Source organism: Pleurodeles waltl, chromosome 4_2 (genome assembly GCF_031143425.1).
Source record: "Pleurodeles waltl isolate 20211129_DDA chromosome 4_2, aPleWal1.hap1.20221129, whole genome shotgun sequence".
Taxonomy (NCBI): Eukaryota; Metazoa; Chordata; class Amphibia; order Caudata; family Salamandridae; genus Pleurodeles; species Pleurodeles waltl.
The window spans coordinates 446,218,063-446,338,997 of NC_090443.1; the positions used below are offsets into that span (position 1 = coordinate 446,218,063).

Below are 120,935 nucleotides of genomic sequence, written 5' to 3' on the forward strand. Positions count from 1 at the left end.
TGTGATTCCTGTTCTCTTTGCGCTGCAACACTTCCCTTGGGTGGTGATCTTCGCTCCTGTTCTTCTGCATCAGATATTTGATTTCTAAGCCTGTTCCAGCATTTTTCCTTTTGTTCAGATTTCTTTTTACCTTTTGTTTTTGTTCTAAGAGTTCCTATTGGAGGTTTTTTCCCCTTTGGGTTTTTTTCCCTCGGGGACTCCTTCTGGAGAGCATGGACTGCCTTTGGCGTTCCCTCTGTCAGCAGCACCGTGGCTACCAGAAAGGGTCACACATACTTGGGCCAAGGCAGAACCTATAAGAGAAAAGACCTTGCCACATTTCCAGTAGGCCACAGACAACGAGTAGGTTGTGACAGAGAAACACAGTGGCATCATGTGAGCTATTAGGTCTGGAACTGTTGAATTTCTGTGTGCATGAATCTGTCCCTTAACCAAGACCTCCAAGTCAATGATCTAGAAATGTTGCAATAACAGGTGAGAAAGCGGAGGGCCTTATGGGCTCTGGGTGGTGCATATCAGTAGTATATCATAGGCCTGCCACACCAGATCTGCTTCTAAAGCCAATCTAGTGACTGCAAGCAAGCACCCTGTTTCAGCTCACTGAGTCTGAGACTGGCAGCCATTCTGAAAGCAAGACTATAGGCACACCTTGCACAACTCGGTCAGGACTGTGGCTGCAAGGTCAGAAAGTGGTATGTTCACAGCCATTCATGGTGTTTAAATACTTTATACAGATGGCTCAAACCCTGGCTTCGGATCCAGAATAGATTATTTCTCATCCTGCTTTGCTTTCCATGACCCACTATCAAACATTACAAAATAAAATCTTAATTTTCACAAAACATAGAGAGCAAAACTATGGTTTCAATGATTTGCTGAGAGGATCATGTTTATCTTTGTCATTAGTTTGAAAATCATCTGTCTGTTCTTGCAAATGTTTGATCACACAGGGAGTGCTTAATATTATGATTTGGCTCTAGCATTCCTTTCTAATGACATATTTGGCATTCCACGAATGGAACAGATTTCAGGTATTGCATGAATAAGCTTAAGTTTTCGTAAAAACCAGCACAAGAAATAATTGTACAGTAAGGCCTTCAGAGTGAAGAAACCATATATGTTATGGTTTGCCACTAGTGTGAAAGTCAGCAATGCATGGCGTAACACAAATGAGGAATTGGTGTGGTGTTTCAGAGTACCATTGAACCCTTCTGGTTACTTCTGATGCTGTAAGCCAGTAATTGGACAGGGCAACACAGAGGGTGTAGCCCTAACTCTCCAAATCAACAGGGTTTAAGCAATTTCAAAAGCATTGCCTATAAGGCAGTTTGTTTTAAGGGTGTCCAAAGTTCACTCAATGGGAGCTGAACAGTAAGTAATAACTTTATCCCCATGTAACACCACAAGATGTTACATCACAATGAAGTGACCACCATTTGCCTTGCTGTCCCTTATGCCTCGTTTATCCTGCGTTGCCTGACCATATTTATCAGCTATGTAAAACCAGTGTAAACACAGTAGAACAGTAGAACAGATACAGCAAAATAGTAGCCCTCTCACCTATGCGGAGCTGTCATCCACCACTAAAGCGCAATGGAGTAGGAGGATGACTCACGAGCAAATTAAGAGCTCTGACTGGGTTGCTCAGCCTTGGACCACCTCTTAGCAAATTTCACCTTTCAGAGCTTCACACACTATCTTTTCACTTCCCCCTCATGAGAAGAAAGTGTAAGCTACTTTTTACTAATAAAACTCAGTCACATTTGACCAACATTGAATATATCTACAGTTTAGAAGACAAGGAATTCCAGCAGCATAGGAAAGCAAATGTACTGCGTATGAAAGGAGACTTATCTAAATGCATATATCTAATGGGTATAACCCCACTGACATTTTGTTATGTGTGTCCCTCAAAGGGTCACACATAATGCCCTGAAATGTAACACATAATCACAATGCCGATATAAATATGTCACTCATATGTAGACTTAAAACCTGGCAGCTTTGGTGGATTCCCCTGGAGGGAACCAAGAAGATTGCTAAAATATAGCTAAAACTTGATTCTTGATGGAAAAAAATTGGTGCTCTGCAAGATTGTGTGTGTTTTATTTTTCTAAAAATGGTATCAATGAAAGGTTTGTGGTGCTATGATCACCGTCTTTCCAGCTTTCAGAAACAAGCAGAGTTGTATTAAAACAATTTTCCCCACAGTTTTTGTAGACTGGTTTTCCTAATTTTATTGGTTTCAGCATACTTGCAATTTGTGGAAGAAACTGGTTTGAAACCCATGGGTGATCCCGGAAAGTTATATATTTCAGGTGAGTCTGGATAATCCTGACATCAAGCCCCACCCTCACCTCTGGTGTCTAGTGGGCTTTCTGCCCTGCCTCCTGGTGTGGGGGAAGATTTGGGGTAATCACTCCGAAATACCCCCCAGGGGCCGGAAGACTTATTTTCTTAGAAGTTGAGGGGGACACAGATCCTTGCATATGGGGCCATTCCACCATTGAATATAGCTCTGGTGTCTATTGGAAGTGCCAGACGATAACATCTCATTGCGGTTTTTTAGGGCTCTACATTAAAAGGCGGTATGATTGGAAAGTTTCTCAGCTTTCTAATGATACCTCCCTTTCAGCACAATTCCTTGGTAGCACAAAAAACAGGGATGTTTTCAGCCCCACATGCTTTCCCACGAAAACAAGAAATGGTTTGCTCGGTGCCTGTCAGCTGAAGATGTGATCACATCACTGATACAATTGTGTCATTGGTGGAAGACTCATACCCTCATGGGCCAGAGCAGGAGAGTCTCCCACTCCCACCCACCGTGGGTGGCAAGGGGGTGTACCAGGGCAGTAGATAACAGCAGCTAATTTTATTCTCTCACTCTCTCCTACACACTTACACCCTGTCTATTCACTAAGTTAATATTTGTTTCAGACCTTTTCTGGCAAATTGCCTCCGGTTTAGCATCACCCCCATTGCCAGAGTGGTCCGCCAGACATTGCAGCACCGGTCTGACGAGGAGTTAGCCCAGTGATGATACTTGTCACCCTTTGGGTGCTTGAGGGCTCTCCTGATATCATAGACATTCTCTGTCCCTGCATTTATTAATTATCCTTTTGGAACAGTGTACCTTTCTATATAACAGGTTACTTTGGGAGACCATACACTGGACCAGTAATCTCCCCTTCCCTCTTTTATATTGAATGATTGAGTTACATACATGTCAGTGCACCAAGCTAATACCAACCTGTCTTGAACATCCTGTCCACCTGTGGCACATAGCAGTCATTGGACACAGGGACATGTATACAAATACTCCCCAATAGGGTGCCCTGTACACCCCCCCAGCTCAGGCCTTGCACTGACTAGATAGGCCAACTGTGACTTTTGTGGGACATGTGCTAGAAACATGACATTGACCAGGAACAGTATGGAACACATCACACAAAGTGGCAAGTGACAGGGAAACCACCCAGCAAACAATGCACACAAACATCCATACCTCTGAATATCACCTGCTGCATACAGTACCTACAGGCCACAGCAAGCCTACAGACTGAACCATTGCATTTGGACCACGATGAAGGGAGTGACATGTTGGGCACACAAAGAGTCTAGCCTGTCCATGCTTGGACATGTGCAGATACAGATGCAGGCATCGGCTACTTCAGGGGGTGGGGGTCTGTGTGTCACATCAACATTACAAAACACACTTCCACACACATGTGTTCACTAAACCTAGAGTACCTTAAGAGAAACCTGGCCATGCATTGTACATGTCCCGCTATGTCCCGCTATGTACCCAAACAACAGAGTCTGGTATCATGGCACATCAGTGAACAACACACTGCAGATGTGCAATGACCAAAAGGCAAGGACCCTGGACAGGACACATTAGAGCTGGATGAAAGAAACAACAGGGCTGTGGGAAGAGAGACCTATCAAGGCTATGTAACACACATTGTCACAGATAATAAGAGCACATCAGTCACAGATCACCACCCTACCCCCAATGCAATTCCCATACTAATCAGTGGACAGAGGCTCGAGAAGCTGCATATTGGCAGTGGGGCATGATTTGGCACTATCACACGCTGTGCAGGGATACAGAATGTGGGCACAGTGTCACACTTGCATTGCAATAGGGAATTGATACCAGCCCAGATTTCGACAGATACTGTGAGTAACAATAGACATGCCCGGTCTCTGCAGGCTGAGCAGACAGACCTACACAAAACACCATACCCGACAATCACATGCATCACAGTACATCATGTAGCCTACAGCCAATTGCCATTGGGTGTCTATGTGCAGAGCTGAGGGGCATAGTGAGTCATTACCTGGCTTCCGAACAACAGTCCAACAAGGGCAGATTTGGCCTAATGTGCCAAAATAGACAGAGCTCAAATAGCAATCAACCAACAGATACACAATGCATTCACTCCTCCTGCTGTCATGCAAGCACAAGTGACCACTCATTGATAACATCTTCTGCAAAAGTTGCCCCGGGGTGACTGTCATGACACCTCACCTAGACATGTGCAACCAACACAAGTTGGGTCAGGAAACACTCAATTCACACTCACCACATTGTCTCAGGACTCCAAACCTGTCACTTGACACAGAAACATACCCATTGACTCACCCATTATTGCACACTGACAGCACCTACAGGGCTTTGAGTCCACAATCTGACAAAGTGGGCCTAAGTCTAGGCTAACTAAAGCTACAATAAGTAGAAGTACTGAGAAAAGTGTGCACATGGGGGACTTACCTGCTCCTCTGGTGCACCATAGAGCTGTCCAAACCGGGGCAGGATCTCCTCCACCAGCTTCTCCAGCACTTCCGGCGAGAAGAAAGGGGGCCTATCACATGTGGGATGTGGCATGATTGCCCCCAGAGGCGAAACTCAGCAGCTTAGGTGGTGGAGGTCTTGCTGGCCACAGTGTCAGGAGTCTAGTGAGGGATTCAGCAGAAGATAGCGGCCATGTTCGCTACATATGCCACCGTCACCTCAGGCAGACACTGCCATTGGCCAGAGAGTGCCTGGTTGGTTGGTAAGTAACATTTGTTGTGTGTGTTTGTATGCTATGTCTGCTGCTAGCGAGCTGATGCTAACACGTCACATTCCCTTACAGAGGACTAAGCATACCCTAACAGTTGACACCGGTGAGGAACCCAACTAGGCCAGGGGAAGTCCACTTCAACAAAGCACATTGAGGGACATGGCGTGCCGTGGAGTGGGCTATTGGGCTCCTGATAGCAAGATTCTGGTACATTGACAAGACTGGTGGAGCCCTCCTCTATTCACCCAGAAAAGTGTGTAAGATCATTGTGGCTTGCTGCATTCTCCACAACCTTGCCCTGTGGTGAAACACCCCAAACATCCGCGATGAGAAGGAACTGGCAGTGCCACCGGGGAAGCCTCTGGAAATGCCAAGTGAGAATGACAGTGATGAGGATAATGGTAGACACATGAGGGCAGATCTCATCAATCACTACTTCACTTGAGTGTACGTTTGTGATGGTCTGTGATTATTGTGACTACATGGGGTACTGTGGGTGTCAGGGTTTGTCGAGAAGGGTATCTCTGTCACCAGGAGACAGGGTATCTCATGCTATGCATCATACAGCCAAGGTTTGCTGGCAACATCAGACTTGAAGATGTGACTCTCTTGATGATCTCACTGACAGTGCAACAACTGAAGTTTGAAATGAGGTTTGTGTATTATTTATACCTTTACCTGCCCAAACTCCTTGTATGTTACTTTTTCCTTCTAGATGCCTTCACCATGCCATCCTCATGTGGGCATTTCAAAGTTGTGTCATTGGCTGGTGGCTGTTGCTGGTCTGACATGTGAAGTTGACATGGATTGAGCCAGGTAATGTTGGTCGCAGATTTGGGGTGTATGAGTCCTATGCCCAGGCTGCCTGGACAGTGGGAGGGCAGGAATCTGAGCTACACAATAGACCTGTTTGCCGTGGTGCATTGGTCCAATGGTCTCATGTATGTGATCATGTGGCCTTGTAACATGTCATCCTGTGCAATCCATTCCTTTTACATTCACATTGTATTGATATTGATCCCGTATGACCGGTTAGTACTGTCAATGTGTTTCCCCATTGCAGAACATTGTGCCTGTGCCACAACACTGAAGCAGGTTTGTGACATTCCACCAGATGCTTACTCATTGTCATGGGAAGTGCCTGGGAACAGGCTCTGTTGTACTGCCCTCTGTCTGTGCCAAAGAATATGTTAAGTTGGCTGACCTGGTTTTAGTATGTGAAAAGAGTCAAACTGGAGACTTCCCATACTCTGTTAGCCTAATCTAAGGGACAAGGCCTTACAAGCCCTCTCTGGTGTGGTCTGGGGTGCAGCAGTAATAGGAAATCTGGCTTGACTCTATATGGCTAGGACGTTCTTGGCTACGGCTGTGTAGACATTCTTAACATCTTATGTGCAATTCAGTACAATAAAACGTTTGCTGTGACACTTGTGACATTGTGTTGCTAGTCATCCTCAGAATGACACTACCTGAGACATCTCCCTCCATCCATTGCCTTTTTATGTCTTCATCATGTACATTACATGTGATTAGCATTCAACATTCCAGACAGTTAAAAAAGAGAGGTAGTAGGCAGTGTTTTGGTGACAGGTGTGTTTATTTACATTACTATAGATCTCAATAGTGATAATGGAAAAAACAAAAATTGATAAGGCAAAAAGATTTGTCATGGTGGATGCAAGTGATAGAGTAGAGGTCACAACATTTGAGGTCCAGAGTCCAGTGTCCTACTACCATGGAAAATAGAAAGTGGTTAAGGAATTGTCAACAGAGTGAGTCCGTGGCACACAAAGGAGTGACATCAGGAAATGGTAACTTGCTGGCAGTATTGGTGTCTCCTGGATGCTTGGTTTGACGTCCCCATTTGCAGGGGTGGAGGTCAGAAACTACAAAGGCAGGGGTGCCTGAAGTGGGTGCTTCCCCTGGTAGGGCCTCCCTTCCAGTGGCTGGCACCGATGAAGGGCCTGGTGTGGATGTGCCAAAGGAAGGGATGGGATGTTGTTGCTAAGCCCTGCTTAGGGTACTGTTTATGTCCGTCAGTGCCCCTGTTAGGGAGGTCATGTTGGAATTGTGGGCCTCCGGCTGTTTGCACATCTCACAATGGACATCCCTCTGTAGCTCCTAGATGTCCCTGAGTTTGGTCAGCACCTGGCTCTTCACGCCTTGGGACTGTTGGTAGACCTGGCCAGGGGCTTCCCCAGAAGCCTCTTGTCACTGTACCACACCATCCCTCCCACGTACCCCACCCCCACGTGCCTACGCCCTTGGTGATGCCTGCCCCCTTCCACCGGTTCCAGGTCCATCATTGTCAGGGTTGGCAGGTTGTGACTCAGGAACCTGGACTGGAAGGCACAGGATGTTGGTGACTCTTTGTAGGGATGCAGGTCTAGGGGCTACTGGCTGCCTATGATGTAGAGGCCTTGGGGCTGGGAGGAGTCGATGTGGTCAGGCTGAGGTTGACCGGTGTCATCTGGCCGGGTTGCCCGGATGGCCCAGAACCGTCCTCAATGTCTAGTAGTCCAGTAGTGTTCTCCTTACTGGGGGCTTCGTCCATGGAGGTAGTGGCAGTCTCCTCTGTGCTGTCGGTAGTAGAAGTAGCAGTTGCAGTGGCAGCACCACCTGTTGATGTGGAGAGACAATGTCAGTGGTTGTATTGTAACATCTACCTCCAATAGTTGACTGTGACATTGGGCTAGCGCCAAGTTCTCATTGTATTTGCTGATTTCCCTTATGTGACAGGTGCACATATTGTCATTTGTAGTGAGCTGACATGATTGCCACATACCAATTCCTGTTCAGTGACCTAGCTTCAGGCTGTCTGGAATCCTTAGCTGTTGGAGGGATGCAATCGACTCATATCTTGCCAGCAGTGCAGGCAGGACAATGGCTGGGCAGGATGTTGTTGAATCATCTTGAAAGCTATTTGTTTGTCATGCAGGCATTGTCAGAACCTTGGATGATATGTGATAGTTGTCATCCTGTGGTCAGTGCATTGTGAATGTGACTGCTGCCAATGTCATACAGCAGACACAATTTGGGGCCATTGATCTGTGAAGGAAGTTCTTTCCAGACGTTTTGAGTTGTCCTTCCTGTCTACACCATTTTCATCTTGGCAGAGCAGCTCTAGATTGTTCTGTGTGTGTTGCCACATCACAGAGGCCCTCATTATAACTTTGGTGGTAACTGCCGCCTACCGCCACGGCAACGGCCACCAACATGCCGCCGCCGTGGCTACTAGCCGTCTACGCGTATTATGACTGTCGACGGTATTCCACCAGAATGCTTGCAGAATACCGCCAAAGGTCATGGCGGCGGGCGGCGGTAAGGCAGCACTGCTCACAGCAGCATCGCCACACCAGCAAAGGACCGCAGATGGTATCATGACCAATGATACAGCCTGGCGGTGTTTTGCTGGCAGACACTGCTGCTGACAGCAGCGCCGCAGACCGTCTCCAGCTGAGGACCCCCCGCAAGCAGGTAAGTTGGGTTCTCCAACAGGAGAGGGGGATGGGGGTGTTGTGTGTATGTGGGGGGTTTGTGTGTATGTGGGGGGTGTATGTTTTGGTATGCGTGCATGCGGGTGTGAGTTGCGTTGCATGCGTGTGTGAATGACTGAATGTGAGTGTATGTTGTGTGTTGTGAATGCATGTGTGTGACAAGGTATGTTGGTGTGTGTTGCGGTGTGTGGGTATGTATGTGTGCATGCGTGGGTGGTGGTGGGTATGCATGTGTGTATATGGGTGCGCGTGTGGGTGTGTACATGTTTGGGGGGCAGGAAAGGGAAGGGGCAGGAGGGGGAGGGCGGGAGAGGACTCTGGGGAGGGGGAGCGGGGCGGGGGAGACCCTTATCAGTGCCAGAAAAGGGATTCCCTGGCACTGATAGTGCCTACCGCCATGGTTTTTGTGGCAGTAAGTTTGGCACGAAAACTGTGGCGGTAGGCCGGGTCGTAATCCCAAGGGTGGGATTGTGACAGCCGCCATTTTGGAGACCAAAGTCTCCAGCCCAGCAGCCGTTACCACCCTGGCAGTCAGTGTGTTAAAGTGGCTGTCTGTGATGGCGGTTACCGCCAGGGTCAAAATCCCATTTTTGTTTTACCGCCGGCCTGTTGGCCGTATTAACGCCACTTTAACACCGACCGCCAGGGTCGTAATGAGGGACCGAGTGCACATGACCTGTATCCTTGTCCCTCCCAGGTGTGTACCGTTCATTAGAGGTTTCAGGGACTGTGGCACAATGTTAAATCGACAGAGGCCTGGTGTTTGGAGTTGCGTGGCCTGGTTCTCCTTGAATTTATTCAGAGGTTACTCTTATCACAACTCACAGTTCACATTGTCGGTCCTCTGAGGTGAGTAGACTTTCAAAGCAAGTATACCAACAGGGATATCTGACCATATGCAGAGTGGGCTGGGTATTTGGAATGGGTATACAGAGCCTCCTGGCCTCAGCAGTCATGTGACTCCCTGTACTACATGCAGTTTTTCAATTTGACTCTCCCAGGAGTGTGCACCTCATGTGTGTGTTCCCAGGTAAAGGTATTTTGGCAGGTGTACTGTTGCTTGGACTGTAAGTAAGGGATCCTCCTATATCCCTATATCACACATACTGTAGAGTTGTCCTCCTGTCAGGTAAGTACAGTTCAATGGGTGGGTAGGGGGAAAGGGTGTTTTTATGGTAGTACTCTATATTGGCTCGGGTGGGTAACACTACATTTGCCCCCATGGCCTTGGTATTCCTGTCATTGCCTGTCCTCCTCCCACACACTTTAGAGTTGTCCTCCACTTAGGTGAGTAGCGTTCACTAGGGAATTGCAGGACATGGTAATTGTAAGTGTGGTACACAGTTCTGGTCTTACTAATGGCAGTACAGTGCCTGCTGAGAATTGTGGTGCAGTCATTTCACTGTGCTACACCCAGTATACAGCAACATGGTTCCCCCAGGTGGGTCTAGTTCCCAAGTGAGGAGGCAGACAGTGGTCTTTGGACAGGTAGTGACTGGGCTGGTGGGTGGGTTGATAGTGAAGGTGGCCAAAAGTGGTCAGTGAGCATGCATAACAATACATCTGTATGCTCTTTTTGTGGTTGTGACTTACCCAACTCCACTTCTCCAGGTATTTCTGTCAAGCCCTCAGGATGCAGGACGGCCAAGACCTTCTCCTCCCATGATGTGAGCTGTAGGTGAGGAGGTGTGGGACTACCGCCAGTCTTCAGGGCTGCAAGCTGGTGCCGGGACGCCATGGAACGGACCTTCCCACTGAGGTTGTTTCACCTCTTCCTGATGCCAACCCTTGTGTGCAGGGAGCTGCCCACGGAATTCACTCTGTTGACTATACTTTGCCACATTGCCATTTTCCTAGTGATAGTAGTTTGCTGGACTGGGCTTCAAATAGTTGTGGCTCTACTCTGATAATTTCATCCACCATGACTCTTCACTCATCATCTGTGAAACGGGGATTTTTCTGCGGTGGCATGGTGGTGATGGGAAAAAATCGGTTGGGTGCTGGGTGCTAAACTGGTGATGGGGAGTATGTACAGTGGAGATGTGCAAATGTGTGTGATGTGGGCGTGTTGAGGGTGTGGGATGTGTGCTGAGTGAGGGATGGAGGGGTGCCTATTTAATTGAAAAGTCTGTATTGGTGAGCACTTTGGATGGTTTATTTTGCGTGGGAGTTGCATAGGATTGTGGTGTGTGAAGGGGTGTGGTTTATAGTGTGTAGGTGTATTGAGTGTTTGAATGTGTGTCAGCTGTGTTGTTTTCAAATGTATTCAATGTGGTGTTGTGTACTACTGTAATTACCGCCGACCGCTGCGGTTTGAACCGCCATTGGAAGACTGCCATGGCAAGACTGCCATTGCGATTTTCGACTTGTAATAGGTTCGGTAGTTGGTTGATAGGCTGGCGGTGCCGGTAGTCAGACAATGAATTCCTGCCCTTCAGAGCCTTGGCAGGGTCGGGTTTTTGGTTGGCTTTTGGTGGGCCTGCCTGTGGAAGTCGTAATAATGTGGTATGTAAGACTGCCAACATGGTGGACTTTTGGTGGCTGCCACAATGGCGGTCTGGCGGTCTGACCGCCAAACTCGTAATGATGCCCAAAGTGATTTTCAATGTAATCTAAACAGAAAGTTGGCAAAGTAGTACCATATTACGTCGATTACTGTTCATACACCTTTACATTATGATTATTGTAGTTCAATTTACATAAAATATGTGCCCTTTTTGAAAAAGGGTGGTGTCTATTGAAAACACTAGAGTCCTGATTTAGATCTAGGCGGATGGCATACTCCGTCACAAACAGGACAGATATTCTGTCCCCTGTGTTATGCTCCCCATAGGATACTTGTAGTAAACACATTTTAGTTTGTTAGGAAAAACACATTCTGACTGTAGAACTCACAGATTTTTTAAGTTGTTTCTGCAAGGGTCATCTAATAACAGCCCTGAACGCAAATAAAATGATCAGGTTTGTTTACCTTGCATGAAGAAAAGTTTAATTCACTGTTGCAATTAGAGGCTGATTAGCTGGATTGTCAGGGGGACAGTTGCCCCCCCATTGGATGAAATCTGTATTTCACATGGATTATGTCATAGCTGTGAAGTTACAACCTATGCCTGTGAATTAGGGGTTTTGAAACCCCTCTTTTTTGAGCAAAAATAAATAAAAGTAATGTAGACTGATGGCTAATGCTAAGAACGCATACTAAATGTAAACCATATAAAAATAAACATTTCATGTGCAAAAATGATACTCTAGCTCATAAATTGTGGTAGCTGAATATTATGCTTGACATATTATCGGGCCTTAATATTGTGGTGAAAATTTTGTGAGTACAAAAATACCATGGAACATAATATCAAAGATAATAAATTGTATTTTGATCATGTTAATAATATTGATATTTAAATATTTACTAAAATATTGTACTTAATACATTTCGTTTTAAAGTGGTAATTTGAATGCATTTTAATATATTTTAAATCAACAATTGTTTTGTTTTCTTATGTTTTTCATGTTATTTTTTTTGTTGTTACATCTAATTTTTTTATGGGTTGTGAGTTATTTTAGGGGTATGGTGAGCAGTCTTTTATGGAAAATGTATTTGAAAATATCAGTTCATTTATTTACTTAAACTAGATTTTAAATTTGTTTTTTTAACAATTAGAGACAGTTATTTTAAGTGCATTATTAAAAATATTTTTATTAGGACCTGTGGACTTTATTAGGGGATTGGATGGGAAATATTTTAATATTATGTTAATATTAAGATTTTTGCTGGGGTTGGAATATAAGTAAGACATTTTTGTTTTACGTTTCTTAGAATTGTGGTACTTTTGGAGGGTGTTTACTTGGGTGAACAGTGATTGTAGTATTTGATTCTATCCTGCTTGAATCATGTGTTTGTATGTTTAGTTTTTGACCTCTTTGAAAACTCTTTGGCATAACCCTCTAACACATTACTGCAATAATCTCCCACACTTTTTGTCTTTTTGCACTTCAGACAGTGCCCTATTCTGCCATTGATATTGTGAGCTGCTAATAATAAGATAATGATAGATTTACATGATATGCTTTTAGCAGCACTGCCACTAAGTAATTATTTAAGAACAATAATGCCTTAATTGTAGGAAATAAATAGAGCACAAACCAGTTAGCAGTTTTTTTAAGTACACACTTCGAACTTATGGCTCAATTTTATAAAATTATGCTTTTGGTGTTTTTAACCCTTTTTTATCTTTTTCATATCATATGTATTTTTCTGTTTTACACTTTTATGGTTTTTACTCAAATACATGGATTTTGATTGATTGGGTGAGTAGTGATGTATTTGTAACGTACTTAAATATAAATTAAACTTTGTAATTGAATATATATGAATACATATATGTATATAAAATGTTAAATATTTTAAAATAGTGGGTGTTATGTATTTTTAGCTGTATTAATTTTAGTAGTATGCTTATATTATGGATTAAGGGATTTGTTAGGGAAACTGGGCAGACAATGTATATTTTTCTGAATTATTTCATGTGGTTTTTTAATTGTAATATTTGTTGTTATAATTTCAATTGAATTGTAAGAAGTGGGTAATTTGTTTGGGGTGTTTAAATGTTGATGTTTCAACAAATGTAATTGTTTAATTGTGTATGTGTTTTATTAAAAATATTTGGAATATTTGTGTTTGTGGCTCATTTACTTTACTATACAAAATACTTTTAATTAAACACGGAAATGGGTTATATTTGAAACACAAAATTAAATTTAAACTAAATATAAAAGCACATTTTTATTTTTCACATAATAGTATGTTTGGTCATCCACTATTCAAATATTTTAAACACTATTGTTTAAACTGTAGTTAGAAAGATAAAATTGACTTCACTACAACGTATGCACTCTTCCAATGTTTGTAGGGCTGGAGTTAGTATAGTAAATGTAATTCCCCTATTTAATATATTTTCACAATTTATTTAGGGTTGGAGTTAGAACAGTAAATCTCACACCGTACACATATGTGCTTTCCCCAACGTTGGTAGGGCTGGTTTTAGAATAGTGAATTTCACCCCTTGATTTATGTCTTTATCCAATGTTTATGGGACTACAGTTAGAATAGTAAATTTCCCCACCACAACATTGATGCACTTTCCCCAGTATTTGTTTGAGCTGGAGTTGAAATAGTAAGTCTCCCCACATTCTCAATTATGGACTTTTCACAAATGTTTGTTGACTAGAGTTAGAATACTAAATCTCATCTCCAGATTAATGGACTTTCCACCTTACTGAGCTGGAGTTAGAAAAGTATATCTCATTCCCTCCAATTATTTACTTTCCCCAATGTTTGTGAGGCTGGAGTTAGAATAGTAAATGTGGGCCCTCAAAATTCATACAGTTACCCCAATGTTTGTTTTTAAGAGGAGTTAGAACAGTACATTATATACTTTCGCAATGTTTGTTGGATTGTCTTAAGAAAAGTACATGTTGCCCCTCTGATGTATGTACTTACTCCATTGCTTGTGAGACTGAAGTTAGAATAGTAAATCTCACAATTGTGAAATAATAAGTTTCATTAGCGTAACTGAGACCTGTGTCAGCCATGTTTTCTACCAATGCTAATAAATGCCTAGAGGAAGTGGTAGACTGTGATGTTTTGAGTTTCTCTCTCACATCTTGGCTCCCAAGAGGAGAATGTGTTGATTAGGCTGATCATGTGGGCGATCATATACAACAAACCAGTGCAACTTCTGAAATCACAACTGACTGTGCAGTCTACCTCTCCCACAGAATGTGTCCCATTTGGGGTCCCCTTATAAAAATGAGGAGCAACCAGTCCATAGCAATGAGCGTTGAGCACTGCAAGAACTGTTGATAATGCAACATTTCTGACTGCACCACCTTGCAAACAGAAAAATAATAATTAATGAGCATTTTGAGTGCTCGCGTGACTGTAGCGCTCAAGCCTTTAGCACAGAACTCTCACAATACAAGACTATTCCTTTAAATTATTTCATGGTGAAAAGTCTGTCAGTTCAAAGAAAAAAAAATTGATGAAAAGTATTTCTTACAAAACAAATGGGGAGAATTTAAATTTAAAGAATATACTATACCAAGTTGGATTTATATCTGGCTTGAATTAACATTCAATTTGTTAATAAAATGGTTAACAATAGTGATTCTTATTATAAGGATGATGAATGGAAAATATGTTCCAGAAAGAGAGACCACAGCTGTAATATTTTTGAAGCGAAAACAAAATCAAAGTGAAATACATAGTTACCAGAGGTTTATTTCATCAGAAAATGATGACCACCCCACTGAAAGGAGGTGTCTATTGGGAGGAGGTAGATCATCAAATCTTAGGACCAGTGAGAACTATCCAAATTCCACTCACTTTTTATCTTGATTTAGATGACATCTTGCCTCCAAGTCCTTTCTCGAGTACATGGAACAGCCACCCTGTATGACATCTGCTTATAGAACTGCAAACACTTGCTTCGATATACAATGCTAACTCACATCTCACTATGGAAAATCAAAAGCAGTTGTCCTGCTACAACTGGAGTGCAGCCTGGTATTTACATGTATTTAATGTTACATGAACATAACACAGGCATCAGCAATGGGGACAGCGCACAGTTCCAATAATCAGTAAACTCAATTTTGAAGCACAGTTTACCTAATTTAAGTCTCAGTTGAAATATAAAAGTATAGTCAAAACATATTTTCATAATTAAAATGCTACCAATCTTACGTGTGTTTATTTCCAGACACAAAGTGATACATCAATTTGAATTTTTAGAGGAGTATACTGAAAAAGTTTATTCCGCTTTGAATAGATGCACACCAGTAAAATCGAGATGGGTAACAGCAAGTTGGCAGATAGATTCAAGTGTCAGATACTTGTTTACCAGCATGCTATTTTCCATTCATATATTTGAATGACACAATTAAGAAAATAACAGGTGCAGGTTTTGCTGATGTAAATTAATTGCTAATACCCTTGATACAGAGGGAAAATTATTATCACTTCTCAAACTGGAAATGGGAGAAAGCATTAGATGAGAAAGAAATGCACGCTTTGATGACTAATGGTACCTTTCAAAATCATCTCCAGAATCAGGGAAAACATGTGAACAGAATTTAGAAAGAAATCAATGTTTTGACCTATGTTTTAAAGGTGTAAACAGTCCATAGGCTAATAAAGCACACCTAATATTGGTAAGGTATGTTAAGAATAGGTGAATGACTTCTCATTGAAAAGTATAAGGCGACACATAGATATATTACATGGAAATTTGAATGTTTAGATAGATAGATAGATAGATAGATAGATAGATAGATAGATAGATAGATAGATAGATAGATAGATAACCCTTTCAGGGTTAGAGTGACAAATTATGCAAAACAGAAGAGGGAACTCTGGGTAGTTCCCAAGTTTAGGGGGAGAGCAGGTCCAGTAAGGAGCACCCTGCAACACCAGCGACACTCTAGATTTGCTCACCTCAAATGTCTGTTTATGTAGCAAAGGTTTTGAGCATAGGATTGTCACAGTGGCACCCACGCCGAGCTAGAAAGCAATGCATTCTTTTGCCATTTATACAGCAAACTCTTTAAGCATAGGAGTAACCCAATGCTATCCTTGCCGAGCTGTAAAATGGCAAAAGCCTTTCACCACTCCAGGCACAGTATTACAGCCTTGGACTGGTAAAATAGCATCCAAGCCAACCCGTAATGAGCAAAAGCAACCCCTGACACATGTTTCAATGTCATTACATCTCTTCTGAGAGGTTTAGCTTTGTACAGACACAAGGGAGCACCCAGTATAAGTCAAAACAAAACCCTTTCAGGATTAGAGTGACATATAAATTATGCAAAATAGAAGAGAGAACTCTGGGTAGTTCCCAATGTTAGGTGGAGAGCAGTTCCGGTAAGGAGCACCCTGCAACACCAGCAACACTCTAGATTTGCTCACCATAAATGTCTGTTTTTCTAGCAAAGTGTTTAAGCATAGGATCTACATAGTGCTGAGCTAGCAAATGACAGCCTTTTGCCATTTATACAGTAAAATCTTTAAGCATAGGAGTAGCCCAATGCTATCCTTGCTGAGCTGTAAAATGACAAAAGCCTTTCACCACTCCGGCCTCAGCATTACAGCTTTGGCCTGGTAAAATACCATCCAAGCCAACCTGGAATGAGCAAAAGCAACCCTGACATGTGTTTCAGTGTCAATACATCGCTACAGAGTGGCTTAGCTTTGTCCAGACACTAGGGAGCACTCAGTATAAGTTAAAACAAAACCCTTTCAGGGTTAGAGTGATGCATAAAGTATGCATTTATATTCACTGAAAAAAACAAAGGTTACAGGGACATTATAGTAAGGAAATAGAATATAAAACATAAAAATACATAGAAATTCACTTAAAAACCAAAGGGTACAGGGATGTTACAGTTAGCCTCAAGTTTTAAACTTACAAACACCATAGAAATTCAGCAGTCATGGTTAGAGTTATTTCACAGATTCACAGGTCCACAGATTGCCTTTATCAGGCCACTTAGGTATAGAGGAGACCCAGCATAGGACGGCTCTCTTCTATTGGTCAGGGATCTGCTGAGAAACAGTATCTGTAGAAACTGTCCTACCTGTCAACTGAGTGACAAGTAAGGAGGAAGACCAATGTAACTCTTTATTGACACGAAGAGATGTAGGTGTTGCATTTGAACGGATGGGTTATGATATGCTTGGTCTGTTTGATCCCCCCTCGGCATCAGGCAACAAGTATATCTTGGTTGTGGTGAATCATGCTGCCAGGTATCCAGCAATGATACCTCTGAGGAGAACGACCGATAGAGTTGTAGCCAGGACTTTTTTAGAGATCTTTTCAATAGTTGCATTTTGTAAGACTGTTATTTCTGACCAGGAACAAACTTTATCTTGTCTTACATGAGAGAGATGTGGGTTCAAGCTGGTGCAACCTGCCAGTTCTCTATGGTATATCACCCACGGACCAATGGGTTGGTAGAAACAAGACTCTTAAGAGCATGATCGTGTCAGGATTTCTGCTGATGTAGAGATTTGAGCTAAGAGGTCAGATATAAGTCAAATCATCCTCCCCGTGGAATCTTCATAAACCAGCAATTGTACTACTGGTGGGTCCTAATGTCCCAGAGAAATTGGGGGTAAGGGTAAGAGAAAAGATACACCGACTGGACTTAGCTTCATTCTCCAGGACTTGGTGTATACATTTTGTCTGGGTGCCTTAGGAGATCTACAGAGGCTTTTGTCTTCCACCTTCAGAGCACTAGGCATGATGGCATTATTGTAACAGGTTCTGTGATAAGGGTGGAAGTAAAGGGTGGAAGTAAGAACTGGTATCCACTACATGGTGTTCTACATATAAATTACCATTCAAATTGTGAAGAGAAATGTGGATCATTATTTCAATGCTGCACAGAAATGAATGTTGCATTGAACAGTATGTTCACTTGACATACTACAGAGAGGAAAGTTAACAAGTCTAAGGTTATGCCAAGAATCCCACACCTAGACTGGCGAGTATAGTCTCCTCATACAGGGGCTGGAAGAAATTGGCATAAAGCGGCAAGGAAACAGGCATGGGAGACTTCATTGGAAGCTGCAAGGGTAATGGGACCAGAAAGACAGAAAGAATAACAGAGTGCTAAGGATGCCAAATGATGAGTGAAACACTAACTGCAGCTTGAACCATACAACCATTGAAAGTTGCACTCCATTTATTTCTTCCCACTGCCTCTACCTAAACTGCCCCAGCGGTATTTAACACTTTTGTGGTTGGATGTATTCTGAGGCAGCACTTGGGCCTCTGTCTCTCAATGCCATGGAAGGCCCTCCCATACCTTTGGCAACCCAGTTGTGAGAGAATAGTCCTCCACACCTTCCACCTAAACTATCTCTGTCTGAGACTAGGAGCCTGATTTAGAGTTTGGCAGAGGGGTTACTCCATCACAAACGTGACAGATATCCCTTCGGCCATATTACAAGTTCCATAGACTATAATGGAATTGAAATATGGTGGATGGGTGGATGGGATACCTCTCACGTTTGTGATTAAGTACTCCTCTCCACCAAAGTCCAAATCAGGTCCTTGGTGATCATATTCTACAGATTGGTCTCAGTGCCCTCCTGATTTGCCTGCATCCTCTTATCTTTGCATGAATCCTGACAGTACCCTGTGCTAGCAAGCCACCATCTCTTATTAGATGCACTTTTCTCTGGAAAACTAGAGTGAAATTATCTTGCCAATTGGAGGGCGCACACAAATGATGCGTGCTTCTATTACCTGTCAGGTGCATCAAATCCCTTATCTTCAATTTAGTACTGAAAGCAGTCCATTTTGATGCAGGAGTCTAGAATTGTATCTCCCCAAGTTCTGGATGCCCTTGCACTGTTACAATGGGAGAAGGCTGAGAACAGGGTAAGTTACTTGCAGGTTTTACTTTAAACATGTGGAATACAGGATGGATCCTCCAATCAGATGGCAATTTTAACTGACCCCACTAATTAGTAGATGATAAATTAACCTACAAATCCGGGTGAAAACTTTGGGTGGGAACCAGCAATCACTAGATGGAATGTTGATAACCACAACATGTATACACTGCATATTTAGGTGTAAGCACTCTGTCTGAATACAAATTTCATATACATTGCCTTATCTGATCGGAGAGTAGGAAATCCTGATTTTTGAACTTCTGCTAATGTGGATTTTATTAAGAATTGAACTGCTGGAACTTTTACTGGACTGGACTGTATGGACAATGGAGGGTGAGTGGGAGGGGCGGGACAGCACAGGCATCATGGAGGGTGGGCAAGAAGGGACTTGGGTAGGAGCATAGAGGATGGAGAAGTACATGATGGAAACAGCTGCAAAACACGCAAACTCTCAAAGAATGCTTAAACGAAAGGAAAAATGTGTGCCTAAAAAAAGCCAGCTGTGGAGGGAGAGACAAAGAAAGAAAGCCTACTTGAGATGACAAATACGAATCAGGCAGATGAGAGTGACAATGAAGCAAACCAATGGTAAGTAATGGTCATCCTATAAAGCCAAAATGAAGATAGCAAAAGGTTTCCCAAGAGAAAGCCTGGTGCTAAGGCAATCCCTAAAATTCATTGTCTGGAACAAAGACTAGGTGGAAGTCGTACAGAGGGCCTAAACATGTCACTCACTGACATTGGTGGCCAGTGTAGGGACCACAGACTTAGTGAGAATAGTAGGTAGTGAAAGAGCCCAAACTTGGCAGATGTAGCGGACATGAAAGGAAAGCATGAGGCTTAAGAGGAGGCCGGTATGATAACATAAATGGCAGCAATATGGAACACCAAAATGCTAAGAGAGGTAGTGAAAGAACTCCTTTGCAAATACTTTCTAAAACACAAGTTGTCTCTTTTCAATCACAGGTTCTCTTTAGGAAAAACTCCTAAACGCATTTGTGTTCTCATGTGTGCTAGACATAACTCATATCAGACGAAGAAAACAAACAACTTCAAAGTGAGCCAGGGCAAATTAAAATTGTATAAATGCCACCATAGTGATGCCTTAAGAAAATGGGCAAGAATTCATTAGAACGCATCTTCGTGGAAACACAAATTCCACTCCTTCTTGGTGCGCAATCAGGGTTTATTCTAGAACAGCCCGATGCCAGGCACCTGCCTAAGGTAGTGAACCATATATATTCTTTTTAATGGACCTACCGTTTGCACTTCTAGGCTTTCACTAAGAAATTAGAGCATTCTGTGAGTTGTACTCTCTTTTATTGAATAGATTTGACTATCACACTAGGAGGTAGCAAGAATTTGGAAAATGAAAGCTCATGATGTCTCGGTGACATGGAACCATCAAGTGACTCTAGCCTCAGGATGGCAGCTGGCACCAGAGTTTCTGACTTGGAAGGATGGAAGCAGAAATATAACATTGCTTATGGAAATAAAGTTCTGTTCACAAACCCTGCACAGAACAGGTGAAGGCGAGTCACTCTTATCGCTTTATTGACAAACTGATGCATTAAGTTGACATACCACCTGGGACAAAATGTTGCTGGTACTTGATTTCAGTCTGGCAGTGCATATCTTCTGAAACATCAACTTAACATTTGTGGCTGTGTATGACATCACAGTGGGCTGTAAAATGAAAACTTAGGGCCTTTTAATTGTAATGTATTGTACTCTATTGCAGCACTTGTATAGCTCTACATATCCCCGTTGCAGTCCTTCTTGGTGGATGGCTAACTGGCCACACAATTTGTTGTGCTTATAGGTTATAGTGCGACCTGTATAGGGAGAATGTTGGTGATGTCCATGAAATCCAGAAAAGCTTTGTGATTGTGGCACAGGGAACTTGCAAATGCATTGTGTCCTGGACGTATGAATCACTGCAGTACTAAATTTGTAAATTAACAAGTACCGTTGCTCAAAGTTTTGCTCAGAAGCCCGCAGCCTGCGCTGCTGCATGCTTCGGTTTCTGAACAGCAAGCCTGCAAAGGATTCATTCCATGTCGTTTCTCTTTCGTCCACCACCAGACACACACTTCCTCTTCATTCCACTCCTGAGGGTTCTTTTCTATTCCTACGTCCTCCCTTTGTCACTGTTTTTTCTGTCTTTCTCATCTGCTGCTTTTCCTCCTTTTGTGTTTTTGTCTCTCTAGCTCTTTCTCAAAGTCTGATGAGGAAAGGAAAATATTGGTCCCCAGAAATGAATGTTGGTGGACTCTACCTACAACCACCAGCTCAAATTAAGTACTAATCACTATGCCAAAGAGTCCTTCTGGAATTACTGAAATGGACATTTATGGTAGAGGTGCATGACTTACCACAGAGGGTCAATGTCAGTAAACAGTGCTTTTCTTCACCATAAGCCCCTTTTCTAGGTTGCATGCCTACCAGAGAGCGCAGCTGTGTGGGTAGCTAAAGATATCTTGGGGACTTTCTGAAAGTTGACCTAGGAATGCATTCCGTCTGTATTACCATTAGCTTTGTGGTTTGTAACTCACAATTTCTGGCTTTCTATTTGCTGGTGTTATTTGCTTTAGGTTGTCCAGGTTGAGTTTGTCCCTACTCTCACCCAAACTGTGTTTACTGTATTTTTCCGCTAATTCGCTTTCAGTAACCCGGCTTTTAAATCTTGTTCTTATCTTGTCACATTTGCTGTGCATTCAAAGCCAGAGGTAAAATGTCAAGCTGTGTATTCTTAGGAAGCTTGGTGTTTACTTTGCTTTCGGCTGAATTTAAAGTGAGAGCATTTATATGAAAGAGGAATGCAGATTACTCTTCCTAAGGAGCCAACTTGTGCCCCTCCTATGCTCCATTTATGAGGTGGTAACATAAGCCTTAAATAGCATATAATGTAAAATGCGGCTGACATTTTTATTTTAGCTAGATAGGTAAGTGGGTTACCGCTTTTAACACACAGAGCCTTTTGTTACTTGTAGTTAATAAACTGTAAGTCTTCTAATATAGCATAGTGAGCTACGAGGGACATGTGACTCCTACACCTTGTACTCCTCACTGTTTTATGCAACAAACATCTTGCTTATTGATTTACATACTCATTTGATTTATTGTTAACGTATAATATGTATGTTATGTAAAGCACCCTGGCGACCTGCACTGGAATGAGCGGCGCTTTAAAAGAAATAAAATAGTGGTATATACATTGTTAATTGTTTAGATACTGAGACAGACTAACACATGTGACATTCTGACATTCTTACAGTACATGCATTTCTCTTATAAACAGGGACTGAACAAATTCCAAAGCATGTCTCTTTTAAGCACCTGTGAAGTGATAAGTTGTGAGCCTTTCATTTCCTTCCTTTCCATTTGCATCTAAGTGTGAGCCTCCAGTCAGGGTCACATTGGAACAAAAGGAGGCTGGATGGCCCCTTAACTTCGGCCTTTATCTTTGGTCCAGCTTGAGGTGAAAATATATAAAAAGCCTCCTCTCTGCCTGCATGTTGCTGCTTAGAATGAAAGCAAACAATGTGCAGTTGTGGCTAAATGTGTAGCATAGGCAAAAAGGCAAAGTTGTTCTTCACAAACAACAGCACCCCATCACTGCTCTTCTAAGCACCTTAAACCACCTCTTCATTCTCTATTGTTTAAACACACACTTCCAGGAGCTTACTTTATTTTCAAATAGCTAGTGCAGTGACACAAGGACAATACGAACTCATGGAACCATTAAATCTACGCTAATGCTCCAGTTTACATTTTAAAGAGACAAAAAGAACACAATTCCTTTACTTTCAGTAGGAGATACCACACACCATCTACACCAGAATATATGTTTTGGAACTAGCACCATGTTAAAACACAAAGGGGCATATTTATAATGCCCTAGTGCCACCTTGCACCACATTAATGTCATTATTTTTTACGTTAATGTGGCCCAATGCGGCAAAAATCCTGGTGCCGTATTTACAGAGTGGCGCAATGCATGCATTTTGCCACTTTGTAACCCTTTGCACTACATTATGCCTGCGCCAGGCATAATGTATGCAAAGGGGGCATTCCCCTGTTAGGGGAGCCGGAAACTTTTAACTTTTAACGCCTGCGCAAGAACTGGTGTTAAAAGGGGGCTTCCATTCTTTAGAATGGGGCCCTATGTACTCTGCAGGAGTAGCCCCAATATTTTGCAGAGTACATCAAAAGGGTCATGAGAAATTATACTATTGCCCCCTACCCTGCGCCATGGTGCACCGTATTTTAAGTAGGGCGCACACATGGTGGTGGTAGGGAGTTGCTTAGGGGTGCAGGGTAAGTGGCGCTCCCCTGGGGGCAGCGCCACTTTCCATAAATCTGCCCCAAAGTATGTCTATTGTTTACTAACACCACAACTTATCACTCTGCTTTGGGCACACACACTCTTTATCGGTCATTCTGAACTACACACACCAGACCGGACATTACATTTGTGCAGCAGGTACCAGCGGCACTGTGTCCAACACAAACACAATGAACATAAACCATAACTTCATTTAACCCATCTACATATTCTTCTTCTTTCCCTAGATGCACTTCACCCCTCCCAACTCCCCTATGCTTTTACAAAGTACTAACTTCCATTCAGCAGCAAGTCTACTGGTTCCATGATGGCAATTTCACTCTTTTGTGCTTTTTTGCACAAATGCTTAAGTTGTAACATTAACCTTCCTGCTAGTAGTAAACAGACCCCACAGTCTTAGAGCCACTCTGAGAATCACTCCTTTGTCCACCCTCGGGTGAAAGCACCCCCACGCCCCTCTCCCTTTCCAACTTCTAAAGTTCACAATCTGCCTTTAGGTTCTTTTAACAGTTTGCCCAACACTGTGTCTACTTACACCTCAACAAACTCTCTAACAACAGTAACACTGCATCCTTCCTTCCCTTCTACAGTGGACAACAATTATAAATATATGCTCTTTCAGGCACCATCTTTCACTTATTACATCACATAAGCATTACAAACAGGCCTCTCACTTCTTATTACTTTTCCTGCCCTAGCCTCTCCAACGTTACTTAGTGTGCCTTAATTACATTACAAGTATTACATGCAGTAACACCTTATGCCAAAAATAAGATCAATATACAACAATAATTTGTTGTGCTGCAATAAAATATCGCTGCATATTTAATTATTGCCACTACAACTCAAGACACACCTCTACCACAAAGCATTTTTTAATTAAAATAGATATGACCTACTTGCGTTATCACCTCTCACCTATGCCAATGTGTTCTTTTGAAACAACAAATTCTTATCAGTAATATTTCATAACACTTTCGCAGGCATCTCTTTTTCCCATTCCTACCTTTTGCACACACTTAAATGTTATCTATTTGGCATCAAGAACATATTAAAAACAAATGACTGCTTCAGTTTGAATTAACAGGACATAAGGATATAATTTCCTCTATCTCTATACCACTGTACTCTATGCTCTATACCACTGTACTCTATGCCACTGCTCTCTGTGCCACTTTACTCTAAGCCACTGCACTCTACAACACTCTACTCCAACACTGCACTCTCTGCCCCTCCACTTAGTGCCACTCTACTGTGCTCCACTGCACTCTATGGCACTGGACCACTCTACTCTACATCACTCTATGCCACTGCATTCTATGCGACTCTAATTTACTGTGTACTACTGCACTCTAGGCCACTGCACTCTCCGCCACTTTACTTTACATCCCTGTACTCTAGTCTGCACCACTGTACTGTAAGCCAATGCACTCTACACCACTCCAGGCCACTCCACTCTAATCTGCACCACACCACTCTAATCTGGCACTGTACACCAATGCACTCTACACCACTAATCTATACCATTCCATTCCACTGTGCAGCACTTCACTCTATGCCACTTCACTCTACTCTGAAACAATCTACTCCACACCACTGCACTCTATGCCATTCTATGCTGCACCACTCTGTACCACTTGACTCTACGTTACTGCACTCTGTGCCAGTTTACTCTAAACCACTGCACTCTACCCAATGTATTCTACACCACTTTACTCAAAACCACTGCACTCTACCCAATGTATTCTACACCACTTTACTCAAAACCAATGCACTTTATGCCACTGCACTCCATGCCAACTACTCTGCACCACTGCAGTCTACGCCACTATACTCTACTCTGTAACACCTTATGCCACTGCACTCTATGCCACTGAATGCTACACCACTCTGTACAATTGTGCTCTATGTCATTGCACTTTACACCACTCTGTTCTACTCTTCACCACTGTACTGTATGCCACTGCTCTCTACAGCACTCTACTCTGCAACACTCTACTCGACTGAAGTCTACACTAATGCACTCTACATCAATGTACTCCATACCACTACACTCTAAGACACTTTAGTCTGCAAGACTGCACTGAACTCTACACTACTCTGCACCACTGCATTCTATGCCATTGCACTCTGCTCTGCACTACTCATCTCTACGCCAATTCATTCTACGCCACTACACTCTGCATAATTTACTCTCTGTGACGCTATGCTACACCCCTGCATTTTATCCTCCATCACTCCACTTTACCCTGCACAGCTTCCCTCTACTCTTAAAAAATCTACTCTACGCCACTACACTGTATGCCACTCTACTCTACCCCTTGCTACTCCACCCTGCGCCACTCTACCCTATGCCATTGCACTCTACGCCACTCCATTCTACTCTGCATTACTACTCTATGCCACTCTATTTACTCTACGCCACTGCAGTCTACACCAATGCACTTTACTCAAAACCAATGCACTATAAGCCACTGCACTCTATGCCAATATACTCTGCTGCACTGTACTTTACTCCATTTCACTCTAGGCCACTCTATTCCTACTACAACACTCCACTCTATTACCCTCTACTCCATTAAACTCTACTTAGCTCTACTTCTTTCTATGCCACTCCACTCTACTCCACTTTGTGTCACTCTACAACACTACTCCAAAGTAGGGTGCTCTACGCAACTCCCTCTATGCCACTCCACGCTACTCAACTCGACTCTTCACAACTCCATGCCTCTGTACACCACTTCATAACACCCTACTCTACTCCATGACACTCTACTTTATGACACTCCGCTCCACACAACTCTCCTTTATGCCACTTTTAGCCATGCTGAACAGCTGCCAAACTGGTGTACAACATGGCTAAATCATATTTGCAAAGCCAAAAGCTCCTTCATAGGCGAGACCTATTGGATTTGCCAATGCTTGTTCAGCCCTTCTAGTGCATCAGGGTTGCCAATGGATTAAATCGGAAGAGAAGCAGTTCTATGGAGTCCTAGAATGTTTAACCAAGAGCTATTTACATTCTCGAACTTTTAGGCCCACAATAATAATGAGAAAAACAAGACTACAAATCACGTGATGCAATGGTGGTGCAGGCTAAAAGTCAACACTGGACAAAAGCACTCCTGGTTTCATGGGGCTAGTTGGAAACTCTTCCGCGTACGGAGAGTACCAGTTCCCCTGCTTTTTATTACAGCAACATGCGCAAACACTGTATTTTGAATTGATTTATTTTTATAGAATAGCATGAATTAAGCAACTATTCTGGTGTTTGTCACCCATTGGTGTTCAAGTGGATTGAATATAAGCTCAGTAGCGGCTGAGTCTCTTAATGCTTTGTTTCTAAATTTTATGATACAAAATTAAAATAAATTTGTTTTGCCATATGTGCCGTTATATATCACTGGCTTGCAATTAATATTGATTATATGGAGGAGTCCTAATGTATTTGGCAATTAGCATTTGCAATATTTTTGGAATGTATAACACGTGGCACAACATAATTTGTGGCACATTCCGCCAGTCCTATGTTTTGCCATCTGCACTTAGCATGCTGAGCCTCGTAATCAACACATAATGGGAAAAACAAAACTACAAGTCCCAGAATGCAAAGTGCTGTCTGCTTAAAATAGCAAAGTCCGGCTGAATGCGTAATGCACGCATTTTAGAAACTAGAAGGATGAGCTATATGTTGCGGGTCTGCTAAACAGCGCACCTATAAGGCAGAATAATGATGCACAAATTCCAAACAGAAATCAAACAGTTCCAGGGCATTCTCAAGCGCCCTTTGGCGACAGTGAGACCTGCAGCCAGTACAGATTTTGTTAGAGAACAGCACTTGCCTCCTGCGATTATTGGTCCAACTATAATTATAATGTTAAAAGGGAGTCTACAAGTCCAGTAATGCAAGGCGCGTTAGGCCAGGGCTGACTAAAGATGACACAAAAGGATAGGAACAACCTCAATAGCTCCAAATATTTCTGTTGTGAACCGACGGAGAGATGTGCAGTTTAGCAGAGAGTGGCTGAAAGGAGAGTCCGGAACAGTAGACTCGTCCGCTCCAAATAGTACACAAGTGTGCACATTTCCGGAGGCTACTTATAAAGGTTTTGCATGACCTGTCATATGGCACAAACCAATGCAAAGCAGTGTGTTAACTTAAATATCATTTTAAAAGATTAGACAGTGCCACCAAGCGCCCGCACAACCCATACTAATTGCCCCTTGAAGAGTTTTGACCCAAAACATGACATCTTTAATAGAGAATGGATGGTAGTCTAGTGTAAGGATCCATTAAAGTCTATGGAACCATTGTTGAGAGCTTGGAGTTAGTATATATTCCAAGACGTATGTATAACTCCCAGTGAGTAAAGTATGTGGTGTGCAGTGTAGCTCTGCTGCTAGCCCAGTCTGCATAAAACATGGTATGTCGAGGATGGTTCTATTACAGTATTAGTGAACTTTGCTTCCTTGTTCACCACTATTATCAGTTAGCCTTCACTTGCGTGTGCACTGAATCAAGATGGCCGTCACATTGTCCCATGCGTACAGTTCTGTTTGTTAAGCACACGTGTAAACTGTGCTTCCTGTGGCTGACAGAAAAGAAGGCAAGCATGTCAGGATGAGGTGGACTTGTGATGCCGGAGGGTTCTGACAAAGCAGAAGCACAAGGGGTGCTACAAGGCAGGATCGAGGTGCATTGCCAAATGGAAGTGGATGACCTAGTAGTGGTAAATCAGTGACAGCTGCAGGCCCGGTCTTTGATTCATTGACCGCTCTGTGTTGAGTGTCCAGTGCTGGAGCAAGAGTTCATTCCACCCCCTGGTCTGTACAGAACCTATGAGTCCTCTCCCACCCCCATGTACATACATTGGTATAGAGTCTTGTCTCTAGTCCTGCTGTTAGTGTCTGTTTTCCAAGTGGCTGCTCTGTGTTGAATTTGTCAATAATTAGATATCAACTTAGAGGAATATTTCAGTCCGGTTTTACGCAGATGCCCAAGTGCCGCAAAATGATGCAAAACATTGTGGCAATTTATGTACCGTTTTAAAAGCCTGTGGGCATGACACAAAATTGTTCAGCACAGTGCGTGTACATACACAACACTTAGTAAATCTAAGCCTTGATATTATCTGTCTGGTCAATTTCTAGCAGATCTTGATTTATCTGAGATATTGTCTTTTCAAGTTCTATGGACAGATCCTCCAGCAGCAAACTGCTTTTTGAGTCACCAAGTGCCAAGTTCTGCTGACCAGCCTCTGGGTCCATGTCTCTCTTATCTGATTGTGAATCCATGCCATCTGGGATGGTGCGGTCATGTGACTTGTAGGCCAAAAGGTTTCCATAGATAACGTTGCCATTGGCATGCACAATGCCTCCATTTTGAGTTGGGAACAGCGTGTGACATTGGCTTCCTTGTGTCTCCACATCTGATAAAACTCTAGGACTGGTCCCGTTTGACTGTCCCAGTTGGAGAAGTTGTGCAGAAGGCGAGATGCCATCTTTTAGCGTGTGGACAAATGCACTCTCAATCAGAACTCCAGTGCCATTCTCAAAATGGCAGCCTCCGGCTTCCCTTTTCCCTTGCTGTGAATTTTCTGGGCTTTTTGTGTTGCCTCTTATGTACTGATATGGCCGGGGGTGGGTGGATTCCTGCAAAGAGTGATAAGAGATTCTTGATATCCCAGTGTCATCCAATAACCTGCTGTCAACGTATTCCTGCAGAGCGCTTTGTCGAGGCAGGTTTTCCTCATCATCAGTGGGGGAGCTCGTCGAGCCTGGGGCCGTCACTCTCTCAGGAGTCTCCCGGCCTCCTCTCCCATCCCTTAAGGCCTGGTCGAGTCCCAGCAGGTTTTCTGCGCTCTCCAGGATGGAGGCCAGACTCTCGCTGCCCAGGTGATGCTTTTGCTGCCGCGAAGGGTCTTTCAAAGCTGGAAGATAAAAAGACAAGATGAATTAAAAAAACATTCATGGTGGATTAGGTGTGGACACGTGTGCGTGCATGTGCACATTTGGAATAAGGCAATGCGTTTATGCTGGCACTTTCGAATTTCAGAGGTTTAATGCAAAATGATGCCCCTCCCACCCGCAAAATGTGACGAGGGGCCCCCGAGTCTCCCATATCTCACAAATATTCGCTGAGCTTGGGATGAATGGGGCCATCTTGAGGGGTTAGTGACCTTCTGGAGGGATGGGGCGCACCTGCGCTGCAGGGGCCTGTGTTAGTCCGTTTGAATTATATTTCCATATTCAAGTATGTGTATACACACGCATTAGCCGAGAACAAACTAGAGGTGTGGGAGGCGATGAAGGATCGAGCCTGGCTCAAGTCAGGTGCCCGGCAGAGGCCCAAAAAACAGCTCAGCTTGCCCCATGTTGATCCGCCGGTTTACAACGTGCGCACGCGCGCGTGTGGGTGTGCGTATATCACGGCGGCCTGTGCAACATGAACCTCATAGATATGATTAACACAGTGGTACGGTGACAGAGCTAGTGGTGGGCGAGCCAATACTTTAACAGGCAGAGCCGAGTCGAGGATCTGGCTGCGCTCTCTAAGAGCACATGTTCGAGCCTAGCCCAGAAAATGCTTGGCTCTAAAGTGTACAATAAACACCACACAACAATTTGATATCGATTCTTGATTTTTTTTTTAAAAAAGTACTGTTCTTTAACATGCGGAAAAGTTGCAACTAAGTACAAGAGATTATATAACTTCATTGAGCGGCATTTTTTAAAAGGGACCTTTTTTTAAACATGAATTTAAGAATATTGATGTCCACCATCCCACACCATGACAACAATGCCATTATTAAATAATGATGCAAGTCAGTTGTTATCACCCTGCAAGTGGCCTAGATACTTACACGGAACGTAGTCGTTTTTAAATAAGACACAAGAAAGGCGCTCGTATTAAACGTATTTCAAAGTGCTCTCGAATGCAATCAGAAAAAAAACAGGAATCACGGTCGACTAAAATATTTGACTAGAATCACACAATTTGGTTGAGCCTGGAAAAAATCTAGGTTTCTCGTTTCACATTGTCCCATTGAGCTACTAGATGCGTATCTATTTACCAATCCTGTTATACATCAAAGTAAAAAAAAAAATCGTTGCACCATAGGTTAGAGCACGGGTGGCACGCCAAAATCACAGCTGAGCCAGGGCCAGGCATCTGGCCCGAGCCTGGCACGAGCGTTCTGTGACTCGCCCACCCCTAGACAGATCCTATCCTGTCCCTGCACTTCCTGGCACGCAGGTCGTGCGCAGTCTCCAGCTTTACCCTCATCTCCTGGGAACTCCGAGCTCTGTAGTTCCCAGTCACGGCTTTGGCTCTGTCGTTTCTGTTTTTTTTTTTAGTTTTCTCGATTTCCGCAGAGGGTTGCCCAACCCTACTGCCTCGCTCTGGGCTGCTGCTGAGAAGGCTTACTGAGTGCCACAAAGGCGTGATGGGTGTGCATGGAGGCTTCACGCGGGAGGAGTGTGTAGAGTCCACGCGGGAATACAGGCCTGAGTCTAGGAGGCCTTTCAAGTGAATCTGACTCAGCACCACAGGCTTGGCGGCTACGACCTTTTGCAGATTTTCCAGCTGCCTCCTCACTGCTCCGCACTAACGCGCTAAGTACAGCAACTTGCAGTGGGCACACCACCACTGCATCCGTGCACTGCAGTCCTTTCAGAGAGGCACAGATGACGACCAGGACGGATCTGTCCCTCACAGTTATTGTTCAACACGGCTGGCTTCAGGGCGGTGCAACAGGTGTAGCCGCCCCTGGCGCTCACCTCGGGAGATGCGCTGTGTTGACAAATAACTTGGTTTTAAAAGCACCTACGGTTTCCTTAATTATCCAGCAGTTTTCAGGCAACAATAGAAATGTCACAATAACAGGTAAATAATGTTTCTTCTGGAGAGAGATGAAGTTTTGTCTAGTGGCAGTTAGACTCATCATAAAGTAGCACGAAGGGTTAATATGCCTGCTGCAAAGAACATGTAACATGCACATCCAGTGGCGGCCGTCCTTTAGGGCGGAGGGGCCACGCCCCCCACCTTTTGCCCCTCATGAAGAGTGTCTGTTAGGCTGAACAAAGGTCACCCTGACAGACACTCTCCATGTTCAGCTCAGGCAGCCAGGAGCAGACATCAGCGATTTACGCACACTCCTGGCTGCCTGAGCTGAACTTTGCTGGGCTGAGGAGGTCACAGCTCCTATGGGCGTGACCTCCTCGGCTCAGCAAAGGTGCCTCGAGGCCCTCCCCTGGGTGACGAGGAAAGCGTCACCCATTGACACTCTCCCTGGGCGCTTCAGGTTTAAGCCCTGAAGCGCCCTGGGCGAGTGTCAATCAGTGACACTTCGTCACAGAGTGGGGTGGGGTCAGCAGTCTCACTGACCCCATCCCACTCTGTGACGAGGCTGGGACTGCTGCCTTCCCTCATTGGCTGACCTTAGGGAAGGCAGCAGTCCCAACCCTCCTGGGACCTGGAGGCTGAAGGTAAGTGTGTGTGTGTGTATGCGTGTGATGTTTTAAATTGAATGTTTGGTGTGCGCGTGCATGTTTGAGTGTTATGAGTGTTGTTAATGGATGTGCGTGCGTGTGTGTGTGAAGGAATGAGTGTGTGCGATCTTTTAAAATGAATGTTTGGTGCGTTCGTGCATGTTTGAACGGTATGAGTGTTGTTAATGGATGTGCATGCATGTCTGTGTGTGAAAGAATGAGTGTGTGTGTGTGTGTATCCCGCCCACCCCCCCCCTCCTAAAGCTGCCGGCCACCACTGTGCACATCACATAACAGTACTCCTCATTGTTTTGTGCAACATTTCCTATAGAATTATTTACACATTTAAGATTCATTGCTTCTGAAATAAAGTGTGCTTTATGTAAAGTACTCTGACACCCTAGGGTTCAATCAATCAATCAGTTTTTGTAAAGCGCAACTACTCACCGTGAGGGTCTTAAGGCGCTGGTGTTGGCTGTGGGGCTCATTCGAACAGCCATGTTTTGAGGTCCTTCCTGAAGATGGTGAGAGATGGTCTTTGTCTGAGGTGCATGGGCAGGTTGTTCCAGCTCTTAGCTGCAAGGTATGTGAAAGATCTCCCTCCTCCGGTGGTTTTCCAGATGCATGGCATGGTAGCTAGCACCTGCTGGGCAGAGCGGAGGGGTCTGGCAAGGTAATGGAAAGAGATTTGATGGTTCAGGTAGGCTGGTCCGATGTTGTGCAGGGCCTTGTAGGTGTGGGTGAGTAGTTTGGAGTTGATTCGCTTCTCTACTAGGAGCCAATGGAGGGTCCTCAGGTTTTGGGAGATGTGTTCTTGGCGGGGAAGGTTCAGGACGAGTCTTGCAGCAGCATTTTGGATGAGTTGTAATTTCCTGATGTTCTTTGTTGTGGTGCCGGCGCAAAGTGCGTTGCCGTAGTCGAGCTTGCTAGTGACCAGGGTGTGGATGATTACTTTGCGGCAGTCGACCAGGATCCATTTGAAGATTCTGTGGAGTTGGCGGAGGGTGTGCCAGCAGGAAAAGGTGACTGAGTTTACCTGTCGGGTCATTGATAGGGAGGAGTCGAGGATGATTCCTAGGTTGTGGGCGAGGTCAGTCAGAGTAGGTGGTGGGCTGAGCGATGAGGGCCACCAGGAGTTATCCCAGGCTGAGATGGAGTTTCCAATCAATCAATCAATCAGTCCATTTATAGAGCGCGCTACTCACCGAGAGGGTCTCAAGGCGCTGGAGAGGGGGGGGGGTTGTTACTGCTGCTCGAATAGCTATGTCTTGAGGAGTTTCCTGAAGGCAAGATGGTCCTGGGTAGTTCTTAGGTGTGCGGGGAGGGAGTTCCATGCTTTGGCTGCCAGGTAGGTGAATGATCTTCCTCCGGCGGTGGTTCTGCGGATCCGTGGGACGGTGGCAAGGGCGAGGCTGGTTGAGCGGAGCTGACGGGTGGGCGTGTAGAACGAGAGGCGGCTGTTGAGGTATTCGGGGCCCATGTCGTGGAGTGCTTTGTGTGCGTGGGTGAGGAGCCTCAAGGTGATCCTCTTGTTGATAGGGAGCCAGTGCAGGTGTTTCAGGTGGGCGGATATGTGGCTGTGGCGAGGAATGTCAAGGATGAGGCGTGCGGAGGCGTTCTGTATGCGTTGTAGACGTTTCTGAAGCTTGGCGGTGGTTCCTGCGTATAGGGTGTTTCCGTAGTCCAGTCGGCTTGTGACGAGGGCATGGGTAACTGTCTTTCTGGTTTCGGCGGGGATCCAGCCGATGATGAGCTCAGTCTTGTCCGAGTTGAGCTTGAGGCAGCTCTCCCTCATCCAGGAGGCGACAGCTTTCATCCCGGTGTGAAAGTTCCTCTTAGCTTTGTCTGGGTCTTCAGTGAGGGATATGATGAGTTGAGTGCCATCGACATATGACATGATGTTCATATTGTGGTCTCTGAGGATGGCTGCCAGCGCGGCCATGTAGATGTTGAAGAGTGTTGGGCTCAGGGAGGATCCCTGAGGGACTCCGCAGCTGACTTCTGTTGGTTTGGATATGACGGGTGGGAGCCTGACTCTCTGTGTTCTCCCGGTGAGGAAGGAGTGGATCTATTGCAAGGATTTTCCATGGTTTCCTGTGTTGTGGAGTCTGGTGCATGAGGTGCTGTGGGAGACCGTGTCAAAGGTCGAGGAGTATGAGTGCTGCAGGGTGTCCACGGTTGAGGAGTGTGCGGATGTCATCGGTGGCTGCAAGAAGAGCTGTCTCCGTGCTGTGGTTGCTGCGGAATCCAGACTAAGAGGTATCCAGAGAGTTGTTGTCCTCGAGGAACTGTTGCAGCTGTGAGTTTATGGCTTTTTCCAGGACTTTGACTGGGTAGGGTGGCAGCGAGATGGGTCGGAAGTTCTTGAGCTCTGATGGGTCAGCTGTGGGTTTCTTCAGGAGGGGGCAGACTTCAGCGTTTTTCCAGTCTTTGGGGAAGGTGGCTGTTGTGATGGAGCAGTTCAACGTCTTGCGGAGTTCGGGGGCGATGGATGCACTGGCTCTGTTGTAGATGTGGTGAGGGCAGGAGTCTGTTGGCGCTCCAGAGTGAATGCTGTTCATGATGATTTCAGTCTCTTCTGTGGTGAGCATGGACCAGCTGTGGATGCTTTGGGTGGGCTCCAGGGGGCTGGGTCGGTTGTAGGTTCTGACGCTGGGTGGGTTCTGCGGGAGGAAGTTGTTATAGATGTCCTTAATCTTGCAGTGGAATAAAGTGGCTAGTTTGTCGCAAAGGTCTTGCGATAAGAGGATGTTGATGGTTTTAGAGGGAGGATTGATGAATTTGTTGATTGCCATGAAGAGTTCTCTTGTGTTGTGCGGGAAGGTGTTGATGCATTCACGGAGTGCGGCTTTTTTTTCCGTTCTTGATGCTTTCGTGATGGGTGGCAATGGCGGCTCTGAAACAGGCGAGGTCTTCGCTGGTTTTGCTGTTTCTCCTTTTCTTCTCTAGGTGCCTGCAAGTGGGTTTGGATTCTTGGAGTTCGGCAGTGAACCAGCTGGCTTTTTTTGGGACGCGCCTGACCGAAGTTGATCGGAGGGGGCTAAGGAGTTGGCGCATTTGGTGATCCAGGAGTTGAGGTTGCGTGCTGCGTTGTTGCCTGTGAGGGTGATTTGGAGAGGGTTGTGGTGAGTTGGTCGTCAGTGATTCCGTTCCATTTCCTGTGGGGGGGCCCTGGGGACGTGGAGGTGCCTGTTGGGTGCGGTGATTGCACAGTGTATGCAGTGATGGTCAGTCCAGTCTGGAGTGAAGGTATTCTTGAAAGTGATCCGGGTGCCTGAGGAAAAAATGGGGTCTAGTGTGTGTCCTGCGGAGTGTGTGCAGTGATCGGTTGCTTGAGGCCGAGGGTGGCGAGATTGTTGAGTAGGAAAGTGGTGTTTCGTCGTTGCGCTCCTCGAGGTGGAAATTCAAGTCGCGCAGGTGGAGGTACTCGTGGATCCCAGGACATGGGGCTGACGATGTCTACAATGGTGTCGATGAAGGCTGGGCGGAGGCCAGGCGGTCTGTAGACCAGGGTGCCACTGAGGGAGGAATTGTGAGTGGCATGGATCAGAAAGTGTAGGTGTTCCATTGTGGTGCAGTGTTCCTCCATGCTGACTGTGATGCAGAGTGAGGACTTTTGTACTATGGCCAGCCCTCCACATGGATGGGAGGGTTGGTCCTTCCTTAGGGAGTTGTAGCCATCCGGGATTGCGAAGTCCGGTCCGGAGATAGGGTTGGTCCAGGTCTTGGTTAGGAAGGTGATGTCTGGATGGGTGGAGTCGATGAGGTCCCAGAGTTCCGTGGTGTGCTTGTGGATGGAGCGTTTATTCAGAAGGAAGCAGTTGATGAGGTTGTGGTGGGCGTCTGTGGTTTCAGGTTTGGGGTGTTCTGGTTGTCTGTTGTGGCTGAAACTGAGGTTGCAGTTCCGGCAGGAAAAACGTCCATGGGTGTTCTTAGGAGATGCGGCGCAGCAGGCGCTGAGATGTCTGGTGTTAGGGCGGTGGAGGGTCTTGACGTCGGAATGGAGGGTGGCCACGGAATGGCTAATTGGATAGCCAGGGTTTCTGGTGGTGGGTGCAGTGATGCGGATGGACGGAGACGGGCTTGCCTTTGCCTCAGTCCAATCAGCTGGGAGGCGGGAGGGCACGAAAAGCGTGTCGCAGGGAACAAAGGGGCAGGACCGCAGGGGCAGCAGTGGTATGGGACGGAGAGGGGAACAGAAAGACAGAAAAATAGGAGAAGAAACAGAAAGAAGAAGAAGGAAACAAAACAAAGTAAAAACAGAGGTAAAAGACAGAAGTAAAAAGCAGGAGTATGGAGAGACAGAGAGAGACAGAAGACTCTTACTTGTAGATGGCCACTAGGCCACCAGGAATGACGCGCAGGCAGGAGCCTGTGGGTGGAGGAGGGCCTCGAACTGAGAGTCAGGCAGACTCTCAGTTCATTCCCTGAGGCAGAGGCAGCAGCAGCAGGAGGAGCTGGGGAGGGCAACAGACGCTGGACAGGAGGTCAGTGGAGTCGCCTCTCCACTGTAGGGTTGGTATGAGTAGCGCTATAAAACAAAATAAATTCACGTGAGAAAGGGACTGTGGGGAGATGAGTGGCCCTATTGGAAGGTGGTAGTGATGGAATCCTTGAAGATGGAGGTTATTGAGGGGAGGCACCCAAAAAATGTGTTGCACCAGGCGCCTCCAACTCTAAAGCCAGCCCTGGTTCAACATTTGCATGAAGTGCTATGTGCAGTCAAGCTAGTCTCACTACACAGCATTTGACACTTTCTAGGACTTGGTACAACAAGTGTCACTGATCAAAAAATACCCTGCAAACATAGGATGCCTTTCACTAGTTTTCCGAAATTGTTAATGGAAATCTAAGCAGCAAGTGACAGAAGAGTTTGAGGCTAACACACACACATAACAGCACACCTTGTTTATTGCAGGGGTCTCCAACCTTTTCTCTAGTAAGAGCTACTTATGTTCAATGAAAATCATTCTGAGCTACTAATATTTGCTCTTAGAGCCATGCCGGACCTTTTTCCAATTAATTTTCTAGCTTGCCCATCACTAGCGCACACAGTTAGGTTATACATGTTCCCTCAAGTGCAATCCCTTCTACCGTTGGGTTATGTGTGTACTTTCAAGTGTGCATGAACACACTGCAGCGCATATTGATAGGTCCTCTTGGAAGACAGGTGAACCAGTGCAGGGCACCTTAACGACCAGGAGGATATTAAATAAACCCACTGCTACAAAGCCTCAGATGACACGGCAGGATGTCCCTGCACCTACACTGAGCAAGAGCTGTGCAGAGGGCTGTGAAGATCAGCATTTCTTTAAATGGTAACTGGGAGGGTGTGTGTGCAGCAAAGAGCTGTCCCACACTCTTGTTTGTATCAGGATTGACTACTGATGTGCTAATAGGAAGAATGTGACCTCCAGGAGGAAAGCGGCTCTAGACATGCACAGAAGCAGGCCTGAATCTGAGGTCTTTATGGTAGCCAGATTAAGTTAACAACCTGCGAGCCCTTGGTGACTAAATATCCTGTAACCCCTTATTAAGCAGAGTGCGTGAGCAATTTCATCAGCTGTAAAAAGGAAAATACAACTTTGCGACTTCAGGAATCTTTGGAATTTATTTTCCACCACTCTTGGATACCTAATGAGTTTAAAACTGCTGTGCAACTTTACTGTCACCATAACGTAAGACACCGCTTTAAACTATAAAGTCTGTTATTGGTTTTCAAAATTCATGGACATTGGATGCCCAGTTGGTCATTGCTCTCAACTATCCTCCATTTAGCCATCAAAATATGACTTTTTTTATTTATTCCTGGTTTTATATATTGCCGCTTGCCACGAAGACATTATAGTGCTTACAAAAGAGCAGGAAGTACGTTATGGTTAACAATCAACATAAAAACATCCTATTAGCAACAGGAAAGCAAGGAACAAACAGTTCATAGCAGCACAGGCGTTAAAGAACGAGACATAGGTAGCTAAGCGAGAGCAGAATGAACAAATATCTTGTAACAGAAAAGACAGGTCAAGTCAAAACTGGAGATGCAAGCAACGACCCAACACTTTAATCAAAGTTTGATGAAATCATAATCATGCACGAATGGGAGCCGTGCTGGAAACAGTTCCTGGGAATATGTCCCTGGTGCTGATTTTCTGTGTTTAGCCTGTATTCTTAAAATAATGGCAGATATTGAGACATGGGTATAGGAAGTACATAATTTCCCCAGGATCAAACAATGTGGTCAAGTAGAAGAACCAAGATTTCAATGCAGGACTGCTTGTTTCAACTATCACAACGTTCCCATTATAAAGTATTTTAGAAAGTAGATTGTAATAGTGGGTGGTGCTGTGAACCCACTGGTGATATTCAATGTGTATTGGGTTTCAGTCCAGTTTTCTTATCCCACACTTGCTGCATCTGTTTGGCGAAATTCCAAGTACTTCCAATCTTTGGAAAAAAATGTGAGCCTAGGAATGTATTCCAAAAGTGCACACCTGGGGAGGCTGGGATTGAATTCCAAGGACAGTTCTCAACTTGCTATTATACCACCCTCACTCAGGTAACGGGGGTTCAGATGCCAAGGTAGTGGTGCAACTAAGGTAGGGTGACCAGATGTTCTGAACAAAAAACCTAACATAGAAATAGGACTAAATGTTGACACTGCACTGACCAGTGCCAACATTTAGTCCTATTTCTATGTCAATGGCTTTTCCTATATAGATATATATATATATATAAAAATAATATACTCTGTCAATTTCTATGTCAATGGCTTTTCCTATATATATATATATATGTATATATGTATATATATGTATGTATATATATATATATATATGTATATATATGTATAAATATATATATATATATATATATATATATATATATGTGCAAAAGAAAAATCTTGTAATGACAAGAAAGGTCAGGACACTTCCAGTATAATTTAAAGCTTTTTACTCTTTACAACGAATTTCCTCCCAACGCGTTTCAGCCGTAGCCTTGTGAACACTGGCCTCGGATGATGGTCTCTGCAAGGGTTTATTCGACCCCCATTAAATTCTGCTGTGCTGCCTGAATTAATTAATCCACTGTACAAAGGCCAGGGGACTGCTCTCTCAGGAAACGCCTTTGTGTTGGGAGCACTGCCCAGAACCTTAGTACGTAATTATTAACATTACATTTTGGGAAAGCTGTAAAGCGGGCATTAGATGTCAAGTCTCATAGTACTGTGACAAAAACCTAGCCACAGAGTCAAGCCTGTGTCTCGATAACCAAGACACCCTGTATTGTAGTCTCACTGACCAAGAGGCACCATAGTGAAGCCTAAATAATGGAGTCTTACTAGTCAAGAGGTTAGCTTTGAATAAACAGTCTATTATTGTGCTTTTACTGCTGAGATGAGTTAGAGCGCAATGGAGCGCTGGCTCGAAAAGTGAACACAACACCACAAAGGAAGTGATTGACAACAAGCAGAAAGGGACAAAACAAGGAAGCAATGTAAAACAAGCAACAAAACGCCATTGGGGCCTCAACAGATGGAGCAAAATCGCGGCCTCATTGGAAGTTAGAGCCAAAGTAAACGTGGAAGGAGACGGAAGATGATTTATGTAGGAAAGGATGGCAGGAGCTATAGGGGCAAGAAGTGGAGGAAGCCTAACAAAGGAAAAGATGGGCATCTCCCATCAGAGTAGGAGTCCAAGAGAAGACGTCTGCTGTACCTGAGGGCACCCATCAGAACAGGAAGTAGGCAGAGCCCTATAGACAAAGTGACATGTATCTTTAGGAATGCATTGGAACAAGAAGTGTGTAGGGTCTAACAGAGGAAGTTATGAGAAATTTGATGCACTCATCTTGGGAGGAAGTGGACAGGGCTGAATAAAGGAAATTACATTTATATGGAGACACTCGTTAGAACTGTAAGTAGACTGGACATAACAGGAAGTGGTGGACAGCATCAATCAAGGCAGGAAATACACAGGTCCTAAAAAATCATACGGTTGGTTGGTAGGCAGGGCTGTACGAGGAAATGAAAGGTAAAGCAGGCATCAGAACAGGTAACATGCATTTCTTCCTGTGGGCCAGAGGTGACCGGAGCTGTAGTAAATGCTCAGAGCCCAGCAGCATATAAGACATCTTGTACCTTCATCTACTGCCTCCAGCAAAACACCACGAACAATGTCCTCGTAAATGTTTTCCACGTGCAAGATGGCGCTGTAGTCCGCAAACACATAACAGTCATATTTAGGAAGCTCCTAAAGGGGCAAAACACACGCATATAAGTCAGAAAATACATGTTTATAGCAGTGCAAGCCATATAACCCGTCCCACAAGTTTAACAGTTTGAAACTACAAGTCCCAGCATGCTTGACGCTGCTGGCTGAAAAACATTGTTGCGTGATTTAGCTCCCTTAATGCATGGGGAAGACTGGCAGGCAAACTAAACCAGCGTTATAGTCTGCAGCCCAGCAAAGCAGAACTGCTGCACTTGACCAGATTTTAGGAGTGAATGTGGCGACCAATGTACACCTCACCATGCCCTTGGTAAGCAGCTTCAGTGCGCAGGTCAGAACCAAGCTCCTGCTGCGATTAACGGTGTTTAATCCCTACTTGCCATGCCTACACCTCCGAACCTTCAGGCCCGGGCTTCACCTCAATACTGGCTTTTATAGCAGCACCTTTGCCTTGCATTTTGGACCCACCTTGGTGATGAATGGTTTCTCCAAAGGCTACAAGGCACCAGGGACAAATGGCTAAGGTTATTTTCTCTCTAGTTGTCTCCACACTGTTAATGACCAGGGCACAGATTTTGTGTCAGTGTGCCACCACAAAACGCTGATATGTGGGCATTCTTGCAGGTTGTTTGGGAGCAATTAGTCCTTAATTTGAGCCGGTGCTTTCCAGTGCTCAGCACCAGCACCTAATTGTCAACACCAGCACTTATGACAGTCTGCACATGGTGTTGATCTTTGTCGAGTTTAGAGATGAGCACAACCACCACTGTTTATGATTTGAATATGCATTACAAATTGCTGTTGAAGCCTGTGTTATAGCTTAGGGGCCCTGAAATAGTCTGAATTGTCACACTTGTGGGCATGTGATGGTTAGTAGCTGTGTTGGTACTGTCATTGGCAGTGCTGATAGGGGCAATGGGTGGTGCAAGCTTTAGTGGCGAGGGCCCTGGCACTTATTTTGTTGCAAATTAAGCACTTGGAGCAATCTGGGCCCCGTTGCCTATGGAGTCCCATCCAGCTGCCTAGTTTTTGCTTGCCCTCCAGCCTGTGCTTTTGCCTTCTGGTTCTCTAATTTGTGCGCCTCAAGGGAATCTTTCCTCTCTAGGAGTAACGCCATTCAGCAGGGCATCTAAGCCAGTTGGCCAGTGGTGGTACAATGCCTCAAGAGGCACATTTCCACACACGAATCTAAACGAGACTTATTTACATATTTAATGGTTATCCTTATACTATTCTCCTGGATCAGCATTAACCACCTATGTTCCAGGTCACTCCTTCCACTCTGAATCCCCCAGCAGAACCGCTCCCATCTTCCCAAAGTCCATCCATCTACCAATGTAGTTCTACTGCCACCTAGTGGCAGGCTGATGACACAGACCTAGACACATGTGCCCTTGGCGGAGGGTGCCGAGTAAGAAAAATGTCGACAGAAACCCGAGGGAGTGGTCTTCAAACTGTTGAATGATACGCCTCTTATGTAAACTAACTGCATCATTCACCCAATTTTATTCTATAAAGTGTTAAGCATTGCAAGCAAGCTGAAGAATTTCACTGGGACTTCAGGGTAAATGTTCAAACAAACACAACTGAGCTGTGAGCGTGCTTTTCAGTTTGCCAGAATAAAAGTAAGCATCGTGAATCAAAGCGAGCAAGACGCACAATTGATGTGGGATCTCCATATTTTTAAAATAGTAGTCCAAACTCAATGCTCTGTATGTTTTAACATAATAAATCACTATGAGAAATTAAAAACCATTTGTAAGCAAAGAAGCCAACAAGAGTGAAGGAGTGTAGATGGCGTCTAAGAACACTGGACAAACATTGATGTTGGTCCTTTTCTTTGGTCCTTGTATTTTCAGACTATGGTGACAAGCATGGGCGTAGGAAGTGTGGGGGACAAAGGGGATGTATCCCCCCCAGATTTTGGAGGGTGGGGGACACAGGGGACAAAGGTGGGGGGGACAAGGGGACACAATAATTTCCCCTTTTACATCTATTATTCAGAGGGCCATTAGCGCACAAATGCGCTACTTATGATAGCCCTCTGCGGACCATCCTCCAATCTGATGGCAACAGAATGAAGGTGGGTCCGGAGGCCCCCTGCGCCCTTTTGTTTGTCCTGTTCACAGCTGTGGGCATTAAGGGTGCTCATAAGAACAAAGGGCACGAGGAGGAGAAAATAGTTTTTGATGATTACTGTCTGCATCACCTGCCGCCTTGAAGAGGAACACTGCAGGATGCCTTCAAGTGGAGCTGCAAGTCAATGAGGAAGATCTAAAGAGGAAACAGAGTCCCAATCACCCTGATGCCTGCAGGCTAGAAAGGAGACTCTGTGAAACACAATGATTGTATTTGCCTAAGATCACACCAGTTGGTGAAAAAGTGAAGTCGAGATTGAGCCCAGATTTTACCTTTTCACACAACAATTTAGCTATTAGAAGGGTATATTTTTCTAACATTTATGTTTAATGTTTTGTTATCTGGGTAATGAAGGGCTTGATTACAGCATGGCTAACAGGGAGAAGCCATATTTCATTTTGGGCCGTTATGCCCAGCATTATTATTTATGTTGTTGTTATCGTTACATACTTCAGCATATTGAAGTATATTATATTTTCTCTATCTTTTCTGCATTCTGTGCTACTCTATGCCACTGCAATCTATGTTGTACCACTCCACTCCACACCACTCTACTCTGCAGCACTCTACACTACGCCACTGCAATCTATGCTGTTCTACTCTAACCATTGTACACTACACCCCTGCACAACCACTGCGATCTATGCTGTGCCACTCCACTCTGCTCCCCTCTACTCTTCACCACTCTACGCTACTGCACTGCACGCTAAACCAGTGCAGTCTTCGCCAATGCACTCTACACCAATTTACTCAAAACCAATGCACTCTATACCACTACACTCTACACCAATCTACTTTGCACCACTGTGCTCTATGCCACTTCACTCTAGACCACCCAACTCCACTCTATGAACTTCACTGACATTACACTCCATGATACTAGACTCTGACACTCTATTCCATTAAACTCCAACACTTTCTCCAGTCCTTAACTCCCTACACAACTCCCTATACGCCACTCCATTCCACTTTACACCACTCTATGCCACTCCACACCACTCTATGCCACTTCAATCTACGATTCTCTACTCAACGCCACTGCACAACCCTCTATGCCATTCCACTATACAACAATGTACTATGCTCAACAACACTCTACCTAACTTTCTCTGTGCCAGTTCACGTTACTTTACTTCACTCTACTCCAATTCACTCTTTTTTATGCCTTTCCACTCTACGACGCTCTGCCACTTCACTCTATGACACTCTATTACACTGTGACACTACTCCACTCTACTACTACTTTATGGCATTGGCATTTGATTAGAGATTCAGATCTCCATTGATTGCCTTCTCGCTCATATGACACGTGGGTCAGATTTATCTTCGCCGTTTTGGTTACAAGCACTCTGTAACCCTTTTAACTCAAGCTTAACGAAGGCTTAGGATGATACTGATACTTGTCTAGGGGATTTAAATATCGTCAGCCAAAGTACCTTGACTTGAATTTGTGATATTGTACATAAGTTGGCATAAGCATAGGTACTATGAGCTAATGACTTCTTGATTCACTATTTGAGTCATTCATGTAAAAGTCGGTGTATAAAAGCTTGTAAATCATTATTGTGGATGCTAACCTTGTAGGAAAGTAGCCTCTTTCTAGCTTGGTTACCCCCACCTTTGGCCTGTTTGCCAGTGTGTTTGAGTGTGTCTACTGGGATCCTGCTAATCAGGACCCCAGTAGTTATGCTCTCTCCCTTAAATTATGGTTGTTGCATACTGGTAATCCAGTATTTCACCCAAAATTGGCATACTGGTGCCCCCTTAAAAGTCCCTAGTATATGGTACTTAGGTACCCAGGGCATTGGGGTTCCAGGAGATCCCTATGGGCTGCAGCATTTCTTTTGCCATCCATAGGGAGCCCATGCAGAGGCTTCTGCAGGACTGCCATTGCAGCCTGCGTGAAAAGGTGTATGCACCCTTTCACTGCCAGTTACACTGCACCAGGTCACTTATAAGTCACCCCTATAGTAGTCCCTCCAGCCCTAAGGGCAGGGTGCAGAGTACCTGAGTGCACCCCTGCCCTAGCAGAGGTGCCCCCGCGACCTCCAGGACCATTTTCCCCGACTTCATGAGTGTGGGGATGCCATTTTACATGTGTACTGGAAATAGGTCACTACCTATTCCCAGCTACATAATGGTACCTCCGAACATAGGTATGTTTGGTATCAAACATGTTGGAATCATATCCCAAGGCTTTTGCAAGCATTGGTTGTATGATTTCATGCACTCTAGGGGCTCCGTAGAGGACCCCCAGTATTACCATTCCAGCCTTCTGAGGTTTTCCAGGCAGCCCCAGCTGCTGCCACCTCTCAGACAGGTTTCTGCCCTCCTGTTGCTTCAGAAGCTGAAGCCCAGGAAGGCAGAACAAACGATTTCCTTTGGGAGAGGGGAGTTACACTCTCTCCCTTTGGAAATAGGTGTTACAGGCTTGGGAGGGGTAGCTTCCTTCCCCAGGCCACTGGAAAGGCTTTGAAGGTCACATTTGGTGCCCTCCTTGCATAATCCAGTCTACACCGGTTCAGGTACCCCCAGTCCCTGCTGTGGCACGAAACTGGACAAAGGAAAGAGGAGTGACCACTCCCCTGTCCATCACCACCCCAGGTGTGGTGCTCAGGGCTCCTCCAGAGGGTCCCTGGGTTTTGACATCTTGGATTCCAAGTTGGCAGCGAACTCTGGGAGCATCTGAGTGGCCAGTGCCAGCAGGTGGTGTCAGAGCCGTCCCCTGATAGGTGCTTACATGTTTAGCTGACCAATCTCCCTTTCAGGACTATTTAGGGTCTCTCCTTTGGGAGGTTCTTCAGATTCAGATTGCAAGACTCCAGCAGGAATCCTTTGCATCCTTTACTTCACCTTCTCACCGAAGAAACTGCATCTGGACCCTCCAGGAACTCCACAAACTGCAACAACGAAGCAAAGACGACTTCTACAACATTGTATCTTCAGCTCTTGCCAGCAAATGCAACTGTTTCCCGGTTGTGCATCCTCAGAAGACAGCATGTCTTCAGCCTGCACCAGAAGAATGAATGAATCTCCCTTGGAGTGAAGGAGTCACTCCCCTGCTTCAGCAGGCACCTCTCTGCAACGACGACCATCTGCGTGGGTCCCCTCTCCTGAAGAGTTGCATGGATCCTGCATCACGGGTGGTGGACTGATGTGGTCCCTATGGTCCTGATGTCCTACTGTCCAACTTTGGTGGAGGTAAGAGCTTGCCTTCCCACGCAAGACAGTACCCCTGTGCACCACGTGTTTTTCAGTTGCCAAGGCTTGTTGGCATCCTTCTATGAAATTCTTTGTCCACAATGTAGCTCTGGCCCCCAGCACTCCTTCCTGCGATGCATAGCTTCCTGAGTGGTTCTCTGGAGGCATGGTATCCTTTGTTTTGGTGCTGCATGGGCCTCCTTTTGCAACTCTTGTGCCCCGTGCTGGGGGACTTCTGTGTGCGCGGGCTGGTCTTCTGTGGGCTCTCTGAGTTGCTGAGAGCCCCCTCTGACTCCACCTCCTGGGTAGAGTCCACCAGCTCCCTCCTGGTCCCGGGCAGTGCCATTTTCCGCTAACCGTGAGCTTTGCGTGTGCCAAGGCTTGTTGGCGGAATCCAGCAACGCAAACCAGACTGCAATCATCCATCCGGTGTGGGATATCATCTGCACCAACCAGGAACCCGCTTTCATCTTCTTGGGTGCAGTACTGACTGTTCTTCACCAGTGGTTCTTCTTTTGCACCTTGATTCGGGTTAGCAGGGGCTCCTGTCCTCCCTGGACTCTTTTGTTCTTCTTGGACTTAGTCCCATTTTTCCACAGATCTTTAGGTCCAGGAATCCACCATTTGTGTCTTGAAGTATCTTCTGGTTCTTGCATTATCTTCTTTCTCGTGTTCTTGTGTGTTCTAGGAAAGTTATTGTGATTTACTCCTGCTTTCCTGGGCTCTGAGGTGGGTTCTGTAACTTACCTTTGGTGTTTTCTAATACTCCCAGCGCCCCTCTATACTCCACACCTGCCTAGGTGGGAAACCGACATTCGCATTCCACTTTCTTAGTATATGGTTTGTGTGTCTCCTAGGCCCATTTCTAACCATTGTGATTTTCATTAATTGCACTGTTTTCTAACTGTTCTTATTGCTATTGCTGCATACTAGTGTATATAATTGGGGTATTACTTACCTCTTAAGGGAGTATAGTCTCTATGGTATTTTTGGCATTTGTGTCACTAAAATAAAGTACCTTTATTTTTGTAACACTGAGTATTTTATTTCATGTGTGTGAGTACTGTGTGACTACAGTGGTATTGCATGAGCTTTGCAGGTCTCCTAGCTAAGCCATGGCTACAGCTACCCCTAGAGAGCCTGGCTTCTAGACACTCCCTACATTTCACTAAGGGATAACTGGGCCTGGTATAAGGTGTAAGTACCATAGGTACCCACTACAAACCAGGCCTGCCTCCTCCAAACCACTGTACTATGTAGGTTACTTTTTACATTTTTCTTGTAATTGGTGACATTGGGTCATCCAGGTAACTTGTGTAATGCCCGAATACCAGTCCTTCTCGATTTCCCCTGTTGATGTTTTCCCACTACATTTTATCTTTTATATTTTGATTGAATAAATGCATGAAACACTCCATTTGCATACTACTTTAATATCATTGTTTATGGGAGTGGTGTTGCATTTTATTCAAGGGACCCCTGTTCCTTTAAAGTTAGTTTACTGCTCCATTCTAGGACACTTTACTTACTCCATGACACTACACCACACCAGTCAATGACACATCATTCACCTTTATGCAATTAACTTTGAGTCATGCTGAGTAGTAGTCTCACTAGTGTACAGCATGGCTAAAACACATTGGCAAAGGCAAAAGAACTTACATAGGCGAGACCTATTGGCTTTGCCAAAGCTTGTTTATAAGGTATGAACTTCAAGGTGACTTGCAATATCCTTATGTACGCAGGGGGTATTTTACCCCATATAATACATTGTCACACCACCAACTTTCCCACAAACCACTTAAAACCTTAGTACATAGCTTCTGTCATTCCAAGCTATTAAAGTAGAGGAAAGAAAGAAAAGCAACATTCCTTTTTTTGCTTTAAACAGCTGCATTAATTATGCTCTGTGACCCGATCTGCCTTTTACCTTGGCTGCTAGCTCTGGCAGAAGGCATTGTAATGTCAGAACTCGACTGTAATAACCCTATCCTAGTCATTTTCTGATGTATTTTCTTTATAATCAGTGAATTTCTTTTCTTTATACGCAGTGACTTGGTGCATCACAAACAGACGTTTCTAAATAAATTAGTGACTGCAATTTATACAGAGATTAGAGAATCCATGTTTATATAGCCTGTAACTCCAAGAGCTTCTTCAGTTGAAATGCTTCTAGTTATGGCTGATGTGGAGCTGAGCATCCCAAGATCACAAACAGGAGTAGAAGTGGTATTAGAACTATGGTTTCCGAGCACAATTTACAACTGCTGTACCTAATCGCTTTTGATATCTCCAGTGCGGTTCCAATTGGCATGAGGCGAAGGGAATGATGGGTATGGGGTGCAAAGAGTATGTTCTTCCTTTTTACCCTCCTACCTTTATTTGCTTGGTGCATGAAGATGCAAGGTTAATCAACACGTTATTTTCACATTTGAGCTAATTACTTTGTGAATGTAAATAACAATAAAAGATACTTTCAGACTGTGAAAACATGCCTTCCTTTCTCCCTATTTCACTTCCAATATATATGATTGTGTATATTTATCGGAGCCTGCAGTTCGTAAACAACAAGCGATTTGTATAGGGTTGATTGAAAGTCCCCAAGGCTGTCTCTGTCCCCCCCAGAAATTTATTGGCTCCTACGCCCCTGGTGACAAGTTAGCTATCAGCCTCGTGTCATGAGTGGCATCTTCAGCCAGCTCTGGCTTTAGATCAAAACACTGCGTGTGTGTTGGGATTTTTTAGACACTAATGCAGTGTTAATTGCAAAACTATAAGTTCCAACATTGGTTTCACTGTTGTCTAACTGTTAACCAAGTCTGCCTAACGGTGCTGCATGAGAGACTTGGCCATTTGGTAACTATGAAAATAGTTAACATTTTGCCCACCGCTAATAAGGCAGTTGTCCATTTAAAAATGCACTTAATTACGTGTTTGCCAACTTGCTGTTGGCAGACAGATACCCCTAAAAATGCCCACGGCGAAATCTTTTATCAGAACTGAGGGAGTGAGGCCCTCTTTTATGTTTGTGTGTTTGGGGGCATTTTTCAGGCAGAGGCTGATAGCTTCTCGTTGCCAGAGCCTCAGGCCCCCGTCACATGCGCACATACCCCCAGGTGGGGCTGTCCCACCGTTTTGGGACTCATTTCACCCCATCATTTATACAGCTCTCGCTACGACCGAGTTTTGTCTTTTTTTCCTGCAATATTAAATATAGTTTTGATTGAACAAACTCATTGGTGTTTGATTTATTATCGACTTTGTAGCGACAAAAGGAAGGGCGTGTCTGCCTGGGTTCCAGATGCACTGATCTCTGCAGAAGGCGCTTAACCCACAGATCTAGATTCACTCCACATAAACAGTCCACACTCACCCGCTTGCACTCGGGCTCCAGGCGCTTCAGCAGGAATGGAAGAAAGATATCAACCAAGGTGTCCCGGGCGAACCGCCTCCTGGCGCGGCTGCTGTCGGAGTCAAATTTCTGTCCATAAAAAAGTTTGCAGCAATGGGTACTAGTTAAAGGTCAACATAATACACTTTTAAAATACAGTTTGTAGTAATGTACGGCAAAATATCACACTCCCTCACTTTTTGTGTACCAGCAGTTGCACCCCACTCAACATCTCTGTTCACTTTGGGGCCTCATGTACAATTTTTTAACGTTTGCAGACCCTCCGATTTGGTCATTCTGAGGGTTCCAGACCTCTAAAACACTTTTTGCAATGTACTAGATCCAATGACCGATTCTGAATGGTTTCCTGAATCGCAGAATGGGTTAGGAAGTAATAATGACTTGGTATTTGGAAAGGGCGCGTTTAGGCTTTCCTTCCTAATACCGATTCCTTATAGCACTAATTCTCAAACATTTTTGACCCGCGGCTCCCTTGATCTGTTGGCCATTATGTTACGTTTTTTTGGCTGGTGGGGGGGATGTAAGTCTGGCCTAGGGAGTACTTCCATTTTTCTCCCTGAAAATAATTGGCATGAAGCCGATGAAGGTATTGTAATTATAGATATAACAAAATAAAAATATAACAGTTGTTTAATATAAAACTTTAATTGGTTGAATCAGACACAATATTGTTCAGCACTGGGGTCTGCAAGCCGTATAGAATTTTGTAAAAAAAGTTGCTTTTGGTGTACTGCAGTGTATGCAATTTGCAGGAGGCCTTACCATTTTAAGTAGCTGCCACCCCATCCTCTGTTTCTACTGTTGTATCAAAACATATTCTGTTGTGTTTCTGTAGTAAATGCTGAAAAAATAACTGATTGGACAAGCCAGTCTTTTCTTTCACTTTGAAGATTTTTAAGCCATTTACCGCCACTAAGACATTTACTGCCACTGTTTTCTTTTCTGTTCTGCCACCACTATTGCATTACATAATATTGTTCATTAAGATTATGGCCAATACTATTTGTGTGACGTGTATATGATGCTAAAGTCAACCATCACCAATTAAAAAGGATTTCTCTGGCTATTGCAATGGAAAAGTGAAACTTGTGCTGTGTACCATTATACACAAAATTTCAGATTAGACAACCCAGTGCAGGAACTAGCTCAGTAGACAATAATCACAAGAAACACCATAAAGGGACCTGCAGAGCTTTTCAGAGCTTTTGTCTCTTACACTTCATCCTCCAACACACTGCTCTGCACTGCGTCCCATTTCACAAAAAACGTAGCTCAGTGGTCATCACGCACAACATGGAAACACTTTCCACAGAGGATCAAAACAAAAACATCCCTCAAAACACACACCTTACATCGTGTAGCATGATTTTGCAATGCACAATGTTCACTTTGATTGAGCTGCCATTTCCTGCTCTATCTCTTTTCCATCTGGATATCCGCCTAAAAGCGGTGTTCCAAATATTGAGTTCACTAAGTTTGCAAGATTCGGTGAAAACCTATTGCACTCCCTGTTCAGTGGCAATCATTTTCAAAGTGCTGTGCGTATTCTGCCATCTTGTGGCTCTAGCCTGTATCATATTTTCAATTTACAAAAATAGGTGAAAATAGCCCAGTAGTTCTCAAACTGTGTGCGGCGCTGCTGGCTAGTTTTGACGACGCACAGGGGCACCGCTGCGCATAGATTGGGAGCCACTGCCTTATAATAAGTGTTAATGTTTTGCAACTAAATCAGATAGAAAAACATCAATAGTTTACCACCAACTCAAAAGAGGTGATAAGCCATTCACAAATGAAAAGGGAACCGCTTACCCTTTGTGAATGTTGACAAAAACTTTTTGAGAAATACCACTGCCTATCCTACAAAAGGCTTTGTTTAAATGTTTTTTTAAATAATTCTATTTTCATTTAAGGAAAACTCGCTGCATAAAAAAAAGATTGCTTTGTTTAAAAGGACTCACAAACGTGGGGATTTGCACCCGAGAAGGACACAATTTCTGTGACTGTGGCCAATCATAGTGGCACACAATTTGCGACCTACTTCATGTGTACAAATGAGGTAGGGCGAATTCCGATCCACTATGATTCAGTATTTTGAGAAGTGACCTTTTAAGGCATAGGTCGGTTCGCAAAATACCAGTGCAATCTGTAGAAATCAGTGTGCAAATTACAACCACTGTTACCAAATCCATGTTAATACATCACAAATAAGAAATCACAAATTGCAAATCACTATTAGTCACAATTTACAATGTCTTATTTGGAATCTTTGTACATGAAGCTTTTAATGCTTACAGCCTGCCCTCGTAGCAGACAATGATTAAGTTTTCGAAACATCACTGGCACCAAGACCGCCCCAGTATCATGAATTTGTATACTTATGCCAAATTCAACAGTCGAATTTAACATATGCATGTAGTTTGTGTTGATGATCATGGACATAGACAAGGTACTAAGAACTTTAACCTTCTGCACAGCAGAGGCAGCGCCTCGTTGGAGGCAGTGACATAGCAAGGGTGTTAAGGCCCCTAATGCAAGCAAAAACATGAGCCCCAGTGTAGTAGTATGGCACAGCTATAATGGGGGGCAGTAGGCCTCTTAAACCATTTGTCCTTGTTGCCACTGCACCTGCTGCACTATTATTTCTCTGGTTCGAGGTAAGGCTTGAATATTACAGTTCTATGTCAAACATATTTAGGGTTTCATTGGGTTTAGCAGCATAACTTAAAGTATGTGCATTTCCTCACTTATGGGCCTTTCAGTGCCAAGAGACCTCTAGGGGAGGTGGGTGCTTTATAAATGCTGTTATTCAATCACGCATATTGATTCTTTGTTAGACATTCACACTCTTTTTCTCTTCACATCTTTTATAAACATTGCATATCTCACAGCTCATCTCTTTCCTCTTCAGCACCCTCTTTTCACTTTTTCTTGCATGTATACCCTTGCATCTCCTTCACTTCACTAATCTCACCACACATAACACACCCTCTCACCTGTAGGCACTTAAGTTTCTCTAACTTATACCCTGTCAATATTTTGACAGCTGTGTACCTCCTTCACACACTTTTGCATATAGTCACAATTACATCTGGCACCTCCGAACCTTGCTCTTTGTTCGCTGCAGAGAGGCCAAAGAGTGGATCAGCATGCATTTTTTAAACCCTTTTTGATCCACTGACAGACACTGTGAGAAATTGGCACTGCATTTGGTGTGAACCCCACAGCTCTCAATCGTGGCCCACTCACAACCTGAACTCACACAGCTACATAGGAGCGATTAGTTGCCCACTATGCACTATCAATGAGTAGTGTGTTGAATGAAAAACTACAGAAACACACCATCCTGAAAAAAAACAAATGCTCTTATACAATGCAGGAGTAAGTAAAATGTGAAATGTAAACAGGAACAACACTGATGTTATAAGGCTGAGAGGGCAGTGTCTGTTTTTGCTGACTGCGGCTGTCACGGGGTGAGAAGGGTGCAGAAGTGGGGTGGGAGAGCAGGACATTAAAGTTTGGGTACCAGCCCACCCTGCCCCTTAGTGACACTACTATGAAAAGAGCAGACTATGCTGTGGAACACCTGCACAGAGTTGCAGTGTTAAACAGGGTGTTCTCCTACTTAACAAGAACCATTAGCGAAAGAACTGAAATCATGAGCTAAACCTCATACCCAGACCCAAGACCACTGCAGTTGTGTGCAAAATGCAGGACCGATTGATGTGGCTGAGTTAATTGTTAGGATGAATCTGTGGTTTCAAGTGCTTTAAATGTGAATTATGAGTGTTGGGTTAACCTCTCTTTGTTAACTAGCACATCTACTTAATAGTAACACATAAGTCACAGTACTCTATCTGGGAGGTATTCCTAAAACTACATTTCTTGTGATACCAAAAAAGCTTCCATATATATGTAAAGCAATTTTACGAAATCATGATTCTTCTTAATAAATAATAAATATTATTTTTGCATAGACATCCAGAAAAGGGAAGGCCGTAACACACAAAAACACGGAGCATTATGGTACTTGAATCCGACAGCACTGTGAGACCATACTAATGGCTATAAATAGTTAATCAAACCTCTGTTAATTTAACATAACAAACGTGGGGTTGTGCAGATGTAGCTCACACACAAACACAATTAGTTTATTTAGGCCACACAGTTTACAGTGGTACTTTATAACAATTACCTCACAATCTAAATAAGGTAAGAGCGGATTTACATGTTCTTTATCAAATATGAAATATAGAAAAGGTTTCAACTTTCCTGGGTGCCAACAACAAATCACTTTCCAGAGAAATTCAGATTCAGCCATAAAATGAATATTCATATCAGATTATGTAGGGTCATGGTCTCTAATTAGTGGTTTGCTCCATGCAGACAATAACAGGGACCTCAGGATATCTCAGTAGGTAACAGAAGCACAGCAAGTGTTTACATATGTTAATAATTACCCATCTAGCAAGGTTTTATTCAGCTAAGAGGTTAGTGGTAATGGATCCATAGGTGAAAATTAACACATTTTTGGGACTGGTTACACCATTTTAACTGTGTTTTCTTTGTGCCTCCCCTCTCTCATTCTTGCCTTCAGGCTCTGGGCGGGGCTAAACCGACGTGTGGAAGGAGCCCTGAAAAATTCTGAATACAATTTCCATATACTTCAGAGCAAGCAAGCCTTACCCTTTCCAGCACGGTCTGGGGAGCGTTTGCCATCAAGACTTAGAAACAATGGCCAATTACTTTTCCACCACAGGCGTATACATATATTGGACAACAAACTCTAAATGAACAAGCAGTTCTGAAGATAAACCAAATGGATATATGAAGACTTCACAGTCTTTCATAGTACCTGGGAGTCTTATCTGCCATTAGTAGCAAATAAAATAAGACAATTTAATGTGTGCCTGTCCCCCTGGAGACCTTTTATCATACATGGGTCGAGAATCCCACTCGCTGTCCTTCTCATCCTCACAGAAAAGAAGTGACAAGACACTTCAACAACATTATTGGTGAAAGAGTGCAGTGCAAAGTCTGTAAATGAATGGGGGATACGCTCAAGTTTTGGGGCAAACTGTAGATCAAGGGGACTGAATAGTAAGGTGAGCAAATAGGTAGACATTGTAAGGCAATCCAGCCCTGGGACAATTACTGTTATCTGGCACATTGGTCAACTGGTTGAATGGAAGTAAGGCAACACTACAAACCCCTTCAGGGTTCTGCAGTAGTCACGAGTCACCAGAGTGCCACCAGTGGAATGTGCAGGACATTGCAGAGCAGAGTGTGGTTGGCCAACCCATATGATCCAGCTGAGGTATGGGATGCAATAAAGCTAAATAGGTAAAACAGACAATTAGCCCTCACCTTCAACACCCGTCCTTTCACCTTTCCCAAAGTCTGCATGCGTTTGATGATGTCAGCAGAGGCCGTCAGGTGAGGACCCAGGAGCTGCTGGAACGTGTAGACTGCATTCTGTAAGAACTACAGAGTAAGCTTCATAAGTCAAAGCATAATTAGTTCCAGACAGTACCAAACTGTTTATTATCGTGGAGCTCTGATGTTGGGCCTCTGTGTGCCTGTAACTCTAGGCCCTCCAGGGCTGAGGCAAGAGGTATTTCTGTTGCTTACAGTTTTTCTGAGTTGGCTTTGGCGTTCCCTTATTTCATAGCCCTCTCAAAATTGACTTGTACATCTCCGTACTTCACAGCCCCCTCGTTCTGTGGGTGGTTGGTGGTCCTTCTGTACTGGACCTTCTGTGTCCCTTTGCCATGGACTTGTAGCTCACAGCCCTTCTGAGATAGGCCTGGGGTACTCCTGTACCTCACAGCAGCCCCATGCTTAGGTTGTTTGTCCCTATTAAGAAACCCTGTCCCTTGCTGTACCTGGTGATGATCCTACACATCACAGGACTTCTGTGCTGGGCCTGCTGTGTCCCTGTACCCTCCTGGCGTTCCGTAGTGGGTCTGGACTCCATGTACTTCACTGCAGCCTCATGTATCCCTGCATCTCACATTTGTCACATTTATCCCTGTTTTATCCCTGTATCTCATAGGCCTGGTCCAGGTGCCTGTATATACACAGTCCATCAAGCTCACAATTCCCCCACCCTTGATCAATGTTATAGTCAACCCTCGATTCACACCACACCTCTCCATCCTGGGTCCAGTGTGCCCCTGTACCTCCAGATTTTCCACCCAAGGACTAGTGCCTAATAAACTTCTGCAGAAAGTATCTCAAAGCACTCAGTCTTGCCTTTATAATGTAAGCGCTGAACAGTTGGCGTTGCCAATGTGTGTCTGTGTTGTTGTAGAAAAAGTAATAGAAAAAACATTTCAAAATACTGAACGATAAGCAAACACATATCTTATGGCATCTCAAAACTATACATTGAATTCAATGTTTTCACTCTTTATAAATGGTATGGTCTATTTTTTAAATACTTTTCACTCATGAAACTCGGAACAGAATTTTAATAAATGAGGTTTCAGAAGGTGAGAAAAACTCCTGTCAAGGTCTGATTTACAAGCCACAGGATTCAGCCATTCGGCCCACTGTAATAGTTCTAGGAGCGATTGGTGATCCTTCAGGAGAAGTGCAATGTTAAGTACACCTTTTGCAGCAGATGGCCCTTCTTCCAGCGTCATAAAGGCTTTTGTCTGCCAAAGCTTGTGCATCATGCAAGATGGGGGATGCAGGGGATAAAAACAACCCTTAAAGTCTGCGCTCCAGCTGTACGCCAACATAAATATCCCCGTTCCTGTGCTTTTACAGACATGCTGGGAAGCATGAGAATCAACACAGAGTGGGGCGTATTTTGAGCGGAGGGAAGCAGCACACGATGAAGAGAGAGCAAGAAAATACATGCAATCTTATTGAGTGCTGAATGAAAAGTAAAAACGTTCTTCCCTAGTCGTGACCAGTGCATGTCAGCCAATCGAAAGAATCATAAAGAGGCTGTGCTCCTTAGGGGAGAGGGGAAGAACACGGACGGAGGAGGCAACCCAACCAACAAGAAACAAGCAAATGACAATAAAACCAAATCATTAAGATAAGCAATGGGTTGGCTGTAAGCCCACTGTAAGTTCACAATTGGTCTTTCACAACAAGACATCCCTAGCTGTCTGGTAGGTGAGACCTAAAAAGTCATCCCTCTCCCTTTAGCTGGGGGTGCAGCCGCGTTGGTCCAGGCCCCAGGTGATGATTGTCAGGTGTGAATAGAATCTCGCACAGATGTTAGCTCGTTCACCTCATTAACTGTAGTAAGCCCTGACCTCTGACCTCTGCTTACCTGTTGCATCAGGTTCTGTGCCCGGAGCAGCAGCCAGTCCACAGTGAGGAGGTCGAACCGCTCCCCCAGAGCACTCAGACCCTCCTGCAAGGGAAGGACCCTCTCAAAGCACCGCTGCAGGAGCACGGAGTCCCAGGGCATGTCGGACAGGGTGTACACCTAGACCAGAAGAGAGGGACGAGGTGGGGGTTATGTAACTGAAAGTCCAGGGCATGACCCACGGAGTACACTCACGCCAGAGCAGTGATAGCGGCAGTGAGAACGAGGTAACAGAGAGTTGGGAGAGGTCAGTACAGAGTGCCAGGGCAGGCCCAATGGATGCAGACAGCACAACAATGAGGCATGAGCAGGCCCAGAGCATGTCCCCTGCCGTCTAGATTAGGCAGAGCACAGAAATCAGGCAGACTAAGGGGCAACAGAGGGGCAGGGTAGCAGGGCCTCTGCCGTATCTCCTCCTCTTCCAAAAACCTCCCCACCACCTCATCCCAGTGCCCACCCCCTTCCACTTCCATCCCTGCTGTCACCGGTCACAAGGTCAGTTCCCCTGACTACCCAGCACAATAAGCCCTACTAAATGATATGCATTATATCGCATGACACATAGTGCACCCTCTACGTGGACCTGACACCGCACTGCAAGGTAAGTACAGTGAAGAATAGCAGCTAAATACGCGACTTAATGCGGTTAGTTATCTGATGTAGTGGTAGGGGATTCCCTGGATTTGATATCACTGCAGGTAGATATTACTGACAGTCATGTGGTGCCATGAGCCCAGGCGCACAATTCCACTGCCAGGTCTTGCCACCTACATCTGTATGGCTGCCATCCACTCCTTTGCTGGGGTGTCCTCGTTTTCCAACAGGAATGCTTGCACCCTCCTGGCATAACACCCCCCTCAAGGCCTAACTCCTTAGCCTCCAAGCATTCTTTACCCCTTCTGCCCCCTCTGTCTTTGTGCCCCTCACTATAACTACACTCTCTTCTGTACCCCGTTACCCGTGTCTCCTGTGTACACTGATTGCCCAGGCCTTGGAGAGGAGGCCCGTGACATCTTCATCCTCCCAGACCTTCTTTTACCTTCCTGTGCTCTCAAGCTTGCTAACCTCTTACCCCTTCACTCCCCTAGTGGATAGACCTGTGCACCCCTTCACTCCCATCATTCCTTGGCCGTGCGAGCAGATGTTGAAAGCTAAAAATAGAAGAAGGACTCAATTCAACGTCATCCATCAATACAGAAACACAGACGAGGCACTAAAGGAATAAATAAAAAGTCAGTTTTCAAAACCAATGTCATATATTTTATTTAAATAGTTAGCTAAGAAGAGCTAATAAAAGCTGCTAACTAGTACAGCTTTGTAACACAAAAAAAACGTGCCTCCAATGTTTTGCAGTAGAGACCCTCACTGAAAAACGGGACCTGACCCAAAATTGCCGAAATCTGCTGGGACAGTTGATGAAATATCGGGACTGTCCCGGAAAATTCTGGAAACTGGTCACCCCCATCCCTCTGGGTTTCTCACCTCCTTCTGCAGGGCGATGGGGGAGCTGCTCTCGGTGTTCGCCATCACTTCGATTATTCGAGAGTCGAACACTGACCGCACGGCCTCCAGGCCCGAGGTGACAGGACTCACCAGCGCATCCATCACCGGCTCCAAGTGGGAGTGCACACTCTCGCTGAGACACGCTCGCACAGCACTGCCCACAGCGCCTAGAGTCAGAGCATTTCCAGTCAGTATGAACATATCTAACTCTAATTATAATATTATCAATAACGACATTGAGCATAATAATGATACCAATAATATTCACAACTGTCATAAATATCTAAAATATTATTATTGAAATAATACCAGCATTAGCAGTGTTAATACGCCAAATACTACCAATAAAATAATATTCACTATTAACTACCTTTATGATATTCATTTTACTAGCTGTAAAACCAGGTGCAAAACCGTCTTCTACTAGAAGCTGATGGAAGGGCAGCAGTTTTGCTAAGACTAGGAAACTCCAACCTGGAGATTTGTAAGCAGACACACAGGGATTTTCTAGTATCTCATTGACAAACTAGTATTATATTTGGGAATGCAATATGTACAGTTTTTTTTCACGAGGGCAACATTGTGTTTTGCTTTTTCTATCAATTTTCTCTTAATTCTTATGTCTTGGAAGTTGTGTCAGCTGATAACTGGAAACCTAAGATTTTTATTTTGCGGAGCGAGTTTAATTTTTAGGAAGGGAATGGAGAGAATATAAAGAGCATGCACTTTTTTCCCTTTACAGCATTTCGGGATTTTTGGATATAAGAATTTGTGGACTTCTTTTAGTGTTGTGTAAATGAGATGTGCAGTGCAATACTGTGTGTATTTTAAAAAATGCGTCTTATACTGACAGTTGATGTAAATCTGCTAGTCAGTACCTAAAGTGTAGGTTTTACACCGAAGGCTGGCCTATAGAGTAATATATTGCCTGAAGCTATGAATGTGACTCTTATTTTGACACCTGGTTGCTGTGACAGGCATTACTGGTTTTCGAGCCTTCTGGCCAGGGCTGGCAGTGTGGGTCTCATGCTGACACCTACTAGTTGGTGCTCACAGAGGAAGTGTTATAGCAACACCTGCTGGTCAGAGACAAAGTGCTACTTAGTTGATGACTCAAGCAGCGGTTAAAGGTGGTGAAATACACATAAAAGAGTCTCTTAAAAGCTCTTTTCGTGCTCATGGCTAGGAGCGCGGATGAAGGAATGTCCTTGGCCTACTGGCTTAGTATTCTTCAGGCGCAGCACCTCCACTATGGCGGAGGAGCGTTGCTCCCCCTTTCTCCGCCAGCAGCAGCAGCTGCAAAAATTTTACTACAAAACTATCATAAACTACGTTTATTATTGTTTTGTTGTAAAAGGGCGGGGCCACGGGCTATGATAGGAACGGAAGGGGAGTGCTCAGCACTCCCCCTCAGTGCGCATGTATGTCTGGCTGTCCATCTGAGGCCGGCCAAACACACATGCACACTGGGCTCTCTCCAGCCCAACAACACAGTTACTGGGCTGGAAAGAGCAGGCACAGGCTCCCATTCTTCCTGGGAGCGCCCTAGCTGGGCTCTCCAGCCAATCCGAACTCTGCTGTCAGTAGCGTTCTGATTGGCTGCAGCGCAGGCTGGGAGCCTGTGCCTGCAGTGCAGGAGAGGAGCAGCGTGGCGGCGACTAAGCAGGTAAGTGATTTTCAGGCCGGCCAAACACACATGCGCACTGGGCTCTCTCCAGCCCAGCAACACAGTTACTGGGCTGGAGAGAGCAGGCACAGGCACCCAGTCCGCCTGGGAGCGCCCTGGCTGGGCACTCCCAGCCAATCCATACGCTGCTGTTAGCAGCGTTCGGGTTAGCTGCAGGGCAGACTGGGAGCCTATGCCTGCAGTGCAGGAGAGGAGCGGCGTGGCGGCGGCTAAGCGGTAAGTGATTTTTAAGAAACATTTTAAATTAATTCACGCCCCGGATCCCCCCTCCCATGTACCGCCCCACCCCAACAAAGCCCCGCGAGCCGCTCCTGATATTCTTCATAAAAGAGTTATATTTATCACAGATATGTGTAGTGACTATAAATTGACCCTGATTCAAAACTCACTCTAGGGGGGTGGTGCCATGGGCATACTAAATTAATTCAACGCAGCTTGCTGCCTATTAAAGGCTGGTAGGGGTGGGAGGGCTCAGCCTGACAGGTGACTGACTCCTCCCCAGCTCAACTGCTCCCAGAAGCACCAACCTATGAAAATACTTCCAGATACCTATTTGACGCTGGTCCATCTTTGAAACCCAGTGTTTTAATCATGACAACAGTACATAGTCACAAGAGTCACTAGCAAAGTCACTTAAAATTCACATCACCTTCCAGTTTGTCTGATATTTGATCTTTCAGGGCCCAGAGCTGATCCAAATCTGGGCGGATTTTCTTTTCCAATGTTCTGTGCAGGTTCTCTTTCTCCTCCTTAAAAACCTTAAGTTCTTCAGAGACCTGGGTGAAGATCAGGGAGTATACCTCCTGTAGGAACTGAGAGAAACAGCAGAGAGTACACCACCTGCAGGATGTGATAGACAAGCAGAGCATACACCGCCTGCAGGAAGTGATAGAAACAGCAGAGACTACACCGCCTGCAGGAAGTGATAGAAAAGCAGAAAGTACACCTCCTGCAGGAAGTGGTAAAGACAGCAGAGTACACCAGCTGCAGGAAGTGATAGAAACAACAGAGAGAACACCACCTGGAGGACTTGAGAGAAACAGCAGCAATTATACCTCCTCTAGGAACTGAGAGAAACAAAAGAGGGCACACCACCTGCAGGAAGTGACAGAAACAGCACAGAGTACACCTCCTGCATGAACTGAGAGAAACCGAAGCGAGTACACCACATGCAGTAACTGAAAGAATCAGCAGAGAGTACACCACCTGCAGGAAGTGACAAAACCAGCAGAGAGCACACCACCTACAGAAAGTGATAGAAACAGCAGAGTACACCACCTGCAGGAAGTGATAGGAACAGCAGAGTACACCACCTGCAGGAAGTGATAGGAGCAGCAGATAGTACATCACCTGCACGAAGTGATAGACAAGAAGAGAATACACCAGCTGCAGGAAGTGATAGACAAGTAGTGAGTACACCACCTGCAAGAACAGCAGAAAGGACACCACCTGCAGGAAGTCATAGCAACAGCTGGGGGTTCACCTTCTGCAAGAAGCGAGTGAAACAGCAGAGAGAACACCTCCTACAGGAAGTGATAGAAACATCAGAGAGTACACCACCCTCAGGAAGTGATAGTAACAGAAGAGAGAACATCACCTGCAGGAAGTGATAGACACAGCTGGGGTACATTCTGCAGAAAGTGGTAGTGACAGCAGAGAGTACACCTTTTGTAGGAACATAGAAGAGAAGCAGGGGGTACATCACCTGTAGGAAGTGACAGAAACAGATGGGGGTTCACCTTCTGCACGAATGATATAAACAGCAGGGAGTAAACCATCTGCAGGAAGCGAATGAAACAGCAAAGAGAATGCCACCTGCAGGAAGTGATAGAAACAGTAGAGAGTACACCACCTGCAGGACATGCAAAAGACAGCAGATAGTGCACCACCTGCAGGAAGTGAAAGATAAGCAGAGAGAATACCACCCGCATGAAGTGATACTACATTCATCTCCAAAATAACCCTGCCACAGTTCTACCCTACTCTACCACATCTAGTTCACCGCAAATCTCAGTTTACTACCATGATCTCCCAAACAACCCTACTAAATTCTCCCTCATTTATCTCACCTTTGACTACCCTAAAACCCCTCCTGCTACTATGATCTCCCTAACGCTTTCCACTGATTCTTCTTTCCTCCATCTCTCCTTTACTCATCCCAAGCCTCATCCTATTACTATAAACTCCCAATTAACACTTCTGGATTCTTCCCTCCTCTATCCCTCCATTACTCTAGTCAATCCAACTAACAAACTCACATATCCTCTGCTCAATGCTCAAATTAACTCATAATAATACTAATACCTTACTCATATTTCCCTATATTAATCCACCACTAATTCCTTTTCAGTTCCGGAGTAGCACGCTACTCGCCGAAAAGCGCTTCAACGCCTCGTCAGGGGTAGTAAGCGCTATATAAATACTACTAAAATACAATACAATAGAAGCAGAAGAGAGTACACCACCTGCAGAAAGTGATGGAAATGGCAGAGAGAACACTACCTGCAGGAAGTGAAATAAACAGCAGAGAGAAAAACTCCTGTAGGAACTGAGAAATAGCATCACCTGCAGAAAGCAATAGAAATAGTATAGAGCATACCAACACCTACAGGAAGTGATAGAAACAGCAGAGAGTACACTACCTGCAGGAAGTAATAAACAAGCAGACAGTACACCACCTGCAAGAAACACCAACAGCAGAGGGAACACCACCTGCAGGAAGTGCTAGACACAGCAGAGAGTATACAACCTGCAGCACGTGCTGGGGTTCACTCTCTGCAGGAAGAAGTAGCGACAGCAGACAAAACACACCTGCAGGAAGTTAAAGAAATAGCAGAGAGAACACCTTCGTAGGAACTGAGAGAAATAGCAGAGAGCACACTACCTGCAAGAGGTGATAGAAAACCAGAGAGTACACCACCTTCAGGAAGTGATAGAAACAGCAGAGAGAACATCTCCTGTATGAAGTGATAGAAACAGCTGGAGGTTCACCTTATGCAGAAAGTGGCGCTGGCAGCAGAGAGAACACCACTTGCATGAAGTGATAGAAACAGCAGAGAGTACACCACCTGCAGAAAGTGATAGCAACAGCAGGGGGTATGTCTCCTGCAGGAAACAATAAAAACAGCTGGGAATTCACTTCTGCAGGAAGAGGGAGAGACAGCAGAGAGAACACCACATGCTGGAAGCGCTAGAAACAGCAGAGAGTACACTGCCTGCAGGAAGCGCTAGAAACAGCAGAGTACACTGCCTGCAGGAAGTGACAGCAACAGCAGAGAGTACACTGCCTGCAGGAAGTGATAGAAACAGCTGGGGTTTCACTTTCTGCAATAAGTGGTAGTGACAGCACAGAGAACACCACCTGCAGAAAATGATGAAAACAGCGGAGAGTACACCACCTGCAAGAAGTGACAAAGACAGCAGATACTACATCACTTGCAGGAAGTGAGCGACAAGCAGAGAGTACACCACCTGCAGGAGGGGATAGAAACAGTAGAGAGAACACCACCTGCAGGAAGTGATAGAAACAGCTGGGGGTTCCAGAAAGTGGCAGTGACAGCAGAGACTAGATCTTTTGAAGAAACTGAGAGAAACAGCAGGGGGTACGTCACTTGCAGGAAGTGACAGAAACAGATTGGGGGTTCACCTTCTGCAGGAAGTGATATAAATAGCAGGGAGCATACCACTTGCAGGAAGCGAATGAAACAGCAGAGAGAACACCACCTGCTGGAAGTGATAGAAACAGCAGAGAGAACACCACCTGCAGAAAGTGAAAATAACAGCAGAGAAAACACTTCCTGTAGGGACTGGGAGAAACAGCAGGGGTATACCACCAACAGGAAGCAACAGAAACAGCAGAGAGAACACCACCTGCAGGAAGTGACACAGACAGCAGACAGAACACCACCTGCAGGAAGTGATGGACAAGCAGAGAGAACACCACCTGCAGGAAGTGACACCGACAGCAGGAAGTGACAAAGACAGCAGACAGAACACCACCTGGAAGTGATGGACAAGCAGAGAGAACACCACCTGCAGGAAATGACAAAGACAGCAGAGAGAACACCTCCTGCAGGAAGTGATGGATAAGTAGTGAGTACACCACCTACAGGAATTGATAGGAAAAGCAGAGAGAACATCACCTCCAGTAAGTTATAGAAACAGCGGGAAGAACACCACCTGCAGAAACTGAGAGAAACAGCAGGGGGTATGTCATCTGCAGGAAGCAATAGAAACAGCATACAGAACACTGCCTACATGAAGTGCTAGAAATGCAGAGAGTACGCCACCTGCAGGAAGTGATAGAAACTGCAGCAAATACACCACCTGCAGGAAGTGATGGTTAAGCAGCGAATACACCTCCTGCAGGAAGTGCTAGAAACAGCAGAGAGTACATTACATGAAGTGATAGAAAGAGCAGCGAGTGCACCTCCTGTATTAACTGAGAGAAACAGCAGAGAGCACGCTACCTGCTGGAAGCGATAGAAACAGCAAAGAGTACACCACCTACAGGAAGTGATAGACAAGCAGAGAATACACCACCTGTAGGAAGTGATAGAACCAGCTGGGAGTACACCACCTGCAAGGGATAGAAAAAGCTGGGGTTCACCTTCTGCCGGAAGTGGTAGTAATAGCAGAGAGAACACCACCTGCAGGAAGTGATAGAAACAGCAAAGAGTACACCACTTGAGGAAGTGACAGAAACAGCAGAGATTACACCACCTGCACGAAGTGATAGAAACAGCAGTGATAGAAATTGCAAAAAGCAACCGACACAGCTGGAGGTTCACCTTCTGCAGGAAGAGGTAAAGCAGGGCTGGCTCTAGGGCGGTGCGACTGGTGCTACAGCACTGGGTACTGACTTTGGGAGGTGGCACCATGGTTGCAAGTATATTATAGTTCAAAAAGCCCCTACTGCAGCGTTCCTTGCCCCCAGCAATGTTCAGGCAACAATAAAAATGTCAAGATAACTTTGCTAATTCATGCTCTGCTTGGAGAGAGTTCAGAGTTTTCTGCAGTGGAAGTTTTAAGTTAGCGCAGGAGGTTAATATGCCGCATGCAAAGAACGTGTACCACAGAGACCACAAAGTGCATATAAATGCAAATAGGTCAGTGGGTTACTGCCTTTGTCAGAGAGGCCCTTTTGTTACTTACAGTTTATAAGTTAAGATCCTAATATAGAACAGTAATCTATTAACTGTCATCAAAGAACTGCATGCATTCCGCAAGGTATAGGTTAGAGGGTTATTATTTTTTTTCCCCATACTTTCATTATTCTAAGGTTGCAAAAAGGGTTTAACTCGGTATAAATCAATTCATACTATTAAAGAGAACCCCCAACCACGGTGTTACAGTTAAAATTCTGAGTTTGTGCTTCTATACGCCAAGCACGCTGAAACTATGAGCCTACCGGTAAGGATGACATGTGACTCCTACATCTTGTAGGGCTCTGTCTTATGTAAAATTTATTCTACACTGATTTCCTCCCTTAAGATTGATTGTCTCTGTGTAATGTGTGTGCGATGAAAGTGCTCTGACACCCTACACTGGAATGAGTGGTGCTACAAAACTAATAAAAAATCCATCTGAGAGAGAGTAGTAATGGAGATTTGAGTGCACTGTTGAAGGGTAGTAGTGAGAGAATCCCTGGCGGAGTTAGTCAGTGGGGGCACCAAGAAATATTGGCACACAGTACGCTGCCAGCACTAAGGCCACCACCTGCAGGAAGCAATAGAAATAGCAGAGAGAACATCACCTTCAAGAAGTGAGAGAAACAGCAGAGAATACATGTCCTGGAGGAAGTGATAGAAACAGCAGAAAGAATACCACCTGCAGGAAGTGAGAGAAACAGCAGAGAGTACACCACCTGCAGGAAGTGAGAGAAACAGCACAGAGTACACCGCCAGCAGGAAGTGATAGAAACAGCTGAGTTAGTCATTCTTCTCCCTACTTCATGAGACTTTCTCCAAAATAGATTATATGTTCATTCACCCAGGACAGACTGTGCACTTTGGGATGGCTCGGTATTTAGACTGGACTCTTTAGGGTCATGCCCCACTTGTAGAAGATCTACAAGGTCAGGTGTATGTGGTGCCGATACCCCAATGGCAGTTCTAGCCTCATGCCATATATGATCAAGTGTTCCGAGAGGAAATCAAGAATGCAGTAAGGGAATTCTTTGATGTAAATGAAGGATCTGTGTCCTTAGCCGGGGCAGCATGGGAAGCCTTCAAGGTGACCATACGAGGGAAATGTATGGCCACATCATATGGGGTAAGGAGATCGCTGGGGCGCAAGGTTACAGCATTGGAACGGCAGATTGGAGATATATATAAGCAGGCCCGCATGAAGAGGTGACCTGGGAGACTAGACGCCATCTGGTGGCTGACCTCGATGAGGCCTGGGAAACACAGGAGAAATATGACTATGAAATGTGTATTGAAACCCAACTCAAGCAAGGGGATAAATCAGGACACCTGTCAGCATGGCTAATCAATAGAGAAAACGGTGGGAGTGCTGTTGTATCTCTTAAGGCTGCCACTGGAGAGGTACTGATTACCAGGTACTACATACACAGTGCAACAACAGTGATAAGGCAGGCATTGATGCTATATTGGATGAAGCTCATTTACCTACAGTACATGAGGATACTAGGGCTCTTCTGAATGCTCCAATAGAGGAAGCAGATATCAGATGGGCTATTAAGCACATGAGCACAGGGAAAGCACCAGATGATGACGGCTGTCAGTTGAATTTTACCTGACATATGTGAATTGGCTGTGGATGCAATTGCTTGCTGAGTATAGGAGGTGTTTGAGATGGGAGTATTACCAGTTTCAGTAAGGGAGGAAATATAGCAGTCTTACTCAAACATGGGAGGGAACCCACTAATTGCGAATCATTTCGCCCATTGTCAATGATAAATGTGGATGCTAATATATTGGGGAAAATATTAGCACAATGCCTACCAAAGGCAGCAGAAGGGATAATAAATGTTGATCAGATGGGATTTATAGGTGGGCACCCCACTACTACCAACATCTGAAATGCAATCTTAATTATGGTACAGGCTGTGCAAAGAGAGGAACGAAGCACAATTGCTAGTCAAGATACCCACAAGGCCTTTGATACTGTTATATGAGTATTTATGGATTGCACATTACAACTCTACGCCTTAGGGGCAGATTACTTGCAATTGGTAAAGCTACTATATACTGTGAGCAAGGCAAGAGTGAAAGTAAGTAATAGAGTGTCAGAGAGTTGGTCAATAAAGAGAGTGACTCGGCAGGGATCTCCTCTTTCTCCAATGAATTTGCACTAATTATAGAACCACTGGTGCAAATTATAGGTATCCAACCGGAAAAACTATTTTATAGTGGTTGGGGATAAGCAGGAAATCTCATTATATGCTGATGATATTCTGTTAACACTGAGAAATCCTATGCCCATGTAGCTAGCTGTACACAGTACATTAGCGTGGGTGGTGGCACAATCAGGGTTCTGGCTGAATGGCGACAAATCAGTGTTGTATCCAATACAGTCGTCTGTAGTTGGGAAGGAGCGTCTACAGCACATTAAGATCCAGACAACCCCAGTGAAGTACCAAGGAGCGTATTTCAGTTCAGATTGCATTGAAGCATTTGATTCTAGAATGGGAAGTTTGCTGACATCCCTTAAGTGAAGTGTTCACAAGTGGCTGACATTCCCGATGTCCTTAATTGAGTGTATCACAATTAGCAAAATTATCATGCTACCTCGAGTACTATATGTATTGCAACACATGCCAATGCGCATACTGGGATTTTGCTTCCCCAAACTGGATGAATTGCTTTGATTGCTCTACTGTGGGACAGGAATGGCACAAATAAGTTTGGAGGTACTGAAACTACCATTGGGATAGTGGAGGGTTACAAGGACCAAATTTCAAGGCCTATTATTGGGCAGCTTATATTCAGCATATAGTGCTGTGGTTTCAGGAGCAAGGCACTGATCCAGTGCCTTGCATGGTTGTTCATGTGTTTGGTACGACCACAGAAGCTACTGGCATTGCCCTTAGTCCCTTACATTAAATGGACAGCTATATCGTTACAGGTTAAGACCCTACTAGATATATGGGGACAAGCAACTAAAAGAGAAGGGGATGAGTACATCTATATGCAGCAGCTGATTCCCTGGCACTCTGGGATTAGCCCAATGATGACATCTTCCCCTAGGCACAGAGGTGAAAGTGATACCCCACGTGACATGGGAGACCTGTTTGAGGATGGCCGAACGTGGGCGATGCAGATATTTGTGATAAATGAGGGATAGCTGGTGGATGCTTCCTGGTATATGCTGGTTCGACAGCAGCTGTTCGCAAGACCTGGGCAGGGTTTCCACGAGAACCAGAAACACATATATTAAACCAGACCCTCCCAGACATGGGAAGTGAGGGCAAACTCATCATCTGAATTAACTCATTGTTGATACCACTTACAACCTGTATAACTACACTGAAAACACAGTGGAAAGGTGATATGGGCATGGAGTTAAGGGAAGGGTACTGGATACTGGACATCTTTGTAGGATAACTGCAAGAGAATTACAAGTAGTACAAGATTGAAACGTATACATTATAAATTCCAACATAGGGATTATATCACACCACAGTGGCTGCACAGACTAGATTCCTCCAGATCAAAACAGTGCCCCAAATGCAGAAAAACAGAGGGAACCTATATTCACCTGTGGTGGATTGGCCAAAGTATAAGTCTTTTGTGGGACAAAGTAATTCAAACTTTTGGAATACTAAACGATTTGCACATTCAGGCAACAATACACATGTGCTTACTGGAACTAAAAATCCGTAATAAAACACACTAAATATGTGGAGAAGATATTGGAACTAGGCCTCACTGTGGCAAAGAAGTGTATAGCAATAAGATGGATGTCTAAACACAAAAGGAATGGCTATGGGTATTTGCGAGGTGGGTATGAGCCGAATGTGGGATACGCTACAGGTTAGTTTACAACAGAGTGGAACAGGGAGGAAGGATGGAATGGGACTTCTGGATACAACAGGAAAAGGGAGACCCTGAACCGTGACAAGACGTGGAGAGGACAGTTGATTAATACTCTTTCGATATATCTGTGATGCTGATCTGCTGTAATGTGATGCAATAGTACCAATTATAATGTTTAAGTGATCAAATGTAATGTACGGATTTATATGTATTGGCACATGTTGTGACTCATCTCTCTCCTTGTTTAGGGGTGTGTGGAGGGCGGGATGGGACAAGTTAATGAATTGTAATGTTATTTTGTTTTTAAAATACATACATTTAAAAACAAAAATGGTAAAAAAGAAACAGCAGAGTTTACACCACCTGCAAGAAGTGATAGAAACTGCTGGGGGTTCACCTTCTGCAGGAAGCGACAGAGACAGCTGAGGGCAGTGCTTAATTTGTAAATAAAAACGTGCCTGTGCCCAAAGCCCACCTCCTAAACACGCGGCTCCTGCAATTAAATCTGCGAGCACGGAATACTGAGGCGGTGTGATCCTGTAGCCACCTCAGGCCTCTTCAATCCATATAAAGCCACTCCCTGCCCCTTCAGCTCACTCCTGCAGCATTCTGCTTTCTCCCATTCTGATGCTTTTTCGTTTTTCTCTTCCTCTGTCTTTCCATATGTGTCTTTTTCTTGTAGTAAATGCTTGAGGCAGAAGAATAACCCCCGGCCCTCAAAAATAAGTGCCGGTGCTCAGCACCGGAATCAACAAGCACAAATTAAGCACTGGCTGAGGGTCACCTTCTGCAGGAAGGGATAGAGGCAGCATGTAATAAACGCCCTTCAGGAGCCTTCAGTAACAGCAAGCAGTATATCAGCTGCAGAGGCCTTCCATGGCTCATGGCTCAGAGGGCAGAAACATGTCGGCCATTTTTTATTTAGGCGACCCAGTGAGTCCTCATTCTCACCGAGGTGTCCCGCCCTTGTTTTTAAATACACCAGCAGACACCACTGTTAAAAGTGTAGATCACACACAGGTAACTGCCCAGGTGTTTTTATATTCCCTTAGCTTAGCTGGATCCCATTATCTCCAGATAAAATATATTTATGCACTCCCTCCTGTTCTTTTAACGGTGAGGTTTAGTCCGCCCAGGTGGCACTGTCCTACCTGGGTGGGGCTAGGTGGTCAAATGATGAAGCATGACACTATTTAGTGTGTGAGACCACCTAGTCCGTAAAGGAAATACCCCCTTCCCTTTCTCACCCTACACAGCACCCACACCACACGATTTTTACACCCAGCGAGGTCTAGGAGCCCACAGATAATCTCTCGTGAATGCAGCTCCAAATTATTGGTGAACCCCATACTTTTTTTTGTTGACTATCAGCTGCAGAGGTACACGTCCTATAGGAACGGAGGGAAAAGTCAGGTATACGGTTCCTGTTGGAAATGTGAGAAATCCACTGGGGAGTACACCTCCTCCAGTAATTGGAAGATACAGCAGGGAGAACATTTCCTGCACTAATCAGAGAAGCATCAATTAATACGCCCACACTGAAAAGAGGAGAAAAAGCAGGGAGCACACATCCTGCTAGAAAAAAGGCCAGCGTCCTGCAGGGACAAGGAAAAATAGCACTGTATATGTGTCCTCCAGGATGTGATGAAATCAGCACAAAGTACACATCCTGCAGGAACTGCAGGGGATCCAAGTACTCCAGTAACTGAGGTAATATCATGCAGGTACAGAATGTTACAACAGTGTGTGCGGCGCCTGCAGGAATTCAGAGAAACAGGAGTTCACATCCTGAAATAACTGAGGACAACAGCAAGGAGTAACCACTGGCAGGAAGTGAGAAAAATAGTGATGAGTACACCTCATGCAGGAACTAGAAGAAAGTGCATGGAGGACAAGTTACGCATTCTGCAGTAACTGATGGAAAAAAGACAACAGGAACTGTGACAAACAGCTAGCAGTACACCTCAGAGCAAATTAAGAGCACACAATTACAGATTCTGAAGCTTTAATATTCTGAGTCCAAACAATACAAAACACAGAGAAAAGCTTCTGCAAGAAGTGCACGTGTAGCTACAAGGGCTCTTCTCCCTGCTTGCATATCGTAGGGCATTGCAAGGAGCACACCACCTGCAAGCACCTACCTGCGGGAGGCTTAGGGTAGGAGTAAAGCAAGCGGTAGAAAAATATTCTACGGGAACTTAGGACACTACTGCAGGACCACGAAACCTGCAGGAATTTAGGGGGGCTGAGAACGACACAAATGCACTTCATGCAGAAACTTAGGGGGGACAGCAGGGTTATGTTGCACTCCCTGTAGGAATCTAGGACGGGAACAGCAGGAGTACACGTATTGCAGGAAAGCAGCGGTCAGAGGCAGAAGCCAAGTTAAAAACAACAGGAGGACACTTCCTGCAGGACAGCATGAACTGGGCCCACCTCAGACTCGAATTTGTCTTTTGTTAGCTGTGAATAGTTAATGTTGTCTTAGTTCTTTCTTTGATTTGTGGGGCCTGTAGCCTTGCTTTCTTTGTTATAATTGAGTAACAAAGAGGTCTCACCTCTTTGACATTAAACATCCAAAGTTATGATGGATTTTAGTGACAATCTCAATATAACATGCTAATTTGGTAAATACATTAGTCACACAAACTGCTCTTTTAGATGTCAGTAGCCAGAGTTTGGAAAGCAGGACAAGTATCAGAATGATGTGCTTTAAGTGCTGGGGCACGCATGCACTGATGGAGAGAAGTCAGGGTAGTTGAGGGCCCAAGATGGAGGGACTTACCTGGAACCAGGCAGTCTGCTGCCGTAATTCAGTCCCTCTTCGTGTTGGTGCAGCGCTTGACTCCAGAACAGGAAGCAAATCTTCCATCACGAGGTTACTAAGGATCTGTGAGCCCAAAATCAAAAAATGTAGAACCCAGGTCGTGCATGTAGTGAATATATATATACATATTACCCAGTGGCACTTGCCACTAGGTAGTTATAGATAGGTCTGCTATTTCCATAGACAAACTTTCTGAGCAAGACTTGTTAGAAGTCGAAACGCATTGGTGGTTGCTGTAACAATAAAATAGAGTGTTTAACAAACCTCCTGGAGTGCAGTGAATTTTCCTTTGATACTAATATATTATATATATATATATATATATATGGACTGGTGGTCACTAGTAGGTACTTATACTTAGGACCTAATTCCCATAGACAAATCGTTTTCTGATTTGCCTATAACTGTGCAGCCGATTGATGAATCTTCACAAAATTTTCAAAACTCGTATGCTAATTACTTTGCTAATTAGTTCTGCTGCTGTCATGACTGTTTCAGGTGACTTGTCAAGGAAAAGCCAAAAAAAAGGGGGGGGTCCCAAAACATGTTTTCCAATGTAATTTCCCATAGGTATTTTGAACACAACTACTCCCCGAACTGCTGAACATAATTACACCAAATTTGGCAGATAGGTAGATCTTGGTCCAGAAAGATGTTATTTGGTATTCAGCAGTTTTTGAGATACTAAAGGAAAAAAAACAGACAGATATCTAGGGACACGGATACATCTGATTGTCTTCCAACACTTCAACCAGGAGGTGTTTACAACCATTTTGGGATTGGGACTCAGCCGTGTCCCAAACAAAAAGTTTAAAAAAGGGTAAAGGGCAGGGTAGAAGTACCGTGAATCCCTAGACCTGGTGGTGGGTCCCATCTTTTGTTTAAACCATGGACCCCATGTGGGCCAGGCCCTGGGGCAAATACTAATAATTATGTTGGGGGGCACCCCTGCCCCCCCTTCCTATGGCCGATTTTGTCCCCAGGGACCTCCATCTCCCCAAGCCACGCAACTTTAATTGAGGTGGAGGAGGGCCGTGCACCCCCCCCAGGCTCTTTACACCCCCTGGGACCACTGCCTCTCCAGGGCTAGGCCAATTTATATGAGGGGGACTGTACGTACCCACTTCCTGGGCCCATTAGGGCACCAGGGACCACCACTGCCCGCTGCCAGGCTGATTTAGGAAAAAGGGGAGGGGTGCTGCACAGCCCCTCTCACAGGCAATTTTTGGCATTGAGGATTTATAATTCTTCCTGGATAGGCCAAATTTTGAATAGGCAGGGGGCCGTTGTCCACCATGTCCCTGGAACAGGCCCTGCAAATACCAAGGAGTGGAGCCGGGCTAGAGGCAGGGAGTTGGTAGGGACTACAGTGGCATTGAGGGTCCCCCCGCAGTACTCAATAGTGCACACTTGGTATTTATAAGGTATATATATTAATTACAGATTGGCGGTAGAAAGAAAGCCCAAAAAATAAACTAAACTGCATATGAAAAGTTTCATATTCAGAATTACTACATGAACAACTAAAAGGTACATTTATGGTCACATGATTATGTAAACCAATAATCAAATAAATAACAAATACAGGGAGTGCAGAATTATTAGGCAAATGAGTATTTTGACCACATCATCCTCTTTATGCATGTTGTCTTACTCCAAGCTGTATAGGCTCGAAAGCCTACTACCAATTAAGCATATTAGGTGATGTGCATCTCTGTAATGAGAAGGGGTGTGGTCTAATGACATCAACACCCTATATCAGGTGTGCATAATTATTAGGCAACTTCCTTTCCTTTGGCAAAATGGGTCAAAAGAAGGACTTGACAGGCTCAGAAAAGTCAAAAATAGTGAGATATCTTGCAGAGGGATGCAGCACTCTTAAAATTGCAAAGCTTCTGAAGCGTGATCATCGAACAATCAAGCGTTTCATTCAAAATAGTCAACAGGGTCGCAAGAAGCGTGTGGAAAAACCAAGGCGCAAAATAACTGCCCATGAACTGAGAAAAGTCAAGCGTGCAGCTGCCACGATGCCACTTGCCACCAGTTTGGCCATATTTCAGAGCTGCAACATCACTGGAGTGCCCAAAAGCACAAGGTGTGCAATACTCAGAGACATGGCCAAGGTAAGAAAGGCTGAAAGACGACCACCACTGAACAAGACACACAAGCTGAAACGTCAAGACTGGGCCAAGAAATATCTCAAGACTGATTTTTCTAAGGTTTTATGGACTGATGAAATGAGAGTGAGTCTTGATGGGCCAGATGGATGGGCCCGTGGCTGGATTGGTAAAGGGCAGAGAGCTCCAGTCCGACTCAGACGCCAGCAAGGTGGAGGTGGAGTACTGGTTTGGGCTGGTATCATCAAAGATGAGCTTGTGGGGCCTTTTCGGGTTCAGGATGGAGTCAAGCTCAACTCCCAGTCCTACTGCCAGTTCCTGGAAGACACCTTCTTCAAGCAGTGGTACAGGAAGAAGTCTGCATCCTTCAAGAAAAACATGATTTTCATGCAGGACAATGCTCCATCACACGCGTCCAAGTACTCCACAGCGTGGCTGGCAAGAAAGGGTATAAAAGAAGGAAATCTAATGACATGGCCTCCTTGTTCACCTGATCTGAACCCCATTGAGAACCTGTGGTCCATCATCAAATGTGAGATTTACAAGGAGGGAAAACAGTACACCTCTCTGAACAGTGTCTGGGAGGCTGTGGTTGCTGCTGCACGCAATGTTGATGGTGAACAGATCAAAACACTGACAGAATCCATGGATGGCAGGCTTTTGAGTGTCCTTGCAAAGAAAGGTGGCTATATTGGTCACTGATTTGTTTTTGTTTTGTTTTTGAATGTCAGAAATGTATATTTGTGAATGTTGAGATGTTATATTGGTTTCACTGGTAATGATAAATAATTGAAATGGGTATATATTTTTTTTTGTTAAGTTGCCTAATAATTATGCACAGTGATAGTCACCTGCACACACAGATATCCCCCTAACATAGCTAAAACTAAAAACAAACTAAAAACTACTTCCAAAAATATTCAGTTTTGATATTAATGAGTTTTTTGGGTTCATTGAGAACATGGTTGTTGTTCAATAATAAAATTAATCCTCAAAAATACAACTACCCTAATAATTCTGCACTCCCTGTACAATAGATCAGAGATTCCCAACCTTTTGACTTCTGTGGGCCCCTATTTTATCACTACTGGAACCTGGGGACCCCCACAGATCATTTTTGGACTCCAGGGACCCCCCAGTGAGTCACTACTGGAAGCCGGGACCCCCACCTAAACATTGTTGATGATTTAAAACATAAAACAATACACACAAAATACAGAAACACATACATTCATCAAACATGTACCCAAATGATAACACATTTTATTTAATTTGCAGACAAATATAAATAAAAAAACATTTAATTTCAATAGGAAGGTTGAAGCTTTTATAAATTGAAAAAACACACATCATCCATACTATTTTCTGTTTGATGCACCTGCACTGCTCCCACAAATCAATCTGAAGATACGAATTTAATTTTTAGCCACCAATTTTGAATTCCTTGACATTTACAGTACTTTTAAAATGTCCAATTGTACATTTAGCCACTTTATAAAATCTTTATTAATCTGTGAATAATATTTAATTTTCTAAGTAGTTGTGGACCCCTTGAGGAGACTTTGCAGACCCCCAGTGGTCCCCGGACCACAGATTGGGAACCACTGCAATAGATAAAAAGAAAGAAATCACATTAAATCTGATTGCCACTTTGTAAGTATAGTTAGTATTCCCAAAAATATGGATTCCCCCCATATTAGCTCCCTAATAACTTTCCATCCGTGTGAGGAATCACCACAAACTTTTCCAGCCCTATAGTATTTTCTACATTTTGAGATGATGTACATTTTTGTGGTGAATCCTTAAGGGAATGCAAAGGTAAAAGGGGGTCTCAAATTGCGTTTGTCCACCACTACATTTTCCGTAGCCCATGTATTTGAAGTAGTGCAAAAACAGCTGGATGGATTTACATGAAATTTGGCAGTATTACACATTATGGTACAGAGATGATGCTTTTTGTGTACTGCAGTTAAGTAGGATAAGTATTTTTAATTGATAAGGCATTTAAACTTAGTGAAATCTGTCATTGTGGTGCTTTCACAGAATTTCATCAAATTTTGTGAAACTACTGTGGTACATGGCTGCAAACCTGTTTAAAAATATAATAAAAAATATAAATAATTTTCCCTACCTATCACCACCTAAAAAGTGGTAATAGGTAGGAACCCACTGCTTACCTATATCTAAGCCTAACACTGACCACTGCCAAAGTGTAGTGAAAACAATATGGCTGCCTTTTCATTTTCTCATCGCCATGTACCACAGTATACTGAAAAGTTATCATGGTATACCATGGTCAAAAATATAACAAAAGCCTAGTTGTATTATTGGATTGTGGTACCCTTGCATCACTCACAGTGTCACATGGACAACGCAATACTTGAGTCAGATTTACAAAGGAACGCAAGGTCACCAGGCATGGCCCTGCATAGACTGGTAAATCTGGAGAAATGCAAGGCAGTGCAATTCGCTCTTTTGTGTTACTCTGCACACCATAATGTACAATACTGCTACATTTCACATACATCTGTATGCCACACCACTGTAGTAACTCCACTACACACTATTCCTCTCTATGCCACTACACTCTGCACCTCTCCATTGTACAAGACTCCACTCTACGCCACTTCACTCTTCTCTATTACACTGTACGCCACTTCAATCCACATCATTCATGCACAATCTCCATAACATTCAACTGTACGCCACTCCACTCTACTGCACTATTCCACTGTATGCCACTCCACTCTATGCCACTCAATGCTATTGTACTCTACAACAATGTATGCCAATCCACTGTATCACACTCTACAACACTGAACTGTACTGTACACCACTCCACTCTACAAAAATCACCTAGACTGTATGCCACCATATTCTTTTGTAGTCTATATCACCTTTCAATACTGTATGACACACCACTACTCTCTACTTACAACATGGTACTCCAGGTCATGACATTTAACTGTATGCTATGCCACTCCACTTTACTGCACCACACCAATATAGTCTACAACACGCCACTCCACTGTATGATACTTTAGTCTACTCTACACTATTCTATTCCAGTGGACTCCACTCCACCATACTACCCTCTACTACATTTTTCCACACTCTATGCCACTGTACTATGCTCCACTCCATGCTGCTCCACTGTCTGACAATCTGCTCCACAGCATGCCACTCCACTCTACAACACTGTACTACACTCTATGACACTCTACTTCCCTCCTTCCCATCCACTCTATGCCACTGTACCACACTGTCTGACACTCGAAAACGCAGCACCCAACTTCTTTCTATGATTCACCACTCTACTATATGACACGGCACTCCACTCTACTACACTCTCTTCCATTGTACTCTACGAGACTCTACTTGGTTATACTCCACTCTAATGCATTCTACTTCACCCTACTCCACTCTAAAACACTCTGCAACACTCAATGACTGTCTACGACACCCTACTCTATAGTTCGATACAACATTCCACTATTCAACTCGCTGTTCTAGTTTACAATACTTGACTCCACTAAATGAGACACCATGGCACTACAGTCTATAACAGTTCACTACTGTATGATATGCTACGACACTCTTCTCCACTCAATTCCAATCTACAATACTTCAGCCTATGACAATAGACTTTACAATACTCTCCTCCACTGTATTGTATGACGCTCCACATAACAACTCTCCACTTGCGATACTGGACTCTACGATTTGAAACACATTTTTATTAAAAACCTTTTTAAAACATTGAAATTCAATTAAAAAAACAAAGGTTAAAGCTTAGTTATAGTTAGGAAAACTTAATTTCCCTAGTCTGGTTAGCGGGCTGAAATAGAGTGTGTAACGAGGTCCTCTACTTATAATAATTTGAAGGTGAATGATAAATTGTGAATGAAAGTTATAACTATAACTTTAGATTTTTTAAAGTTTGTGTAGTTTGAACTTGGATTGTATAAAAAAGACTAAGGTCCTGATTTAGATTTGGCTCTGCCGTTAAGCTTTTGGCTGAAAACCCGTCCCCTGCCATGACGGTCTGCCCGCCATATTTAGATGTTGGTGGTCCCATAGCTAAAAGCCCGCATTTGAACCCCCACCTCCGCCAAGAAAAACCACCTACATCAAAGGCAGGAGAGGGAAAAGTGGATGCCGACGGAACCCCAGCCACCCTTCTGGTCATGCAGATTTGGATGTGCCTTACCGCCAAACAAAATATGGCGGTCCGACCTCCACTTCTGAATAGGCCGATTGAGGGGGAAAAAAGGGGTGAAAACTCCCCTTTTTTCCCCATTCCACCTTCGTCTATGACTGGACACGAATGGACAACACCTGCCATCACTGCTGCCACTGTCCCACAGAGAAAACACAACCCCCCTGTTGCCGGACTCGAAGGTAGAGATGTCACATTGCAAAGTTGGGAACCTCACACAGCTACAGCCCAAATGAATAAACAGATTTACACCAAATATGTCAGAAAGCTATATCTTGGTCTGGAATGCATGCTTTTTGTGTTTTGGTGTAAAGCTGTACAGTAATTTCTGAGCAATTAAGACTCAAAAACTTTGTACAAGTTATGCTATGGTGGATCTCAAGACGAGATCTGATTGGCTGCCACCACACCAACAATGATGTGGCGGCAGCCATCTTAGGAAAAAAAAAGGAAAAAATATATAAGGGGCAGGGTAGGAATACCCTGCTCCCATAGGCCTGGTTGGGGTGGGGTTACCAAGGGAACCACTTGGGGCCAAAATTATATATATATTTTTTAATGTTGCTAGAAATTTGTGGCAATTTTTTTTAAAAAGTGCATGGTCCTGTGCATTTACAAAATTAACCTCCTGAGGTGTCCCAGTACGAGAGGAGGGTGGTGCACAAGTGATTTTCAAAGGAAGGTGGCAGGTGGCCCCCCCGAGCCTATGCAGGCCCCAGAAACCTCATCCTGTGAGGCCTACTTAACATAAAAGTGTGGGGTGCAGCCCCCATCCCGAGAGTAGCAGTTATCATTTTTAGGGGGCAGGTGCGCATAGTAGGATATTATTTCTACACCTAGCTATAATGTCACTTTAACCTTTGTTTTTCTTTTCCAGTGAATTATATATATTTTTTAATGTAAACTATTATTTTATTACCATAAGTAAGGCTACCCCTCGCCTTGCACGGTCTTTAACCCTGCACCCAACTTTAGCAGGCAGCCAACCCACCACCGCCAATGGCTGTCACCTGTTCACGGCAAACCACCATAGACACACACCTGTTTTTTATTTATTTTTTAATCCGATCCCACAAGCTTCTTCTAGGAGGCACTGCGGCCCCTGCATTCCCATGGGAGTCCCACAGGAGTCCTGGGGTGCTATGCTGGCTCCCACGGATGTCACAGAAACTCAAAACAATGTTTTTTTAGTCGGACTTGGAGGGTCCATCTGGGACCCCCTCACATGGTCCAGAGGGGTGAGCAAGCGCCTTTCTTGCCACATCATACCTTACTTTTTTATAATTTTCTGGACACAGGGATTCAGTGCCAGTGTCCTGAAATATCGGCTTCAACATTTCTCTTCATGTTGCAGCCAGTCACCAGAGCTCAAACTCCCGTGTGAGTTTGAAGGAGCCTTTTGCTCCCGCAGAAGCGATGTGGCCAACAGGAAAAAAGTCCCCTTGGCCAATCAGATTACTCTATTATTTGAAGATGTATGATCAAGGGACTCTTAAGAGCTTCCCACGGACCCACCCACACAGATATATAGCATTTGAACCTTAATTTCTCAAACAGCATTTAATGGATTTACACCAAATCATGAGAAGCCTAATACCTGGACCTAGATCTAGCTTTCTGCCAAATTTGGTGTCATTCCGTGCAGCCATTTATATTTTGTGGTATCACTGTTCAATTTTCCTATGGAAAACTTGCAGGGAAATTGCATTTGGGGACCCCTGTTTTTTCAGCCGCCGCTTGATAGATCACTGAGAAATTTATCAGGACAGAGCTTAGGAGAATTAACTTTAGTTTTTTAGAAAGTTTTGTGAAGATGTGTCAAATGGTGCCCAAGTTGTCAGCAAACCAAACAAATGCTCTTCCTATGGTAACTAGGGGCCTGATTATGACCTTGGCTGATAGAATACTCAGTCACAAATGTGACAGATGTTCCGTCCGGCCATATTACGATTTCCATAGAATATAATGGAATCGTAATACGGCAGACAGTTTGTGGCGGAGTAACCCCATCCGCCAAGATCATATTCAGGCCATAGGTCATAACTATAACTACACAGTGGCTACCACCATGGGCGCTTTACCCCCCACACCACGGACTTAGGTACAGCCTGGTGTGCAGGCTCACAGTACAGCGTAACACTACGGCCGCCATAGTGGTACACTGCCTGCACTGGTACGGCCCCTGCCAAACACAGTCCGGGACGCCACAAATGTTAACATTATGCCCCATCCCCTCAAAACAATTCTGCCGCAGCCCCTGGCAACCACCATTATATAATAGCACTTCACACTGAACTTTTGCTGTAATTAACAGACTATTACCTAATTTATTGCACTAAATTTACCAACCCTATAAGGAAAGAAAACTGAGGTGGCCTTATTGAGATTCAAACTTATGACCTTCAGATCACTGCACTTGTTATTGGTGAGCTATTAACTGAGTGATACTCTATCCTTAGATTAATGATTCTGATAGAGTTGACATCAGTGCTTAGAGCGTCAGAAGAGGAGAGACACAGGAGGCATAATTTCCAGACCTCCCTCTTTTTCAGGGCCATGCGTTTATGCTGCAAAATGTATTTACCGATTTTGAAGCAAGCCTACCCTGTATATTAATGATGAGACAGGTAACACACCATACCAGTGGATGTGGTGCCAGATGCTGGATAGTGCCTCCATGGAGCTCAGCAGGTAATAAACTAGGCTTACAGCCAGGACCAGTAAAATTATGAGATTCTGCGGCTGCTGCATTTCCCCCAAAATGATGGAAATGATGCATCATCTGCTGCATAATCTGCAGATTGTACCAAAAAAGTTTTGTTTTTAGCTCAAACAGATCAAAAGTTACTAAAAACGTAGTGACATGAGTCACAGCACAAAGGTTGACTGTTGATCTTTCAATTGCCTATTGCCTTATTTGGATGTTAAACTAATACTACTAAGGTGAAATCTTTGTCCACATAGTGTTACGATGTGTAAAAAGGACAATAATTAATACCATAGCAAAATGTGCCCCACTACCCGCATAATTTTCCTTTTCGTGCCGAATAATTTAGTCGACCTGGCCACATAATTGGGGCCTCCCTGCCACATAATTGCAGTGGCCCTGCCTATAGCCACTGGGTGTGTTCCAAAACCTTCTAAAGCCCATTTCTAGTTGCCCTCTTTGATGGCACAATAATTGGCTGGGCCAGGGGGCAAGTGATCTCGCAGGGCCTGGCTCAGCTCAATGGGTGATCCACAAACCTCTGGCTCGGTGCCCAGCAGCTGGTCCCATGAACCATAGCGTCCCTTCTCCTGGCGGAAGAAGCGAACTGACTCCAAAAATGCCTCCACGTGCGGCGAGTTTCCTCTCTGCAGAACTGACGAAGAACAGAGGCGGAAGGTCACGTGCCCGAGAACAGAACTCTTCTATGAAGAACAGGGGCAGCGCACATAGACGAACTTGGTGGGTGTGCTTGGAGAGTAAGAGGGTGGGGACTGCACAGAGACCAGAGGACGGGGTGTGCATTAAAAGGAAAGAGTCCACATAGAGAGGAATGGGATGGGTAGGAGAGCAACACTAACAGGGTGGGTGTGAATAGACAGCAAGAACAAAAGTAGTGCAGAATAATAAAAAACTGGTGGATTGACCACAAACAGAAACAGGTGGAGAGGTTGGATATGCCAAACAGCTACAAAATTGATGTTCACCGAAAGCACTAGCGGGATGCAACAGAATGGGTGTTCTCAGAGAAAAACAGGATTGAATGTGCACTGACAGGCGCAGGAAGCAAGCAGGGATAATTGACAGTCAGTCAAAACATTTATTGTTTTTGTCCCATGTTAAGAACTACTATATAAAAAACAAATATTGTTTTCCAAAATCATACATTTCCAGATTAAAAATAATTTTCCACAAGTCATAGCTTTTCTTAAACATTCCTCTCCTTACAGCGTCGCCAAATAAAGGAAAGGTTATGCAAAAGTTTACAATACTCTCCACAAATACCACACAAACATCTTAAAGTCAATCCTAGATCAGTTCATTGTTAAAACCTGCTAAGAAATATTTTAAAACATGTCAATTCATTAGTTGATTATAAAAAAAGAGTTCGTGTTTTATCGACGGGGTAATGCTTTCAAAGACAGTGGTAGGAAGAGCGTGCATAGGCAGTTTGGGGCGACCATCGACAGTACTTAACTGGAGTGTGCACAGAGGGCTTAGGCAGCGCACGAGCAGCTACAACAGGCAGTTCCTATGCGCAGGCAACATCAGGGTGAGGTAGGGACTAGAAGCACGCTGGGGGTGGGTGCATAAACACTTCTAAGGTAAGATGCGCGTAGATATTTATGCGTAACTTGTAGGACACATGATTGATATGCAGAATGCCCCCCCCACCCTGCTGCTTCTGTGGAGATGGACCCATGAGACCAGTGTCAGAAAGTACCTGAGTTGGAATGGGCACCCCCCAACCACCTGCCTGCAGCTTATGTGACAGTGAGCATTGTCATACCCCTTTAAGCATGTATATGAGATGTCATGGAGACCCCCAGACCCTACAAGGCCTTTGTAGAGGACTCGTTCTAAAGGATGCACATGAGATGTCATTGAGGAACACCCAGCCGCGAATCTCAAGGGGAGGGGCGGGGAGGAGGATGCGGAGACAGAGGGGGGAAAATGAAAAAAATAAAAATAAACTTACCTTCCTGCCATCTCCGTCTCCTGTCACGTTGCTCCTCTTCCCTCGATGTGGTGTCCCAGCATTCACTGGGACACCAGCTCAGGCTCAGTGCTCCTGGCGCTACTTTCATGCTAAACGTAGCATGAAAGCGGCATCTGGATTGGTCTGAGCAGCAGTGACTACCGCTCCGACACAGCCCTGGGGTCTGTGCAGTTTCTCCAGCACAACTGTTAAACACAGCTGGGCTGTAGAAACCTAAATGTGCATGTGTGTTTGGCCGGCCTGAGACAGCCAGCCAAACACACATACACACTTAGGTGCACTCTGTACTCCTCCCCCTCCCACCTCCTGTGACCCAGCCCGCCCCTCCCTTGTCTGCTGTCTGAGCCAGCAGGTGAAAATGAAAAACAAAACGATAGTGCAACTATCGTTGATTTTGTCAACTAGTGCGATGCTTTCTTGCCATAGTGAAGGAGCCGCCCCTGGGCAGACCACCCCCCCAACTCCCTTTGTCTATGGCTTCTGTGGTAGGTGGGCCGTGCAAGACACTGTGTACGGAATGGGACTCTTGCTTCAGTGGCACCCTGACGTACCTGTATTGTGATGGCGGATCCCTTCCTGAAGGGCGCACTTCCAGGCGTGCTGAGACTCTGCCGAGCTGCAGCAGAAGTAGTAGTGCCGGCAGAAGGGATGATAGAGGAAGAGGGGAAAGGCTGTAGGGAGGGAAGGCAACCAGTCTGCAGAGCTCCCAACTGAAAGAAAAGAAATGGGAATACAGCATCACACTCCTGGAATTTGTGCGCACTGACAGACCCAGGGCTAGTTGTGTGGCCCTGGGCAAGTTAGGAGCTGCATCATCTAATTTCCCTAACATGTAATATCACAGGAAGTGACATCATAGGCAGTGTCAATTGACCGTTAATTTTCTGGCACTGTTGAAACAGCTTTGCAAGAAGCTACTTATCTAGTCTAGATATCACTGAGATGGCTACAAATAATAACCCTAATAAAATAAGTGCAAATATCTTAAAGCTCTATTATGTGGAAATACAATACATCAAACTGGGTTGAAAAGCTAGGTGTAGGTCTCTTCAAAACAGATATTTTTACTCCAATGTTTCCAGATTAGTGCATGATTACAATTTCAAGTCAGATTGTCACAGATCTATGGAGTGGGTCTTCAGGTGACTTCCCAATCCTCCGGTTGCACCAGTGAAGTTTAAGGTTAAGACATTTGGGGGGTTATTACAACTTTGGAGGAGGTGTTAATCCGTCCCAAATGTGACGGATATACCACCAGCCGTATTACGAGTTCCATAGGATATAATGGACTCGTAATACGGCTGGTGGTATATCCGTCACTTTACCGTCACTTTTGGGACGGAGTAACACCTCCTTCAAAGTTGTAATAACCCCCTTGGTCTTCAGCAGACCTGGGGCATCAACAAAAAGGAATAAATGCTGGGTCAGGTAAGTTGCCTGCGAGTGCTCCAGGAAACAAATGAAAACACCCATTGCAGATGATAAGAGGATGAGACAGCACAGATGACATTCACAGGTGGGGTGGCTAAAATATTGGCAGGCAGGAGCACCAAAGTCTGGACCACACCCACAAATTGAACACCTCATCACAACAATTACTCTCAAACTCAATTTTGAAGAGAAGCAAAGAGCTGAACTGATTTAAAGCTTTAAAGGTGAAATGGCTAAAAAGGGACAACAAATTTTACTTAGGGCAAAATCTGCTAAAAGCTATACTGGAGCCATTCACTAAACAGACTAGTAGTAAATTAAAGCAACAAAAAGAGGGATTTATTATAGCAGACTCAGCGCAGTAGGTTGGGGGAGATGTTGTTTGACTTTCAAAATAAAGCTGCCATAATCCCTAAGATTTGCAGTTTTAAAGATTTCAAGTCACCTGTCCCTCACATCTGAGAGTGCACTTGCCAAATTGTGAAGGTTCCCATCCCAGACCAATGTCGCTTGACTCATATTTAGTCTAATTAGTACTAACCAATTCGCACCTGCTTGGTTAAAGAGATAATTGAATGCAAGACTCTTAAAAGACCATTTCCATAATTCACAAGTTATTTCAGTCATGACCCAGACTACCTAATCAAATACTTTCGATCCTTTCAATTAACAATTCAATATTTGCCTCCCCAGAGTTAATGACCACCTACTTACATAAGCTTGATGATTGGCCGATTACTTGATGTGCATTGATATACTCTACAGAATGACCCCCTCACTCCTCAGTCAGCTCCCGTCTGCAGCCCCCTTCTCCTGTACATTCCTCCTTTTCCTCACCTCCCAAGTAAGGCTAATTCTAACTGTGCTGTTGAAAGGTAGCAATTTCCCCAGGCCTCACTGTCACTTGAGGTTTGGATAATTTGTTTTAAAAGGCGCGCTACATCCTGTGCTTGCCCAAGCCTCCCCATTGTCACTTTGCACTAGTCAGTGATCCATCTGTCTTTGTGATCATGCCCAGACAGACCCTATGCAGCAGACTGGTATTTGAATACACTCTGGGACAGTATAACTAGTGTGTAGCACATACAGTTCTAGTTTATTGGACTGTTTGTGACAAACGGTGCACAGTAAAACACGTGGGAGCAGATACCTAATAAGCCTTCAAACTACTTTTGCAAGATATATGTGCTTCTTCATTTTCCCCAATCCTCTGGAGTTTTGCTAACCTACACCAAGTGGTGCAGTTTATGCACATTTTTTTAGTTATTGTTATACTGAAAGAGATTAATTAAAATACCACAACAAGAAGGTATCCTGGTGCTAAGGGATTTGCAAAGGAAAGGTGCAGACAGTACTAATGTAGAGAAAGACCAGGTTTAGTTTTTCCAGAAGATTTAAGAAACACCATAGCTCAGGAGAGAGAGATTTCCAGTCCTGTGCAGCTAAAAAAAGAAGGGTTTGCCACTAATATTTTCCCTCTTAGTTTAAGGCTGGCACAGGAGCATGGCTGTCAAAGAGTGTAGGATTCTAGAATGAATGTAATAACTAGTATGGTGCTGAAGAAAGAGAGGACTTTTTTATGCACTGCAGAATGGCAAATGGATAGATTGCTTGGTAACAGGAAACAACAGAATGCAGAAAGGTGAATAGAAATGATACAGCATCTGGGAAAGCCTCAGATAAGTATCCTACCACTGTTCTTAATGATCTGAAGGGTACGTAATGCAAATGGTAGGAAGTCCAAGACAGGGAACATGTATGCAATCTGGTTGTGAGAAGATCATTGACTGTACAACAGCCTTGCGGCAGTGACAGATGTGAAAATGCATGATTTTGTGCTGCCTGTTGATGTAGTAAAAGTAAGTAGTTGGCACACTATTCAGACAAAGAAAGAAGATGTTGGAAAATGAATCCAAGATGTGCTTGCTGACTCAACCAAGGTGGTTGAGTGGCCTAGCTCCACAGGCCACCAAACAGACTGTGGGGGTCATTCTGACTCCCGCCGGCGGCGGTAACCGCACGCCTGGCGGGAGCCGCCGAATGACCGCATCGCGGTCAAATGACCGCGACGGTCATTCTGAGTTTCCCGCTGGGCTGGCGGGCGACCGCCAGAAGGCCGCCCGCCCAGCGGGAAACCCCCTTCCACGAGGATGCCGGCTCCGAATGGAGCCGGCGGAGTGGAAAGGGTGCGACGGGTGCAGTTGCACCCGTCGCGATTTTCAGTGTCTGCTATGCAGACACTGAAAATCTTTGTGGGGCCCTGTTAGGGGGCCCCTGCAGTGCCCATGCCATTGGCATGGGCACTGCAGGGGCCGCCAGGGGCCCCACGACACCCGTTCCCACCAGCAAGGTTCTGGCGGTCAAAACCGCCAGAACCAGGCTGGCGGGAAGGGGGTCGGAATCCCCATGGCGGCGCTGCCTGCAGCGCCGCCATGGAGGATTCCTCAGGCCAGGGGAAAACCGGCGGGAATACCGGTTTCCCTTTTCTGACTGCGGCTTTACCGCCGCGGTCAGAATTGGCCTGGATGCACCGCCAGCCTGTTGGCGGTGCATCCGCGGTCCCCGGCCCTGGCGGTCTATGACCGCCAGGGTCGGAATGACCCCCTGTATGTGGTACCAGGTCCCTTAAAAATGATGACTCCTGATGTTTTTCTATAAGGTTTTAATTAATTTGTATTTATCCAGAAACAACTGATTTTGTGCAAGTCCAAAAATGTTTCCTTGGGTAGAGACCAGACTATCATTGGATGAAATGATTATTTGGATATCATTATGAATAGAACACGAGCAATAAACCAAAGGATTGTATGAATAACTGGGAAGGATACAGAACAAACAGCTGAAGCCCAAATAATTCCACAGGTCACATATTTAGAACATCATGGAAATTGCAGGGGGTGGATTGCTTGAAAACTCTCAGATAGGATGGAGGTAAGTCAAGGGGATACCTTAAATTCCAGTCTGTAGTGGTTGATTTATAAGCACTGGATGGGAAATTGACAAATATAACACTATAATTTAGCAATTTCAAGGCTGCTCTACCTTCCCGAAATCTAGCAATGTGAAGTAGGTAGGGAGAGGTGGTGTTTGACTTTCAAAATAAAGCTGCCATAATCCCTCAGAGTTGCAGTTTTAAAGATCTCAAGTCACCTGTCCCTAACATCTGAGAATACACTTGCCAAATTGTGAAGGGTCCAGACACACATGTTCTGACACTGCATGATATGCTACTCCCAACTCATGGAAAGGTCAGAAGTCAACTGGCACACAGTCAGTGAGTTAATTAATGTCTATGAAGCAGATTTTCTTTTTCAAGGATTTTTGACAATGATGATTTAATAGAAAGGTCAAAAGGAGTAAGAGTACATAGAGAACAGGCTGTAATTCTGCAGACATGTTGAGGATGGTTCAGGATCACAAACATTTATGAGGATGACACACATCGCAAAAATAATATCAAATTTTCTACATGGAAAACAAAGAGGCAGGGAATTGCAAACTTTGGCAGAAGGCTCAGTATCCTCTTAGTATTTCTTGCAGATTCTGCCCACTTACATCCAACTCTCTCCTTTATGCTTTACTTGTCTTTATGTGTACTCTTGTTCAGCCTATCGCCTTCTCTTGCTGGTTCTGACCCTGTTGCATTCACCTCTTCTCTTCTCTTCCTCCTTCACTCTCTCTTCTTGCTGATTATGCCCTTCTTACATCAAATTCTACCTTCCTCATCTACTCTTCATCTATCATCACTCACTAAGTCTTTAACTATCTATTGCTGGTTCTGCGCATTCAATATCCACCTTCCACTCCTCTCTCCCCTTTATCTAACTTTTCACTATCGCTTGGTGGTTTTTCTCTCTTCCATCCACTCATCTTCTCTCTGTTGCCTCTCTTGCCACTCTGCCAATATTTTTGCTGGCTTTGCCTCTCTTACAGACGTGTCTCTTACCATACCTTCACTTCTCATCCTTACCCCAGTCGCACAACTTTTTTCACTGGTTCTGCCCCATTTACATATTCTGTCTATTTTCATCCTTCTGAACTCTCTAATCGTTTCTCACTGATTTTACTGCTCCTGCACCACCTCTTTCCCTTCATGTGCTACTCTTTTTCTTATCTTTCCGCCAGCCTCTAACCTTATTTTGTGAATTTTGACCCTTTTAAATCTCTTTGCTTTCCACAGCATCGTTGTTTCTCTTTCTGGTTATGTCCCTCTTATATCCACCTCTGTTCTCCATGCTGTACACTTCACCTCATCTCTCCCTCTACTTCTTACCTTTCTCACTGACTCTGCCCTTCTACATCCATCTCTCACCATTCCCTCTCTCTTTTCTTTATAAGGTTTCTTGATTTGCCTCTCTTACATCTATATCCCCCATCCATGTAATGCCCTTCAACTCTCATTTCTTCCTCCAGCCTCCTAACTTTTTTGCTTGTATGTCCCCTTTACGTCCAACTCTCCACTTTTACCCCCTCTGCCTCGTACCATTTCTCACTTTTTCTGCCTCTCTTACAACCACTTCTCCCCTCAAAGCACTACACTTCACCGTATCTCTTCTACTGTCTCTTACCTTTCTCACTGATTCTGCCCCTATTATATCAGCCTCTAACCTACCTGGTGTGCACTTCACCTCTCATCTCTCCCCAGCCTCTAACCTTCTCTTGTTGGTTCTACTTCTCTAAAAATCTACCTCTCCCGTGTCTCTCTCCCCCAGCCTCTTCATTGGCCCACCCTCTTATATCCACCTCTCACCATTCCCTCTCCGTGCATTTAAGTTCTCCTGGTGGTTCTGCCTTTCATAAATATACCTCTCCTATCAAAGCACTGCCTTTCACCTTTCATCTTTCTCTCCAACTTCAAATTTGTTCAATGGTTCTGCCCCCTTTATGTCCAACTCTCCATTTTCCCTAGCCTCTTCTCTCTGGTGGTGGCCATCTTGCATCTACACCTCCCCCACATGCTCTACTCTTCATGTTTCATCTCTCTCTTACCTCTACCCTCCATTTGCTTGTTCTTCCACTCTTGCGTCATCCTCTCCCCTGCATTTGCTGCTATTGACCACTCTTCTCCCCCAGCCTATTATCTTGCTTCACCTCTTGGGCCACAACACAGGCCCCTGCAGCACAGATGGACGCCCAACACTTCAGGGGGCTCCCTTTCAGCCCAGGGCCAATGAATATCTGTGAGATATGGGAGACTTAGGGGCCCATCATCACATTCTGCAGACGGGGGTCCCATCAGTTTGCAATACACCACTGTTCTTGTGTTACTTTACATCTATTGCTCCCCTTCAACCTTTCCACTCTGCCCAAGCCTCTTACATTCTTTTGTGGATTCTGCCCCTTTTACATTCCTCTCCTTTGCATGCTATTCCTTTTACCTCACCAAGACTCTTCCCTTCTCAAACCAATTCTGCCCTACACATCACTCCTTCTACCCTCTCCCTTTCCTCTAGCGTCTTGCTGTTTCTTGCTGTTCTGCCCCTTATGTTCAGCTCTCGCCTCTCTGCTGTATGCTATCATTTCCCCAAACTCTTACCTTCTTTGGTGTGTCTTACCCCTTTAGATTTGCCTCTCCCTCGATAATTCTATTAAAGGCAAAAGAGGACACCAGACCTCCTTAGGTGCCCTCGGGGACATGGGAAGTAGGATATCAGATGGGAGTAAGCATGATGCTGGGGATTAGTGATGCCCATTGGGATGTGTGAAGTAAGAAATTATGTGTGGCTTCATGGGCTATGTGTGGCTTCATGGGCTATGTATTGTATTGTATAGCGCTTACTACCCCTGACGAGGCGTTGAAGCGCTTTTCAGCGAGTAGCACGCTACTCTGGAACCCAACAAGGATTAGTGATGGATTAGTATCCGGAAATATGAACTGCGGATATAAGAGTTTGTTAGTTAGACTGACTGGAGTAATGGAGGGGTGGAGGAGGAAAGAAATCCAGAAGTGTTAATTGGGAATATATCCCTCATTTACTCAACCCAAAGGCTTGGGATGAGTAAAAGGGGATGGAGGAGGGAAGAGTCTGTGGAAGGGTTAGGGAGATCATAGTAGCAAGGTGAGATAAATGAGGGAGAATTTAGTAGGGTTGTGTGGGAGGTCACGGTAGTAGAGTGAGGTTTGGTGAGTTAGATGTGGAAGCGGAGGGAAGAGCTTAGGCAGAGTTATTTAGGAGATGAAAGTAGTAGGAAGGAATTGGGATGAGTCAGAGTGGGAATGGAGGATAGTTTGATAGAGACATGACATATGATGATGGGTAGATAAGTGTGATAAGATGAGAGCAGGGATTCATAGATATCTAGTATAACAACCCACCCAGTAGTAATGTGTGACAATAAAACATTACTTTATGTTAAAAAAAAACCTTAGAAATGCAATGAAAAAAACAAATGTTAAAGTGGCATTATAGTTCGGTATGGTAATAATATCTTACCTTCTATTCGAAACAAACCTTTGAAAATCACTGACATGAACGTGAGATGAATGTGACCTGGAGGGTTTATTGTGCTCCCTCGGGGTGATAATAATGGATGTGGGGTTACCCCTTTCGTTTTATTCCAACTTAATTTTATCATCTCTGCGTGTTTTGCTACAGACACAATCCTTCATTTCATGTAAATTACATGAAAACGAAAGACACTGAGTGCTAATACTCATCTAGAGTCACTCTGAAAATGTTACTTTTGTATTCACATGCTTCACATTGTTTAAAAAGCAATAAAGCAGAATTGTAAAAAAAAACACCTCTCTCTTGTTTTCGTCTCTTCTCCCTTTCTTCTCATTGGAAGTGAGCAGCGCCCATTGCAATGCGAGGCCATTCCTTGTTCTGTGAGCCCTGCTGGGTGCCCTCCTTTTCGTTCACGCAGGGGCAGGGCTCACGTCACACCTAAGTACAAGCCCTGTCTAATGGCTGTTATCGTGCAGATGCAGGGACCTGGCAGAGAGGGAGGAGACAGAGGTGCCAGCACAGCCTGTCTTTAGAAGGGCAATTGCAAGACTTCCAACGGAACCGGAATACCTTCCAGAAACCCCGCCCACAGCAGCTGCCAGGGAAGAAGGGGTCATGTTGCCCTTACGGCTGCAGGGCCTATGAGAAGGAGGCCTCGTCATTGGGTCTCGCGCGCTGCATGGCTGCAAGGCCAAGGGAGGAAGCTGGCCACCTGGAACTCGTACAGCTGATGCCTTTAAATAAGGTTATGGACAGGTGGGGGGCCCATCACAGTGAGAAGGCGCGGGGCCCTGGGCAGCTGCCCACACTGCCCATGCCTGGTGCCGGCCCTCGAGAGACCACCCTGTGCTGAGCAGAGAACACCCCTCCCTGTGTTCACTGTCGGCACTTTGCGTTGTGCTCTGTCAGATCACATTATTAGTGTGTAGTTCGATAGGCCTCTGATGTCTCTTTGTGTGAGACAGGCTTTTTTGTAGTTACATAATATACAACTCTCCTAAGGGAATGTGTATCAGGCAACTTTAATTACTCTTCGGCTCAAGGCTTCCCCACTCAATGCACTGTTTAAATGTTGTAACCTTCCCTCGTGGTCTGTGCATTTGACATCCTTCTTGTAGGCTATATGATTTGAACAGCTTTCTCTGGAGCTCTGTGGGCAGGTTTCATAATTTTTCACACAATGCAGTACAGCAACCAAACGTGCTGTACTGTTCTTTGCAATGGGGTAAACACAGCACAAAACCATATCTACTAAGATCAGCCGCTCCCCTCCGTTGGCACACATACAGGTTGTCTTCAGCCACTCACAGCCTGGTACTAGGGTGCAGTGGTGAGTGAGTGCTGTCAAGTTTAGGATTTGTACTGCAAGAATACCTTTCAGGGCAAATTCCTATGCCTAGACAATTTCACAGGGATCCCACCTACTGGATGTGTGCTACGCAATTCAACACACATGGCATAAATGAGGCTTTTTGGACATTAAAATACTTTCCCTTGTTAAGGCCAGCTTCAAGGAGGTGATCGTTTTTGATGCAAAGGCCAGTCCACATATCTTAGTAGATCTGGCTTTGCATCAAAACCTATGGGTTTTTAGCTCATCTGGCCAAGTAACCCCTGGGTAACGCCTCCTTGCTGCAAAGTGACGCAAAGCAAAACAAATAGCATTTTGCCCTCAGAAAAGGGCGCCCTTCCAACACAAAATACCTTTTGCACTGAAAAGTAAATACCAATGCCTTGCTTTGCATAGCTTTGTATCACTTTGCATCACTTTGCAACAGCGCAAAGCCTTAGTAAATCTGGGCCTGGATGAATTATGGTCCCTCAATACTATTGGCTTGGAAATGTATTCCTGGAAAGAGGTGAGGTAGGGATACCACTCCGGACATTCTACGTTTTCCAGAGCTGCTTGGTTTGGAATGATCAGGTCTTCAAACTCCAGAACCGAAAATTCTGGGCCTGGAGACACTCGACCCAGCCAACAGAATGATCAGCAACGACTTCCCCTTGCACCTGAAGTGCTCCCACCCACCACCAGCCAAAAGGGCCTTTTAAAAGCCCGCACATGCCATAAATGTGTGGACTTGGGGCTGTTAGTTCTGTCATAATGGTGGGGGGGGGAGAGTAATGAAGACTTGGACCCAGAATTCCCAGGTGTCCATGTTATTCCCCATTCTGGGGGAAATGACTTGTAATCCACAGATTTAGATGGGTCATACTAGCTAATATCAGAGAATCCAACCCTCCTGTATCACCCTACGATGAGTCGGCCCTAGTTTCTTTTCTTACCTGTTCGGCTCTGACAAAAGGCTCCCACAAGTCGAGCATATTCCTGGAGAGAGGTGGCCAGCTTGTACCCAGAGAGACTAGAGCATGCTTTTGATAGACCACATTTAGCCTGGACCTGTAGATACAAAGCACACAATCAAAGCTCTGCATCCCTGTGGGATTTCCCTATGAAATCCTTGAAGTAACCTTTGATGCATTTCAAGAAGCAGAAGATAAGCAGATTGAAACTCTTCAAACAAGATCAATAAACAAAGCGAAAATCATGAAGAGCAGAGAAAAAAGGCATATTGAAACAGAATGCGTAAAGTAGGAGAGTGAATAAAGGGAAGTTGAGAGAGGTGTCATCTTTGGACACAACTTGTGGATAACCTATGGAAGCAGAGCTTGCAATCAGCGTCTATGTCTAGCTGTTTTCCTTCACTACAGTCAGATCCAGTGTGTAGCTCTTTCTTTTTGGTACAGCCCTCACAGTCAACGTCTTATATTCAACGTTTTCCTTTTAGTACAGATCTTGTAGCCAGAACCTTATAGAGTTCACAGCCAGAGTCTGTGTGTGGCTGTTTCCTTTAGGTACAGAGGTCACAGCCAGTGCCGATGTGTTGTTGTTCCCCGGAGTACAGAACTGCACTCTTACCCAACATGTAGCTCTTTCCCAATGTACTTTGGTCAAAGTCAGAGCCAGTGCGTAGATGTTTCTCTGTTCTACAGAACCTGCAGTCAGAGTTTATGTGTCAGCGTTTCCCTTTAATACAAGTCTCTTTGAGTCCATGTGTAGCTGTTTCCCTTTAGTAAAGAGCTAACAGATTAAACCAGTGTGCAACTTTTCCCATTTAGTACAGATTTTGTAGTAAGAGCCAATGTACAACTGTTTACCGTTACTATAGAGCTCACAGTCAGAATCTATGTGTAGCTGTTTACCTTCAGTGCAGAGCTCACACTCAGTTCTCTTCACTACCGAGCTTGCAATCAGAGTCATTGTGTAGGTGGATCCCTTTGCTACTGGAGCTCACAGTCAGAATCTATGTGTAGCTGTTTACCTTCAGTGCAGAGCTCACACTCAGTTCTCTTCACTACAGAGCTTGCAATCAGAGTCATTGTATAACTGGATCCCTTTGCTACTGGAGCTCACAGTCAGAGTCTATGCCTGGTTGGTTCCTTTTAGTGCAGAACTGTCGTCAGAGCCAGTGTATGGCTGTTTCATTTTAGTACAGAGCTCAAAATCAGAGCCGATGTGCAACTGTTTCACAGTAGTACAGATCCCGCAGCTAGTGTGCAGCTGTCTCCCTTTAGTACAGAGCTTGCAGTGTGAGCCAGTGTGCACGTGTCTCCCTACAGTACAGAGCTCAAAGTCAGAGCTAGGGTGTAGCTGTTTGCCTTTACTACAGATCTGACAGTCGGAGTCTGTATGTAGCTGTTTACCTTTAGTACAGAGCTTGCCGTGACAGCCAGTGTGTAACAGCTCCCCTGTAGTACAGAACTGTGGAAGGACACAATCAGAGAGGATGGTAAAGAGGCTAGCCTCCAGGGGAGGGGCAAGCACAAGAAGAGGAAGACACACCAATAAATAAGAAGCAATCAACTGAGAGTGATAATAATGCCAACCAGTGTTAGGCAATGGGTGGGCTCTAAGCCCACTGTACGTTCTTGGTAAACCCACAATAGGTCTTTAACAAGAAGACAACTTGCACTGTCTGGTAGGCGAACCTAAAACAAGCATTTGCAATGCAATGGGTCTCGTGTTTGCTCGATTTAGAGCTAATAGTGTTGTAAATTCCTAACAGGACTTTTCTTGCCACATAAATTGAAAATGAAAAGTAAAACAGTTGACATAAGAAAGTCAATTCAAAGCATCACAGCCATGAGCGTGAACACAGGAGTTATTGGCTCCTTTCATGAATGTCTAGAAAGGATCACAGCTGAGATGAAAGGCAAACCGAAACCAGAGGAGGTGCCATCACACGTGGTAATAGGAAGAAGTATGACGCAGTGTGATAGTCAACAAAAATATTCACTTGGTGAAATCGCCGGGGAGGGAACTCAGCACAAAAAGGAGGGACATTCCACAAAATGCACCAATAAAAATGAAGCATTTAAGACAAGCACAACAAAGAATGAATAGCAGTAGTGGGTGTGGTTAAAAGCGCACAGAGGGATTACAACAGGCCAGAGCGCTTGTGCGCTTGACCCTAAAAAGGACTTGCTTAGGAAAGAGATTGCTGTCTGTGAGTGTGTGCAACTTTCCAATATAACAGAGCTCGGATTCATGTCCTCTATTTAGCTGTTCCCCCATACACAGAGATTGGACCTCACGGTCAGTTCCTGCATGCAGGTGTTTCCCAATAATACCAAGCTTGCATTCACAGACTGTGAGCAGCAGTTTTTTCTAGATTGCACTGAGATCCTGTTTCCCAGTAGTGTAGACCATGTTCCTTATTTAGGAGTCTCCAGGGGTCACTGTGGCGACCCATGGCTTGCAAACTGCAATCCTTAGCACTGTGTTTATGACACCTGGCCTCAGGGGAGAGTAACAAACTTGCAAAATAATTATTTATTGTTGCAAGTGGAGTCGACAAAGGCCATCTCTGTTCCTCCTGCTGCTCCTGAACATGCAAGGCAGCATGAAAGGCAGGAGAGGATAGGTTAGAGGGGTGGGGGTTGAGAGTAAAGACTTTGAGGGTGTAATAAGGGATAAAAGCAAAAGGAAGTGGAGGAAGAGGACACTGGAGCGAGATGTGAGAGATCGAGGAACGCATGCACAGTGGCATAACATTAGCCCCCGCAAGCCCCTACAGTGTGCGGTTCCCCAGAGCTCCAGAGGACCCCCACAGCACACTACACTGCCTGGGTTATTCACTGGGTCCGGGGAGGTGACCTCCGTGTACTTTGCAGGAGACACCTCAAGTTTTGTTATGCCACTGCAAGGGGCGTGAGAGGGGGGAGGGAGAATAAACATTTAATCAATAATTAAAAAGATACATTTACCTCGATCGCCGCCGCACCGCTCCCTCCGCTCCTCTGCTGCTAGTACAGGCTCCCAGCCTGCCCTGCACCAATCCTGACGCTGCTCAGAGCAGCATTAGGATTGGCTGGGAGCGCCATTCAGGGCGCTCCCAGGCAGACTGGGAGCCTCTGAAGTCTCTCTCCATCCCGGCAACTGTGTTGCTGGCCTGGAGAGAGCCTACTGCGCACGTGTATTTGGCCGGCCCGAAACAGCTGGCCAAACTTACATGCTGTGCACTCCCCCTCACTGCTCGTCACCCCCCATGGCCCAACCCCTTTACCAGAAAACGATAATAAACTCAGTTTATTATTGTTTTCTAGTAAAGGTTTTGCAGCTGCCGCTGCTGGCGGGGGCAACGCTCCTCCTCCCTAAGGGAGGAGCCGCCCCTGTGTGCAAGAAAGATAGAGGGATTACAGATGGACTGAGAGGTGACAGGTGTAAGAGATACAGACAGGTGTGGAAGAGAGTGAGACAAGAGAGAGCGATAGGTGATACACACATAAGTGACAAAGAGACTGCAGAGAGTCAGAGGGTCAGAGACAGGCAAATAAAGGTAAAAGGGTGTGACAGTATGAGACGTGGCATAGAAGATGGAGACCAGTGAGAGACAAAAAGAGGTATGAGAAAAGAAATAGAGGGATAACTAGTGCTAGACAACCGAGAGACAGTTGTAGGTAGCAGAGACTCCTGATACATCTCTGAGATGAACAAGTAATACAGAGGCAGCTAAGAGAGAGTGGGGAGATAGGAGATGTGAGAAAGTGACATCAGGAAAAAAAGACACAATTGGAAGAGTGGTGATAAATTGACAGAGCTGAATGAGCTATAAAGTGGTTACACAGTTTAGAGAGAGACACAGAGGCAGCTTTGAGAAACAGCTGACGGACGGGTGGGGAAGAGGGGGAAATTGAGAGATATAGAGGTGAAGGTGATATTGAGGCAGACAAGTGAGAGATAGACAAGGGAGTAAGAAAGGTGTGAGACAGCTGAAAGAGTCGAAAACGAGACAGAACATGTGAGAAAATAAGGAGATCAATAAGGAAGACACAGATGACAGAGGAGGTGACGGGGTGGTGAATAAGAGAGAGGAACAGGTGAAAAAGACTGGTGAGCAAGATGTAAAAAAGACAGTTGAGAAACTGACAAAAGGTCAAATGTCATATGACCTCACATCCTGTGATGCCATTGGGGTCAAAGGACAGGGGATGTGACTTCTGCTAACCTTAGCTTTTTGGTGAGTGGGCATCCATGGTGTAGACGTGCATTCAGTTGCCCTACCCCAATACTGCAGAGCTGGAAGCCAGAGCGTGTTCCCATTAGCACATCCCATTTGAAACAACAGAGAGCGCTTCTTAATCACCCCCTTACCGGTTTCTCTTCCTCCCATTCCAGCGTGTAGTCTCCCCTCACAGCCAGGCACCTCTCTTTCCACTTGCGGGTTTTCTCTTTGAAGTACAACAGCGACCCCTGGTGGAAACGCGCCTCCGGTGACCTCCAGACCTAGGGGATAACCCGTGATTGTTTGGAAAACAAGACAATGTGATCGAGAGAAAGAAACGCCTACGGACTCAGTGAGGCAACGCACACAAGGGCACTACGGAAACGTAGTGGGTTGAGAGCAACCTGCTGAGATCTAAGCGTTAGCCGCACGTCACATGCTTTTATACCTGTAGGGAAGGCGAATGCTATCTTCCTAGTGAGGCCGACAATCTGTGCGCTTTTGATTTGGATGATTATAAAGCCTGTAATGTGCATAGCTCAGAGAAGACAAAACTGCCATATGAACCGCCATGCAGAAGCCATACAGAAATTATAATCAATAACAGATACTATTTAAGCACTGACTTACTGTGATTCTATTTGTGGTGTGTGCCTCACATATTGTGTGTTTTTGCCCCCCCCCCACTTGCAATCTCTCTCCATGAGACACCTTCACAGGTGTGACTTGCACCTGCGATCGAAAGCATCCAGGAGTCTTGTGGTCAGTGGAACTTTACTGCTCCGTGATGTCTTCGTTCTTCACAGACTTGGAGCCTGATTTCTGTATGAGCGGATAAGTACAGTGGGCCGCCCACCAAACTAAAAGGCAGGCGGACCTTACAGTTGGCCAGAGTGGTGACTACTCCGTCTCTGCCATGGAAAAACGTCTCCCCCGGCCCGAGAGAGTAAGGGGTTTCGGAGAAATGGCTATATGTCCGTCCACCCAGTCAGAATGGGCGGACTTAAACCCATTTTTATTTTACTGTCCGTCACCGCCAGGCAAAACCTGGCAGTGAGGGACAGAAAAGACAAAAGCCACAGATGGATGAGTCAAGAACGACACCATGTGTATGAACTGCCAGAGATGGATGTGGGTCAGACATGACGCCATGCGCATGAAGTGCCAGAGATGGATGTGAGTCAGACATGACGCCATGTCTATGAGGTGCCAGGGGTGGGTGGGGGTTAGACATGACGCCATGTGCATGAAGTGCCAGAGATGGATGTGGGCCAGACATGAAACCATGCGCATGAAGTGCCACAGATGGATGTGAGTCTGACATGACGCCATGTGTATGAGCTGCCAGGGGTGAGTGGGGGTCAGACATGACGCCATGTGCATGAAGTGCATGACATGAATGTGGGCCAGACATGACGCCATGCGAATGAAGTGCCAGAGATAGATGTGAGTCAGACATGACGCCATGCGCATGAAGTGCCAGAGATGGATGCGAGTCTGACATGACGCCATGCGCATGAAGTGCCAGAGATGGATGTGAGTCAGACATGACGCCATGTGTATGAGGTGCCAGGGGTGGGTGGGGGTCAGACATGACGCCATGTGCATGAAGTGCCAGAGATGGATGTGGGTCTGACATGCCAGAGATAGATGTGAGTCAGACATGACGCCATGCGCATGAAGTGCCAGAGATGGATGTGAGTCTGACATGACGCCATGCGCATGAAGTGCCAGAGATGGATGTGAGTCAGACATGACGCCATGTGTATGAGGTGCCAGGGTTGGGTGGGGGTCAGACATGACGCCATGTGCATGAAGTGCCAGAGGTGGATGAGAGTCACCTTTGACGCCATGCGCATGAAGTGCCAGAGATGGATGTGGGTCAGACATGACGCCATGTGCATGAAGTGCCAGGGGTGGGTGGGGTCAGACATGACGCCATGTGCATGAAGTGCCAGAGATGGATGTGGGTCAGACAACACGCAATGTGCATGAAGTGCCAGGGGTGGGTGGGGTTCAAACATGACGCCATGTGCATGAATTGCCAGAGGTGGATGAGTCACCTTTGACGTCATGTGCATGAGGTGCCAGAGATGGGTGGGAGTCAGACATGACGCCATGCGCATGAATTGCCAGAGGTGGATGAGTCACCTTTGACGTCATGTGCATGAACTGTACAGGATTTACATTCTTATTGTCACACATAATAATTGAGAGGGCCCATAGTTTACTATATTTAGCACTGTCGTTAAAATATGTACCGTATTTCGAGCATTTAAATGCGTACATTAATCCAAACGAGCTACAGAGATTAAACTAATTGAGAATGCTGTAAACTGCCACACGTTTCCGAAGACCTCCTGAATGAATGGTTTCTGTTTACGTGGACGATGTTGGTGGTCACAAAGACCTTACACCTTTAATGTTCCTCCTCACATACACTGATTCTTTTGTAGCAGCAGATGACCCGGATGTGAACTTTGTTGGCAATCATGTCTCTTGCACAGAGCCCTTGAAGTGCTCACTAGAGTTCCTCATATTTAGTACAAACATACCAAATGGGGTAAAGTTTCCTGTCCACTCTGGTTACCGGTCCGTAGGAGGAGGGTTAAGGTGAGCCTTTCCAGTGGTTTATGTACCCTCTGTGAGGTCAAGTAATTCTGGGTTATCGAAGAATTAAAACCTTCAGCTGGGCCCATTATCCTGGTACCCACAAGGGCCCTCTACACACTTGTATGCTGAATTGAGTGGCTGCTGTGACACATTCCAGTTATACAGACGCACAGACACCATCTCTTCAGGTTTTTCTCTACGAACCAAATTCATTTATGCAAAAAGTACACATTGGATGCAATAGTGAATTTCTTACGAGTATCTAACAGAGGTACTGCATACACTAAACATTATATATTTTGTTTACTGTTAACAATTGGATTTCCTTTATTTTGCAAGACTTTATTACAAGGGAAGTAATTATATATATCCTTTGTCATTTTAGCTCTTTGTAATAAACCAAATGCCCTTCAATTTAATGTAAAAAAAAAACATGAATTATGTCTTGTTTGTGAAACACACAATCCGTTTGTACAGATATTAAAGTGCACGGCCAAATTGTACCTGCCGGAACAAGTGCTTACAACGCAGAAAAATGCACAAAGGATGTCAAGCCGAGATCCGGTTAAACTATCAGTGCCAGCTTATGCGTGCCCTTTCATTAGTCACTGCGGTAAGGGTTGAACAAAAGTCAGCTCGTGCTAGCTCAAGGTGTGTTTCTCATCCTGGGCAGAGGATAAAAAGGAGTCTGGGTGAATGAGGGAGCTATTACAGGTGGGGGAGGCATCGCTGCACTTTTGCCAATAGCGACTCAAGGCTTCTCCCGAGTGTGAGCTGTGGAAGCACAAGTTATGCTCTGTGGTGGTTGGTCACGTTCTCTGATCCAAGGTGCCACCTGAACACTGTTCGTGGACTATTCCGAAAAATGATGTTCCACGGTGACCACGTGCTTTCAATAGCCTCTTCCATATATTGCCCAAAAGCGATACGATTTGAGTTTCAAAAGGATCTATTGGTGTTAGCAAAGGACAATAAAAAACAAATCATAGAAAAACTACCCGCACCCCCCACCCCCCCTCCGACCCTACAACTGCACCTACATCTCACTTTGCAAGCCAACCTCCGAGTAGGGTTTCCTCTGGCAGGAAACAGTTTCGTTTCTCAGCAGTCTTGGGTGGTAAAACCGGTACACAGCACACTCACCTCCCAGGCTGAGGGGGTGGCGGCTCATGGCAGGTCTGCAAGGTTCTCACACTTCTTGGGAGTGTCATATCTTTAAAATGCTGGGAGAGTGACTGCAATAAACATCCCTGGTTAGAGAAACTGACGTTTTGTCCCGGCCAAGTCTATTCCATCCCAGTAGCAAAGCATTGGCTACCATACCCGTCTAACAGGGTGGCAGCAGTAGCAGCCCACCTGCTTAGGGCAGTTGTTTTTATCTGATGATAGCGTAAGGGAGATAAATGTTTGATTACATCTCCCGAAGTCGCATCTCACTTCAGGAATCAGCCCTAAAGGACAAATGGACACGTGGGTTTGATGGGGCTTTGCTACAGTAGTTCTCTCAATATCAGTTTATACCGCCTTACCCAGCCCACGAAAGCTCTGCAGATGCCTCCAGTCCTAAAGGATATAGAAGGATTTCAGTCTGTACCCACATGCCTGCTAGCCTGCCAACGGAATCTATGCTTGTTGGCATTAAGATGCCACCTAAATAATATTTTCCGGCTGGGTTACTCCCCGTAGGCATATGTAACTGCAGCCTTTGCAAACATGCATCCTACCTGCTCATCCACACTCTTTACAATGCCAAAAGGCATCTCTGTCCTGAAATTCTGGGTTCCGTAAGAACATGGCGAATAGGGAAATGGAAAGCAAGCTCCTCCTAACTCCATCAGGGCCCCCAGTCCTCCGCTTAGTGTGTGTAACTGGGAAGACAACAGTGTTTCAGACATATGTCCCGTCCTCAGCCATTAAACGTCCCACAATGGACAGCCCACACATGTGTGAGCAATGACACGCCAGTGGCACTCTGTGTCTCCTCTAGACCACTAAAGGTAAAAACCCTAATTGTGTATTCGCTATGCCCAATCCTCCCTCCCCGGGGCACTGGACCGTGTTCCCGGGTTCACCAAGCCAAGAATATAGGCTATGCCTGGGACAAAAACAGAACCGTGTGTGGGATCATCATTTCCACTAACACTATCTGCCCTGGACATGGAGGACCTGGGCATGGAGGACCTGAAGACGGCACACGGCCCTGAAAGTCGGAGCCTATCTGCTTGAGGTTGGTGGATAAATGACTCCAAACAGTTTCCTAACATTCGGGATTTGGGAGATTCCTAAAGGCTTAATGGACGATCTGCTCCACTTGAACCTGAAGTCTTTGAAGCCGCCCCCAGGTGTACGGTGCAGAAGCTGGGCGGTGCTCCACTGTGCGTTCTGTCTAGGTCATATATTTTAGAACAGTTCTATGGGTGAGTGTTATGGGCCAGTAAAGAATAGATGAAACACAGGTGCATCTGAAGTATTTCAATGGATCACCACCAACCAGTCACAGGAAAGGCAGACCCCTAAATGACCAGAACAGAACCGCAGGGACAGAACATGACTGGTGACGTGCAAGGATTCCGAAGGTCCTCCTGATGACAGCACTAGGTTCTAAAAGAAGTAGAAAGGCAAGAAAACAAACCCACAACAGTGAGCTTGTGTAATTGTCCACTTAGTCGAGGTGGGCCCAGTATCTTAGTACAGTTTTACAAAACAGCAGCAAATGCGTAAGAGGGATCCCTGTAAGTTTTCAGAAGCCTGGAGATAATATTCCGGATAAAGCAGCAGATCTACAAACATCTACATTTTTTATTCAGTCAATGAATTATTAACATACAAACGTTTTGCTTTCTCAACCTTAAGCCTGAAAATGCTGAAGAAACTCAACTAATACGTCCATCGGCCAAATTAACGAGTTTCATCCGGTTCCTTGAAGGTAAAATGAAAAACAAGAATGTATCAAAAAGTAGGTTACACTATTTCATGTTTGATATTATCTTTATTTCATATCATACCTTCACTACTGATAAGCACTGCCTAATTTGAGTCAATGTGTGCTGGTGGGGGCGCATCGGCACACAGTTTTGCGGACAGGCACTCATCGGGTATATCCCTAGAGCCAGAGAGGGAAAACACAGAAACTGGAAAGAAGGAGGGAGAGTAAGACACAAAAATCGGAGAAAGCAGGAACCTGCAAGGGTGAGATAAAGAGGCAGGGAGTGTTTAGTATTGGATTAAAGAGGCATGAATTGGATTCAAGACTATGCATTTGGGCTTCCACGGGGGGGGGGGCCCACCCCTGCGAGCAGCAGCAGCCGCAAAACTTTTACAACAAAACCATAATAAAATATGTTTATTATGGTTTTGTTGTAAAAAAGGCTGGGCCATGGGGCATGACAGGGAACTAGTGGGAGTGCACAGCACTTCCCTCAGTGTATATGTATGTTTGGCTGGTCGTCTTGGTCCGGCCAAACACACATGCACACTAGACTCCTTCCAAGAAGACAGCTGACATAGACTTTCACTCTGCCTCGGAGCACCCAGCAAGGGTGCTCTGTCCAATCCTCACGCTGCTTTCATGCTGCCAGCAGCATGAAAGCAGCGTGAGGATTGGCCGCAGGGCAGGCTGGGAGCTTGTGTCTACAACTTCTGGCAGCCAGAGGAGCCAGAGGAGCAGCCAGAGGAGCATATCGGAACGGCGCTAAGAGAAAGGTACTTTTTAAAATTATTATATATTTTTTTCATTCACTCCCTCTGGTGAGCTGCGACTGGCTTCCACAATTAATAGCGCCAGATGTGTCCTTCTGAGCAGACCTTTGGACACCAGCACTCATTATTTTACAAATGAAGCAGTGGTGATAGGTAATATATTATGCTGCAGGGCAGTTTCACCTTTGAAATGATCCCTTGGCTCTGAGTTCATATGAGCAGTAAGGTTGTAAAACTGCAGTTGTCAGGCCTCAGAATTTGGATGATATCGCAAAAAAGTAGGGAATATTTCAAGCACCAAGTGGGGTGTAGGGAGTTTGTTCCAGAGTAAAGCCGCTCATACTGAATGGGAGCATCCTCCCACCTGAGGCTTTAAAAAATGTAGAAAGTTGCAATAGTTGAGTTTGATGGGCACATAAAACAGTGGTTCCCAAACTTTTTTGATCCACGACTCCCTTGATTGGCTGTTGGCCATGGCTCCTCATTATGTTACTTTTTTTGGCGGGTGGGGGATGTAAGCCCGGCCTCAGGAGTACTTCAAATTTTCTCCCTAAAAATAATTGGGATGAGGCAGTTGAATGTATTATAATCATACACCCTGAAGCCTAGAAACACGCCCATTGTCCCAGAATTACGCCCACAAATCTAAGATCACACCCACAGGGAACCACCCACAGATTTGATCTACTAGCATTGCTTTGCCCAGTGGTTGACATTTTCTCGTGGGTGGAGGCCGGTTCACCAACATTGTCTCTCTCTTACTGGGGACGTAATGATTTAAAGAGGATACTCTTTTTATAATTGTGCTATTGGTGGGGGTCCTGAGCAAAGAACAGAAACTTGACGATCTAGCCCTCTTGTTGTTTAGCCATTTTAGTTATAGCTTAATACATGTTATTTTAGCAAACGAGGCCTACCGCTGTGCACTTTAACCTAGATATATTTCATTCAGCTTCGTTTTTATTATTTTAACAATAGCCACATTAGCGGTCTTGGTTTATTTTCTCTATGTAGCTGTTCTTTACCTAGGCCAGCACTCCGTTCTTAAACAAGACATTTCTTTCACTTTGTGCTTTTCTGAAGGATGCAGTAAGATAGGTTGCTTCAAAAGTGGTACGCTTTGTCTCCGATGTTCACAGAAACATACACACTCTTACGTGGGGATCCTTTCTTGGAACATCAGCTGTTTTATTATAAAAACACTGCTTTGACCCATGTATGTTAGAGGGAGATTCCAGCCAGATGACCACGACTGTATGCTGATTGCTGAGTGCTTCGCTGCAGCTGCTTATGTAGACTACAGGCCTCTTGCAAAGGTATGAGGGATGATGTCTTCCCAGGGGAACCTGAAGGGCAGAATTAGAGCTTAATATGCTGCTCTAACATAGTCAAGTTAGGAATCATTCTTAAAAACCGTAGTGACAACATGATAGCATTATTTTTGTGTTTTACTCTCCTTGCCACAATTTTAATCCTGACATGCTTCATCGTCCTAGTTATTGCAATACATGCTTTATTATCTAAGAAGCAGTTACTTCAATTAAACCTTATTGAATAATACCCTGCCTCTGACTGTCCTTGCATATGTGAGACTAATGTAGCTGAGAGAAACGGATGAGATCTGAGTGACCACGATTTCCCTGAGGAGTCATTTGTGTCATGTGCCCGGTTACCCAATCATCCCTGCTCTTGGGTGGAGATGAGGCACTGCTAATTAGGCAGAACAAAACCCGGATTAGGCCGGCAGGTGTCACCTGTAGTGGGTTCAGACTCAGTCCCCAACAGCACAAGTGATTCTGCTGCCCGAATCCAGTAGTCTCATTAGGATAATGAGAACCTACGCAACACTCTCTAATTGGACTAAACATACATTTGGGATGAGGTGCATGTTTTAAGTCATCGAACGGCTCCAAACTACAATGCAATTGTCATTTTTGGGAATGATGGGGATTCTCTCCTTCTCCATTGGGGGGGGGTCAATCAACTCCCCTATTTTACAGCTTGCATTCCTGGGTTTTGGATTCTGGATTTGCATTGCACCCCTCCTTTTTGAACATCAACTCCGAGCCTCCTCTCCCACTTACTTTTCCCCTTTTATTACCTTTACCCGCAGCCTCAAGCCACAGGAGAGCAATTTTCAGGTCAGTGCTGGGCCCGGGCTGGCCGGCAGTGACTAGCTCCTGTCCGATGAGACTGAAGAATAGGAGGTGGTTCTGCCTCTCAGAATACTAGAGCCAGAGGAAAATGGTCTATAGCCTCCACGGAACACCTGGTACTGCACAGGTGCGAGTAGTCTGCTTATGGTCTGTGAAGACTCCATCTCCCATGGCTCCCTATGCTTGCTTGTGCTGTAGTGGTGAGGTGAATGACGTGCACTGTTACCACAAGAACAAAGATACAGCGGAGCCTACAACTCCCAACACCGCATGCTCGGTGCACCTGGAAACAGAGGAGATGCTTCCGGTAGTCCCGCTCCACAATTGATGGCAAGAGCAGTGAAATACTTTATGATGGAGTTATTGAACTGGTTAAGATAATTGATGATTAGGTCAATAGATAATGTTGCATATATAAGTCACTCCTATTGCTCCTTATGAATTATTCCAGTCATTTAGATGTTAATGTATGCTGTACTGTGCCAGTTTAACCTTTCACTTTCTATATCTATCAGTTACCGAAGGTATAACTGTTTGCCTTGTATATAGTAAGGGCTTCTATTAACCAACAATAAAGATCTTTTAACTTTCAATGAAATTGTGCTGTCTTGTCAGAATACTGCAGTATCCTATGTTAAGCCAGTTGCTAAGCAATCCTTCTCTGGGCTGATCAAGCTATAACCTTTGTATCAGTAAACGCCTGGTTAGGGATAAAAAAAGGAATGCTGAAAGTAAAGTTTGTATAGGAGTTCATCTTAAAAACAAGAATGTGAGAGAATCCAGAGCTTGAGAAATTCTTGGTTTATATGCAAAAATGCATTCTAAAGCGAAGCAGGGCCTAGGGAGGAGACTTAGATAGGCTTAGGTATGTACCACTTTGTATTAGTCTTACTGATGGATAAGGATTCAGTTGACCCAACCTCAGCTGAGACACAGTGGCAATCCTTGTTTTTCTGTACCACCCACCGTCATGTTACTGGTCTGTCAAACTTACAGAACACAACAAGATACACTGTTGTCATAGGAGACTGGAGAAGACAATCCATTGGTGTATAAAGAACAAATATTTTAGGGTCTTCCTGTCTGGCAAACATGGAAAGTATAAGACCCCGAGATTCACATCTCAAATTCAGATTAAAACCACTAATGTTTGCTGCCGAGATAGTTCAGCCTTAAGTTAATGGATACAGACTTGACTGACCAATGAAATTGAGCAATTTATGTGCCAAAAGTGTAATTCAATAAACTATGTTAAAGCATGTTTTTGTGAAACGAATATTGAACCACCACAAGTCGAAAACAACTCCATAACTATGATATATACTAAGCAAGGACTTAAGTGGGTGGCCCAAGAAGAAAGTCCTCTATCATATACCCCACAGCTCTGGTCCTCGTAATAAGGAATTTTCAAATGTTCAGCATAAACACTATACAGGGAGTGCAGAATTATTAGGCAAGTTGTATTTTTGAGGATTAATTTTATTATTGAACAACAACCATGTTCTCAATGAACCCAAAAAACTCATTAATATCAAAACTGAATATTTTTGGAAGTAGTTTTTAGTTTGTTTTTAGTTTTAGCTATGTTAGGGGGATATCTGTGTGTGCAGGTGACTATCACTGTGCATAATTATTAGGCAACTTAACAAAAAAAAATATATACCCATTTCAATTATTTTTCATTACCAGTGAAACCAATATAACATCTCAACATTCACAAATATACATTTCTGACATTCAAAAACAAAACAAAAACAAATCAGTGACCAATATAGCCACCTTTCTTTGCAAGGACACTCAAAAGCCTGCCATCCATGGATTCTGTCAGTGTTTTGATCTGTTCACCATCAACATTGCGTGCAGCAGCAACCACAGCCTCCCAGACACTGTTCAGAGAGGTGTACTGTTTTCCCTCCTTGTAAATCTCACATTTGATGATGGACCACAGGTTCTCAATGGGGTTCAGATCAGGTGAACAAGGAGGCCATGTCATTAGATTTCCTTCTTTTATACCCTTTCTTGCCAGCCACGCTGTGGAGTACTTGGACGCGTGTGATGGAGCATTGTCCTGCATGAAAATCATGTTTTTCTTGAAGGATGCAGACTTCTTCCTGTACCACTGCTTGAAGAAGGTGTCTTCCAGGAACTGGCAGTAGGACTGGGAGTTGAGCTTGACTCCATCCTCAACCCGAAAAGGCCCCACAAGCTCATCTTTGATGATACCAGCCCAAACCAGTACTCCACCTCCACCTTGCTGGCGTCTGAGTCGGACTGGAGCTCTCTGCCCTTTACCAATCCAGCCACGGGCCCATCCATCTGGCCCATCAAGACTCACTCTCATTTTATCAGTCCATAAAACCTTAGAAAAATCAGTCTTGAGATATTTCTTGGCCCAGTCTTGACGTTTCAGCTTGTGTGTCTTGTTCAGTGGTGGTCGTCTTTCAGCCTTTCTTACCTTGGCCATGTCTCTGAGTATTGCACACCTTGTGCTTTTGGGCACTCCAGTGATGTTGCAGCTCTGAAATATGGCCAAACTGGTGGCAAGTGGCATCGTGGCAGCTGCACGCTTGACTTTTCTCAGTTCATGGGCAGTTATTTTGCGCCTTGGTTTTTCCACACGCTTCTTGCGACCCTGTTGACTATTTTGAATGAAACGCTTGATTGTTCGATGATCACGCTTCAGAAGCTTTGCAATTTTAAGAGTGCTGCATCCCTCTGCAAGATATCTCACTATTTTTGACTTTTCTGAGCCTGTCAAGTCCTTCTTTTGACCCATTTTGCCAAAGGAAAGGAAGTTGCCTAATAATTATGCACACCTGATATAGGGTGTTGATGTCATTAGACCACACCCCTTCTCATTACAGAGATGCACATCACCTAATATGCTTAATTGGTAGTAGGCTTTCGAGCCTATACACCTTGGAGTAAGACAACATGCATAAAGAGGATGATGTGGTCAAAATACTCATTTGCCTAATAATTCTGCACTCCCTGTACATCTAGGGCTCCTGCAGTCTGCTATGGAATCCCCTCCGCTCACCAAACAGCGCGCGCAGACAGGTGGCGGCTCGGACTGTCACCCGTGTGGTGGCTCTTGCGACTTTTCACACAAATCCTGTGTCAAACATGGGAGTTTCCAGAGCTGGACCTGCGCCACACCCTCACTGTCAAAGGCAACACAGGACTGAGAAACTAACACCCCTTGAAGTCTCCCTGAACAATGTATTCCCACCCCAGTGATACCTTCTTGTGGCAAGCCCAGACGTCGGAGGCTGAGAACCTCTGTAGCACCACACAAGAGATGGAAGGCATACCAGCAGCTAGAGACGCAGACATCTTGTTTCTGGAGCTTGCTGCAATGGGGATAATCATGAGATCACATACGCACAAACACAACAAGCAAGGATGCACCGCACCACTTCCGCTTTTGTCTATAATGGGGCTGGCAGTTTTTTAGCGCGACAGACCCTGAACTTGAGGGGACACGTTGCTGCTCATCTGTAAAGTTCAACCCAGAATTCTTAGGGTTTGTTTGCTTTAGCGTTTCCACAAACTGATGAATACCCACACCACTCTTCCTACTCACACACAGTATCTACCACTAACTGAGTGCTTGGTGCGCGGCGCCCCTGGCTAGTTTGGATGGCGCACCAGGGTGCACACAGACTTGGAGCCACTGACAAATGAAGCCATTTTGGTTAGGAAAAAATGTCAAGCTATAAGGAATACATTAATTAACAGATTAATTAACAGACTAATTAACAGATTTTTATACTGGCAAAAGTATAGATTATATAGAGCCTGATTACAAGTTTAGGTGCTATTATTGCACCTGATAAATAATGATACAACAGGATACGTAATTTATCAGGTGTGATAACGCCTACAACGAGGCGGTGGTGAATAACACCAAAATAAGATTTTCGTGTTTAATGCACCAAAATCCACATGATACGCTAAATATCAGATGCATTTCCCTCCGTTAATATTTGGCAGGTTTGAATTGCTGAAATTTAAAGAAGGTTAGGTTTTTTCACGTATTGCATTAAATGCCTACCAACTTGTAATTCCATCCCATGCATTAACAGGGGTTTACGCACGGGTCAGACTTTAACGACCGACTTAGAGGGAACATGAATGAGTATTACAACAAAAAAACAAAAAACAATTGGTGGTGAAGGTTTCACATCAAGAGCCAAGGACATGAGTGGCATCACAATATGCAATCACCAAATAAGGGACTATTTTACCGATATAGATTGAACTTCGGGAACAAAGGGACAGCTAAATCATTCAAAAGTCAACTGTAGTTGAAGAGTTGCAAAGCAATTTATCAATCCAAGATTCCGGAAACTCCAGAAAGCTGTGCTAGATACAACCCAACCTGAAAGATACGATGGCTTAATAACAGATAAAAAGAGGCACAACTGGAGGAAAAAACACATATTACATCAAACCAAGCACCCTTGTGTCTGAAATGCGAGGAAGCTTCTATGTCATATAAAAGAAAATCCTGAAAATAAACCCTAGACAAAGGGACACAAGCATTTGCAATGCAATCGGTCTTGCATTTGCTCGAATTAAAGGTACTAGCGTTAGAAACTCCTTACCGGACTTTTCTTGCCACATAACTTGAAAATCAAAAGAAAAACAGTTTCACATAAGCGAGCCGATTCACAGCGCCACGGCCGCCATGAGCATCAGCGGCAACGAAAGACACAAAAGAAAAAGAAGTTCGCTCTCAGTCAAATTTATAGGCAAACGTGCAATTAGCCATGTAACAGGGTTGATAGCCAAGGCTAAACCGCTCCAAGGAGGGACAAACGTAAACCCTTTACCAATGTCATCAAAGGATTTTTGAAGGGCAGGCCCACGAACAAGTGATAGTGATGGGCATGAGGTGGGCATTGTTAAAAGCCCAGATACATAGCAACACGTCGGAAAAGCAGCGCATGCGCGCTGCTATGCTCGACCTAAAAATACAGCGCTGCAGCTTTGTTTTCCCATGATGCCATGACTATTGAAACAAACTAAAGGACCTTTTACCATTAATATTTGTATACTTGCCTGCTGCCCTACGATTGATACAAAATGGCTGCATTAGGAGCTGACAATGGCTTCAGTTTCCAAACTACAGCGTTGATGGTAAGTTAGCATCTGGCTCCTGAGTGGACTTACATCAAGAGCATGGTGAGGTCTGCTAATTGTGGTGTAAATGAAGTAGTGTATTTTGAGGAGCCTAAATGCTTATCAAATTATGTTACCGTTCATTTTGCCCTAAATCTTGTCATAATCCGGCATCGTTTTAGAAAATACTTGGTAGGCTGTGAAAAATGTTCCATTATCATCATGTAATTTCCATAATTTGCACAAATTCATGTTGGGCAAATTGTCCAAAATATCAGAAATTAAGCAGGCGTAAAATGTCACACAATTCTGCTGAAGTGCACTGGTTCAAACAGAAAATGATTTAGGGGAAAAAATTTGAGCAGAAAATGTATCATGGGAGACATTTTCTCTGCAAACTAGTTCCCTTGCCAGTATGTTGAATCACTATTGAATATGAGGTATGCCCTTGCATTCAATTTTCGCCTGAGATACTGCAAACTGCATTTCACATAATTTACGCATACGTTTGGGAGGAAAAATTACACAATTTCAAATACATTTAGAATGTAGTGCTGCGAGGCCATACCAACTGCTTAATACGTGCTATATAAATAATCCGAGCACATGCAAGTGTGATATATAATGTAGTTTGTTTTGTCTGTGCTATCACTGGAATGGAACAGGCTCTGCGAATATTCTGACTGATGTAGAGGTGATTTTTATCTGTAGCCATCAACAGCAATATTATTTTCTGACAACAAACGCTTTCAAATGTAAAGTGGCAGCAACCCCACCCTCCCTATTTCCATTTCAAACATTAAATGTCACCTTCAAAGTAAAAAAAAAAAACAAGGCTGAAAAACAGCTGTTGCCCACTCCTGTTTATTAAGAGAAGCACTTGCGTGAGGACAACTTCAAAAACATTCCAGCTTTGTTATATAAACTGTGATAGGTGTGGTGTGCCAGGTGAAATATCAGAATACACTGAGGGATTCTGGTGAAAAAACCTCAGGGTAATTATGCTAACAATATCACTTACTCATACTTTCGTTGGATCAAATGTACATTGGTTTGGGCTCAGCTCCAGGTGTTTGAACCAGTTACTAAGAAGTGTCCTTTGTAACAACACGTTAAACTAGTGCACATGACCTAATGTCCGGACCATAGAGGCATGTCCACGTGAAATAGTTTTGTGACTACTTAGCTTGCTTTCCAGATACTCATCCAATATGACTTTTTTGTTTTCTGCATGCCCACATTATAGATAATTTCAGATATTGCTTAGTCTTTTTTTGTTTTTTCTCGTCGTGACAATTTGTTACAATGTTTGTAGTGACAAGTTGCTTATATGCGCTAAACATTAATTTGGTGACATTTGAAGTGAACACTTCTGAGACATCTTCATTTTGATGTTCTCTAGAAAATTCCGTGCTGAAGTGCTGTTTTCGTGACCTCAGAATTTACGTCCCTGGCCAATGTTTCCTCTGTAGACAAGTGTGAGTATACATTTTTAAGAAGCTATTCAAAACTTGATGGGCTTTGTTTTAAAAAAAATAGTCTAAAGTTACATATTAAACTCATTTGTTCAGTTCTTTCTGAACAATGCATTTTACCTTTACTATCATGTATTAGTGTGCCAGTATACTTTATTTAAATACATTTTATGTGGACTGACCATCTCAACTATCTATTTAACATATTTGTTACTAACTCTCAGGTTTATGTTTGGGTGCTTTATTGCATACAATGCAGTTGTATAAAAGCTCATGTTTCACGGCAGAGGGTGTTATTTCACAAAACTCTGTGAAATATGTATTTCATCCAATTGGAAGACAGGATTATATCCGAGTTTACATCCACCAGGTAACTAAACTCTAAGCATGACAGTGTATTTGGATGATAGCTCTAACCCATATTATAAATGTTCAGTATTGCCCATTGTTCAATGAACTACGTCATGAATACTACCTCAACCTGAATATTCTATATACTCTCAGGAGCCTCTGGTGTTAGCATAACAGTGCTGGAAAAGGATTACAAGAGCTGAGCTTATCCACTGTCTGTTTTTAAATCAGAAATCTCTTCATGAAAAGCTTAAAATTCAAATTGAAATCAAGGCTTATTTGGTCGCTCTACCTTGCCGGAAACAATTTCAATAATCACTGAATTCACAGCAGATTGTGTTTTTAACAAAGTCTGTTAGCTATAAAGCTGTGTATCCCTAACTACATAATGGAAAACAGACAATGAACCTGTCTAGGTCATTTTTTTCACTTACTCTTTTCAACACACATTTCTCTGTTTGAAACTGCACATAAATAAGCTTCTAATACAAAAAACACACGGCTGGTAATATGCTGCTCTATTGCTATCTTGGGGTTTCTGGTGACATTTACAAACCACTCAGCTTCCCGCCCCATTATGTCTCCAGTGCCACAGAGGGCAACATTGGCCCATGTTACACAGTTACCCGTTCTATATCCTCCACAAATCTACTCCTAACAGATTGCGAGTATGAAACCAATGATATGTCACATTAGCGTTAGCACACTTGAGAGACAAATATGTTACTACATTAATATGGACTACCATCTACAAACAATTGGCCATGCTGAGTGGGTGAAAATTGAGACTGGATACACTCTTACTCTTCCCCATCTCAGAACTTTTGGGTGCCCACCAAAGATTGTGATACTTCATTAAGATTTTAGAGAAAACTACTCTTATATCTACCACATAAGAAAGTGAAAGCAGGTGTGATGCCTTACGTGCATGTAACACTAGCAAAGAAGAAATTCAATAAAGAAGCATTGAAGGAGCCCTAAGCTACAGATATAATACCTAAAAAGAGTAAAAAGTGATTCCCGAATGGAAAAAACACATAATCTTCTTATTTTAAACAGATGCAACTAATTTGGCAAACAGCTAACAGGCAAATGTTTGTTTTTAATTACAGGTGTCTGCCATGTTCCATAAACTATATATTGTGCCCAATTTTGCTATTAAGGTATGTCATGTATTCGTGACATTGTCAGTGCACTTTCATACAAAAAGCTGTACTGTCTTTTTCAACAATCTGTTCTTCTGTGCTACAAATCCTGTGTTCATGCCATACAAACCATACTCCCTTATTATTAGCTTGTGATGCTCCACCTTCTACAACTGACCACAGCTACACTGCAAGTACAATATAGCTCAAATCTCTTAATTTCCACCGGCACAGGAAAGTATGGAACTAAATGTCCAAAGTTCCCATGCTCAAACCTCAGAAACCCCCTTTTTCCTTTCATCATATAGGTTATATACAGAGTATGGATACATTCACTCAGCCTTGTTGGTGGAGAGCGCTTTCAGGGCATGGTACTCACCTGACACTGCATGAGCTGCTGGCTGTGCCGGCCCTGTGGCTCCCCCTCGCTCCACAACCTTCTTAGGATGGCCACCGCCACCTGTCGATGATAGTAGGGGATGAAGGTTTTCACCACAGCCTCTGTGCGACCTGCGAGTGGGAGGCAAATACAGGCAAAATGTGGAGTAAGGCCTTGGACCCATGCTAAATGCTACCTTGGTCATGATTGGCTCTATACATGTGCTTCGGGGGATAAACACAGGGTGCTTGTGGTAAGCTGATGGAACAGCTGCATCGCCATCCAAAGATCTCTGGGGACCACATGTGGAGAACTGCGGTATGCTTTGACTAAACTAATGGCATTCTAGCATGGTCACCCTAAGCTATTCGACAAACAAATTGGGAGAAAGACTGGGCCCTCTCACTGACCGGAAATATCCCTAATAAGTTGCTTGATTTTGTTGGATAAATAACCCAGATGTCCAGTGTGCTAGACTTGCATCTACGAGATGATACCCACAACCAATTGTATTGGAGGGCCAGGAGGCTATCAACTGAGGTGCCAACCACATGCAGGGAAAGATATTCTAGATACTGACTAGGTTAGGACAATGAAATGGAGTCTGGTCAGGTGATGTTGGAACTCAATATTTTCACGAACGGAAAAGCAAAAGGTGGTGATCACCCTTCAGTGGTGGCTCTCATGCAAAGTTTTAGAGGGTTATTTCTGCATGCACAGTGCTTAACGTGCAGGTGATGGGCACAGGCACTCAGTTCTGGAGATATGGACTCGTTTTCGTCAGACTTTGACCCAGATTATAAGAGAAAAAGGCTTAACTAGGAAAAGCGTTTGGGGAAGAAAAAGAAAAAAGGTGACAAAGGGAGAAAGCAGAGATGGAAAAAAAACTCGAGCATGAGATAAAGAATATCTGAAATGGGGAGTAGTGGTAGAAAGAGGCATGACCCTAAATTAAAAATAGGCATCCTTGCTAAACTACAACCCCAGTATTTGTAATCTTCGGCCACCAGTACGTATTACTTTTTTCTGTCTCACTTTCTAGACAGCAAGGTGTGTGGTTGTGAAAGACCTTTTGCAGGCTTTCCAAAATGTAGAGTGGGCTTAAATCCCGCCCATTGCTTAACATTGGTTGGCTTTGTTGGCACTCTCATCTGCTTGTTTATTTGATCGTTTCCTTGTCCACCACGTATTTCTCCCTCCCCTAGAGAATAGCCTCTTTTTCATTCTTTTGCTTGGCCGAATGGTATTCTTACACTGTTGGCTTTTAGGGAACTGCTTTTTTCATTTCTTTTCAGCACAGTGTAAGAGTGCATGTTTTTTCTACCTCTCTCCTGTGTATGCTGTTTCCCTACCTCAAACACCTGCCTCCTGTGCACTTCTTGTTGATCTCTCACTCTCACATGCTGCTGTCTCTCTCGTGTACTTCCCACACGCACTTAGTGTTGTCCTCTCCCTTGTGCTGCTCTCGTGTGCTTCCCACCCCTCATACTGTTCCTCTCCTCATGTGCTGCTTTTTCCCCTCATCACCCAACCTGGTTTACTTTCATTTTCTCCAACCCCCAGCATCCCCTCCCCATACCACTGATTCCCCCACCAGCTTCTATGCTGCTTCCCTACTCTTTATGGGTATTTACATTTTTTGTTTGGGGGAGAGGTACTGGCAGCTGCCATCTGCTGCTTGGTGCTCTGCAGTTTTTTTGTTTTTTTTAATTTAACAATCTAATTGGTGGCTGCCACCTTACACTGGCCAATTGAAAAAAAAGAAGTGGACGCCTGGTGATGCTTGCGTGTGTCTACAGAATGACATGGCTGGGACAGTGCCTTTGTTTTTCTTTTTTTACCGATACTGCACAGCATTGGTACATAAACTCAATGACAGTGTGTCTTAAGACAAGACCTATTGGCTTTGCCACTGCTTGTTTTAACAATATAACCACTAAGCATGAACCGGAGTATTCATTTTCTTTTTTGTTGTTGCATATGTTAACTTTTGTGCTAATGATACTTTGCTTTCTGTTGCTATGTTACATCTAGACTGATCCTACTTGTATTACAAGCTAGTTCTATGCAACGTGCTGTCGTGAGTGAATGGCTCCGTTTGGAAAGCGGTAAGGCGCCATATAAATACCATAATATTAAATGAAGATATCTATAATAAAAAAAGATGGGTCTTCAGCAAACTGAGCCGTTATGGAAACAGGAAGCGCATCTATGTTCAGTCAAATTTGACAAGGGAACTGTGATACTGGGTATTGTGGGAGCAAAGGGGACTATGGTCGACCCGAGGATATACCTTGACGGGTCTACATCACAGAGGCAGTCGAAAGGGCCCACACAAGTTTTGTGTTTATCCTTACATTCGTTGCTGCCCGACTATAAACAGGAAGTTGCTTCTAGACTCAATATAAATCTTCAGCAAAGGCAGGGTCTCCCCTCTCTCTTTTTTACCCCCCCCTCCCCGGTGCTCACATTTTCCTTCCATGCCTCAGAAGAATGTTGCACAGAAATAGACGGCTGAGACAATTGTGGGATTGTATAGATGTGCAGTGCCCGGTCGGGCCTCCGACGCAGTTGGACAATATGTGCCCAGTGTGAGGGCCCAGTTCGCCCTCTGACATTCTGTGCGTGGACAGGGAGGGAGCGCAAATGCCAGGAACGATGGCGCGTGGAGAGCCAGGAGGAAGAGACAGAGGCCTAAAAGTGGTGCCATTGGTAAGCACACGGCCCCTCACTGAGGAGGGTCGTCGAGCAGGGGCGTAACGCCAAACCCTGCGGCCTCTGCGGCGCAGGAGGGCTCCACGTCACTGCGTAGGCCCGTAGTAGGTAAGAGGACGAGGAAGAGATTGGCAGGAACTGATAGATACAGGCTTCAGGACGAGAGGGGAGCCAGAGAAAAAGTGCCATGGGTTGAAAATGGTGCGATGTTTGAGGACACATGGCGTTCACTGAGGGCGTGTGAAAATGAAGGTCAAAGGAGAGGACAGAGGTAACCGAGCAGTGGGAGAGAAGGGGGAGAGTCGACAGAGGGAAAGAGTCAAGGACTGTGATCACTTATGAAGGGGGGAATCATGGGGGGTAAAGTCAGCAGACAGGAGTCAGAGGCGGCTGAGTAGTGATGCGAACAACTCAACAAGAGGGGAGTCCTGTGAGCCGGTGCCCAAGGCCACACATCCAGGGAAGGGCCCCTGGGAGGAGAATAAGAGCTGAGGGTCCCAAAAAAGGCAACACAGAGAGGCAGAGGCGGTGGCGTGGGCATTACCGAAGAGGCTCAGGGGAAGGTCACGGGCTGGCTGAGACCTACTTGAGCCTTACCCATGAAGATTGGACAACTTAACATGCCTGACACTTTATAAGAGCCTTAAACAAAAACCATAGCCTCAGATAGAGGGAAGCTGAGAACACTGCAGGTCTGAGGCCAGCAGACCAGAGCTCCAGGCTCGGGCAGTGTGAGGACAGCAGTGGGTCACAGGCCTGAGGCCCACTGGGCCTACGTCAAGTGCCATGGTCTGTGACATTACACAAGGTGGTACATGTAGCATGACGAAAGCGTGCAGCTCTACCACACTCTTAGGAACCTACGGATAGGACTTCCGAAATGTAGTCAGCACATTGCAAGACTGGAGAACTGTGGGTGTGCGCTCTCTGCAGGCACAAGGGATTGTGTTAGCTCTGAGTCAAACGTGCAACATCAGTGAGGGGCACCGGGGAACATGTGGAGGGAAGTAACATCTGCTCAGGAGTGCTGCACTGGAAGTGGGGGGGGTAGGGGTGCTCATTGATAGAAGCTACACTGCATGAGGCATCTTAATATCCCATGCTGCCAAATCACACAATTCCACCCACTCGCAGCCCAAACAGGTTGTGACTACAGTGTACAAGAGGTGGGGCCTCCAAGGAACCAATGTGCGCACCGCTGTCAGGCCTCTGAAACCTCAAGCTCCAGGGGCTAGTGGTCACTATTCAGGCCGCTTCAACTGTTACTTAGGCCGCTCTTTCCACACAACCTCTAACCTTCTGCTGGGGCGTCAGATCTCGTCATCGCTCGTCATAGTCTGAGGACCTGCCCAATAATTCACTACTTTAACAAGATTTTAGGTCGAGCATAGCAGTGCGCAAGCGCTGCTTTTCTGACCTGTTGTTCAGTATCTGGGCTTTTAACCACACCCACCGCAGGCCTATCACTAGTTCTTGGGCTTGCCTTTCAAAAATAATTTATTTTCGTTGGTAACTGTTTTACCTTCGTTCCTCCTAGGGCGGTTTTGTTACCCCTTGGCCATCGACCCTGTTGCATGGATAGTTGGATTTTTGCAGATAACTTTGACTGCGAGGGAACTTCTTTTTCCTTTTCTGTGTCTCCTTCACGCTCACTGCGGCACTTTGAATCGGCTCACTTTTGTCAACTGTTATACTTCTTATTTTCAGTTTGTGTAGCAAGAAGAGTCCAGTTAGAAATTTACAACGCAAATAGCTCTAACTTGAGTGAACGCGAGACCCATTGCATTGCAAATGTTTGTTCTCTGTTCAGATATCCCGGGGAGTCCCACGAGGCCCTTGTCTTGGTTTCATTGTGTCTGCAGCACCTGTGCCGAGGGAATGTGAAAAACACATCTTCATAACACCGCCCCGAACCCGGCCATGCCATCAAAGCCCCCAGGGATGTGCTTCAGTACTTTACATGAGACAACGCCCATGTCAGGGGGCAAGCATGAATATTTCTATTGTATCATAAACACATCCGAGTCTGGGAGGGGCGCAGCGGGTTGGAAGACAGGCAGCACGGGCCAGTGCGGATATCCAGGCTGCGCTAACGCCGATGGACCTCGGTCGATCCCTTGTGTAATCTATAGATCACAGGTTAGAATTTGAAGTGGGCAGTCCATCCCTTCTTCTATCAGCCGCCCACAAAAAGCGCGCGATTGGCTTGAACAATAGAAACACCGGTTACTGAAGCGCCAAGAGGCAATTCATTTTCTTCAATTCATTAACGCCAAGGTTGGTAAATATAGAGGGCAGGGTGGTAGATCAATTTAAAGCAAACAGGTGCATCAATTATATTCCGATATCCCTTTCCATTTGTGTGCCCTTACACTGCTACGTAGTGTTCAGACAGCGCCTAAAAGCGGCAACTTGTTGTTACATGAATCACATATCTTAAACACTAACTCAGCTTAGCCACAGGCAACGCAAGAGCTTTAGGCAATGCCAGCCATTCCAGCTTTTAAGGAATGCCCATTGATTTGCCACCAGGCTAGCAGTACGAGCAGCTGTGTCTTCCCAATCTCTGACAGGGGGCAATGCCCACAGGCTCTGCAGTGCCGCTATCCCAGCAGTGCCCATCTACCAATAGTGACAACAAAGTCCGCACCGATCGCATTGCAGTATGGGCAACACCGCCAGCCAGAGCTACATACCCCTTCTGGAGTGCTTGAAGTGAAGCCTGAAGGAACTCAACTGAGCCGTGCCAGAATCTCGGTGCCCTCTACCACAACTCGAGGCTGCAGCTTCTCTTCACCTGTGGGTGTGACGCCAGCAATGGATTCCTTCTTCGTATACCCGTAACATAGGGTGACCAGCAGTCCCGGAGAGTCCCGGTTTTTAGAGGTCGGTCCCGGTGTCCCGATGCTTCTCTTAATTTTATACAAATATCCCGGTTTTTGGGACAATGGTCATATTATTACATAAATGTTCCGGTTTTTGGAGACAAAGGTCAGATTATCTAGGGAAGCATAAATTAAAGCTATGCTCTCCTTTAACAGACGCCTACAAAGTATGCAATATTTAAAGTAATTTAACTGTTACTGTAAGGCAACACAGTCCCCTGTCTGCTCCCAGCACAGACACGGAGTGGGGAGCAGAGAGAGGTGGGTGGTGGGGGGTTGAGGGTGTAGGATGGGAGGTCAAGCCATAGCTAATTTTATATGTGCAGTCTTGTAAATGTGAGTGTGTGTATATAAATGTGCGTGTGTGCACACACATGTATAGTCACACATTCACAAAGCTACGCAAAAAAAGGACATGTCAGATATAAAAGTGAGTGTAAAGTATTTAGTCCTTCTTTTATGTCTGGCCTGACCCGGTCTTTGCCCCTCAAAATCTGGTCATCCTACCCTAACACACAATAGGCCCAAACTCTGACCTATGGGGCATCCCCGAGTTGCCTCCCTCTGCCACTTGGCCTACAATGCTAATGCATCACCAGTGCTCAGCCCTGGACAAAGTTTACCCGACAATGATGCCACCTGCCAGTAGCTCCCAAGCACAGCCAATAATCAAACTAAGTTCTCCGCCAACCAAAAAATATGCTGCGGGGTTTACATGGCCAATCCCTGAGGCACAGAAGCCCCCCCCCCCCCACTCACCCGCAGCGAACAAATGCATACAGTACCTCGTAGGTATCGCCGCTGCTCGACATCTGGCTGCTGGGAGTGTCCACCCCCCATCCTCCGGCTTGCATGTGCCCCTCTCCGTGGCCTGGAGCTCGCTGCACACACTTGGTGGGCAGAGACCCGTTCGGATATGGCAGCCACGGGCAGTGGAGAGGGTGCCTCCGTCAGACACCTCCCTGCTGGGTGTTATGAATATTCAAAACAAACTCTCTGTCCCCCACGCGGAGCAGAAAACAGCCAGGGAGGGGCCAGCTTCAGTGTCCACAACACCAGCTTAGAGTGTCAGTGTGCCCACTCTTGGACGACGAGGCTAGAGCGCAGCTAAGCACTGCCACCTCTTGCTGGCACCTCACGACGCGGGGGAAGCCCGTTGACCCACGGCTGCCCACTCGATCTCTCCCTGTTTCCGGGGACCCCAACCCGGACGAGCACCAGTCACCTGCGGGACGCAATGGGCGGAAAACGCCGTTCACTAGATGGCTTCGATAAACAGATGCTTGCTGTGCCCTCGCCTTGAAAAGTCCATTAAAACATGTAACATCTTTGCCACCTTACAATTTGGAGGGGTGTGTGTAGGGTCGTGAATATCTGGGTTGCAGAGGTGTGGGCATTTACTTTGATCACCATAGTCCACTTCCAAAGCTGGTTTTCCTAGTCTTCCTGCTAGGCGCTGGAAACAAGTTCCTTGACCACGAGAGCACCCGTGTTGGTACCAAATGGGTGGGTTCAAACGTGACAAACAAAACATGAAAAGTGCCATCAGATGCAAGCCTCAGGGCACTGTTCCACAGCTCTGCACCTGGCCTTGGTCTCGGTTCCTCTTAAAGCCTGTACACAGTACAACAGATGTCAAACTTTTTAAACTAAATTTAATTTGATTTTGGTGACCAATCTGTGGCTTTTAAGTCACTAACACAGTAGGCAAATAAGTGAAACAGGACGGCTAAGGGGAAAGATAACCAATGGTTTCCGAGGTCTTTTTCA

General features: G+C 44.8%; 1 protein-coding gene across 1 annotated transcript; it reads right to left on the reverse strand.

Annotated features, from left to right (window-relative positions):
• Positions 1 to 24,216: 24,216 nt before the first annotated feature.
• Positions 24,217 to 120,072, reverse strand: NIBAN3 (niban apoptosis regulator 3). Its single transcript, XM_069231741.1, has 14 exons — positions 119,951 to 120,072; positions 113,566 to 113,696; positions 96,770 to 96,901; positions 92,401 to 92,515; positions 82,786 to 82,944; positions 80,775 to 80,890; positions 71,151 to 71,255; positions 60,013 to 60,175; positions 57,656 to 57,843; positions 56,135 to 56,293; positions 54,211 to 54,327; positions 48,808 to 48,915; positions 40,004 to 40,115; positions 24,217 to 29,306 (listed from the first exon to the last, which is right to left on the reverse strand). The coding sequence occupies exons 1-14, from the start codon at positions 120,003 to 120,005 to the stop codon at positions 28,492 to 28,494; spliced, it is 2,475 nt and encodes an 824-aa protein (XP_069087842.1). The 5' UTR covers positions 120,006 to 120,072; the 3' UTR covers positions 24,217 to 28,491.
• Between the last annotated feature and the right edge of the window lie 863 nt (positions 120,073 to 120,935).

Excerpts from the sequence above, each read along its gene's own strand:
- NIBAN3 (XM_069231741.1), bottom strand. The coding sequence starts at position 120,005 with ATGGGGGGTGGACACTCCCAGCAGCCAGATGTCGAGCAGCGGCGATAC. Across the intron at positions 92,516-96,769 it reads AATGGGAGGAAGAGAAACCG|GTCCAGGCTAAATGTGGTCT; the intron begins GTAAGGGGGTGA and ends TTGTATCTACAG. Across the intron at positions 40,116-48,807 it reads TGGAGCCCGAGTGCAAGCGG|GAGCTTCCTAAATATGACTG; the intron begins GTGAGTGTGGAC and ends TTGCCCCTTTAG.